Here is a 133,213-nt window from a genome sequence, read left to right as displayed (position 1 = left end):
GGAGTCTTGCTCTGTCGCCCAGGCTGGAGTGCAGTGGCCGGATCTCGGCTCACTGCAAGCTCCGCCTCCCGGGTTCACGCCATTCTCCTGGCTCAGCCTCCCGAGTAGCTGGGACTACAGGCGCCCGCCACCTCGCCCGGCTATTTTTTTGTATTTTTTAGTAGAGACGGGGTTTCACCGTGTTCGCCAGGATGGTCTCCATCTCCTAACCTCGTGATCCACCCGTCTCGGCCTCCCAAAGTGCTGGGATTACAGGCTTGAGCCACTGCGCCCGGCCTAAGTTTTGTATTTTTAATAGAGATGGAGTTTAGCCATATTGGCCAGGGTGGTCTCAAACTCCTGACCTCAAGTGATCCACCGGCCTCGGCCTCCCCAAGTGCTGGGATTACAGGCCTGAGCCACCGCGCTCCTTCACTTTGCCTTTCCTTGCCTTGACTGGGCCTTACTCTTTTGCCCAGGCTAGATTGCAGTGGCATGATCAAGGCTCACTGCTGCATCGACCTCCCAGGCTTAAGTGGTCTCCCCACCTCAGCCTCCCAAGTAGCTAGAACCACAGGTGCAGGCCACGATACCTGGCTGATTTATTATTAGTAGTAGTAGTAGCAGCAGCAGTAGAGGTCTCTCTATGTTGGCCAGGCTGATTTCCAACTCCTGAGGTCAAATGATCCTCCCGCCTCTGCCTCCTGAAGTGTGGGGATTATAGGCATGAGCCATCCAGACAGGTTCATTTCCCCTTTTCTTGACTTGTGCCCCCATTTTGGTGGAGCACACACCTTCTTCTATTTGTATTGTTTTTCAACTTTGCCTTCCCCTTTTCCCACTTTATGGAGAAGACAGTGACTTCTAATGCTTGGACAGCCCAGCTGTACCATGCTGGGCAAACTGGAGCAGTGTACAGACCCTTCTGAGTTTCCATCCAAGAAAGGGAACACCACAAATATCTACCTTGTCCGTTCTAGAGAGGAACCAAGCAACTTGTCCCCAACACAGGAAGAAAAATAAGAAAACCTTAGATCAGCGGCTATAACTCCTCTGACCCCAACCCCTTTTTGGTTTTTGTTATTTTTGAGATAGAGTTTCCCTCTTTCTCCCAGGTTGGAGTGCAGTGGCACGATCTTGGCTCACTGCAACCTCTGCCTCCTGGGTTCAAGGATTCTCCTGCCTCAGCCTCCCCAAGCAGCTGGGATTACAGGCACCTGCCACCACCCCTGGCTAATTTTTTGTATTTTTAGTAGAGATGGGGTTTCACCATGCGGGCCAGGCTGGTCTGGAACTCCTAATCTCAAGTGATCTGCCCACCTCTGCCTCCCAAAGTGCTGAGACTACAGGTGTGAGCCACCGCGCCTGGCCTGAAGCAATATTCACTTCTATGTGGATGCACATTGATATATTTTATCTTATTAAAAATGCTTGTCTTGGCCGGGCGTGGTGGCTCAAGCCTGTAATCCCAGCACTTTGGGAGGCCGAGACGGGCGGATTACGAGGTCAGGAGATCGAGACCATCCTGGCTAACACAGTGAAACCCCGTCTCTACTAAAAAATACAAAAAATTAGCTGGGCGACGTGGCGGGCGCCTGTAGTCCCAGCTACTCGGGAGGCTGAGGCAGGAGAATGGCATAAACCCAGGAGGCGGAGCTTGCAGTGAGCTGAGATCCGGCCACTGCACTCCAGCCTGGGCGGCAGAGCGAGACTCTGTCTCAAAAAAAAAAAAAAAAAAATGCTTGTCTTGACTCACTTCATTGATTTAATGACCTTGCTGCCTAACACATGTAAATGATTTGGGGAGGAATAAGCAGTATTTGTTGGTGTGCTCTTTTGTTTCAGAGACTAAACTAACTCAGATCTTTTTTTTTTTTTTTTTGAGACAGAGTTTTGCTCTCGTTGCCCAGGCTGGAGTGCAATGGCACGATCTCGGCTCACCGCAACCTCTGCCTCCTGGGTTCAAGTGATTCTTCTGCCTCAGCCTCCCGAGTAGCTAGGATTACAGGCATGCGCCACCATGCCCAGCTAATTTTGTATTTGTAGTACAGACAGGGTTTCTCCATGTTGATCAGGCTGGTCTTGAACTCCCGACCTCAGGTGATCCACCCGCCTCGGCCTCCCAAAGTGCTAGGATTACAGGCGTGAGCCACTGCGCCCGGCCCTAACTCAGATCTTATATAAAGATTAGGAAATTCATTAGGCTGGTGCAAAAGTAATTGTGGTGGAACTTAGTCTCATGGCCAGGCCTAGCCACTATGGAAATATGGTCTCTAGCCTGTGCCCTTCTAAAAATGAGGGTGGGAGGGGGTGGGATAGGTGCAGTGGCTCACTCTTAACAATCCCAGCACTTTGGGAGGCTGAGGGAGGAGGATAGCTTGAGGACAGGAGTTTGAGACTCCCTTCTCTATTAAAAACAAAAACAAAAATAGGCCAGGCCCGGTGGCTCATGCCTATAATCCCAGCACTTTGGGAGGCTAAGGCAGGCAGATCACCTGAGGTCAGGAGTTGGAGACCAGCCTGGCCAATATAGTGAAACCCTGACTCTACTAAAAATGCAAAAATTTGCTGGGCATGGTAGTGGGCGCCTGTAATCCCAGCTACTCGGGAGGCTAAGGCAGGAGAATCACTTGAACCCAGGAGGCAGAGGTTGCAGTGAGCTGATATTGCGCCATTGCACTCCAGCCTGGGCGACAGAGTGAGACTCTGTCTAAAAAAACCCAAAAAGAAACGTTTAATGATTTTTCTTCTCTCCAGGGGAAAATATGGAAGTAAAATGTTCAGTTGAAACAGGACCTATCTGAAGATCGTGTGTCCTCTGCTGATTTTAAATAGCCATGGAAAGTTAATGCCACCGCAAGGGGGCAGCCCTGCCCTGGCGCTCTGGAAACCTGGTATTTATCCACGCAATCAGAGGCTTGAACCACAGCTAAGCTGAGTCTTGGCGGGACCTCTTCTGATCCTCCGGGCACACAAGAGGATTGGGGGCTGGGGAGGAGCTGCTTCAAGGGCACCTCCCTTTTACCTCCTGTGATATCGTGATATAGTAAGAAATATGTATTTGGTCTTCAGCTCTGGTTCCAAAGACACCCTTCTCACCCCATCACTCTGGAATTTCCAAAAACCCTTGGTGAGAAGGGTGTCTTTTGTTATTTATAAGGAACCTCTTTTCTCCCTTCCTTCCCTCCTTCCTTCCTTCCTCCTTTCCTTTCCTTTCCTTTCCTTTCCTTCCTTCCTCTCGTTCTCTCTCTCTTTCTCTCTTTCTTTCTCTTTCTTTCTTTCTTTCTCTTTCTTTCTCTCTTTTCTTCTTTCTCTCACTGTTCCCTTTCTCTCCCTTTCCTTTCCTTTCTCTCCCTTCCCCTCCCCTCCCCCTCCCTTTCCTTTCCTTTCTTTTCCTTTTCTTACCTTCCTTTCCTTCTTTCCTCTAATCCCAGCACTTTGGGAGGCCAAGGTGGGCAGATCACTTGAGGTCAGGAGTTTCAGACCAGTCTGGCCAACATGGTGAAACCTCGTCTCTACTAAAAATACAAAAATTAGTCGGGCATGGTGGCAGGCACCTGTAGTTCCAGCTACTCTGGAGGCTGAGGCAGGAGAATCGCTTGAACTAGGAGGCAGAGGTTGCGGTGAACTGAGATTGCACCACTGCACTCCAGCCTGGGCTACAGAGTGAGGCTCCATCTCAAGGAAAAATAAATAAAATAAAATAAAATAAAATTAAATTAAAAAAATGTAAAATAAAATAAAATAAAATTTTAAAAATATAAAATAAAATATAAAATAAAATAAAATTTAAAAAATATAAAATAAAATATAAAATAAATAAAAATAAAATTTAAAAAATATAAAATAAAATATAAAATAAAATAAATAAAATAAAATAAAATATCTCCCAAAGAGACAAGTCAGATTAGCCTAAACCCAGGAATAACTACAGGCAGCTTGAGGGTCAAAGGCAAGGTAGGGGCTGGCCAGATCCGATCTCCTTCACTGCCATTTTTTTCTCACTCTCATAGTTTTTGCAAAGGAGGTTTCAATTGCATGGTTGTCAGCTAACATCCTATTCATCCATTTCTTGCTTTCTACCAGTAAAATTGAACTTTATAGGCCTGCTTTGTGCTTTTAAGGCTAACTAGCAAAATTCCAGAGTTTAGCCTTAAAAATTATTTATAATTGGCCAGGTGCGGTGGCTCACGCCTGTAATACCAGCACTTTGGGAGGCTGAGGCAGGCAGATTATGAGGTCAGGAGATCAAGACCATCCTGGCTAACATGGTGAGAAACCCCATCGCTACTGAAAATACAAAGAAACAAACAAAAAAAGCCAGGTGTAGTGGCACACATCTGTAGTCCCAGCTACTCGGGAGGCTGAGGCAGGAGAATCACTTGAACCCGGGAAGCAGAGGTTGCAGTGAGCTGAGATTTTGCCGTTGCACTCCAGCCTGGGTGACAGAGGGAGACTCCATCTAAAAAAAAAAAAAAAAATTCTTTATAATTAATCAAAAGAAGTTTAAGAAATGGATTAAGAAGATCTCTTCTTTGCAGCTGTAGGGGAGGAAAGGGAGCTAGAGAGAGAGAGAGGATTGAGAGAGGAGAAAAAGATATTCCATGCCGTAAAACTAATTCAAGAATGTAGTTTAGGCCAGGCATGGTGGTTCACACCTGTAATCCCAGAATTTTGGGAGGCTGAGGTGGGTGGATCACTTGAGCTCAGAAGTTTGCGACCAGCCTGGCCAACATGGTGAAATGTTGTCTCTACTAAAAATACAAAAATTAACCAGGCATGGTGGCACAACCCTGTAATTTCAGGTACTTGAGGGGGCTGGGGCAGGAGAATCACTTGAACCCAGGAGACAGAGGTTGCAGTGAGTTGAGATCACACCACTGCACTCCAGCCTGGGTGACAGAGTGAGATCGTCTTAAAAAAAAAAACACACACACACACACAGTGGGGGGCGGGGGGCTGGGGAAGGGATAGCATTAGGAGAAATACCTAATGTAAATGATAAGTTGATGGATGCAGCAAACCAGCATGGCACATATATCAAACCTGCACGTTGTACACATGTACACTAGAACTTAAAGTAAAACAAACAAACAGAATGTGGTTTGATAAGGTAACAAACTGAGAATATTCAAAAGGCTCTAAATCTGTTTTATAGTCTTGTGTAGTATGGAGATCTATGGATATTTATTACAGCAGCCAGTGTTCCATTCTCTGGTTGCATAAATCTGTCCTTTGAAGTGTAATTTGCACAAAATAACCTTGTAGGAGTCCGAAGACATTAGAAATTATTGCCAGTATTGCAATCATTATTATGAAGGAGAAACCTTGGTGCCATTTGGTGGTCTTACTTAATATTTTGTTGCCCTAGTAACAATCTTATGACTGACATCTGAATTTCCAAGCAGAATAAATGCTTGTAAACCCGATTCTGTTAAATGAGAAGCTGTGCATTGGTGTGTGTGTCTTAGTCCGTATTCCGTTGCTTAGAACAGAATACTTGAAACGTTGTAAAGAAAAGGAATTTATTTCCTGTAGTTGTGGAGGTTGGGAAGTCCAAGGTGGAGGGGCTGCATCTGGTGAGGGCCTTCTTGCTGTTGGGGCAAGAAGACTCGGGACTCTCTGGAGGGTCCTGAGGTGGCACAAGGCATCACAGGGCAAAGGAGCTGAGCGTGCTACTCAAGTCTCTCTTCCTCTTCTGATAAAGCCACCAGTCTCACTCCCAGGGTAACCCATGAATCCATTAACTCACTAATCCATTAATCCATGAATGGATTAGTTCATTCATGAGAAAAGAGTCCTCATGACCCAATCACCTCTTAAAGTCCCCACCTCTCAATACTGCCACATTGGGGATTCAATTTCACCATAAGTTTTTATTTATGTATTTTTTGAGACAACGTCTTGCTATGTCACCCAGGCTGGAGAGCAGTGGCATGATCTCAGCTCACTGTAACCTCCACCTCCCAGGTTCAAGTGATTTTCCTGCCTCAGCCTCCTGAGTAGTTCGTATTACAGGCACGTGCCACCATGCCCGGGTAATTTTTGTATTTTTAGTAGAGACGGGGTTCCATCATGTTGGCCGGTTGGTCTCAAACTCCTGACCTCATGTGATCTGCCCACCTTGGCCTCCCAAAGTGCTGAGATTACAGGTGTGAGCCACCGCACTCAGCTTATTTATCTATTTATTTTTTGAGACAGGGTCTCACTCTGTTGCACAGGCTGGAGTTCAGTGGTGCAGTCACGGCTCACTGCATTGTCAGCTTTCTGGGCTCAGGTGATCCTCCCACTTCAGCCTCCTGAGTAGCTGAGATCACAGGCATGTGCCACCTCACCTGGCTAATTTTTAAATTATTTATAGAGACAGGTCTCCTGATGTTGCCCAGGCTGGTTCAACATGAGTTTTCAAGGGAACAAATATTCAAACCTTAGCAGCAGTTTAAATTATCTTTATCCCACATTTATGATCGGAAAAAAAAAAAATTTAAAGCCCGAGACTCTGCTAGACTTCTTACTTTAAGAAGAGTCTGAAGGTCTTGTTTCATTTCCATTACAATATCTATTAATAGTTCTGACTGAGATAAGAGCCATCCTTCACTTTGACTATTATGAAGAAAGGGGGAAAAGACGTTAAAAAGACACAATTACACAACTGATGATTTTGTTGTAGCTGAGATAAGTGCTGTTAAAGAACATGCAGGGAAGTCTTTGCTAAAGAAAGGATTCTGAAGCTGGTTTCTGAGGGAAGAGTCCAAGTTAGCCAAGCAAAAATGGGGGAAAAACTCCAGATACAGGAAATAGCATTGTTTCAGGGACTGAGATGGGAAGGAGGTTATGTGTTCCAACCGAGTGGTTCTCAAATTTGATGGCACATGAGAATCTCCCAGGAACATTTAAAACACAGAATGAGACACCTAGGCCTCATCCTGTACCCATTATAAAAATTAAAATCAGCTGGGCACGGTGGCTCACACCTGTAATCCCAGCACTTTGGGAGGCCAACACAGGCGGATCACCTGAGGTCAGGAGTTCAAGACCAGCCTGACCAACATGGAGAAACCCCATCTCTACTAAAAAATACAACATTAGCCGGGCGCGGTGGCACACGCCTGTAATCCCAGCTACTCGGGAGACTGAGGCAGGAAAATCGCTTGAACCTGGGAGGTGGATGTTGTGGTGAGCCGAGATTATGCCATTGCACTCCAGCCTGGGCAACAAGAGCAAAACTCCATCTAAAAAAAAAAAAGCCTGTAATCCCAGCACTTTGGGAGGCCATGATGGGCGGATCACGAGGTCAGGAGATGGAGACCATCCTGGCTAACACGGTGAAACCCCGTCTCTACTAAAAACACAAAAAATGAGCCGGGCATGGTGGCAGGCGCCTGTAGTCCCAGCTACTCGGGAGGCTGAGGCAGGAGAATGGCGTGAACCCAGGAGGCGGAGCTTGCAGTGAGCTGAGATCCGGCCACTGCACTCTAGCCTGGGCGACAGAGCGAGACTCCATCTCCAAAAAAAAAAAAAAAAAAAAAAAAAATTTAAAATCTCTGGGGGTAGACTCAGGCACTCAGTAAATATACATATATCTATTTCCATTGACCGTAACACATGGCAGACTAAAGATGGCCCCCAATTCTTTGTCACTGTCCCTATAGAGAGGTAGAGTTTATTTTCCCTCCCCTTGAATCTGGCCTTTCCTTAAGACTGTAGAAGAAGAGACACTGTGTCAGTTCCAGGCTTAGTCTTTAAAGGGACAAACAACTTTTGCCTTCTCTCTCTCTCTCTCTTTTTTTTTTTTCCAGACAGAGTCTCTTTCTGTTGCCCAGGCTGGAGTGCACTGGTGTTATCTCGGCTCACTGCAACCTCTGCCTCCCAGGTTTAAGCAATACTCCTGCCTCGGCCTCCCGAGTAGCTGGGATTACAGGTGTGCACCAACATGCCCGGCTAATTTTTATTTTTAATTTTAGTAGAGACAGGGTTCCGCCTGGCTAATTTTTTTTTTTTTTAGTAGAGATGATGTTTCCTCATGTTGGCCAGGCTGATGTTGAACTCCTGACCTCAAGTGATCCACCCACCTTGGCCTCCCAAAGTGCTGGGATTACAGGCGTGAGCCACTGTGCCCGGCTGCCTTCTCTATTTTAGAAAGCTCTCTTGTGACATCCCCTCTTGAAACCCAGATGCTACCCTCCAAGAAGTCTGAATCAAATGGAGAGGCCATGTGCAGGTACATCATTCAACAGTCCTAGTTGAGCTCTCAACCAACATCCAGCATCAACAGCCAGCCATCTTGGAGATTCCAGCTCAGTTGAGCCCCACTGATGACTGAAGCCCAGGAAGATATCACATTGAGCCGAAGAACTGCTCAACTGAGCCCAGTCATCTCACCAGATCAGGAATGATTAAAAAAAAAAAAAAGATTGTTACCCTAAGTCACTCAGTTTTGGGGTGGTTTGTTACACAGTAATTGGTAATCTATACCCAAGAGAGAATTAAATAATGATGACTTAAAACCAATACCAATTGATTTCTCCCCTATGTAGAATAAATCTAGCGGTCCAGGGCTGGCACAATGACTCTAAAAAGCATTATGGACCTAAGTTACTTGTGGCTCACCCTCCACCATCTTGAACCTCATCTTCATGGTCCAAGATCATGCTAGAGTATCAGTCATCACATCCACATTTTAGGCAGTTAAGTGAAGGAAGGAAAGTGTACTTCATTAAAGAAACTTTTGGAAGCTGTCTACATTTATGCTTATATATCATTGTCCTAGATGAAGACTTACAGCTACATCTATCTGTAAGTGACATTGAAGAAAGTAGCTTTTTTACCTGGGTAGCAATGGGCCCAGCTAAAAATCAGAATTCTCAACAGCAAAAGGATGGCTTTGAGGTAATCATGTAGATTATGTGCAGATAACTACAGGTAAGTCCCCTCCCCCAAGTCTATTTTAAATTTTCTGCTGGAGTATTTTAGAGTAAACCTCAGATATAATATGCTTTCATCTACAAGACTTTTTATTTTGGTAAGATATTCTTTTTTTTTTTTTTTTGAGACGGAGTCTCGCTCTGCCGCCCAGGCTGGAGTGCAGTGGCCGGATCTCAGCTCACTGCAAGCTCCGCCTCCTGGGTTTACGCCATTCTCCTGCCTCAGCCTCCCGAGTAGCTGGGACTACAGGCGCCCGCCACCTCGCCTGTCTAGTTTTTTTGTGTGTGTTTTTTAGTAGAGGCAGGGTTTCACCGTGTTAGCCAGGATGGTCTAGTAAGATATTCTTAAGGTTAGGTGTGATAAACACCTAACAAAGTGAATGACTATTTATTTATTACTATTATTTTTTGAGATGGAGTTTCACTCTTGTTGCCCAGGCTGGAGTGCAACGGTGCAATCTCGGCTCACTGCAACCTCCACATCCCAGGTTCAAGCAATTCTCCCACCTCAGCCTCCTGAGTAGCTGGGATTACAGGTTTGCACCACCATGCCTGGCTAATTTTTGTATTTTTTGTAGAGATGGGGTTAGGCCATGTTGCCCAGGCTAGTGTTGAACTCCTGGGATCAAGCCATCCACCTACCTCACCTCCCAAAATGTTAGGATTACAGGTGTGATCCACTTTACCTGGCCCTAAGCTATTCGTTATTCTTTCTTTTTTTGTTTTTTGAATCAGGGTCTCCTTTCTTCATTTCTAGGTGAAATAGAACTTTACCAGATTTTTCCTGTTGACTGATAAAATTCCAGAGCCTAGTTTTCAAATATGCATCTTCATTGTTAGCAAAAGAGATGTTAAGAAGAGATATAGGAGATATCCTCTTTTTCCTGATACTGCATAAGGAGAAAGATTTTTTCTGAGTCACAACACTAATTTAAGGAATCTGATTTGATAAAGTGTTGAATTGAGAAGATTCCCAAGGATATCAATCTTGTTTTCTGGTACAATATGGAGAATTAAATGAATATTCATAACTGTTACTAAATTGTTCTCTGTTGAAATAAATTCATACACAAAACTGTTATTTGAACAAAAGGGTCTTCTAAGAGTCCCAAGCCTTTAAAAATCATTGCCACATCTTGTGAAAATAACTTTCAAAGAAACATCTGTAATTATAGTTGGTTTTATTCCTTATAATTTGTTGCCTTGTTGACTTTTTTTTTTTTTAATTTTTTTTTATTTTTTTGAGACGGAGTCTCGCTCTGCCGCCCAGGCTGGAGTGCAGTGGCCGGATCTCAGCTCACTGCAAGCTCCGCCTCCCGGGGTCCCGCCATTCTCCTGCCTCAGCCTCCCCAGTAGCTGGGACTACAGGCGCCCGCCACCTCGCCCGGCTAGTTTTTTGTATTTTTTAGTAGAGACGGGGTTTCACCGTGTCAGCCAGGATGGTCTCGATCTCCTGACCTTGTGATCCGCCCGCCTCGGCCTCCCAAAGTGCTGGGATTACAGGCTTGAGCCACCGCGCCCGGCCGCCTTGTTGACTTTTCTATGTTCCAAAACAGTAAGAAGAGTAGGTGCTATCAAGACAAAAAATCCGAAAACCAAAACAAGCCTTGGGGTCATTTTGCTCTTCTTCCAAATGCATGATGAAAAAAACATGGTTAAAAACCAACTTGCTTGATTTCTTATTTTAACAAACGAATCAAAAATTTTGTCTGATTTAAATTAACAAATCTTTTTTTTTTTTTTTTTTGAGACAGAGTCTCTCTCTGTTGCCTAGGCTGGAGTGCAATGGTGCGATCTCAGCTCACTGCAACCTTCGCCTCCCAGGTTCAAGCAGTTCTTCTGCCTCACCCTCACGACTAGCTGGGATTACAGGTGTGCACCACCACGCCCAGCTAATTTTTGTATTTTTAGTAGAGACGAGGTTTCACCATGTTGGCCAGGCTGGTCTTGAACTCCTGACCTTAGCTGATCTACCTGCTTCGGTCTCCCAAAGTATTGGGATTACAGGCATGAGCCACTGCGCCAGGCTAAATTAACGTAATTATCAAATTCAATCTGCAGACTTTAATTGGATTCTGATTTATTTTTTAAAAGCCTGATAGAAATGACATTTTTGAGACAATCAGGGAAATTTGAATACTGAATGGGTATTAGCTGGTATCAAGGAAGTACCCTTCATTTTCCTGATGTGACAGTGCTATGGTGTTTATATTATTTTTAAAATGGTTCTTATTTGATAAAGATATATATGTACTGAAATATTCTGAACTTAAAAAAATGAGCTCATGACTGGCTGGGCACAGTGGCTCACGCCTGTAATCGCAACACTTTGGGAGGCTGAGGCGGGTGGATCACTTGAGGTCAGGAGTTCGAGACCACCCTGGCCAACATGGTGAAACCTCGTCTCTACTAAAAAAAAAAAATACAAAAATGAACTGGCTTAAAGTATAATAATAATAATAATGATAATAAATTAACTGGGCATGTTGGAGGGCACCTGTAATCCCAGCTACTCGGGAGGCTGAGGCAGGAGAATTACTTGAACCTGGTGGGTAGAGGTTGCAGCGAGCTGAGATTATGCCACTTCACTCCAGCCTGGGCAAAAGAGTGGAACTCCATCTCAAAAAAAAAAAAAAAAAAAAAAAAAAGTGGTGATGAAGGCCTGGTGCGGTGGCTCACACCTGTAATCCCAGCAGTTGGGGAGGCCGAGGCAAGTGGATCACTTGAGGCCAGGAGTTAGAGACCAGCCTGGCCAACTTGGTGAAACCTCATCTTAACTAAAAATACAAACAGCCGGGTGTAGTGGCATGAGCCTGTAATCCCAGCTCCTTGGGAGGCTGAGGCAGGAGAATCACTTGAACACAGGAGGCTGAAGTTGCAATGAACCGAGATTGCGCCACTGGACTCCAGTCCAGGTGACAGAATCAGATTCCATCTCAAAAAAAAAAAAAAAAAAAGAGTGAAGTGCTTTCATCTCTTCAATACGAACCCTTCAGGGCCAAGTCTGAAGCATTTTCGGGGTTACCTGTTTGATGCCTGAAATCTGCCTGAGACAGAGGAGCATTTCCTGTGAGTCAAATACTCAAACGCTGGTGTGTGTAAGGAGCATGTTGCAATCAGCAACGCCAACACGTTTCCTGAATGTGGATATGGGAGGGGAACTGAAAGGCTAGGGCAAGGCTGTTACTGCTTCCACTCCGGGGTGGGAGAGAGGCAGAGACGACTCCAGCTCTTCTCCCATCTGCGGACTGCAGAACCCAAGACGGACCCTGGGAGGGCTGAGAAGTCATCATGATCTCTAAGCTGCTTTCCCTCCTCTGTTTCAGTAAGTCTCACAGGGCTATCCACTGGGAATGCAGAATATCATGGAACTGGTGGGATAGTTGGGCTGGGGATGGAAAAAATAACATCAACTTTGGCTTACTGAGAACACGGGAGGAGTGAGACGTCCTGCTGAGTGCACTGCAGACACTCCCTGGAAACAAGCGCTCTGCAAGCTTCAACTCCTCTGGTTTCAACTTCGTGAGTTTTGCTGAATGCCTCCACCACCTGGCTTCATTGGCTTACCCCTTTTCTCAGGATAAACTCTGACTTTTTGTGTGTAAGTAAAAGTATTCAGAATAGAAACCTTATCTTTTTTTTTTTTTTTTTTTGAGGCAGGGTTTCACTCTTCTTGCCCAGGTTGGAGTGCAATGGCGTGATCTCAACTCACTGCAACCCCCGCCTCCCGGGTTCAAGAGATTCTCCTGCTTCAGCCTCCTGAGTAACTGGATTAAAGGGGTGCGCCACCATGCCTGGTTAATTTTTGTATTTTTAGTAGAGATGGGGTTTCACCATGTTGGCCAGTCTGGTCTCGAACTCCTGACCTCAGGTGATCTGCCAGCCTCAGCCTCCCAAAGTACTGGGATTACAGGCGTGAGCCACTGTGCCTGGCCCAGAAACCCTAACACCATAAATAAAAATTTAGTGCCAAATAGATAACTATAAAGTAAATTGAGGTTATTGTGTAACCATCACCACTATCTATACTAAAACCTTTTTCTTTTCTTTCTTTCTTTCTTTCTTTCTTTCTTTCTTTCTTTCTTTCTTTCTTTCTTTCTTTCTTTCTTTCTTTCTCTTTCTTTCTTTCTTTTTCTTTCTTTTTTTCTTTCTTTTTCTTTCTCTCTCTCTTTCTCCTTCCTTCCTTTCTCTCTCTTTCTCTTTTTCTCTTTCTTTCTTTTCTCTCTCTCTCTCTCCTTCCTTCCTTTCTTCCTTCCCTTTCCTTTTCTTGAGACAAGGTCTCACTCTGTCACCCAGGCTGGAATGCAGTGGCATGACCACAGCTCACTGCAGCCTTCACTCCCCCGGGCTCAGGCAATCCTCTGCCTCAGTCCCTGCTAAGTAGGTGGGGTTATAAGCACATGCTACCATGCCTGGCTAAGTTTGGTATTTTTTTCTTTGTAGAGACAGGGTCTTGCTATGTTGCCCAGGCTAGACTCAAACTCCTGGGCTTAAGTGATCCACCTGCCTCTGCCTCTCAAAGTGCTGGGATTACAGGTCCCCCATGCCCCACCAAAACATTTTTTTTCACCCACTATTAGTTACAATTGTCCAGAGAGACAGAACCAATACAACATGCATCTCTGTATACATATGTGATAGATACAGATATATAAATGCAGATATAGATCTAGATCTGAAATGAAACTTGTTCTAAGGAATTGGCTCACACAGTTACAGAGGTTGAAAACCCAGATTCTGCCGTCTGTAAGCAGGAGACCCAGGAAAGCCAGTGGTTATAAATTCCACTTCAAGGGCAGAAGACCAATATGTCAGCTCAGACAATTAGGCAGAGATAGACAATTCAACCTTCTTCTATCTTTAAAAAAACATTTTTTTTTTTTCGAGACAGGATCTTGCTCTGTCGCCCAGGCTGGGAGTGCAGTGGCGTGATCTCGGCTCACTGCAGCGTCCACCTTCCTGGCTCAAGCAGTTGTCCCACCTCAGCCTCCTAAATAGCTGGGGCTACAGGTGTGCACCACTACACCCAGCTAATGTAAACTTTTTTGTAAACAAACAAAATGATACGGAGTTTCACTCTTGTTACCCAGACTGGAGTGCAATGGCGTGATCTCGGCTCACTGCAGCCTCCACCTCCCGAGTTCAAGCGATTCTCCTGCCTCAGCCTCCTGGGTAGCTGGGATTACAGGTGCCCACCACACACCTGGCTGATGTTTTGTACTTTTTAGTAGAGACCCGGCCATCATGTTGGCCAGGCTGGTCTCGGGCTTCCAACCTCAGGTGATCTGCCTGCCTCGGCCTCCCAAAGTGCTGGGATTACAGGCGAGAGCCACACTGCTCTGTGCAATTTTTAAATTTTTTTTATAGAGATGGGATCTCATTATGTTACTCAGACTGGTCTCCAAATCCTGGCCTCAAGCAACCCTTCTGCCTTGGCCTCCCAAAGTGCTGGGATTACAGGCGTGAGCCACAGTGCCCCGTGCAATTTTAAAATTTTGTGTAGAGATGGGATCTCATTATGTTACTCAGACTGGTCTCCAAATCCTGGCCTCAAGCAACCCTTCTGCCTTGGCCTCCCAAAGTGCTGGGATTACAGGCGTGAGCCACAGTGCCCCGTGCAATTTTAAAATTTTGTGTAGAGATGGGATCTCATTATGTTACTCAGACTGGTCTCCAAATCCTGGCCTCAAGCAACCCTTCTGCCTTGGCCTCCCAAAGTGCTGGGATTACAGGCATGAGCCACCATGCTAGCACTTCCACCTTTTTCTCCCATCCTGGCCCTCAGCAGAACGCCCACCTCCATTAGGAAGGCAACCTGCCCGACTCAGCGTTAGATCCAAATGCTGATCTCCCTAAAATCACCCTCACAGACACACCAGAAATAATGTTTCACCAGATATCCCGGCATCCTGTGGCCCGGTCTAGCTGGTAAGTAAAATTAACAATCACCATTCCTGACATGAACTCTGTGCCCTGTAACCAATAATGCCGCTGTCCTCCCAGCCCCTGTTTACCTCCATTCTCATTTCTTTCTTTCTTTCTTTCTTTTTTTTTTTTCCCGAGATGGAGTCTTGGTTTGTCACCCAGGCTGGAGTAGAGTGGCCTAATCTCAGCTCACTGCGAGCTCTGCCTCCTGGGTTCAAGCAATTCTCCTACCTCAGCCTCCCGAGTAGCTGGGATCACTAGCACTTACCACCACGCCTGGCTAAGTTTTTTTTTTTAAGTAGAGACAGGGTTTCACCATGTTGGCCAGGCTGGTCTCAAACTCCTGACCTTGTGATCTGCCTGCCTCGGCCTCCCAAAGTGCTGGGATTACAGGCGTGAGCCATCGTGTCCAGCCCATTCTAATTTTTATCTCTATGAATTTGCTTATTCTAGGATGTATGAGTGGAATCATATAATACTTGTTCTTTTGTGCCTGGCTTATTTTACTCAGCATAATATCCTTGAGTTACATCTATATTGTAGGATATGTCAGATTTCCTTTCTTTTTTATGGCTAAAATCCCATTGTAAGCCGGGCACAGTGTCTCACACCTGTAATCCCAGCACATTGAGAGGCTGAGGCAGGCAGATCGCCTGAGCCCGGGAGCTCGAGACTAGTCTGGGAAACATGGCAAAACTCTGTCTCTACAAAAAATACAAAAATGAGACTGGGCACGGTGACTCATGCCTGTAATCCCAGCACTTTTTGCAATGACCTGATGTAAGGAGTTTGAGACCAGCCTGTAGGGTGAAACCCCATCTCTACTAAAAATACAAAAATTAGCCAGGCGTGGTGGCGGGCGCCTGTAATCCCAGCTACTTGGAAGGCTGAGGCAGGAGAATCGCTTGAATGTGGGAGGCAGAGGTTGCAGTGAGCCGAGATCGTGCCATTGCTCTCCAGCCTGGGCAACAAGAGCGAAACTCCATCTCTAAATAAATAAATATTAAAAACAAACAAACAAAAAAATGAGCTGGGCATGGTGGTGTGCACCTGTCGTCCCAGCTAATCAGGAGGCCGAGGTGGAAGGATCACTTGAGCCCAGGGAGTTGAGGCTGGAGTGAACTAGGATCACATCATTGCACTCCAGCCTGGGCAGCAGAGTGAAACCCTGTCTCAAAAATAAAAAGAAAGAAAGAAAAGAAAAAAAGAAAAGGCCAGGCGCGGTGGCTCACAGCTGTAATCCCAGCACTTTGGGAGGCCGAGGTGGGCTGATCACCTGAGGTGGGGAGTTCGAGACCAGCCTGACCAACATGGTGAAACCCTGTCTCGGCCGGGCGCGGTGGCTCAAGCCTGTAATCCCAGCACTTTGGGAGGCCGAGACGGGTGGATCACTAGGTCAGGAGATCGAGACCATCCTGGCTAACACGGTGAAACCCCGTCTCTACTAAAAAATACAAAAAACTAGCCGGGCGAGGTGGCGGGCGCCGGTAGTCCCAGCTACTCAGGAGGCTGAGACAGGAGAATGGCCCGAACCCGGGAGGCGGAGCTTGCAGTGAGCTGAGATCCGGCCACTACACTCCAGCCTGGGCGACAGAGTGAGACTCCGTCTCAAAAAAAAAAAAAAAAAAAAAGAAACCCTGTCTCTACTAAAAAATACAAAATTAGGCCGCGTGCGGTGGCTCACGCCTGTAATCGAGACCATCCTGGCAAAAACGGTGAAACCCCGTGTCTACTAAAAACACACAAAAAAATTAGCCAGGTGTGGTGGTGGGCGCCTGTAGTCCCAGTTTCTAGGGAGGCTGGGGCAGGAGAATGGTGTGAACCCAGAAGGCGGTGGAGTTTGCAGTGAGCGGAGATCATGCCACTGCACTCCAGCCTGGGTGAGAGAGCAAGACTCTGTCTCAAAAAAAAACAAAAAAACAAAAAAAACAAAAAAACCCACAAAATTAGCTGGCTGTGTTGGCGCATGCCTGTAATCCCAGCTACTCAGGAGGCTGAGGCAGGAGAATCACTTGAACCCGCGAGGCGGAGGTTGCAGTGAGCCAAGATCGCGCCATTGCACTCCAGCCTGGACAACAAGAGCGAAACTCTGTCTCAGAAAAAAAAAAAAGAAAAGAAAAAATCCCGTTGAATATATGGAGCACACTATGTTTATCCATCATGCCATGGATGGACACTTATGTTTGAACCTTTTGAGTGTTCACAATTTCCTTTTGCAAAACTTGAAATGTCAGTTTATGCATTGGCTCATGGATGCAATAGTAGCACAAACGCCTGGTAACTTCCCCTTCTTCCTACTGAGACATAAAACTGTTCATACAGGGGAAAAAGAGGAAATCTCTCAGAGACACAGGCCTAACTAACTTTCTTTGAGTTAGAGCAATGTCATTATTATGATAATGTTCATAAACAGGCTTGATATTATGTTTTTTCTCTTCTTTTTTTTTTTTTCTTTCTGAGACTGAGTCTCGCTGTGTTGCCAGGCTAGAGTGCACTGGCATGATCTTGGCTCACTGCAACCTCTGCCTCCCAGGTTCAAGTGATTCTCTGCTTCAGCCTCCCGAGTAGCTGGAACTACAGGCGCCCGGCACCACACCTGGCTAATTTTCGTATTTTTAGTAGAGACAGGGTTTCACCCTGTTGGCCAGGCTTGTCTTGAATTCCTGACCTTGTGATCCACCTGCCTCGGCCTCCCAGAGTGCTGGGATTATAGGTGTGAGCCACTGCACCCCAGGTTTCTTTTCTTTTTGAGCCAGAGTCTTGTTCTGTCGCCCAGGCTGGAGTGCAGTGACGTGATCATAGATCACTGCAACCTTCACCTCCTGGGCTCAAGCAATCCTCTCACCTCAGCCTCCCAGGTAGTGGGGATTACAGGTGTGCTTCACCACGCCTGGCTAATTTTTTGTATTTTTTGTAGAGATGGGGTTTCACCATATTGGCCAGGCTAATCTCAAACTTCTGACCTCAGGAGCCGCTCGCCTGGGCCTCCCAAAGTGCTGGGATTACAGGTGTGAGCCACTGCGCCTAGCCTAGAAGTGCATTCTTTTTTAGGGCTGAATAGTACTCCATTGTGTATATGTGCCACTTTCTCTTCATCCATTCTTCTATTGATGGACCCGTAGGTTGCTTCCAAATCCTGGCTGTTGTGAACAGGGCCGCAATACACAGGAAGTGCACAGATCTCATCCATATACTGACTTCCTTTGTTTTGGGTGTACACCCAGTGGTGGGATTGCTGGATTATTAAGACAATTGATTTTTTTTTTTTTTTAGACAGAGTCTACCTCTGTCACCAAGGCTGGAGTGCAATGGCGTGATCTCGGCTCACTGCAACCTCCACCTCCAGGGTTCAAGCGATTCTCCTGCCTCAGCCTCCTGAGTAGCTGGGATTACAGGCGTGCACCACCACACCCAGCTAATTTCTGTATTTTTGGTGGAGATGGGGTTTCACCTTGTTGGTCAGGCTGCTCTCAAACTCCTGACCTCAGGTGATCCACCCCCGCCTCAGCCTCCCAAAGTGCTGGGATTACAGGCATGAGCCACCGTGCCCAGCGCCAGTTGACTTTGAATATCTGTGTTGTAGCCTTGAGAAATGTTTGCCTGGGCTCACTCAGAGCAGTGGTCCTCCACCTTGGCCGCATTCTCGTATTAGAACTCTGAAAAGGAATGACACCGGAGCCCCGTGGCAAGCCATTCTGACTCAGTGCTTCAGTGCTTGGCTCTGTGAACTGAACTTTTACCAGCTCTCCAGGGGAGCCCAGGGCATAGCCAAGATTAAGAACAACTGAGTTCAGGCTGGGTGTCCTGGCTCACGCCTATAATCCTAGAACTTTGGGAGGCCGAGGTGGGTGGGTCACCTGAAGTCAGGAGTTTTTTTGTTTTTTTTTTTGAGATGAAGTCCTACTCTGTCACTCAGGCTGGAGTGCAGTGGCACAATCTCGGCTCACTGCAGCCTCTGCCTCCTGGGTTCAAGCGATTCTCCTGCCTCAGCCTCCCGAGTAGCTGGGATCACAGGTTTGTGCCACCACACCTGGCTAATGTTTTGTATTTTTAGTAGAGATGGTGTTTCACCATGTTGGCCAGGCTGGTCTCGAACTCCTGACCTGGGGTGACCCGCCCATCTGGGCCTCCCAAAGTGCTGGGATTACAGGCGTGAGCCACCGCGCCTGGCATGGTCAAGAGTTCTTAACCAGCCTGGCCCTGTCTCTATAAAAAAAAAAAAAAATTACAAAGGAAGAAGAATAAAGGCAGCTGTATGTGGAACAGGGATGAATGCATGCTTTCTCCTCTCTGGAATGACCATTTGGATGTTTTGAAGCTTGTTACAGGACACCAAACAATAAATTTTGTCCTGTTTGGAGTCATGAAGGGATGAAAAGAGATCATGAGCCTGGGCAACATAGGGAGACTCTGTCTCTGCAAAAGACTAAAAAATCAGCCAGGTGTGGTGGCGCACACCTGTGATTCCAGCTACTCGGGAGGCTGAGGTGGGAGGATCACTTGAGCCCAGGAGGCTACAGTGAGCCATGATGGAGCCACTGTACTCCAACCTGGGCAACAGAGAGAGACCCTGTCTCAAAACACAATAATAAAATAAAAAATTAAAAAATAAAAAGAAGAGGCCAGGTGCAAGGCTCATGCCTGTAGTCCCGGCACTTTGGGAGGCTGAGGTGGGCGGATCACCTGAGGTCAGGAGTTTGAGACCAGTCTGGGCTAACATGGTGAAACCCCATCTCTACTAATAACACAAAACTCAGCCGGGTGTGGTGACACATGCCTGTGATCCCAGCTGTTTGGGAAGCTGAGGCAGGAGAATCACTTGAACCGGAGAGGCGGAGGTTGCAGTGAGCCGAGATTGCGTCACTCTACTCCAGCCTGGACAACAGAGCGAGACTCTATCTCGGGGAAAAAAAAAAAAGTAAGTAAGAAATGGTAAGAATGAGTACCGTATTGAAACAGAAGATGAGAATAGAAGGATGTGTGGATTATGTGGAACCAGGAAAGGCCTGGAACAGGGGGAGGTGAGAGCCGCACAGGACAGTCAAGGAGAATCTCTGGGAAACGACGGGGGAGCTGGAAGTCAAGCGGAAGCCACAGTCCAGTGTGGGGAGAATGAAAACTCCTGAGCGCATGACCTCCAAGGGTCTGCACTCAGCAGGAGACTCTGGGGCCTGTCTCCAGGGGTCAGGGTAGGGGTGGTGTGGCTCTAGGCAGGGGCTTCTGTCTCACAGAGGATTGCCTTTCAGGATTGTGCATGGGCCAAGGAGACACAAGGGGAGATGGTGAGTGTTTCTTCAATCACACCCTCCTTGGCCCGTTGTCCCAAATTCCCTCCCGTTCCCTTCCCCTTCTTTTTTTTTTTTTTTTTTTTTTGACGGAGTCTCACTCTTTCGCCAGGCTGGAGTGTGGTGGTGCGATCTCAGCTTACAGCAAGCTCCGCCTCCCGGGTTCACGCCATTCTCCTGCCTCAGCCTCCCGAGTAGCTGGGACTACAGGCGCCCGCCACCGCGCCCGGCTAATTTTTGTATTTGTAGTAGATACAGAGTTTCACCATGTTGGCCAGGATGGTCTCGATCTTACGACCTCGTGATCTTCCCGCCTCGGCCTCCCAAAGTGTTGGGATTACAGGCGTGAGCCACCGCGCCTGGCCCGTTTCCCTTCTTAAAATAGGCTTCCTGGTTGGGCGCAGGAAATAATAATAATAATAACTAATAATAATAATAAAGTTTAAAAAGGGCTTTCTGAGAGCAGGGAAGGGCGTCAGGCCCAGCACTGGGCTGTGCTTCCTTCCAGGGTCACTGCCCAAGCCGTCCCTCAGTGCCTGGCCCAGCTCGGTGGTCCCTGCCAACAGCAATGTGACGCTGCGATGCTGGACGCCTACGAGAGGCGTGAGCTTTGTTCTCAGGAAGGGAGGAATTATTCTGGAGTCTCCGAAGCCCCTTGATTCGACAGAGGGCCCGGCCAAATTTCACCTCAATAATCTAAAAATCAGAAATGCTGGAGAGTACACCTGCGAATACTACAGAAAAGCGTTCCCCCACATCCCTTCACAGCGCAGTGACGTCCTTCTGCTGTTGGTGACAGGTGTGGATAGGGTGCCTGCCGATGACATACGGGGGGCAGGGGATGAGGGAGGAAGCAGAGGGCAGAGGGAGAAAAGGGGTCCCACCTCCAGGGTGGCTGGGGGTGGTGGGAGAGGGAGAGAGACAGGAATGAAATTGCATACCTTGGTTTTATACTCTGCCACCCAGGCCGGAGTGCAGTGGTGCCATCTTGACTCACTGCCACCTCCGCCTCCTGGGCTCAACTGATTCTCCTGCCTCAGCCTCCTGAGTAGCTGGGATTACAGGTGTGTGCCACCATGCCCGGCTAATTTTTGTATTTTTAGTAGAGACAGGGTTTCACCATGTTGGCCAGGCTGGTCTCAAACTCCCGACCTCAGTGCTGGGATTACAGGTGTGAGCCACCACGCCCGGCCTTATACAGGTCTTGCAGGAGGGAGAATCTCTGTCCTGGGGTCGGAGTAGAAAGTGGAGGAAGGTGGAAGAGATCAGAAGTCTCTGATTTCCCACACTCCATGAGAGCCTCCGGCCAGGAGAACAGGGGCGAGTAGGGGATTCCAGACTTCTCCCCAGGACCTCAGAGCCTGACTTCTCTTACAGGACATTTATCTAAACCTTTCCTCCAAACCCACCAAAGGGGTACGGTGACCGCAGGTGGAAGGGTGACTCTGCAGTGCCGGCAGCCAGACCAACTGTTTCTGCCTATCATGTTTGCTCTACTGAAGGCAGGGACGTCATCTGCCATCCAGCTGCGGAGTCCAGCGGGGAAGGAGACGGACTTCTCCCTGGAGGACGTGACAGCCGGCGACGCTGGGAACTACAGCTGCGTGTACTACCAGGCAAAGTCTCCCTTCTGGGCCTCAGAACGCAGTGATTGGCTTGAGATATTGGTGACAGGTAAGGATGTGTATGATTTTGAAGAACTGTGTGTGTTGTTTTTAATCAGAGGTTGTTTTGTTCTTCTGTGAATCTCATTTCCTCATTACTCGCAATATCATCGCTCTTAAAAAAATCTTCCCTTTCTGGCCCGGCGCGGTGGCTCACGCCTGTAATCCCGGTGCTTTGGGAGGCCGAGGCAGGCGGATCACCTGAGGTCAAGAATTCGAGACGAGCCTGGCCAACATGGTGAAACCCCGTCTCTACTAAAAATAAAAAATTAGCCAGGTATGGCGGGATGAACCTGTGGGCCCAGCTCCTTGGGAGGCTGAGGCAGGAGAATTGCTTGAACATGGGAGGCGGAGGTTGCAGTGAGCCAAGATCGTGCCACTGCACTCCAACCTGGGTGATAAAGTGACGCTCTGTCTCAAAAAAAAAAAAAAAACAAACTTCCCTTTTACAATTTCTACTCCTTTGCCTTTTTTTTTTTTTTTTTTTTGAAATGGCGTCTCACTCTGTTGCCAGGATGGAGTGCAATGGTGCGATCTCGACTCACTGCCACCTCCACCTCCTGGTTCAAGTGATTCTCTTACCTCAACCTCCCGAGTAGCTAGGATTACAGGCCTGCACGACCCATCTGGCTTATTTTTCTATTTTTAGTAGAGATGAATGTTTTGCCATGTTGACCAGGCTGGTCTTGAACTCCTGACATCATGATCTACCCACCTCGGCCTCCCAAAGTGCTGGGATTACAGGCGTGAGCCACCGTGCCCGGCCCTCCTTTGCCTTTTTGTTGTACTACATCCTTGGATAATTTCTAGGCTGTTTTTGAAAATTATGAATCCACCAGCACCAGATTCCTTCTACCATTCTTTGCATCTCTTAGCGTTTTGGTTTTTTGCTTTGTTTCATTTTGTTTTTGAGACAGAGTCTCGCTCTGTTGCCCAGGCTGGAGTGCAGTGGTGCGATCTCAGCTCACTGCAACCTCTGCCTCCCGAGTTTAAGCAATTCTCCTGCCTCAGCCTCCTGAGTAGCTGGGATTACCATGCCCAGCTAATTTTTGTATTTTTAGTAGAGATGGGGTTCTCACCACGTTGACCAGGCTGGTCTCGAACCCCTGGCCTCAGGTGATTCGCTCACCTTGGCCTCCCAAAGTGCTGGGATTGCAGGTGTGAACCACTGTGCCTGGCGTGTTTTTCTTTTTTCTTTTTTTTTTCTTGGTGTTAATGATTTCACTCTCAGTAATTCTTTCTCAGTCATGCGTGGTGGCTCAGGCCTGTAATCCCAGCACTTTGGAAGGCTGAGGCTGGAGGATTGCTTGAGCCCAGGAGTTTGAGACCAGCCTTGGCAACATAGTGAGACCCAGTTTCAAATTAAAAAAATTATCTCATCCTCAGAACATGGTGTTTGCACAGCCTCCTGCTTCTGTGCCACGGATGCGAGGTCTACCCATGTCTTTTAACGCCGACTGCTAGAATTCTTCTGAAAGTATCTTGTTTCCTGCCAGAGTTCTGCCTTACTGGGTGCTAGCACTCTGCTTCCTCAACTCTAAATTATTTTTCATCTATTGTAACTGTTGTAACGAGTTCCTTTTGCTGGCTGCCTGGATGAAGCCCATTCATCAGGACAGAGGAATTGCAAGAAGGAGTTCAACACACATTGAGTCCGGTAAGCGGGAGACCAGAGTTTTGTTTTGTTTTTGTTTTTTTTTTTTGAGATGGAGTCTCACTCTGTCGCCCAGGCTGGAGTGCAGTGGCGTGATCTCGGCTCACTGAAACCTCTGCCTCCCAGGTTCAAGCGATTCTTCTGCCTCAGCCTCCCGAGTAGCTGGGACTACATGCGCGCCACCATGCCCAGCTAATTTTTATGTTTTTAGTAGAGATGGGGTTTTACCATATTGGCCAGGCTGGTCTCCGACTCCTGACCTCGTGATCTGCCCTCCTCGGCCTCCCAAAGTGCTGGGATTACAGGTGTGAGCCACCGCACCTGGCCAATCAGAGTTTTATTATTACTCAAATCAGCCTCCCTGAAAATCTGCAGGCTAGGGTTTTGTTTGTTTTTCTTTGAGATGGAGTCTCATTCTATCACCTGAGCTGGAGTGTAGTGGCACAATCTGGGCTCACTGCAGCCTCCAACTCCCAACCCCAGGCCCGGGTCAAGTGATTCTCCTGCCTCAGCCTCCGGAGTAGCTGGGATTACAGGCACCCGCCACCACACCTGGCTACGTATTTTGTATTTTTAGTAGACATGGGGTTTTGCTATGTTACCCAGGCTGCTCTCGAACTCCTGGCCTCAAGCAATCCTCCCACTTCAGCCTCCCACAGTGCTGGGATTACAGGTGTGAGCCACTGTGCCCGGCCTCAACTCAAACTTTCTCAAGTGCTCTGCCTGCACAGCAGTGTGTGCTGCAAGGATGCTGATCCAGCCATGGAATTCGGGGCTCTGTGGAGCTCCTTCTGTCTCATGTGCTGCCCCCAAGACTATTCCTTAATATAAGGATGGGGAAGGAGAAAAGGCAATGTGGGAAGGTGGAAATGGGATAAAGAGCAAATAAACGAAGGAAGAGAGCTAAGGTGGAGTGAATGTCAAGGAAGGAAGATAAAGGAACTCCCACTACAACTCATTAGGATTCCATGTTTTGGCCAGGTGCGGTGGCTCATGCCTGTCATCCCAGCACTTTGGGAGGCCAAGGCCGGCGAATCACTTAAGGCCAGGAGTTCGAAATCAGTTTGGCCAACATGAAGAAAACCCATCTCTACTAAAAATACCAAAATTAGCCAGGCGTGGTGACAGGTGCCTGTAATCCCAGCTATTCAGGAGGCTGAGGCAGGAGAATTGCTTGAACCCGGGAGGTGGAGGTTGCAGTAAGCCAAGATTGTGCCACTGCACTCCAGCCTGAGCAACAGAGCGAGACTTGGTCTCAAAAACAACAACAACAAAGATTCCATCTTTTGTTTTCAGGGATTAAAATTTTAAAGAGTTCAATTATGGCTGGGCATGGTGGCTCATGCACTTTGGGAGGCCAGGGTGGGCAGATCACCTGAGGTCAGGAGTTCAAGACCAGCCCAACCAACATGGAGAAACCCCCCTCTCTACTAAAAATACAGAAATTAGTCGGGCATGGTGGCTCATGCCTGTAATCCCAGCTACTCGGGAGGTTGAGGCAGGAGAATCGCTTGAACCCGGGAGGCAGAGGTTGCAGTGAGCTGAGATTGTGCCACCGCACTCTAGTCTGGGCAACAAGAGCAAAACTCCATCTCAAGAAAAAACAAAGTTCAATTAAAACTTTAAAGTACAGTGGACGACTGGCTAGAAAACATTAAGTGGGTGGCCGGGTATGGTGGCTCACACCTGTAATCCCAGCACTTTGGGAGGCTGAGGCGGGCGGATCACCTGAGGTTGGGAGTTTGAGACCAGCCTGACCAACATGGCAAAACCCCGTCTCTACTAAAAATATAAAATTAGCTGGGCTTGGTGGCACATGCCTGTAATCCCAGCTACTTGGGAGGCTGAAGCAGGAGAATTGCTTGAACCCGGGAGGCGGAGGTTGCGGTGAGCCGAGATTGCACCATTGCACTCCAGCCTGGGCAACAAGAGCAAAATTCTGTCTCAAAAAAACCCCAAAACCAAAAACATTAAGTGGGTGATGACAGTCAGATTTGATGGGGCCATTTGAGAAGGAGGGATACACTCTGAGGGTCAGTGCTGATCCCCTTCTCTCTTTCAGTTCCCCCAGGTACCACGTCAAGCAACTACACCCTGGGTAACTTCATACGACTGGGTCTGGCTGCCATAATTTTGATTATCATGGGAGCTTTCCTGGTGGAGGCCTGGCACAGCCGAAAGGTGTCTCTGGGTGGATCTGTCAGAGGCCTTCAAACCAGAGTGACTCCATCTTGAACCGGGGCTGGGTAAACTGAGGCTGCTACCTGCTGGACTGCATTCCCAGGGGGTTAAGACTTTCTAAGTCACAGGATGAGACAGGTTACAACATACAGATCACAAAGACCCCGCTGATTAAAAAAAAAAAAGAGAGATGCAATAAAGAAGCCAGCCAAAACCTGCCAAAACCAAGATGGCAACAATAGTGACTTCTGGTTGTCCTCACTGCACATTATTTGCTAATTATAATGCCTTTGCATGCTAAAAGACACTCCCACCACCACCAAGGCGGCTTACAGATGCCATAGCAACTTCTAGAAGCTAAAAAAAGGGAGGAACTCTCAGTTCCAGGGAAATCCCCTGCCCTTTCCTGGAAAACTCATGAACAGTCCACCCCTTGTTTAGCATATGATCGAGAAATAACCACAAAAATAGCCGACCGACAGCCCTCTGGACTGCTCTGCCTGTGGAGCAGCCATAGTCCTTGACTTTCTTTCTTTTTTTTTTTTTTTTTTTTTGAGACGGAGTCTCGCTCTGTCACCTAGGCTGGAGTGCAGTGGCCGGATCTCGGCTCACTGCAAGCTCCGCCTCCCAGGTTCACGCCATTCTCCTGCCTCAGCCTCCCGAGTAGCTGGGACTATAGGCGCCCGCCACCTCGCCCGGCTAGTTTTTTGTATTTTTTAGTAGAGACGGGGTTTCACCGTGTTAGCCAGGATGGTCTCGATCTCCTGACCTCGTGATCCGCCCGTCTCGGCCTCCCAAAGTGCTGGGATTACAGGCGTGAGCCACTGCGCCCGGCCTTAGTCCTTGACTTTCTTAATAAACTTGCTTTCATTTCACTCCGTGGACTCGCCCTGAGTTCTTTCTTGTCTGAGATCCGAGAACCCTCTCTTGGGGTCTGGACTGGGACCCCTTTCCAATAACAGATCCAAGTTAAAACACGGAGCCCCTCTCTCTTTCATGGGCTGCTGTAGAGATAGGGAATTCTCTTCTGCTCTAGATGTATTGAGATCTAATCGACAAATAAAAATGGAATTATATTTGTGTACAACGTGATGTTTTTATATATTCCATTTTGATTTGTCAATTATACCCCCATAAACCTACAAGTGGGGAACCCTCCTACTAAGTAATTTATTGTGTGCCAAGGAAGAAATTTCACTAATTGTGATGTGATTATCACAATGTAACTAATGGACTTTTCTCTTTCAGATCCACCTTCTGGGACCTTTCCTACTAAATAATTTATTTTGCACCAAGGAAGAAATTTCACTAATTTGACATGATTATCACAATGTAGCTAATGGACCTTTCTGTTTAAGATCCACCTCTGGGAACTTTCCTACTAATGAAGTAATTAATTGTGTACCAAGGAAGAAATTTCACTAATTGTAACGTGATTATCTCAATCTAGCTTATGGACCTTTCTGTTTAGGATCCACCTTCTTAGCAAATTGTAATTACCCAGTGCAGCCTTGTGAACTGTATCCGCCCTTGCTGTGCATTCAATCCATATGGGGTTCTTTAAACATCAGACTCTACCATGGGGACTTCACACATTTCTCCACATGGGCACAAATGGTATTTTTTGTTTGTTTGTTTGTTTGTTTTGAGACAGACTCTCGCTCTGTCGCCCAGGCCAGAGTGCAGTGGCACGATCTCGGCTCATTGCAACCTCTGCCTCCTGGGTTCAAGTGATTCTCCTGCCTCAGCCTCCTGAGTAGCTGCAACTACAGGCACCTGCCACCATTCAGCCATTTTTTTGTATTTTTAGTAGAGACGGAGTTTCGCCGCATTGGCCAGGCTGGTCTCGACCTCCTGGCCTCAAGTGATCCACCTGCCTCAGCCTCCCAAAGTGCTGGGATTACAGGCATGCGCCACTGCGCCTGACCACAAATCGTGTTTAAAGTGCAATAGTTCTTCACCATGTGAGACTGTCTTGTCCATTATAGGAACACATAACTCGACATTGCTAATACTTCCTTTCCCATTGAACACCTGTTGAAGACCCAATTATTGTGAAACAAGAAAAAAAAGCCACTACTGGCCTGGCACGGTGGCTCACGCCTGTAATCCCAGCACTTTGGGAGGCCGAGGCGGGCAGATCATGAGGTCAGGAGATCGAGACCATCCTGGCTAACACGGTGAAACCCCCTCTCTACTAAAAATACAAAAAATTAGCCGGGCGTGGTGCGGGCGCCTGTAGTCCCAGCTACTCGGGAGGCTGAGGCAGGAGAATGGCGTGAACCCGGGAGGCGGAGCTTGCAGTGAGCTGAGATCATGCCACTGCACTCCAGCCCGGGGGACAGAGCAAGACTCTGTCTCAAAAAAAAAAAAAAAAAAAAAAAGAGAGAGAGAGAGAAAGAGATTAACCTTGTGGGGAGCTGGCTAGTGGGTACACAGGAAGCCATAGGTATTAATGCTTTAAAATAAAACATTACATTTGCAGAAGTCTTGGCAGAACTTCAGATAAGGTAGGACAGAGCTCAGGCGGGTGGGGCCACGCACAGGATTCATGAGGAAGAAGTTGTCATCGACGGCTTCTTGTTTCCTGAGTCGGTTTGAGAAGGAAACTGCAAGAGTGGGGCAGAGAACCAGAGCGTCAGGGCAAAACCTCCATCTGCACATCCTGGGGAGGAACCGGGCAGCCAGAGAGCTGCGGCCGCCCCAGTCCGGCTCCGCCTTTGAAGTGGTAAAACCCAAGGCGGGGCTTTGGTTCTGGCCCAAGGGACGCTATGACCACAGAATTCCTCTCCCTGCTTTGCCTCGGTGAGTCTCCAGGACTGGGACGAATGGGCTTGGGCTGGTGCGAAAAACTCATGGGGGAGTGGAAGTCCGGGTGGAAACGCGGTGTGTGGAAGTAATGACTTCCACGCGTTGCACACCTGCGGTGGGTGGGTCTGGGCTGGGGGCGTCCCCTGCATGCGTTCTGCCGCCCACATGCAAGCGACCAGGAGGCCGCGCTGCAGACACGGGGAGGCCTTGCTTACTCCGCTGGGAAATGCAGAACTCCGGTGGGGTCTCCAAGTCTGCACTCGCTAAATACCGCAGTATTGCCAGGCATCCTCCGTCGGAATAGAGGAGGGCTGAGCTTAAGGATCTACAGGGTGCAAGGCTGTGGGCAAAAAGACAATTTCCTTTCCTTCCTTCTTTTCTTCTTTCCCTCCCTCCCTCCCTCCCTCCCTCCCTCCCTCCCTCCTTTCCTTCCTTCCTTCCTTCCTTCCTTCCTTCCTCCCTCCCTCCCTCCCTCCCTCCTTTCCTTCCTTCCTCCCTCCCTCCCTCCCTCCTTTCCTTCCTTCCTTCCTTCCTTCCTTCCTTCCTTCCTTCCTTCCTTCCTTCCTTCCTTCCCTCCCTCCCTCCCTCCCTCCCTCCCTCCCTCCCTCCCTCTCTCTCTCTCTCTCTCTCTCTCTCTCTCTCTCTCTCTCTCTGTATTTATTTATTTATGAGACAGAGTCTCACTCTATGGCCCAGGCTGGAGTGCAATGGCGTGATCTCAGCTCACTGCAACCTCCACCTCCCAGGTTCAAGCGATTCTCCTGCCTCAGCCTCCTGAGTAGCTGGGACTACAGGTGCATGCCACCACACCCGGCTAACTTTTCTATTTTAAGTAGAGACAGGGTTTCACCATGTTGGTCATGCTGCTCTCAAGCCCCTGAACTCAGGTGATCCGCCTGCTTCAGCCTCCCAACGTGCTGGGATTACAGGCATAAGCCACCACGCCTGGCCCCAAGAGAACAATTTTCTGACCAGTCCGATTCTTAGGCTGATTTCAACCATCCTCAAATTGAACCTGATGTATTCAGACAGAGCTCAGACTGTGAAAAGGAAGACCTGGGTTACAGCGTGGGCTTCACTACCTAGGAGCTCTAGGCTTGACCCAGCAGAGCTCCACCTCCCTAAGGCCCCAGTTCCTCCTGGTGCATGGGGGGTGTGGTGGTCATCAATGTGCTTCATTTGCCTCAGTTCCTTCCCCCTTTTCTGGGTGCAGCCCTTCCCTGTGGGGTAATGCTCCTCTCGCACACACATTTGCACCTTAGATGAGCTTTTTTTTTTTTTTTTTTTTTTTTTTTTTTTTTTTTTTTTTTGAGACGGAGTCTCACTCTGTCACCCAGGCTGGAGTGCAGTGGCGCGATCTCGGCTCACTGCAAGCTCCGCCTCCCAGGTTCACGCCATTCTCCTGCCTCAGCCTCCGAGTAGCTGGGACTACAGGCGCCCGCCACCACGCCCGGCTAGTTTTTTGTATTTTTAGTAGAGACGGGGTTTCACCATGTTAGCCAGGATGGTCTCGATCTCCTGACCTCGTGATCCACCCTCCTCGGCCTCCCAAAGTGCTGGGATTACAGGCTTGAGCCACCGCGCCCGGCCTTTTTTTTTTTTTTTGAGACGGAGTCTTGCTTTGTCTCCCAGGCTGGAGTGCAATGGTGTGATCTCGGCTCACTGCAACCTCCACCTCCTGGGTTCAAGCGATTCTCCCACCTCAGCCTCCCGAGAAGCTGGGATTACAGGTGCGCACCACCACGCCTGGCTAATTTTTTGTATTTTTAGTAGAGACGGGGTTTCACCATGTTGGCCAGGCTGGTCTCAAACTCCTGACCTCAGGTGATCCACCCACTTCAACCTCCTAAAGTGTTGGGATTACAGGCGTGAGCCACTACACCCGGCTATTTGTGCCTTAGAGATGACCATCGGGCTCACACCCAAACCTCCAGCTGCTGAGCACAGTAAGCTGGGCAACCAGGAGGCTGACCTCATCCCCCAGTGGCTGCCATACCAAAGTACTACAAGCCTGATGGCTTAAAGCAACTAAAATGCACTCTCTCGCAGTTGGGGAGATGAGAAGTCTGAAACCAAAGTGTTGGCAATGTTGATTCCTTCTGAGGGCTATGAGGGAGAATCTGTTTTATGCCCCTCTTCTAGTGGTGGCTGACAATTCTTAGCATTCTGTTTTTTTTTTTTTTTTTGAGGCAGAGTCTCTGTCTGTCACCCAGGCTAGAGTGCAGTGGCATGATCTCGGCTCACTGCAACCTCCACCTCCCAGGTTCAAGCAATTCTCCTGCCTTAGCCTCCCGAGTAGCCTGGATTACAGGCATGGGCCACCACGCCTGGCTAATTTTTGTATTTTTAGTAGAGACGGGGTTTCACCCTGTTGGCCAGGCTGGTCTCGAACTCCTGACCTCAGGTGATCCACCCCCTCTCCCCAGCCTCCCAAAGTGTTGAGATTGCAGGCTTGAGCCACCGTGCCTGCCCTCTTGGCATTCTTTAACTTGTAGATGCATCACTCAAATTGCTGGCTGTCTTTTTTTTTTTTTTTTTTTTCTTTTTAGACAGGGTCTCACTCAGTCACCAGGCTGGAGTGCAGTGGTACCACCATAGCTCACTACAGCCTCAACCTCCTGAGCTCAAGCAATCCTCCCCACAGCCTTCTGAGCTGCTAGAACTACAGGTGCACACCACCATGTTGGACTAATTAAAGTAATTTCTGTTTTAGAGATGGGGTCTTGCTAGATTGCCCAGGCTAGTCTCCAATTCCTGGACTCGAGCAATCCTCCCCACTAGCCTTCTGAGTAGCTAGAACTACAAGTGTGCACCACCATCTTGGGCTAAGTAAAATAATTTCTTTTTTAGAGATGGGGTCTTGCTATATTGCTCAGGCTAGTCTTCAGCTCCTGGGCTCAAGCAATCCTCCCCGTTAGCCTTCTGAGCAGCTACAACTACAGGTGCACACCACCACATTGGGCTAATTAAAATATATATATATATTTTTTTGCAGAGATGGGGTCTTTTATATTGCCCAGGCTAGTCTCCAAGTCGTGAGCTCAAGCAATTCTCCTATCTCGGCCTCCCAAAGCACTGTGATTGCAGCTTGGCCTCTCTGCCTCTGTCTTTGCATGGCCACCTTCTTTCTGCGTGTCTCTCTCTCTCTTTCTCTTCTCGTAAGTTATATTGGACTAGATGCCCCGCCTACTCCAGTATGACCTCATCTTAGCTTAACTAATTACATCTGCAAAGATCAGATAATGGTATTTCCAAATAAGGTCACATTCAGAGGTCCTGGGAGTTACAACTTGAGCTTCTCTTTTCAAGAAACGCAAATCAGCTGGGTGTGGTGGCTCACACTTGTAATCTCAGGACTTTGGGAGGCCCAGGTGGGCAGATCTCTCGAGGTCAGGAGTTTGAGATCAGCCTGGCCAACATGGCGAAACCCCATCTCTACTAAAAATACAAAAAATCAGCTGGGCATGGTGGCAGGTGCCTGTAATCCCAGCTACTCGGGAGGCTGAGGCAGGAAAATCGCTGGAACCTGAGAGGCAGAGGTTACAGTGAGCTGAGAGAACACCACAGCACTCCAGCATGGGTGACAGAGGGAGATTCCATGTCAAAAAAAGAAAAAGAATATGGGAATTGGGCTGGTTGCAGGTAGCTCATGCCTGTAATCCCAGCATGTTGGGAGGCCGAGGTGGGAGAATCGCTTGAGCTCAGGTGTTCCAGACCAGCCTGGGCAACACAGTGAGTCCTCATCTCTACAAAAAAAAAAAAAAAAAAAATTAAAAATTAGCCGGGCCTGGTGGCACATGCCTGTAGTCCCAGTTATTTGGGAGGCTGAGACAGGCAGATCACTTGAGCCCAGGAGGTCGAGGCTGCAGCGAGCTGTGACTGCACTCCAGCACTCCAGCCTGGGCCACAGAGTGAGATCCTATCTCAAAAAGAAAAAGAATATAGGAATCACTGTTTGAACAGACGATGGATGGATAGCAGAGATGAGATGACATGAGTCTAAAAGCGGGATTTGGGGAGGGTCTCAAAAGAGAGCCTGAGTCCTGGGATGCCCTGCCATTCAGAGGCTGTTTCCTACCTGCCAATCCCAGTCAATCTCGCTGCCAACGCAGCCTCGGTCCATCGTGAGGCTCCACCTCATTCCTTTGCGGTGAAGCTTGGTGTGGGGTCACGTTCTGCGTCGGTACCTGCGTCAACAAGGAACCAATGTCCTGAGACTGGCTCTAGAGAAATTCTACCTCAATTCTACCTAACTTCACCCTGAAACAAGCCCCATGACTGACGTCCCATTTTCCACGCAAGTTTATGACGCTCCCTTCCCTGCAGGGAATATAGAGAACAGAACACAGAAGAGAAAGGGGATGATGTAAGTGGAAACCAAAGCTAAAGTGAGGGGAGTACTTGGAACCAGAAGACACGGGGAAGGGGGAGCAGATTCTCTCTATTGGAATTGAGCAAGAAAACCCTCCCCTTTCCACGGGAAAATAACGTTTGCATTATTTAAGTGGCAAGGGTAAAAACTGCAATCAGGTCGGGCACGGTGGCTCATGCCTGTAATCTCAGCACTTTGGGAGGCTGAGGCAGACGGATCACTTGAGGTCAGGAGTTTGAGACCAGCCTGGGCAATATGGTGAAACCCCATCTCAACAACAACAACAACAATTAGTTGGGCATCGTGGTGCACACCTGTAGTCCCAGCTACTCTGGAGACTGAGGTACGAGAATCACTTGAACCCAGGGGGTGTAGGAGGTTGCAGTGAGCTGAGATTGCACCACCACACTCCAGCCTGGGTGACACAGCGAGACTCTGTCTCAAAACGAAACAAAGCAAACAAAATACTGCAATCACAGAAAATACAAGAAAAAAGCATAGGTGAATGTTGAACAATTTCTAGATGGTGAAAGAATGATTACTCGTGAAAGCAATTCAATACATCAGTCCAGGTGTGGTAGCTCGTACCTGTAATCCCAGAACTTTGGGAGTCCGAGGCAGGCGGATCACCTGAGGCCAGGAGTTCAAGATCAGCCTGGCCAATATGGTGAGACTCTTGTCTCTACTAAAAATACAAAAATTAGCCAGGCATGGTGGTGGGCGCCTGTAGTCCCAGCTACTGGGGAGGCTAAGGCAGGAGAATCACTTAAACCTGGGAGGCGGAGGTTGCAGTGAACTGAGATCGTGCCATTGCACTCCAGCCTGGGCAACAGAGTAAGACTACATCTCAAAAAGAAAAAAAAAAAAAAATTTGCTGGAATTTTCTATATACACATAGCTTCTGAATGACAAAAAAATGGAACAAAAGAGGTAAGTCTGGGGAGATAGCTGCCAAAAATATATACATACATGTAATACATACATTTAATAGATATATTTATATATGTATTATATGTAATATGTGTACATAGTTAATATATGTATTATGTATAATACATATATACATAATACATATATATATATTAGACCTATAATGAGCTAGTCATTGTTCTCTGCTGGATTTGTACTCAAAGACAAGCACATAATTTTTCTCTCATTGAGATTTCTCTTCCAGGACTGTGTCTGGGCTACGAAGATGAGAAAAAGAATGGTGAGTTTTCTCCCACTTAAACTTTCTTTATTCCTGCATCCCACACTTCATGACCTTTTCCTTTAATCGTCTGAATTCTAGACTCAAATTAACTCTGAATTCTTTCCAGAGAAACTGCCCAAGCCCTCCCTCCACGCCTGGCCTAGCTCGGTGGTTGAAGCCCGGAGCAACGTGACCCTGAAGTGTCAGGCTCCTTCCAAGAATGTGACATTCATTCTGCTCAAGGTGAATGACTCTGGGTACAAGCAGGAACAGTTCTTGACAGAAGACGAAGCTGAATTCCACTTCACGGACCTGAAGCTTGAGGATGCTGGGAGCTACTTTTGTGCCTATAAGACAACAGCCTCCCGTGAGGGGTCAGAAAGCAGTGAACACTTGGAGCTGGTGATCACAGGTGAGAAGGTAGCCTCAGATGTGCTACTTGATGCACACATTTCTTCGGTTTTGCTTTGCTTTTTTTTCCTTTTTTTTTTTTCAAGACAGAGTCTTGCTCTGTCGCCTGGGCTGGAGTGCAGTGGCACAATCTCGGCTCACTGCAACCTCTGCCTCCTGGGTTCAAGCAATTCTTCCTCCCCAGCCTCCCGAGTAGCTGGGACTACAGGCTCCCGCCACCACGCCCGGCTACTTTTTGTGTTTTTAGTAGAGATGGGGTTTCACCGTGTTAGCCAGGATGGTCTCCATCTCCTAACCTCGTGATCCGCCCACCTCGGCCTCCCAAAGTGCTGGGATTATAGGTGTGAGCCACCGAGCCTGGCCTAATTTTTGTATTTTTAATAAAGACGTGGTTGTACCATACTGGTGAGGTTGATCTCAAACTCCTGATCTCAGGTGATCCATCTGCCTTGGCCTCCCAAAGGGCTGGGATTACAAACGTGAACCACCGTGCTCGGCATTTTTTTTTTTTTTTTGAGAGGCAGTCTTGCTCTGTCGCCTAGGCTAGAGTGCAGTGGCATGATCTCAGCTCACTGCAATCTCCGCCTCCTGGGTTCATGTAATTCACCTGCCTCAGCCTCCCGAGTAGCTGAAACTACAGGGGTGCACCACCACACCGGGCTAATTTTTGTATTTTAGTAGAGACAGGGTTTTACCATGTTGGTCAGACTGATCTCGAACTGCTGACCTCAAGTGATCTGCCCATCTCAGCCTCCCAAAGTGCTGGGAGCCACTGCGCTTGGCGGTTTTTTTTTTTTTTTTTTTTTTTTTTTTTGACAGAATCTCGCTCTGTTGCCCAGGCAGGAGTGCAGTGGCATGCACACAATTCACTGCAGCCTCGACCTCCCAGGCTCAAGCAATTTTCCCACATCAGCCTCCCAAGTAGCTGGGAGTACAGGCAAGCACCACCACGCCTGGCTAATTTTTAAAGTATTTGTTGAGACAGGATCTATGTTGCCCAGGCTAGTCTTGAACTCCTGAGCTCAGGTGATCCTCCTGCCTTGGCCTCCCAAAGTGCTGGGATTACAGGCGTGAGTCACCAAAGCCTGCCTGATGCACGTATTTCTTTTCCTGTTGTGGGACGTGGCTGGGGAAGAAGGAACCCAGGAGACAAAAAGATAGATGCAGGCCGGGCACGGCGCGGTGGCTCACGCCTGTAATCCCAGCACTTTGGGAGGCAGAGGTGGGCGGATCACTTGAGGTCAGGAGTTCGAGACCAGTCTGGCCAACATGGTGAAACCTCAACTCTACTAAAAATACAAAAATTAGCTGGGTGTGGTGGTGGGCACCTGTAATCCCAGCTACTAGGGAGGCTGAGGCAGGAGGAGAATCACTTGAACCCAGTAGGCAGAGGTTGTAATGAGCCGAGATTGTGTCACTGCACTCCAGCCTGGATGAAAGAGCAAGACTCTGTCTCAAAAAAAAAAAAAAAAAGGATAGATGCAATACCTTCAGTGTGGAAATGGGAACCCGAACGTGGGGCAAGATTCTCATCAGGGACAGGGATTCTGAGAGGGTCCCAATGATGTGGATGTGGGAGGGTGGTGTAGAATATGGTCAGTTAATAGAAAATTAGGGTACGGTAAGACTGACAAACCAAGCGATGATTGCCATGGAAAAGATGGTCTGTTACAGTTCCCAAGAGGAGGGGGAAGGCTATACTATGGGGGTGGGGGTATGGGGGAAGCACCAGGGTCAATCAGGGGCAGAGGAAGGAGGAACTGTGGGCCAGAGCTTTGATTGTATTTTGTGGGGAGAACAAGATTAGAGTTGGCCAGGTGTGGTGGTTCATGCCTGTAATCCTAGCACTTTGGGAAGCCGAGGAGGGCGGATCACCTGAGGTCAGGAGTGTGACATCAGCCTGGGTAACAAGGCGAAACTCCATCTCTACAAAAATATAATAATTACCTGGGTGTGGTGGTGTGCACTTGTGCTTTCAGCTACTTGGGAGACTGAGGCACGAGAATTGCTTGAACCCAGGAGGCAGAGGCTGCGGTGAGCCAAGATCATGCCACTGCATTCAAGCCTGGGTGATAGAATGAGAACCTGTCTCAAAAAAAAAAAAAAAAAGAAAAAAAAAAGAATTGGCTTTGGGGTATAGAGACTGTCCCTGGTTGTCTAGTTCTTGGACCTGGGGTGATTAGGAGAGGACAACTTTCACCTTGAGTGTGAGAGCCTCATAATGAAGGTGGTTGGGAGTGAGGGCTCTGGATCTATTGGCTTGCATTTGAGGGACATATTGAGGACAAGTGGTTTACTGACTCTAGAAATTAACTAACCCTGGGAGGGGTGGTCCCACCAAGGGCAGCAAGGCCCCAAGATGTCAAAGCATCAAATGCAGAAAATGAAAGACATGGTGGTTAATACAGAGAGATGGATGAGATAGTCCCCAAGTGCAGTAGAAAATGGAAAAGCGGGCCCGACACGGTGGCTCACACCTGTAATCCCAGCACTTTGGGAGGCCAAGGTGGGCAGATCACAAGGTCAGGAGATCGAGACCATCCTGGCTAACATGGTGAAACCCCGCCTCTATTAAAAATATGTAAAAAATTAGCCGGGCATGGTGGCGGGCGCCTGTAGTCCCAGCTACTCAGGAGGCTGAGGCAGGAGAATGGCGTGAACCCGGGAGGCGGAGCTTGCAGTGAGCCAAGATCGCGCCACTGCAGTCCAGCCTGGGCGACAGAGCGAGACTCCGTCAAAAAAAAAAAAAAAAAAAAAAGAAAGAGAGAGAGAGAGAGAGAAAAAGAAAGAGGAAAGAAAATGGAAAAGTCCTAGCCCTTCTCTTTACCTCCATTGCCTTGTTCTCTTCAGGGTCACTCCCAGAACCTTTGCTCTCAGTCAATGTAGACCCTGGGATGACTCCAGGTCTCAGGACATTTTGATGTCTAACTCCATACAATGGAACTGAATGTATTGTAATTGCTCTGCTGAAAATGGGGATCCCAGAACCATTACAAGTCAGGCAAGTAAGAAAAAAACAGACAGATTTCATGCTCTGGAATGTGACAAGTAATGGCAATGGAAACTACAGCTGTGTGTATTACCTGAGTGACTCATCACACTTGGCCTCCTTCCCCAGCAACAAGTTGGAGATCTGGGTGACAGGTGAGCATAGAGTGATAACACTGGCATTTGACATGTATCCAGCATTTTCTATGTTCCTCTCTCCACGACAGGTAACTTGCCTCCACTAACTCATTCAGTCTTCACTTCCTGTGAGGGTGGTTGTGTTACTAATTTTGCTTATAGAGACTAGGTGACCTCCCCGATGTCACAAAGACAATGAGCTTCACAGTTGCAGTTCAGACATAAATGAAAATTTATATCTCTTTATGCCACAGAAGAAAAGCCAGAAAGAGTGTCCAGTGCTCTATGAGGGATGTAGGAATGGCAAATAATGGAGGATGGGGCTAAGAGATCCCATTGTGTGGGAAAATATGGCAGGCATGGTGCAGGCAACTGAAATTAAAAAATGATGAGGACCACAGTGAGAGGATGCACATGGGAGGATTGTAACATAAGTGACTTGAGATCCCAAGGAAGAGGGATAAAGAATAATTTTGCATCATTTTCATCTACCCGTTTATCTACCCACCCATCCATCTATCCATCCACCTACCCATCTATCAACCCACCCACCCATCTACCCACCTACCAACCCATCTACCCTCCCACCCACTCATTCACCCATCCATCCACTCACTTATCCATCTATCCATCAACTCACCCATCCATCCATCCATCCATCCATCCATCCATCCATCCATCCTTCCATCCATCCATCTATCCATCTATCCTTCCATCCACCCATCCATCCTTCCATCCTTCCATCCACCCACACCTTCATCCATTCTCATACCCACCCATCCAACTTTCCACCCACCCTTCCATCCATCCATTCATTCACCCCTTTGTCCATTCATTCACCCTACCACCCATCCATCCATTCATCTATCCATTAATCCATCCAACCACCAACCCTTCCATTCATTCGTCTACCCACCCCTTCATCCATCTATCTACCCACCTACCCATCTATTTACCCAGCCACTCATTTGTCCATCCTTCCACCCACTCATCCACTCATCCACTCTTTCACCCATTCATTCACCCCCCACCCACCTATCCATATATCCATCCATCCATCCATCCATTCATCCATCCATCCATCCATCTATTCATTTATTAGTCACTCAACAATATCTCTCAATTGACTACAGTTGCTTCCAGTAGGTCAATCTGGCCATATCATGGGAAATCCCTGGAGAGACCTTACACTCATCAATGTAGTGCAGAAGTAGCCATGGGTCCACACCAATGACTTAGCCTGGGCTTGGGGCATGATGAGTAACTGAGTACTTAATGTTTCACCTCTGATTTACCCTCTTTCTGAGGCTCTTGATCAGTGATGCTCCAACAAGGTTCTCATCACTTTGATGTTGATTTCAATTGTATTCCCAATAACTTTTTCTTGTAGTCTTAAGAATTTTCATTCCCACACTTTAGCCCTAAAAGCCTGGCGATTATTTGCCATTTCCCAATTATGTTCTCTGGCAGATCATCTACTATTTCCTGATTTCTTCACCTCTATCGCAGCTATACCATTATATCACAAGACAGGCTATAGTATCAATTTAAAGTGGTTGATTTTCCAGGTCAGCCTTCCATATACAATCTGTTTGCTGCTTTACAAATCACTTGATTATACTACTTTTTACTTATTACAAAATGGGCATATAAATGCTTCTATTACAAAAAAAATTTAATGCAAAATACCTGGCACAAAAATAGCTGCCCATTCAGCCTACAAATTCAGATACTTTGGTAGATCCTGAGCATATTGTAGGAACTGAGACAGACCAGGTCTCTGGCCAACAGGAGCTCACATTCTTCTTTGGAAGAAAGAAATAACAGAAAGATATCAGAGTAATTAAAAAACACATTATAGATGGAGAATAACTGTGAGAGGCATTGTATTAGTGATCTATGGCTGCATAACTAATTACCACTAATTTAGCCGCCTGAAACACCTATTTATTACCTCACAGTTGATGTGGGTCAGGAGTCCAGGCACAGCTTAGCTGAGTCCTCTGCTTTGGTTCTCATAAGGATGCAATCAAGTTGTCATCCAGGGCTGGGTTCTCATCTGGAGGCTTGATTGGGGAAGGGTCCATTTCTCCACTCCTGTGGTTGCTAGCAATATCTGGTTCTTTGCAGCTGTAGGATTCATGTTAGACTGATTCTGCAGCACTTGCAAGAAGAGAGATTGAGAGAGGAGAGAGAGAGAGAGCAAATGCCCTAGCAAACAGAGTTTTATGTAATGTAGCATAATCAAGAGCATAACATCCCATCACCTTTGCCATATCTATTGGTGAGAAGAAAGTCACAGGTCTCCACACTCAAGGTGAGGGGATTAGACAAGGGCATGAACACCAGAAAGCAGGGCTCCTGAGTCTCCTGAGTGCCCCCTTAAGGTCTATCTGTCACAGGCATGAAATATGAGAATGACCCAACCACATCGATATCTGGAGAAGAGCCCTTCAGGGAGAGAGAGCAGCAAAAGCAAAGTCCCAGAAGTGTGAGTGTTCCTGGAATGATTGAGACACAGAAAGGAGGACAGAGAAAAGAACAGCAGAATAAAAGGTGTGGATAGAAGACAGGGCCTAGAGCATCTAGGGTCTTGTGGGTGTTTGAACTTGTCCTAGAGTCTGCTTTGAAAAAACAGGAACCCACTGATGAAGTTGAACTGGAGAATGGCATGATTTTATTTATATGCTTGAAGGGTCACTGGCTGCTTTTTTTTTTTTTTTTTCGAGACAGCTCACTCTGTTGCCCAGGCTGGAGTGCAATGGTGCAATCACAGCTCACTGCAGCATTGACCTCCCAGGCCCAGGTAATCCTCCCACCTCAGCCTCCCAAGCAGCTGAGATTACAGGCACATGCCATCATGCCTGGCCTCTGGCTGCTTTTGGAAAATAAGGGATCAGATGTGGTAAGAGTTGGTGCATTTCAGGCAATATGACTTTTTAAATTTAAAAAATCAAATTGACAAATGAAGATTGTATATATTCAAGATATACAATCTGATGATTTGATCCATCTGTACATTATGTAATGATGATCACAGTCAGATTAATTAGCACATCCATTGCCACCATGCTGTGCACCTGAACTTCTTCATCTTAGAACTGGAACTTTAGGGCTGGGCATGGTGGCTCACGCCTGTAATCCCAGCACTTTGGGGGGCCGAGGCAGGTGGATCACGAGGTCAGGAGATCGAGACCATCCTGGCTAACATGGTGAAACCCTGTCTCTACTAAAAATACAAAAAATTACCCGGGCGTGGTGGCGGGCGCCTATAGTCACAGCTACTCAGGAGGCTGAGGCAGGCGAATGGCGTGAACCCGGGAGGCGGAGCTTGCAGTGAGCCAAGATCGAGCCACTACACTCCAGCCTGGGCGACACAGCCAGACTCTGTCTCAAAAAAAAAAAAAAAAAAAGAACTGGAAATTTATACCTTTCATCAACATCTCCCCATACATTATGTTAAACAAAATAAGCCAGACTCAGAAAGACAAATTCTGCATGATCTCACTCACATGTGTGGCCTGAAAAAGCCAAACTCACAGAAGCAGAGAGTCTACTGGTGGTTGCCAGGGACTGGTGAGTAGGTGATACTTTATTTATTTTTATTTATTTATTTATTTTGAGACGGAGTCTCGCTCTGTCACCCAGGCTGGAGTGTAGTGGTGCGATCTCAGCTCACTGCAAGCTCGGCCTCCCAGGTTCACGCCATTCTCCTGCCTCAGCCTCCCAAGTAGCTGGGACTACAGGCGCCCGCCACCATGCCCGGCTAATTTTTGTATTTTTAGTAGAGACAGGGTTTTACCATGTTATCCAGGATGGTGTCAATCTCTTTACCTCGTGATCTGCCTGCCTCGGCCTCCCAAAGTGCTGGGATTATAGGCCTGAGCCACCGTACCTGGCTGAGTAGGTGATATTTTAACTTAGACTAAATGGTGCCACTGGGGAGATAGAAATATAGGCCGAGTGCAGTGGCTCATGCCTGGAATCCCAGCATTTTGAGTGGCCAAGGCAGGTTGATCACTTGAGGCCAGGAGTTTGAGACCAGCCTGGCCAACATGGTGAAACTCTGTCTCTACTAAAAATACAAAAATTAGCAGGGTGTGGTGGCAGGTGCCTGTAATCCCAGCTACTTGGAAGGCTGAGGCAGGAGAATCTCTTAAACCCAGGAGGCGGAGGTTGCTGTGGGCTGAGATCATGTCACTGTACTCCAGCCTGGGTGACAATGCAAGACTCAAAAAAAAAAAAAAAAAAAAAAGAAAGAAATAAAGAATTTGGGTGAATGGCGTTCTTTGTCAAGATAAAGACGACTGGCAAGGAATCATACTGGAGGGGGCGTTAGCAGTGTCATTCATAAATACTAGCAAACTCCATGAGTATTAGGAAGAGTAATCTGAGGCTCTGTCCATGCTCTGAGGACTCAGGAAGCACCTAGGGAATGGAGAAGCCATTCTCTTTTCTGCTTCCCAAAGAAGACAGGAAGTCTATAAGTAGGACGAGAGGACTCCTGCCCCCAAGGTTCCTATGTGATTAGCATAATTCCTTTTCTTCCCTCCTATTTTCCAGATAAACACGATGAACTTGAAGCTCCCTCAATGAAAACAGGTAAGATAATTAGAAAGGAGATTTTTTTCCAATTAGATCTGCTTCATAAGACGCTGGATCACCTTTGCTTAAAGTGCACAGGAGAACTTTATTTTTATTATTTATTTATTTATTTATTTATTTTTTGAGATGGAGACTCGCTCTGTCACCCAGGCTGGAGTGCAGTGGTGCAGTCTCAGCTCACTGCAACCTTTGCCTCCCGGGTTCAGGCGCGTCTCCTGCCTTAGCCTCCCGAGTAGCTGGGACTACAGGCACACACCACCATGCCCAGCTAATTTTTGTATTTTTAGTAGAGATATTCCTCCTGAATAACTGGGATTACAGGCACCCACCACTAAACCCAGCTCTTTTTTTTTTTTTTTTTTTTAGTAGAGATGGAGTTTCACCATGTTGGCCAGGCTGGTATCAAACTCCTGACCTCAAGCAATTCCCCTGCCTTGGCCTCTCAAAATGTTGGGATTACAGGTGTGAGCCACCGCACCCGGCCTACAAGAAGAACTTTAATGGCCATTTTCTCAATGTTATTGGGGAAACTGCTGTGTTTTCGGGGGTGGGGCATGAGGGGAGATAACCTCTCAAGTGCTTCCAGTTTCTGAAGAAGTTGGTGTGTAAAACAGCAGAGTTCGTTGTTTGCCATATTACGTGATGAAAAACTAGGGTGGGATTTGGGGAATAATGGGGGTGAATTTTTGGGTGACCCATTTGGGGAGTAGGACCAGGACCTACGCAGAGTAGGTACTTCAGGAATATGTATAATCAAGAGTTTGTTATAACTCTAAAATTCTCAACCATAGGTGAATATTGAATTTTTCCCCCTAATGTTGCTTATTCATTAACAATTGACTAAGATTCTGTCCTCAGAGGTTCTCATAAAAATTAGAGCTCCCGAGGTGAGGTGGCTCACGCCTATAATCCCAGCACTTTGGGAGGCCGAGGTGGGCAGATCACCTGAGGTCAGGAGTTCGAGACCAGCCTGGCCAACATGGCGAAACCCTGTCTCTACTAAAAATACAAAAATTTGCCAGGCATTGTGGTGGGCGCCTGTATTCCCAGCTACTCAAGTGACTGAAGCAGGAGAATTGCTTGAACCTGGGAGGTAGAGGTTGCAGTGAGCCGAGTGAGACTCTGTCTAAAAAAAAAAAAAAATTAAAAAAAAGTTAGAGCTTTTGGCAGCATTCGGCTGAAACAGAAGCTCATCCAGACTTTAAGGGCCAAATTCAGAATATAAATTGGCATCTAGATGCTTAATCATCCTTCCTTTCAGCAAGTCACAATCTTCCTGCAACCTACTCCAAAGAGCCAAAGTTGCTGAAAGTTGTTGCTAGCAGTCTGTGCTGGTATAATCGGTTTTTGAAAAGGTATCTTCCAAAGTGTTCTTGCAAGATAACTATTTGAAATGTTTTTATTCCATGATAGTAGGCTTGGGAAATGACTGCTACCCTAGGACTGTGAACACAATCACGTCAGGAATGTTTTCTAAGAAAGATATGAAATCTAATGGGAGAGAGGAACACACAAGTATCAGAAAGGAGGTGGTAGATCTAGTGAGGTGTGAGGGGGAGGAGGAAGAGAAACTTTTCTATTTTGAGCTCTTGTGTCATTTATTTTCCTTCTTTTTTTATTGATATATAATTCACATTCCAAAAATTCACCCTTGTAAAGTGTGCAATTCACTGGCATTTTATATATTCACAAGGTAGTATAACCATCACCACTACATAATTCCAGACCATTCTCATCACCCTGAAAGAAAATCTTGTACCCATTAAGCAGTCACTCCTCATTTCCCACTCTCCCACCAGGCCCTGCCAACCATTCATATGCTTCTTTGTGTCTATGATTTCGTCTATTCTGGACATTTTGTGTAAATGGATTCATATACTATGTGGTCCTTTGTGACTACCTCCTTTCACTTTAGCATGATGTTTTCAAAGTTTATCCATACTATAGCATGTATCAATGTTTCATGTCTTGTCATGGTGAAAAGCATCATACTGTATGGACAGACCACATTTTGCTTATCCATTCCTTTTTTTTTTTTTTTTCTTTGAGATGGAGTCTTGCTCTGTCGCCCAGGCTGGAGTGCAGTGGCATGATCTCAGCTCACTGCAACCTCCGCCTCCTAGGTTCAAATGATTCTTCTGCCTCATCCTCCTGAGTAGCTGGAACTACAGGCGCCCGCCACCATGCCCAACTAATTTTTGTATTTTAGTAGAGAAGGGGTTTCACCATGTTGGTCAGACTGGTCTCAAACTCCTGACCTCAAGTGATCCACTTGCCTCGGCTTCCCAAAGTGCTGGGATTACAGACTTGAGCTACTGCGCCTGGCCTCATTCTTCTTTTGATGGACATTTGTGTTGTCTGCACCTCTTGGCTAAAGTGAGTAATGGTGCTTGAACATTGTGGTAGGAGTATCTGTTTGCCTCCCTGCTGTAAATTATCTTGGGTATGTACCTAGAAGTGGATTTGCTAGGACATATGGTGACTATTATGTTCAACTTTTTGAGGAACTGCCAAATCATTTTCCATTATGGCTGTCTCATGTTATATTCCTTCCAGTAATCTATGTGGGTTCCAATATCTCCACATCCTTGTCAACACTTACTTTTCTTTTTTTAAATTATAGCCATCCCAGTGGGTATTATATAATTTCTTAAAATTTATTTTTTGAGTTCAAATTTGTATCACCACAATTCTAAACAGAATAAAATATCTTTGCCGGGTGCAGTGGCTCACGTCTGTAATCCCAGGACTTCAGGAAGATGAGGCAGGAGGATCACTTGAGCCCAGGGGTTCAAGACCAGCCAGGGCAACCTAGTGAGATCCCATCTCTACAAAAAATACAAAAATTAGCCAGGCATGGTGGTGTGCGCCTTTAGTCCCAGCTACTTGGGAGGCTTAGGCAGGAAGATCGTTTGAGCCCAGGAGGTTGAGGCTTCAGTGAACTGTGATTGTGCCACAGCACTCCAGCCTGAGTGACAGAGTGAGACCCTGTCTCAATAAATAAAATAAAAGTAAAATATCTTTAAGCACAGGTATAATGTCCCCCGTCTGTATTTATATGCCTTAAACACACCAGAAAAGGACCCCATATTCAATTGCTCTGTAGAGAATGAAGATGAATTTTATCACACAAGACTCGACTTTCTTTCTGGTGCCTGTGGCTCCATTTGTGCCCTGTGTCAGGCTGTATCTTGTTGCTCAGTCTGATTCTAGTAGCATAGCAACTTATAATTTATTCTGGCAATTTGTAAATACTGATGTGAAATTTGGCCAGGATATGTGGACATCTCAGGTGAACCCAGTCCAGCTGATTATGGGGGTCATGTGAAGACGAGAATTTTGCAATAATGTACTTCTCATTTCTAGTGAATTGCTGCGTGAAAGATACTGTAGGCTGGAAAAGGGGAGAACAGAAAGGATGAGGCAAGGCTGCTGTTTCTCTGCTTCTATCTGGGGAAACTGAAGAGTCCAGGAGCAGCTGTTCCTGCCCTATTTTCATCAGTCCTTGGAAATGCACTGATAGAATTGTTGCTTATGGCCAGGCATGGTGGCTCATGCCTATAATCCCAGCACTTTGGGAGGCCAAGGTGGGCGATCACCTGAGGTCAGGAGTTCGAGACCAGCCCAGCCAACATGGTGAAACCTCATCTCTACTAGAAATATAAAAAATTAGCAGGGCGTGGTGGCGGGCACCTCTAATCCCAGCTCCTTGGGAGGCTGAGGCAGGAGAATTGCTTGAACCCTGGAGGCAGAGATTGCAAAGCCAAGATTGAGCCACTGCACTCCAGCCAGGGTGACAGAGTGAGACTCTGTCTCAAAAAAAAAAAATAAAGAATTGTTGCTTTTGAGGGGTTCTCTGATTCAGCTCCACCAGAAGCAGGCCCTTAGAAAGCATTAGTGTGAAGGCGACATTTTATTTTATTTTATTATTTATTTATTTTTGAGACAGAATTTCGCTCTTGTTGCCCAGGCTGGAGTGCAGTGGCATGATCTTGGCTCACTGCAACCTCCGCCTCCCGGGTTCAAGCGATTCTCCTGCCTCAGCCTCCCGAGTAGCTGGGATTACAGGCGTGCACCACCACGCCTGGCTAATTTTGTATTTTTAGTAGAGATGGGGTTTCTCTGTGTTGGTCAGGCTGGTCTCGAACTCCCGACCTCAGGTGATCCACCCACCTTGGCCTCCCACAGTGCTGAGATTACAGGAGTGAGCCACCACGCCCGGCGTGAAAATGACATTTTAGGGAGTGGGGAAGAAGGGCCGGGAGGAAAAGAGATTAAACAAGAGTGGGATATCCGTGTCCCTCAGATGGTATCTTTGGCTCAATCCTGCAGAAAAGCAGCGGAGACAGGGAAGGTCAAACACCAGAGGCTAGGGAGCTGGGGTCTTCACAGCAGTCAGTGGCAGTTTGTTCCGGGCATGTAAATTCCAAGGCATTTGGAGCTCTCCCAGGCAGTCCCCCAAAGAAGAGATGCAAATGTTCACTTTGGAAAGGGAAAGAAGCCACAATCTAGAATGCATAAAAATGGGAAAGGGATCTGGGGAACATGGGTTGAGGAACATTGACAGAATCTGTTACAGAGATGGACGTGGGTGGAATATTGGGTGAAAAAAAATCATCATTATACCTACAATCCCATTATCCTACACAATGAGTCAGTTTCTAGACTGAGTGCTTTAAAGCCAGGATTTTTCATCATTACCTAACTCTTCAAGTTAGGTATTATTGGCTCTCTGCCCCCTCCTTATATATATATATATATATATATATATATATATATATATATATATATATATATATATATTTTTTTTTTTTTTTTTTTTTTTTTTTTTTTTTTTTTTTGAGACGGAGTCTCGCTCTGTCCCCCAGACTGGAGTGCAGTGGCCGGATCTCAGCTCACTGCAAGCTCCGCCTCCCGGGTTTACGCTATTCTCCTGCCTCAGCCTCCCGAGTAGCTGGGACTACAGGCGCCAGCCACCTCGCCCGGCTAGTTTTTTGTATTTTTTAGTAGAGACGGGGTTTCACCGTGTTAGCCAGGATGGTCTCGATCTCCTGACCTCGTGATCCGCCCGTCTCGGCCTCCCAAAGTGCTGGGATTACAGGCTTGAGCCACCGCGCCCGGCCCCCCTCCTTATATTTAACCAAAAAATAATGTATTCCAGAAAGGGAAGGGAACATTTACAAAGTCAGGAGATGGGAGACCTACTACTAGAACTCAAGTTTGTCTTGTTTCAAACTCTCCACTCCTTTTGCTGCTCCCTGATGATCAGCTCAGAAAGAGCCTTATTTCAGGAAGGGGGATAAATAGATAATTAGATATGATAGACAGATGATAGGTAAGTAGGTAGATACATAGACAACTAGACATGATAGATAAGATAGATACATAGATGATAGGTAGGTAGCTAGATATGATAGATGGATTAGAGAGACAGGTGATAGGTAAGTAGGTAGATAGATAAATAGATAATAGGTAAGTAGGTAGATAGATACAGATGATTAGCTAGCTAGCTAGATGATAGATAACTAGATATAGTAGATAAAATAGATAGATGTAGATCTATCATCTACAGATCCCTGTCGTTCTGGTGTCTCGGAGAATCATATCTCCTTCAGAGAGCCCCACCCCTCCCCACTCTAAACGCCTTCCATGCCCATGTCACTGCTGTTCGTTACCTGGCGTCAACGAGCTCATTGGAGTGTGTTTGAAGTTGGCTGGGCACGGTGATCTGTACTCCCAGCTACCCTGGAGGCCGAGTGAGGAGGACCACTTGAGCCCAGGAATTCGAGTATGATTGCACCACTGCACTCCAGCCTGGGCAACAGAGTGAGACTCTGTCTCTTTAAAAAAAAAAAAGAAAAAGAAATGTGTTTGAAGTGAAGAGCTGAGATCATGTCTGTGTTAGCCAGGGTTTTCCAGAAAAAACAGAACCAATAGAATATATATATATAAGCTGGGTGTGGTGGTTTACGCCTGTAATCCCAGCACTTTGGGAGGCCGACGTGGGTGGATTACCTGAGGTCAGGAGTTCAAGACCAGCCTGGTCAACATGGCGAAACCCCGTCTCTACTAAAAATACAAAAATCAGTCGGGCGTGGTGGTGGGCATCTGTAATCCCAGCTACTCAGGAGGCTGAGGCAGGAGAATTGCTTGAACCCGGGAGGCGGAGCTTGCAGCGAGCCAAGATTGCGCCACTGCACTCCAGCCTGGACAACAAGAGTGAAACTTTGTCTCAAAAAACAAACAAACAAAAAAACCCACATACACATGTGTGTGTATATATATATATATAGAGAGAGAGAGAGAGAGAGAGAGAGATTTATTTTAATGGATTGGTTCATGTGATTGTCGGGGGCTGGTAAGTCTGAAACCTGCAAGGCAGGCAGGAGATCCAGGGGAGACTTGATATTGCAGCCTCAGTCTGGAGGCCGAATTCCTTCCACCTTGGGGTACCTCAGTCTTTTCTCTTAAAGCCTTCAACTGATTGGATGAGGCCCACCCATATGACAGTGTGTCATCTGCTTTACTCAAAGTCTATTGGTTGAAATGTCCAGCTCCAAGGCGGGAGATCCAGGCTTGGAAGCCAGGCTGTCTGTCTGGCTCCTCTTAGCAGTTCTGCTCACCCCTATCAGTGCATTTCAAACAGTGATTACACGGACAGACGTGGTGGCTCACACCTGTAATCCCAGCACTTTGGGAGGCCAAGGCGGGAGGATCACTTGAAGTCAGGAGTTTGAAACCAACCTGGCCAATGTAGTGAAACCCCGTCTCCACTAAATATACAAAAATTAGCTGGGCATGATGGTGCACACCTGTAATCCCAGCTACTCAGGAGACTGAGTCAGGAGAATTGTTTGAACCAGAGAGGTGGAGGTTGCAGTGAGCCAAGATCACACTCCAGCCCGGGTGACAGAGCGCGGCTCCGTCTCAAAAAAAAAAAAAAAAAAAAAATATATATATATATATATATACACACACACACACACACACATACACACGTATGTAAAGCACTGGCTCACAATAAATGATCAATTTCATTGCTATGCACCAAACATTCCCTGGGAATTTCCTATGCGCCAAGCAGTGTTCCAGCCCTCTCTATAGGTACTGACCCACCAGCCAACAAAATAGGTACTGCTGCTACACTCACTTTACAGATGGGGAAACAGAAGCTTGGAGAAGATTAAGGAAATTCCCCAAAGCAATAGGAAGTTTCAGCTCCAAGGTGGGAGATCCAGCCTTGGGAGCCGGGCCGTCTGTCTGGCTCCTCTTAGCTTTTCTGCTCACCCCTATCGGTGGATTTCAGGAGCCAGGCTGATTCCCTGACCTGCTCTTCCCCCTCCAGACACCAGAACCATCTTTGTCGCCATCTTCAGCTGCATCTCCATCCTTCTTCTCTTCCTCTCAGTCTTCATCATCTACAGATGCAGCCAGCACGGTGAGCTCAGAGAACGCAAAGGGAGGGAGGGGGAGTGAAGGATTTTCTCAGTAGGTAAATTCCTCCTGCATTTTTTGTAGGTTCGTCACCTGAAGAATCCACCAAAAGGTAGATGCTTGGCATAGCTCATGCTCCCCTTAATTCCCATGTCATTCTCCAGGGAACCCATTGGCACATTCGGGATTGGTACCCTGAGCTCCCACCCCAGCCCATTCTGTGACCTCCCTCCACTCCCCTCCTCTCCCCTCCACTGCCCTCACCCTCTCCCCGAAATCTTCACATCCCATCCTTTCACGTGTCTCTCTCTCTCTCAGAATCAGCCATTCCAAACTTTCGGAGCAGGTGGCTGCTGGTAAGGGACAGGGAAAATGTAAGGGAATCACCGGATAGAAAGACTAAGTTCTGACTCCTACAGCTGAAAACTGATTTTCTTTTTTTTCTCTCTCACTCAGAGGCAGATTTATCCAGGATGGAAAGGGTATCTGTCTCGGTGAGTCCTCCCGCTTAGGAGTCCCACAAGAGCTCCCTCACCACAACGGGCTGGTCGTGTCTGCCTCCTGGTTAAGCCCATACAGAAACGTCTACTATTTATCACCCGTGTGGTCTTAGATAACTCCCCAAAGGGGAACCAAAATCTCTATTTAAAAGGCATATGCACCGGGCCGGGTGCGGTGGCTCACGCCTGTAATCCCAGCACTTTGGGAGGCCGAGGCAGGCAGATCACAAGGTCAGGAGATCGAGACCACCCTGGCTAACACAGTGAAACCTCATCTCTACTAAAGATACAAAAAATTAGCTGGGCGTGGTGGCGGGCGCCTGTAATCCCAGCTGCTTGGATTCCGAGCCAGGAAAATGACTTGAACCCGGGAGGCGGAGGTTACAGTGAGCCGAGATCACGGCACTGCACTCCAGCCTGGGCAACAGAGCGAGATTCTGTCTCAAATAAATAAAAAAATAAAAAATAAAAAAAATAAAAGTCTTACGCCAATCCATTGATGTCACACACATAAAGGGCTATAAAAACAGAAAAGAAAAAGAAATGCATGTGGTGTGACCGAGGACCTGGATTTTGAATTTAATTGTAATTAATTTAAATGTCAATAGCCACGTGTAGCTAGTGGCTGCCATATTGACCACTCAGTTCTAATATTCATCTATTTTCTCCAAAGACGGCAGACCCCCAAGGAGTGACGTATGCTGAGCTAAACATCAATGCCCTGTCTGAGGCAGCTTCTGACACCACCCAGGAGCCCCCAGAATCTCATGAATATGCGGCAGTGAAAGTGTAGCAAGAAGACAGCCCGGGCCACTAAAGGAGGGGGGATCGTGCTGGCCAAGGTTATCAGAAACGTGGAGATGCGGATGACTCTGTGTCCCTTGCTCCTCATCCGTATCAATAAAATTAAGTTTCTCATCTTAAAAAGAAATCTGACTTATTTATGGATTATTCATGCCCAAGGACCCCACCATACTCTTTCTACCCCGCATTTCCTCCTAGAACAATTCAAGGAAATAATAAATAATTATTGATCAGCTATCCAGCAAAGAATGTAAGAATTATGGAGCATCTCCTGGAAGCACAACAAGCGAAAAAGAAAATGGCCAGGCTCATGCCTGTCATCCCGGCACTTTGGGAGGCCGAGGCGGGTGGATCATCTGAGGTCAGAGTTCATGACCAGCCTGACCAACATGGTGAAATCCCATCTCTACTAAAAATACAAAATTAGCGGGACATGGTGGTGGGCGCCCGTAATCCCAGCTACTTGGGAGGCTGAGGCAAGAGAATCGCTTGAACCCAGGAGGCAGAGGTTGCAGTGAGCTGAGATGACACCATTGCACTCCAACCTGGGCAACAGAGTGAGATCCATCTCAAAAAACAAACACGCCCAGACCTGCAAACTCCTAGACCAGAGGACAGAAAATAAAAGGACCAGAGAGTAACATTCCCAGCTTTGTGGGCTGTAGGATCTCTGCTGAGACTACCCCATTCTGCTGTTGTACCATGAAAGCAGCCATCGTTGATATGTAAACAAGTAGATGTGGCGGTGTTCGAATAAAACTTTATTTACAACCTCATGTTCTCATTCATGTGGGAGCTAAAAAAGTGGCTCTTATGAAGGTAAAGAGAGAGAGTTAGGCCGGGCGCGGTGGCTCAAGTCTGTAATCCCAGCACTTTGGGAGGCCGAGACGGGCGGATCACGAGGTTGGGAGATCGAGACCATCCTGTCTAACACGGTGAAACCCCATCTCTACTAAAAAATACAAAAAAAAAAAAAAAAAAAAAACTAGCCGGGCGTAGTGGCGGGCGCCTGTAGTCCCAGCTACTTGGGAGGCTGAGGCAGGAGAATGGCGAGAACCCGGGAGGCGGAGCTTGCAGTGAGCTGAGATCCGGCCACTGCACTCCAGCCTGGGTGACTGAGCAAGATTCCGTCTCAAAAAAAAAAAAAAAAAAAAAAAAGAGAGAGAGTTATCACAGGCTAGAAGGGGTGGGTTAGTTAACGGGCACAAACACAGTTAAACAGAAGGAACAAGTTCAAGTGTTCAACAGCACAGAAGGGTGACTATAGTTAACAACAGTACATTGTATATTTCAAAATAGCTAGAAGAGAAGATTTGAAACTTTCCCAACACAAATGATAAATGAGCCAGGTGCAGTGGCTCACTCCTGTAATCCCAACACTTTGGGAGGCCAATACAGGTGGATCACCTGAGGTCAGGAGTTTAAGACCAGCCTGGCCAACATGGTGAAACCCCGTCTCTACTAAAAATACAAAAATTAATTGGGTGTGGTGGTGCATGCCTGTAATCCCAGCTACTTGGGAGACTGAGGCAGAAGAATCACTTGAACCCAGGAGGTAGAGGTTGCAGTGAGCCAAAATCACACCACTGCACTCCAACCTGGGCAACAGAGACTCTGTCTCGAAAGGAAAAAAAAGAAAGATAAATGTTTGAGGTAGCAGAATATCCTAAATATCCTGATTTGAGTATTATACATTCTGTGCATGTATAAAACTGTCATGTATCAAACTGTATCAAACTGTCACATGTATGTCATAAATATGCATAAATATTATGTATCTATAGAAAGATTTTTTTTTTTTTTTTTTTAGATGGAGTCTTGCTCTGTCGCCCAGGCGCCAGAGTGCGGTGGCGTGATCTCAGGTCGCTGCAACCTCCCCCGGCAGGTTCAAATGATTCTCCTGTCTCAGCCTTCCGAGTAGCTGGGATTACAGGCGTCCGCCACCACGCCCAGCTAATTTTTTTGTATTTTTAGTAGAGATGGGGTTTCACCATGTTGGCCAGGCTGGTCTCGAGCTCCTGACCTCAAGTGATCCACCCACCTCAGCCTCCCAAAGAGCTGGGATTACAGGCGTGAGCCACTGCGCCCAGCCCAGAAAGTTGTTTTAAAAACAAAACATTTTGTTTTCAAAAACAAGCTGTGGGCTGTAGTGTTCCAACCCTTGTGCGAGGTCAGTGCTTTTAAAAGTCTGCTTGGGCCATCACCCCAACCACTTCTGGCCCTGATGAGGGTCCAGGGCATGAGAGGGAGGAAGGAGCGTCTCAGTCCATCCAGGCTGCTATCAATCTACCAAAGACCAGGCAGCTTCCAGACAACACATAGTTATTTCTCACCGTTCTGAAGGCTTCAAGTCCAAGACCAAAGCACTGGTAGATTCAGTCTGCTGAGGGCTTTTTCCTGGTTCATAGCTGGCACCTTCTTGCTGTATCCTCACGTAGTGAAAGAGACTGGGCAGGGCGCAGTGGCTCACGCCTGTAATCTCAGCAATTTGGGAGGTCGAGGCGGGGAGGATCAACTGAGGTCAGGAGTTCCAGCCTGAATGACAGAGACTCCTGCTCAAAAATAAAATTAAAAAAAAGTGAAGGCTTAATAAACAAAATAAAGAGAAAAGAGAATAGCTCTCTCTCTCGTACAGATAGAGAGGGGCTCCCGAGTGGGATGCCTGGTTTCGTGGTGAAATGCATGGGGTTTAATAGGCAAGCTTGAGCAGGTGGTGTCGGATTTACATAGGGCCTGAGAGATTAGCCGGACCAGGTGTGACGTTTGCATAACCCACGAAGAAGCTGGCTATCCCACCCTAATGTTTTATTACATAGGTGGGGTCTCTGCTCGGCTGGGGCCACGTTGCCTGTTTTTTTACTGCACATGTGGGGACAAACAAAAGGGAAGAGGGAACCTCCATGTTGAATATACCCGGCCTCCAGCCATCCCTTTTCTATTGGCACAGCTGCCAGCATTTACCTATGCAAGCTTTTAGCTTGCTTGTCTAGGCCTGCACCTTGATGTTTCGGGCTGCTTTCTGTTAGAAAAGAAATGATTTGGGGACTGCTCTTTATTCACAAGAAACCATACGGAGGACTCTCTTACCCTCACTGTCTGCCTAAAGCATTTCTTTTTAGCTCCCGTATTACAAATACCATCACCTTGGGGTTAAGTTCCAACAGCTGAATTTTGTCGGGACACAAACATTGAATTTACAATACCCATGAAGCTGTCTCCGCTTGTATCTTGTCCTAACCAGAAGCTCCCAGGAATATTGCATCTGAAGGAACAACTTTGATAAGGCTTGTGTCTGCGTCCCCACCCAAATCTCATCTTTAATGGTAGCTCCCATAATTCCCATGTTTTGTGGGATGGACCCAGTGGGAGATAATTCAATCATGGGGGCGGATTCCTGTAGGGTCCAGCCCTACGGGGCTTTGCAGGCGTTCTCCCCATGTGCGGAGACCAGAGATTGTAAGAAATAAAGACACAAGACAAAGAGATAAAGAGAAAGCAGCTGGGCCGTGGGGACCACTACCACCAAGACGCGGAGACTGGTAGTGGCCCCGAACGGCTGGACGTGCTGATATTTATTGCATACAAGACAAGGGGGCAGGGTAAGGAGGGTGAGTTGTCCAGGTGATTGATAAGGTGAAGCAAATCACGTGATCATGGGACAGGGGGCCCTTCCCTTACAGGTAGCCGAAGCAGAGACAGTAGGCAGCATACGTCAATATTTTCTTCTATGCACTTATAAGAAAGATCAAAGACTTTAAGACTCTCACTATTTCTTCTACCACTATCTACTACGAACTTCAAAGAGGAACCAGGAGTACGGGAGGAACATGAAAGCGGACAAGGAGCGTGACCACTGAAGCACAGCACCACACGGAGGGGTTTAGGCCTCCGGATGACTACGGGCAGGCCTGGATAATATCCAGCCTTCCACAAGAAGCTGGTGGAGCAGAGCGTTCCCTGACTCCTCCAAGGAAAGGAGACTCCCTTTCGGGGTCTGCTAAGTAACAGGTGCCTTCCCAGACACTGGCGGTATCGCTTCACCAAGGAGACCTCAAATGGCCCTTATGCAGGTGTGACAGAGGGCTCACCTCTTGCCTTCTAGGTCACTTCTCACAATGTCCCTTCAGCATCTGACCCTATACCCACCCGTTATTCCTAGGTTATATTAGTAATGCAACAAAGAGTAATATTAAAAGCTAATGATTAATAATGTTTATAATAATGATTGATAATGTCCACGATCACCTCTATATCTAATTTGTATTATGACTATTCTTATTCTAACTATTTTCTTTATTATACTGAAACAGTTTGTGCCTTCAGTCTCTTGCCTGGGCACCTGGGCCACCCTCCGCCCACAGATTCCCCCATGCTATTCTCGCAGTAGTGAACAAGTCTCACGAGAGCTGACATCTCTCTAAGGGGTTTCCCCTTTTGCGTGGCTCTCTCGTTTCTCTCTCGTCTGCCACCATGTAAGTAAGATGTGCCTTTCACCTTCCACCATGATTGTGAGGCCTCCCCAGCCATGTGGAACTGTGAGTCCATTATACCTTTTTTAAAAAAATAAATTATCCAGTCTCAGGTATGTCTTTATCAGCGGTGTGAAAACGGACTAATGCAAACCTCTTTGCTCCCCTCCCCTCACTACACAGCCCCAGGTTGCCGTGTGGAAGCCACATGGGGAGTAGCAAGGTGGGGGAGGAGTGTCTCTCTGTTTTCTTGCCATAGAGAGTCATTCTTTTTAAAGCTTGGGAGTTCTTGGTGACCATCTGTCTCACCATGTGGAGGAAGCCAGTCTTTATGGAGAAACACAAAGATGATTCAGGGAGCATCCGGGAAGCGGGAGTGAGTAACAAGGCTTTCAGCTTTTGTTTTCTTGGTTCTAATTGCTTCCAAAGCTCAGCATTCCTTCACTCCCTGCAGTGTTCTTGCTCAATCATTCTTGAACCAAAAAAAAAAAAAAAAACAGAAAACCAAAAAGTCCTCCTTTGATTCTCAGCTATTCTGAGAATGGATTTTGTTTTGATTGAAGAGTCCTGGCAAACAGTATTAAAATGGGTGACCCTAATGGATATCCTTTATGGACATCTATGCTGGGAGTCACACTCATTGAATTACCATAGTGAGGACTCAGCTCTGATTTTTTTTTTTTTTTTTAATCTCGCCCAGATTCTTCTCTAAGGGGTCTGGGGACTCATGCCCTACAAACCATAAATTCTCATCAGATGGGTTTTATTTAGCCCTATATATCGCGACGTGCTTTCCAATCTGACTCTGGCATAACATTACCTAACAAAGAAGAAAATAAAAATATTTTACCCCAAAACATGTTTCTTTGCCATATTTTTAAATGACCCTACAAAGCTGTCCTTTGTTGGGGAGAATATTTGCATATGTAAAGGATCTCTGTTAACCTAGCTAGATCTTTTTCCTCCAGGACCTCCCAATTCTGAGGAGATTAACTGAGAATCTAGCACCTTTGGAAGGTCTGAGTAGGAAACATTTGTCATCTATTGTCTCTAAGGGCAGCCGCTACAAGACTTCAACAGAACCTTGGTCTCCACAGTCTTTTATCTTACCTTGAATATTTCCTGTCTATTAATCCCAGGTCTTTAGACAAACTCAACCAATTGTCAACCAGACAACGTTTTAATTTACCTAAAGCCTGGAGGCCCCTGCCTCCTTCAAATTGTCCAGGCTTTCTGGACCAAACCAATGTATTTCTCAAATGTGTTTGATTGATGTCTCATGCCTCCCTAAAATGTATAAAACCAAGATGCCCCCCGACCACCTTGGGTACATGTTCTCAGGACCTCCTGAGGGCTGTGTCACAGGCCACGTTCATTATCATATTTGGCTCAGAATAAATCTCTTCAAATATTTTATAGAGTTTGATTCTTCTTGTCGACAAGAGTAAGTCTTGATATGTGATTGTTTTCTTTTGGTTAGTATTTGCATTATGTATCTTTTCTGTGTTCATTTTCTTTCTTTTTCTTTTCTTTCTTTTTTTTTTTTTTTTTGAGATAGAGCCTCACTCTGTTGCCCAGGCTGGAGTACAGTGGCATGATCACAGCTCACTGCAACCTCTGCCTTCCAGGTTCAAGCAATTCTCCTGCCTCAGTCTCCTGAGTAGCTGGGATTACAGGCATGCACCACCATGCCCAGCTAATTTTTGTATTTTTAGTAGAGATGGGGTTTCACCATGTTGGCGAGGCTGGTCTCAAACTCCTGACCTCAAGCGATCCACCTGCCTCAGCCTCCCAAAGTGCTGGGATTACAAGCGTAAGCCACCACGCCCTGCCTATTCATTTACTTTCAACCTTTCCACGCCTTTGTGTCTCTTGGAAACAAAACGTTAATTTTTTTAGTTCAACCAAACGTTTTCTTCTAACCTGATCCTTTAGTTCATTCACATATAATATTTGTTATTTTCAACGAGTACAACATTCTAGATTGGGAAGTTGTTTCCTTTCCGTATATCGAAGCCATAATACACTGTTTTTTTGGTGGTGGTGTTTTTTTTTTTGAAACAGAGTCTCGCTCTGTCGCCCGGGCTGGAGTGCAGTGGCGCGATCTCGGCTCACTGCAAGCTCCGCCTCCCGGGTTCACGCCATTCTCCTGCCTCAGCCTCCTGAGTAGCTGGGACTACAGGCGCCCGCCACCGCGCCCAGCTAATTTTTTTATTTTTAGTAGAGACGGAGTTTCACCGTGGTCTCGATCTCCTGACCTTGTGATCCGCCCGTCTCGGCCTCCCAAAGTGCTGGGATTACAGGCGTGAGCCACCGTGCCAGGCCATAATACACTGTTTACTATTTTTGGTGGTTATTTTGATGCTCTAGATCCGTGGTCCCCAAACTTTTTGGCACCAGGGGCTGATTTTGTGGAAGACGTGGAGGGGTGCATGGATGTTTTAGGGATAAAACTGTTCCATCTCAGATCATCAGGCATCAGAGTCTCATAAGGAGTGCACAAACTAGATCCCTTGCATGTGCAGTTCACAGTAGGGTTCACGCTCCTATGAGAATCTAATGCCTCCACTGATCTGACAGGAGGCAGAGCTCAGGTGGTAATGTGAGCAATGGGGAGTGGCTGTAAAGACAGATGAAGCTTCGCTCACTCACCCCCCTACTCACCTCCTGCTGTGCAGCCTGGTTTCTAATAGGCCAGGGACAAGTAACCCTGCTCTATATAACTGCTATTTCTTTGAATGTTATCTGTCTTTTTCCCTTGGGCTGCTTTACTCTTTTGTCATTGTTTTGGATTTTTTTCTTTTTTTTTGAGATGGAGTTTCACTCTTGTTGCCCAGGCTGGAGTGCGATGTTAAAATCTTGACTCACCGCAACCTCCACCTCCCGGGTTCAAGTGATTCTCCTGCCTCACCTCCTAAGTAGCTATGGGCAGCCATAGGTGGTCCCAGAAAAGGCACCACAAGTCCCTACTCCAGGTCTGCGGGACTGGAACCGGCAGCCCGGCCCCCAGTCTTCAGGCCCTCCCTGGCCTGAAGGTGGGGCCTTATTGGGAACCCACCCCCTTCTGCCCAGGAACCTGTCTGCCTCCTGTTGCCATTAATGGTGCCCAGGCTCAGGCCCTAACTTCTTTGAGAGAGGAACAGTCACCAAACAACAGGTAGAAGCCAGGCAGCAGGAGGAGGAACTTCCCAGCCTTCACGAGCCTTCCCAGGCTCCTAAGAGTGCAGGGATGCCTGAGTCTGAAGATGTGGTCTGGGCAGCTACAGCTGCCAGGGAGCTTTTGCCTGCTCCATGGAGCAGGAGGCCTGGGCCTCCATGGAGAATGAGTCGCGGTCTGGGTGGCTGCAGCTGCCAGGGGGTGGAGCTTGTGCCTGCTCCATGGAGAATGAGTCGCGGTCTGGGTGGCTGCAGCTGCCTGGGGGTGGAGCTTGTGCCTGCTCCATGGAGAATGAGTCGCGGTCTGGGTGGCTGCAGCTGCACCCAGGAGGGTAGGGCTTCGGCCTGCTTCCAGAGCCCCAAGAGCACAGGGAGGCTCGGATCCACAGCTGGGGTTTGCACAGCTGAAGCAGCACCCTGGGAGCTCCCGCCCCAACTCGGAAGGGGCAGGACTCCCTGCGGCTCCATTGAGTGTGTAGTCCCAGCCGGGCCTCCCTGTGGCAGTTGGCGTCTTGGCAGCGCCAAGCCATCTGGAGTGGCTGCTGCCATCACCAAAGGCCCAACCTCTACGATCACATTGGGTGTTAAGATTTAACATGTGGCCGGGCGCGGTGGGTCATTCCTGTCATCCCAGCACTTTGGGAGGCCGAGGCAGGTGGATCACGAGGTCAGGGAATCGAGATCATCCTGGCTAACATGGTGAAACCCTGTCTCTACTACAAATACAAAAAGTTAGCCGGACGTGGTGGCGGGCGCCTGTAGTCCCAGCTACTCAGGAGGCTGAGCCAGGAGAATGGCGTGAACCTGGGAGGCGGAGCTTGCAGTGAGCCCAGATCCCTCATTGCACTCCAGTTAGGGTGACAGAGCAAGACTCCGTCTCAAAAAAAAAAAAAAAAGAAAAAAGAAAAAGATTTAACATGTGGCCGGGCGCGGTGGCTCACACCTGTAATCCCAACACTTCGGGAGGTTGAAGCGGGAGGATCATGAGGTCAAGAGATCGAGACCATCCTGGCCAATATGGTGAAAAGCTGTCTCTACTAAATATACAAAAATTAGCTGGGCGTGGTAGCGCTCATCTGTAATTCCAGCTACTCAGGAGACTGAGGTAGGAGAATCGCTTGAACCCAGGAGGCGGAGGTTGCAGCGAGCCAAGATCATGCCATTGCACTCCAGCCTGGGCGACAGAGCAAAACTCCATCTCAAAAAAAATAGAAAAGATCTAACATGTGAATCTGTGGGAAGCACAGCCATGCAGCACAGGCCCAGGATTTGAAAGTAAACTCAAGAGGCTCAACACATGTGGAGGTGGCTTTGTAAGTGACTTCAGGAAACTAACTGAGGGTCATGTACCAGCAGGAGCAACTTCATAAAGGGGCCACGGAAAACCTGAGTTCTTTGCTATCAAAAAGGAATATATAAATCCCCGTTAGTTCAGAGAAAGTACAGATCATCAGTCTGACGAGGATAGAGCTTAATTATGGGCTGAATTACATCTCAAAATTCGTGTGCTGAATCCTAACACCCAGTAACTCAGAATGTGACTGTATTTGGAGACAAGAGGCCCTTGTGAAAAAAGGAAATTTGGACATAAAAAAGACACTAGGAGCTACGTGCGGTGGCTCACGCCTGTGATCTCAGCACTTTGAGAAGCCCAGGTGGGCGGATCTCCTGAGGTCAGGAATTCGAGACCAGCCTGGCCAACATGGCCAAGCCCCATCTCTACTAAAAATACAAAAATGAACCGGGCGTGGTGGTGTGCGCCTGTAATCCTGGCTACTCGAGAGGCTGAGGCAGGAGAATCGCTTGAACTCAGGAGGCGGAGGCTGCAGCGAGCTGAGATCATGCCATTGTACTCTAGCCTGGGCAACAGAGCAAGATTCCATCTCAAAAAAAAAAAAAAAGACACACTAGGTTGTGTACATCCAGAGGAAAGACCATGTGGAGACACAGCAAGAAGGCGGCCATCTGCATACAAAGCAGAGAGGCCTCAGGAGAAACTGACCCTACTGGCACCTCCATCTTGGATTTCCAGCCTGCAGAACTGTGAGAAAATCCATTTTTGTACCATAAGCCCCCCCGTGGGGGGTATTTTGTTATGGCTTCCCTAGCACACTACTGCAGGTGGTAAACATATTTTAAACGTAATAGTGAGGCTGTGCACGGTGGCTCACGCCTGTAATCCCAGCACTTTGGGAGGCCGAGGCGGGGGGATCATGAGGTCAGGAGATCGAGACCATCTTGCCTAACACGGTGAAACCCCGTCTCTACTAAAAATACAAGAAAAAAAAAAAAAGAAAGCCAGGCGTGGTGGCGTGTGCCTGTAGTCCCAGCTGCTCGGGAGGCTGAGGCAGGAGAATGGCGTGAACCTGGGAGGCAGAGGTTGCAGTGAGCCGAGATCACGCCAATGCACTCCAGCCTGGGTGACAGAGCGAGACTCCGTCTCAAAAAAATAAAAATAAAAATAAACATAATAGTGATCATTTGTTAAAAAAAAAAATTCAAAGAAATATATTTTCTACAGCTTCTCTATATAATACCCTATGTTCCAAAGGCTACCTATTTTACTTTCTTTTTTTTTTTTTTTTTTTTTTTTGAGACGGAGTCTCGCTATGTCGCCCAGGGTGGAGTGCAGTGGCCAGATCTCAGCTCACTGCAAGCTCCGCCTCCCGGGTTTTTACGCCATTCTCCTGCCTCAGCCTCCCGAGTAGCCGGGACTACAGGCGCCCGCCACCTCGCCCGGCTAGTTTTTTGTATTTTTTAGTAGAGACGGGGTTTCACCGTGTTAGCCAGGATGGTCTCGAACTCCTGACCTCGTGATCCGCCCGTCTCGGCCTCCCAAAGTGCTGGGATTACAGGCTTGAGCCACCGCGCCCGGCCCTATTTTACTTTCTAGAAGACTGTAAAAATTTTTCACACACACTGGGGCCTGTCAGAGGGTGGAGGGTGGTAGGAGAGAGAGGGTCAGGAAAAATAACTAGTGGGTACTAGGCTTAATACCTGGGCGATAAAATAATCTGTATATCAGGAAGTAGTAACTACACTAGAAAAAAAAAAGAAATAATCTGTACAACAAACCCCCATGACACACGTTTACCTGTGTAACAAACCTGCACATCCTGCACATGTACCCCTGAACTTAAAAGTTAAAAAAAAAAAAAAAAATTTCTAGTACCACACCAGGCGCAGTGGTTCATGCCTGTAATCCCAGCACTTTGGGAGACTGAGGCAGGTAGATTGCTTGAGCCTAGGAGTTCGAGACCAGCCTGGGGAAAATGGCAAAACCCTGTCTCTACTAAAAATACAAAAATTAGCTGGGCGTGGTGGTGCACACTTGTAGTCTGGGCTACTCTAGAGGCTGAGGCAGGAGGATCGCTGGAGCCCAGGAGGTGGAGGCTGCAGTGAGCCATCATTGCACCACTCACTGCACTCCAGCCTGGGTGACAGAGTAAGACCCTGTCTCCAAAAAAAAAAAAAAAAAAAAATTTCTAGTGCTATACATCTATTGTTTTTTTCTGTTATGGACATTAGGTTTCTTTGACTTATTGTTTCAAATTCTTTGGAAGCACCGTTCAACCAATCACGTGAGCACAATAGTTGGTACAAAAAAACGGTCATTATTTTGAAAGAGTACCTGATATGAACAGTTCATTCATAAACTTGAGCCGTTTTTTGCTTTTGTTTTTGTTTTTTTGAGACAGAGTCTTGCTCTGTTGCCCAGGCTGGAGTTCAGTGGCACGATCTCAGGTCACTTCAACCTCCGCCTCCTGGGCTCAAGTGATTCTCCTGCTTCAGCTTCCCGGGTAGCTGGGATTACAGGTGCCTGCCACCATGGCCGGCTAAATCTTTATTTATTTAATTTATTTTTTGAGATGGAGTTTCACTCTTGTCATCCATGCCAGAGTGCAGTGGCACGATCTCGGCTCACTGAAACCTCCACCTCCTGGGTTCAAGCAATTCTCCTGCCTCAGTCTCCTGAGTAGCTAGCTGGGATTTCAGGTGCCCGCCACCACGCCCGACTAATTTTTGTATTTTTAGTAGAGACAGGGTTTCACCATGTTAGCGAGGCTGGTCTCCAACTCCCCGCCTCAGGTGATCTGCCCCCCTCGGCCTCCCAAAGCGCTGGGATTACAGGCGTGAGCCACCGTGCCTGGATGAGTTTTTTGTTGTTGTTGTTGTTTTTGTTTTTTAAGACCTCAGGGATGTACATCTAATTGACACTACATCACATTAATCAACAGCTGCACTTTTTGCAAACTGTGGCTATGACAGTCCTGCACAAGAAGGGTTTCCTGCTTCAGCGGCAGTAACTTTTCTGACTATGGATCATCGTTCCTTCTGTGGCAGATTTTTACAGTTCCTCTAATGCATTTGGGACGACTGTCTCCAAGTAACCTGCAACTTTCCTCACAACTCCTCACTGTCTCTCCTGCTAAGAACTGTAGCCGTATCCATTACTTCCACTGCCACATCCGTAACGACCACCAGAGGGACTGCCTGAGTTTCTTCCACCAAAACTGCCCCCCATAAACTTGAGCTTTTAAGCAGCATTATATTTAAGCCCTATACAAGTTTAACTTGATCATGTTAAGGTAAACAATCCGTTCAGTCTCACTTTCTTTTTGCATTGATAATGTTAATACTGTCTGATCATTCACTTTCTAAAATCACAAATGCAGTAGCAAGTTTTGGTCAGTTTCATTTTCTTAACTTTCATCTTCCACATGGGACATGCTGGGGGAAGAGGCTTAGAATCGTGGAAAGAGGAGAGTCGTCTGCTTTCCGTTTTGGATACAAGGGCAGGTGGTATGACCTTGGGAACATGTGTTAAAATCTCCAGAACTCCCATGCCTTTCCTCATGGTGGAGACACAGATCTCGAATAGGGTTGTTGTGGATAGTATGACCAACTGTCTCTGCTTTACCAGGATTGGTGTGTGCAGGGGCGTGTGTGTGTCTTAGGATGTGGGACTTTCGGTTTTAAAATAGAAATGAGGAATTTCCCAGGACACAGACATTTCAGGGCTAAACCAGAGAAAATCCTGGGCAAACCAGAACAATTTGGTTGCCCTAGTTGTAAGCACATGAGTTGTAAAGATGCAGGTGTGATTATTCCCTTGATTTCAGTAAACAATGTTTTTCTTTTCCCCCATTGCCCTATCACACCCAACTCCTAGATCTAATTCTTTACCTGTGCCCTTGGGCGACATCTAAAGCAAGTCTCAAATTTTCTTTTTTCTTTTCCTTTTTTTTTTTTTTTTTTGTTTTTTGTTTTTTTTTCGAGACAGTCTTGCTCTGTCGCCCAGGCTGCAGTGCAGTGGTGCAGTCATGGCTCACTCTGCTTCCCAGGTTCAAGTGATTCTCCTGCCTCAGTCTCCCGAGCAGCTGGGATTACAGGCATGTGCTACCACACCCAGCTAATTTTTGTATTTTTAGCAGAGACAGGGTTTTGCCATGTTGGCCAGGCTGGTCTCGAACTCCTGACCTTAGGTGATCCGCCCACCTTGGCCTCCCAAAGTGCTGGGATTATAGGCATGAGCCACTGCGCCTGGCCTTCTCATAATTTTTATAGTCATCTTAGGTCATAAAGACTTTCCAGCTGCTTCTTAAAAAAGTCACATACAAGAAAAAAATATAGTGTCAGCTCAGTAATTAAAATCCTTATGGCAGGTTGCCTGCAACGTGGAGGGAGCGTGGTCAGCTTTTCCTTTATCTCCACATGTGGAGCTTCTCCCGCTTCCCCCACTCTCTCGCAAGGCTGCAGATCTCTCACCTGCAGTTCCCCTGATGCCTGTAAACGCAGCTCCTCTGCTTGGTCACATTACTGAATCCTTGGGGATCCATCAGTACATTTCCAGCTTCTCTCTGCAGACTTCACCTCCTACCTCCAGGTGGCGCTCCTGCAAAGGAGAAAAGACAGCTCCTGGTACATTCATTCTCCGTCCCCTCTCCCCTCTCCCCTCTCCCCTCTCCCCTCTCCCCTCTCCCCTCTCCCCCTCTCCCCCTCTCCCCCTCTCCCCCTCTCTCCCTCTCTCCCTCTCTCTCTCTCTCTCTCTCCTTCCCTCCCTCCCTCCCTCTCCCTCTCCCTCTCTCTCTCCCTCTCTCCCCCTCTCTCTCCCCCTGTCTCTCCCTCTCTCCCCCCCTCTCCCTCCCTCTCTCCCTCCCTGTCTCTCCCTCTCTCTCTCCCTGTCTCTCCCTCTCTCTCTCCCTGTCTCTCCCTCTCCCCTTCTCTCCCTCTCTCTCCCTCTCTCCCTCTCTGTCCCTCTCTCTCTCCCTCTCTCTCCCCCACTATCCTTTCTCCCTTCTCTCCCTCCCTCCCTTTCTCTCCCTCTCTCTCCCTGTCTCTCCCTCTCTCTCTCTCTCTCCCTCTCTTTCCCTCCCTTTCTCTCCCTCTCTCTCTCCCACTACCCTCTCTCCCCTCTCTCCCCCACTCCCCTCTCTCCCTCTCTCTCCCCCACTCCCGTCTCTTCTCTGTCTCCCTTCTCTCCCCTCTCTCTCCTCTCTCTCCTCTCTTCCCTCCCACCCTCTCTCTCTCCCCTCTCTCCCTTCTCTCTCCAATGAGGAAAGACCCTGTGTTAGTCCCTTCTCGCACTGCTATAAATATCCGAGGCCGAGTGTGGTAGCTTGCGCCTGTAATCTGAGCACTTTGGGAGGCTGAGGTGGGCGGATCTCTTGAGGTCAGGAGTTCGAGACTAGCCTGGTCAACATGGTGAACTCCATCTCTACTAAAAATACAAAATTAGCCTGGTGTTGGCGCATGCCTGTTGTCCCAGCTACTCAGTAGGCTGAGGCAGAAGAATCGCTTGAACCCGGGAGGTGGAGGTTGCAGTGAACTGAGATTGCACCACTGCACTCCAGCCTGCATGACAGTGAGGCTCAGTCTCAAAAAACAAAACAAAACAAAACAAAAAACAAAAAAAAAAGAGGTTTAATTGACTCACAGTTCTGCATGGCTGGGGAGGCCTCAGGAAACTTACAATCATGGCAGAAGGGGAAGGAGAAGCAAATATCTTCTTCACAAGGCAACAGGAGAGAGAGAAGAGCAAGCAAAGGAGGAGCTAGCCAAACACTTATAAAACCATCAGATCTCCTGAGAACTCACCTGCTATCACGAGAACAGCATGGTGGACGCCACCTCCATGATCCAATCACCTCCCACCAGGTTCCTCCCCCAACACCTGGGGATTACAATTCAAGATGAGATTTGGATGGGGACACAAAGCCAAACCATATCAGACCCTATTCCTCTCTGGGCCCGCCCCTCACCCCACATAACTACTCTGAATCGTCCAGTTGAAGAGACTGTCATCCTCCATCACACACCTGTGGTGGCCAGAGGATGGGACTCACAGCACACCAACAGCTTATGTAAAGAAACACACAGAAACAAACCAAAACAAAAATGCTTCTAATCTCTGGAGACTATTATTCTAAGTGAAGTAACTCAGGAATGGAAAACCAAACATCGTATGTTCTCACTGATAAGTGGGAGCTAAACTATGAGGACGCAAAGGCATAAGAATGATACAATGGACTTTGGGGACTTGGGGTAAAAGGTGGAAGGGGGGCGAGGGATAAAAGACTACAAATAAGGTGCAGTGTATACTGCTTGGGTGATGGGTGCACCAAAATCTCACACTAAAGAACTTACACATGCAACCAAACACCACCTGTATCTCAATAACCTATGGAAAAAAAAATCTTCTAATTTCAACACTCCTACCTTCAGGTGGACTCACAGGTGTGAGTCACCACGCCCGGGTGCTCTCTCTCCTCTCTCTCACCCCTGTCCTAATTCTAACCTGTCTAATGAAATCAGGTTGCCCTAAACTTCTAGCAGAGAAAGATTAACAACCAGGAACTTGAAGTTCCCTCCACAAAGAAACTTTCCACAAACAAATCGAAAACAGGAAAGTTTAAGGTGATACTTACACAGAAAAATGAACCTGTGCGCTGATTACAAAAACAGAACCGTCGGGGCACGGTGGCTCATGCCTGTAATCCCAGCACTTTCAGAGGCAGAGGCGGGCGGATCATTTGAGGTCAGGAGTTTGAGTTTGAGGCCAGCCTGGCCAACGTGGCAAAACCGCGTCTCTAAAATATAAAAATTAGCCAGGCTTGGTGGCGGGCGCCTATAATCCTAGCTGCTCAGGAGGCTGAGGCAGGAGAATCACTTGAATCTGTGGGGCGGAGGTTGCAGTGAGCCGAGATCACGCCACTTCACTCCAGCTTGGGCGAAAGAGGGAGACTGTCTCAAAAAAAAAAAAAAAGAACCCCCAGACCTGGAGTGGTGTCTCATGCCTGTATTCCCAGCATCGTGTCTCACTGCAGCCTTGACCTCCCAGGCTCAAGTGATCCTCCCGCCTCAGCTTCCCAAGTAGCTGGATGTACAGGCGAATGCTAATTTTTAAAAAATTTTTTGTAGAGATGGGATTTTGCCATGTTGCCCAGGTTGGTCTTGAATACCTGGGCTCAGTGATCCTTCTGCCTCAGACTCCCAAAGAGCTGGGATTATAGGCATGAGCCGCCACACCTGGCCTCCAGAACGGTTTTAAAATAAAAAGTTAAGCCAGGTGAGGTAGCTTGCTCCTGTAATCCCAGCACTTTGGGAGGCACAGGTGGGCAGATCACTTGAGGTCAGGGGTTTGAGACCAGCCTGGGCAACATGGTGAAGCCCTGTCTCTACTAAAAATACAAAAATTAGCTGGGCATAGTAGCAGGTGCCCGTAGTCCCAGCTACTCGGGAGGTTGAGGCAGAAGAATTGCTGGAACCCAGGAGGTGGAGGTTGCAGTGAGCCAAGATCGCGCCACTGCACTCTAGCCTGGGCAGCACAGCAAGACTTCATCTCAAAAAAATAAATACATAAAAAGTTAATTTTTTGGAAAGGATGAGATAAAAAGCAGACGATGGGCATAGCCTTTCCAAGGCGTCCCTTTCTAACATGAGGAAGCCTCCCATGAGATTTCCACTCACATCTCAAGAAACACACTTGCATCCAGCCCCTTCCTTAAGTGATCACTAGCACTGGGTGTGAGGTTACCTAACTGGGCTAACGGTGTTTAAACTTTAGCGTGCATCAGAATCACCTGGAGGACTTGTCAAACTATAGGTTGGAGAGGAGGAAAAAGGAAAAGCTCGCCTTCAGAGTTTCTGATTCAGTAGGGCTGGCGTGGGTGGGGCTCAAGAATTTGCCTGATGAGCTCCTGGGTAATGCTGACGCTGCTGGTTCAGGGACCACACTTTCAGAACCAGCACGTCACTAAGCCTTAGACTAATCAAGATTCATACCTGAAACTAGAAAAGGGCCAAGTCTCCAAGGAACAAGGGTGGCCAGTTGACACCTGAACAAAATCAGGGTTCTCGGCCCGGCGTGGTGGCTCATGCCAGTAATCTCAGCACATTGGGAAGCTGAGGTGGGCGAATCACAAGGTCAGGAGTTTGAGACCAGCCTGACCAATATGGTGAAACCCCGTCTGTACTAAAAATTCAAAAATTACCTGGGTGTGGTTGCGAGCGCCTATAATCCCAGGTACTTGGGAGGCTGAGGCAGGAGAATCGCTTGAATCTGGGAGGTGAAGGTTGCCATGAGTCGAGATTGTACCACTGCACTCCAGCCTGGGTGACAGAGCAAGACTGCATCTCAAGAAACAAAAACAAAAACAAAATCAGGATTCTCTTAGCAGAGAAGAGTTTGGATTTTCAGACACAGCTGTCCCTTATATCTTACGATGGCTTTTCTCCTATTCTTTCTGATATTAATATAATTATATCAGCTTCCTGGAAAAGTTCCTCCACCACATCTTCTTACTTGTTCATTTTTCTTCAGCTGTATCAATTCTACTGCCCTTTTTTTTTTTTTTTTTTTTAAAGAGACACAGTCTCACCATGTTGCCCAGACTGGTCTCAAATTCCTGGTCTCAAGGGATCGTCCCACCTGAGCCTCTCAAAGTGCTGGGATTACAGGCGTGAGCCACGGCACCCACCCTACTGCCTATTCTATCAGAGGATACTGTTATATATATTTTACCATCATATTTTTTATACTTTTTATTTCCATAAGCCCCTTGCTTTATGGATAATTGTTTTGTTTCACATTGCTAACATGTGTCCTTATCTTTTTTAGTATGTTTATTTTCTTTTTATTTTTTGAGACAGGGTCTTGCACTGTCACCCAGACTGGAGTGCAGTGGCGCAATCATAGCTCACTGCAACCTTAACCTCCCAGGCTCAAGCAATCCTCCTGCCTCAGCCTCCCAAGTAGCTGGGGCCACATGTGTGCACCACCACGCTGGGCTAATTTTTTTTTGGTAGAAATGGGAATCTCGCCATGTTGCCCAGGCTGGCTTTTTTGAGAAGTACATTTCTGATGCTTATTATAAATTCTTGATCTATCTGACACCTCCTCCCCCGCCAAAAAAACCTCTCATTGCTTCACCACACCAAGCAACTGACAAAGCTTTATATTCAAATCCTCAGGGAGAACATCCAGTTTTAAAACCTGGCTGCAAGTTGTTAGACATTCTCCCTTCTTTTTTTTTTTTTTTTTTTTTTTTTTGTTGAGACAGAGTCTTGCTTTGTCGCCCAGCCTGGAGTGCAGTGGCCGGATCTCAGCTCACTGCAAGCTCCGCCTCCCGGGTTCACGCCATTCTCCTGCCTCAGCCTCCTGAGTAGCTGGGACTACAGGCGCCCGCCACCTCGCCCGGCTAGGTTTTTGTATTTTTTAGTAGAGACGGGGTTTCACCGTGTTCGCCAGGATGGTCTCGATCTCCTGACCTTGTGATCCGCCCGTCTCGGCCTCCCAAAGTGCTGGGATTACAGGCTTGAGCCACCGCGCCCGGCCCTTTTTTTTTTTTTTTTTTTTTTTTTTGAGATGGAGTTTTGCTCCTGTTGTCCAAGCTGGAGTGCAATGGCGCGATCTCGGCTCACTGCAACCTCTACCTCCCAGGTTCAGGCGATTCTTCTGACTCAGCCTCCAGAGTAGCTGAGATTACAGGTACGCGCCACCATGCCTGGCTAACTTTTTTTTTTTTTTTGTATTTTTAGTAGAAACAGGGTTTCACCATGTTAGCCAGGCTGGTCTCAAACTCCTGACCTCAGGTGATCCACCTGCCTCGGCCTCCGAAACAGCTGAGATTACAGGCGTGAGCCACCGCACCCGGCTGACATTCTCCCTTCTCCAGGTGCAGTCCATAGCTCCTTCCTCTCAAATATTGGTGAGTCCCTGACTGCTTCGACTGATAGAGTCAGAATAGAGACCGTCTCTACATTAAAAGTAAAAATAAAAATCATCTGGGCATGGTGGCATGTGCCTGTAGTCCCAACTATTTGGGAGGCAGGGGCAGGAGGATCTCTTGAGTCCAGGAGGTCAAGGCTGCAGTGAGCTATAAGCACACCACGGCACTCCAGCCTAGAGGCAACTTATGAGTCTAGATCATAAAAGGTGATTCGCCTTCTGCCTTCTTTGCTGAACCAAACATCATGCAGGAAGTCTGCCTGTCCTGAGGCCGCCATGCTGTGAGGAAGCCCAAGTCACATAGACAGGCCACGTGTGGGCACTCGGGTCAGCTGTCCTCCAGCTGCGAACAAACAGTCTTGGAGTCATCCAGCCCAGACACCGAACCTGTGAATGAAGAAGCTCCCAGATCTTCCAGATAATTCAAGCACCCTCCATTCCAGTCTTCCCAGCTGAGGCTGCAGATAAAACCACTCCTGCTGTACTCTGTCCAAATTCCTGACTGCTAGAATCTACAAATATAAATAAACTATAGTTGGGCATGGTGGCTCACACCTGTAATCCCAGCACTTTAGGAGGCCAAGGCAGGTGGGTCATTGAGGTCAGGAATTTGAGACCAGTCTGGCCAACAAGGTGAAACCCCATCTCTACCAAAAATACAAAAATTAGCTGGGCGTGGTGGTGCGTGCCTGTAATCCTAGCTAGCCAGGAGGCTGAGGCAGGAGGATCCCACTTGAGCCTGGACGACAAAGTGAGACTCTGCCTCAAAAAAAAAAAAAAAAAGCAAGAAAGAAAGAAAGAAGGAAATTATAAATAGCAGTTGTTTTTTGCCACTAAGTTTGGGGTGACTGGCTATAAGTCAGTAGGTAACCAGAACAGAGAAGCTGCCTTGGCAGAGGGCAATTGTCCTAATTTAAAGGGATGACGCCTTTGTTCTGTGGCCCCAGCTCTAGGTCCAAGTTGCTGCTGTCATTTTCGCCGCGAGGTGGCGGCTCATGACTGTTTCCAGCCAAAGGCGGGGCAGCAAGAGGGGAAGTTAATTTCTCTCCCAGCCTTGCCAGCTGCCTTGGCCTTCAGCCTGGTGCCTAGTACATCAGTCAAGCACGACGATTATTATTTCCTTGCAGAAACCCAACCTCACCCTACCTCTCCACACACTCATACCCTCGTTTCCAGCCTCAAGCCTTTTGCTCGAGTCCATGAAGCCCCCGAGAGAGGCTGCAGACACGAATCTGAGAGGCGGAGGTTGCGGTGAACCAAGGTCATGCCATTGTACTCCAGCCTGGGCAGCAAGAGCGAAACTCTGTCTCAAAAAAAATAAAAGAAGTTTGAGTGTGTGTGTGGGTTGGTTTTTTTTTTTTTTTTTTTTTTTGAGACTGAGTCTCACTCTATCGCCCAGGCTGGAGTGTAGTGGCACGCTCTCAACTCACTGCAACCCCCGCCTCCTGGGTTCAAGCGATTCTCCAGCCTCAGCCTCCAGAGTAGCTGTGATAACAGTCATGCACCACCACGCCCAGCTAATTTTTGTATTTTTAATAGAGACAGGGTTTCACCATGTTGGCCATGCTGGTCTCCAACTGCTGACCTCAAGTGATCGGTCTGCCTTGGCCTCCCAAAGTGCTGGGATTACAGGGGTGAGCCACCGCACCTGGCCTAAAAGTTTGAATTTTTATCCAAATGGAAAAGGAAGTGCAAGGTGGAAAATGCCTTCCTAACACTGATAAGGGATTAAGCCCTGCCTATCTTGTGGCTTTGCAAGCCTCACATTTCAACGCTCTTGTTTGTCCTTGCAAGGCAAATGAGTAGGCAGTGAATAATTTTTAGGTTGATATTGTCAGATTCTGTGCAGTTCCCCTACTCGGTCCACAACCTCACAAGGATTGTGTCACATCAGTTAAAAGCAACAGGAGGGGAGGGGCTGGGAACAGGGTGGGTCCTCAGGCTCAGTGGCACCCTCTGGTCTGACTCATTGTTTCTCACCTAGATGATCACAATAGCGTCCTAAACCATTTCCCTGCTTCTACCTTCATTTCCCGCTTTGACCATCTGCTCTCAACGTAGCAGACAGAGGGATTCTTTTAAAATAGAATTGCTAGACTTGGGAAATTAAAATACAGGATGCCCAGTTAAATGTAAAGTTTTAGATAAACAAAATAAAAATTTGAATATAAGTATATCTCCTGCAGTTTGGGGGCCGTACTTAGACTTATTTTAGTTTAATTTTTATTTATTTATTTTTGAGGCAGGGTCTGTTGCCCAGGCTGGAATGCAGGGGTGCGATCATGGCTCACTGCAGCCTCTAGGCTCAAGTCATCCTCCCATCTCAGCCTCCTGAGTAGCCGGGACTACAGGTGTGCACCACGATGCCTGGCTAAACTGCAATGAAATATCTATCCTCTCACTCCAGTTAAAATGGTTTATATAGGCCTGTAATCCCAGCACTTTGGGAGGCCGAGGCAGGCAGATCACCTGAGGTCAGGAGTTCAAGACCAGCCTAGCCAACATGGCGAAATCCCATCTCTACTAAAAATACAAAAATTAGCCGGGCATGGTGGTGCACGCCTGTAATCACAGCTTCTCAGGAGGCTAAGGCAGGAGAATCGCTTGAACCAGGGAGGCAGAGGTTGCAGTGAGCCAAGATCACGCCACTGCGCTCCAGCCTGGGTGACAGTGAGACCCTGTCTCAAAAGAAAAAGAAAAAAGTGACTGTGGCAAAGAAGGGCTTTTCTCAAAGACATTGCTTCATCTATAACCACAAGTCAGTTCTTTACTGTACTCCACCCCTTGGTGGAGTAACTTATCAAGATGGGCTCAGTTTTGAAGAACTGATTACCAAACAAAAAAGATGTTTAGTTACCTTGCATAACAGGAAGATTTCGTGCAAAAACTTGAGCATGTTGTTAAGAGCCAAGCCCTTTCTGTTTTCCCACTCATGTCTTCAATGTTTGGCCTGTTGCCTCCTGGTCACCGATGACCCGGGGCAGCTCCACTCATCGTGTCCTGTCCAGACAATGCTCAAGGATGAGGCAACAGCTCAACAGCTCCCTTCTCCCCTTCTATCTTCCTTGTTTTGTTTTTGAAGACGGGGTCTCTCTCTGTTGCCCAGGCTGGAGTGCAGTGGTGCAATCTCGCTCCGCCTCCCAGGTTCAAGCGATTCTCCTGCCTCAGCCTCCCAAGTAGCTGAACTTATAGGCACCCGCCAACATGCCCAGCTAATTTTTGTATTTTTAGTAGAGATGGGGTTTCACCATATTGGCCAGGCTGGTCTTGAACTCCTGACCTCGTGATCCACCCACTTCAGCTTCCCAAAGTATTGGGGCTACAGGCGTGAGCCACTGCACCTGGCCTCCTTCTATCTTCTTATCAGGGAGTGATACCCATTTGAGAACCTCCTCATGCTGACTTCTCTTCATTTTGTAGTGGTCCTAAACTATTCTTTACCCATGCCTAGACTTTATTTTTACTGTGGTAAAATTTTACCATTACATAAAGCAAAATTTTACCATTCTAACTATTTTAAAAATATACAATACTTGCTGATACTAAGTACATAAGTACATCCACAATGTTGTGTAAGCATTACCACTATCTAGTATTAGAAAAGAAAAAAATTTTTTTTGAGATGGAGTCTTGCACTGTTGCCCAGGCTGGAGTGCAGTGGCACGATCTTGGCTCACTGCAAACTCCGCCTCCTGGCTTCACACCATTCTCCTGCCTCAGCCTCCAGAGCAGCTGGGACTACAGGCGCCCACCACCATGCTCGGCTAATGTTTTGTACTTTTTTTTAGTAGAGATGGAGTTTCACCATGTTAGCCAGGATGGTCTTGATCTCCTGACCTTGTGATCCGCCTGCCTCAGCCTTCCAAAGTGCTGGTATTACAGGTGTGAGTCACCGCGCCTGGCTTTTTTTTGTTTGTTTGTTTGAGACAGGGTCTCACTCTGTCTCCCAGGCTGGACTGCAATCACAGCTCACTGCAGCCTTGACCTTCTGGGCTCAAATGATCCTCCCACCTCAGCCTCCCAAGTAGCTGAGACCACAGGCATGCACCACCATGCCTAGTTAATTTTTTTTTTTTTTTTTTTAGGGAACTGGCTTTCACCATGTTGTCCAGGCTGGTCTTGAACTCCTGAGCTCAAGTGATCTGCCTACCTTGGCCTCCCAAAGTGCTGGGATTACACGTGTGAGCCCCAGCGCTTGGCCTAGTGTCAGAAATTTTTAATCACTCCAAAAGAAAATCTCTCAGATGAGGCATTTAACAAATGTTCGCTGTTGTTATTATCAGTAGTAATAGTAATAGGAGAAGGAGGAAGAGGAAGAAGAAAAGGAAGAATGAGAAGTAAAAGGAGGAGGAGAGAAGGATGAGAGGGAAAGCGAAAAAAGAAAAAAGAGGAGGAAAAGATGAGAAACAGAAGGGAGGGGAGAAAAAGAGAGAGAGAGACGAGAGAGAGAGAGAGAGAGAGAGAGAGAGAGAGAGAGAGAGAGATGGGCTGTGTCCAGTGGCTCTGGGGAGCAGGGATGAGAAATTCCTCAGAAGCCGACAATCTGGACACCCTTGTCATCTCCTATCTTGCCTCCTAGGCTCAGCCCTGCCCACATTCCTTCTGCTAGGAAACCACCCAGGGACTTGCTCCTGTCTGCCCTAACACCACTGTTGCCAGGCAACCTTCTACTACTTCTCCAGCTGTCAACCTTCATGAAGCATTGGGCCTCTTTCCAATTCTGGCTAAAGTCAGAACCCTCAGAAGACAAATTGAGGAAGGAGAGATGTCATGAGAGGTTATAAAATTAAAATAGGCTGGATGTGGTGGCTCATGTCTGTAATTGCAGCACTTTGGGAGGTCGAGGTGGGCAGATCGCTTGAGCTCGGGAGTTCAAGACTAGCTTGGGCAACATGGTATAATCTCATCTCTATAAAAAAATTTAAAATTAGCCTGGTGTGGTGGTATGTGTCTGTAATCCCAGTTACTCAGGAGGCTGAGGCAGGAGAATCACTTGGTTCTGGGAAGCAGAGGTTGCAGTGAGCGGAGATCATACCACTGAACTCCAGCCTGGGTGAAAGAGTGAGACCCTGTCTCAAAAAAGTTAATTAATTTAATTAAAATAGCTTGCTGTTTGAACACTCATACTTAGCACTGTGCATCCGAATCAGCAGCGGCTAATTTTTTTTTTTTTTTTTTTTTTTTTTTGAGACAGAGTCTGACTCTGTCACCCAGGCTGGAGTGCAGTGGCATGATCTCGGCTCACTGCAAACTGCACCTCCTGGGTTCAAGTGATTCTCCTGCCTCAGCCTCCCGAGTAACTGGGATTACAGGCACATACCACCATACCCAGCTAGTTTTTTGTATTTTTTGTAGAGACGATGGCCAGGCTGGTCTTGAACTCCAGAACTCATGTGATCCACCCTCCTTGGCCTCCCAAAGTGCTGGGATTACAGGCGTAAGCCACCATGCCCGGCCTCCTCTGAGACCTTCTAATCTCCTTTAGTTCAAATACTCCACCTGACAAACGTCATACTTATTTCGGGAGTATTGTTTTCTGAGCCCCAACAATGCATTGTTTCATAGGATGATGTGATTCCAGTCATCGGTCTTTGCGGGGTCTGTACTTCCTTCTCCCACTTCTGATAAGTCTACGTTATATCTCTGCCTTTTCCTCTCTCCAGTCTCTCCCCACCCAGAACTGAAGCCGGAACTGGCTGTGGGGGGACCACTCGGAGTGTGGTCAGGGAGGGTTTAGGGGACAATTGCCAGCTCCCTTTTCTCTTGAGTCTCTGGCTTTGAACCTTCCCTGCCCTGACCCCAGGTAAGAGTTTTCAGAATGAAGACCCCACTGGACAAAGAGCCATTCCTGCCAGGTGCGGTGGTTCATGCACCTGGGAACCCCAGGCAGGAGGATCATATGAGCCCTGGTGTTTGAGACCAGCCTGGGCAACACAGTGAGACCCCGTCTCTATTTATTTATTTTTTTTTAATAAAGAGTGGCCAGGTATGGTAGCTCATGCCTGTAATCCCAGCATTTTGGGAGGCCAGGGTGAGTGGATTGCTTGAGACCAGAAGTTCAAGACCAACCTGGGCAACCTGGGAGATCCCCATCTCTACAAAAAATACAAAAAGTTAGCCAGGTGTGGCTGTGTGTGCCGGTGGTCCCAGGTATTTTTGGGGCTGAGGCACGAGAAACGCTTGAACCTGGGAAGTCGAGGCTGCAGTGAGCCGTGACTGTGCCATTGCACTCCAGCCTGGGGGACCAAGTGAGACTCCATCTCAAGAAAGAAAGAAAGAAAGAGAGGGAGGGAGGGAGGGAGGAAAGAAGAAAGAAAGGAAGAAAGGAAGAAAGGAAGGAAAGGAAGAAAAGGAAAGGAAAGAAAGGAAAGGAAAGAAAGGAAGGAAAGAAAGGAAAAAGAGCCATTCCCCCAAGACCAACCATCCCCACCACCCCTATGGCAGACGTCTCTTGAGGCTTCCCTGACCTGGCTGGGAACAAAGTCAAACAACTACAACAAAAAAGAATTGCGGACTATCTTGTCTCCTGGCGCTTACCTTGGTTTCTAATTGCACGCTCATTACTTCAGTGATGTGATTAGTATCTGTTTCCAGCAGCAGGCTGTCAGCTCGCCAGGGGTCCCTGTTTACTCTCTAAGTGCCACTTGATGAAAAATAACAGCAAAGGCAGATCAAGCTGCGACCACACGCCAGGCGGTCTCCTGGGAGCTTTACAGGGCTTATGATGGCGTTTACTCCCGATGGTGACTCCTGGGAGCAGGTGCAGGGTTGAGCTCATGCACCGTCTTTAGGAATGAAGAAACCAAGACAGAAAGAGGTGAAGCTGTTGCTCCAGCTGTAAGTCGGGGAGCTGGGGTTTCACACCAGCCTGGCTCCCAGATGGCCAGGCACTGCAGGACACTTCTACTTGTTGAATGGAGGAATGCAGAATTAGAAACAAAAATCGCATAATCAGCCAGGTGCAGTGGCTCACGCCTGTAACCCCAGCACTTTGGGAGGCCGAGGTGGGTGGATCACTTGAGGTCAGGCGTTCAAGGCCAGCCTGGCCAACATGGTGACACCCCATCTCTACTAAAAATACAACAATTAGCTGGGTCTGGTGGCGCACACCTGTAATCAATCCCAGGTACTGGGGAGGCTGAGGCACAAGAATTGCTTGAACCCGGGAGGCGGAGGTTGCAGTGAGCCGAGATCGTACTGCTGCACTCCAGCCTGGGCGACAGAGTGAGACTGTAAAATAACAAATAAAAATAAAATCACATGATCGTCTCAATAGATGCAGAAAAAGCATTTTGATAGGGGAGGGGGGCAGAGAACTGCTGGGTAGAAAAGGGCGGGGTCTCTGGTGAGGGCTCCACCCTGGGGCCTGTGCCCATGGACCTAAATTAGAACAGGCATTTCCCAAGGTGCTGGGATTACAGGCGTGAGCTACCACACCTGACCAGAAAACATAATTTAAATATACGCATTGTTAAAGGTTGAATGTTCTCCCCCCCACACACACAAAATATATATATACACACACACACACACACACACATATATATGTGTGTGTGTGTATATATGTTGGCCCCAACCTCCAGTACCTCAGAATGTGACCTCATTTGGAGATCGGGTCTTTACAGAGGTAATCAAGTTAAAATGAGGTCACTGGGGTAAATCCTAATCAAGTATGGTAGGAGTCATGTGTAAAGGGGAAATCTGGGTGGGGCACGGTGACTCACGCCTGTAATCCCAGCACTTTGGGAGGCTGAGGCAGGTGGATCACTTGAGATCAAGAGTTCAAGACCAGCCTGGTTAACATGGTAAAACTCCGTCTCTTCAAAATAAAGAAATACAAAAGTTAGTTGGGCATGGTGGCTCGTGCCTGTAATCTCAGCTACTTTGGAGGCTGAGGCAGGAGAATCACTTGAACCCAGGAGGCGGAAGTTTCGGTGAGCCAAGGTTGTGCCACTACACTCCAACCTGGGAGCCACAGCAAGACTCCGTCTCAAAATAAAAATAAAAATAAAAAGTATATTGTGCTTTCCACACTCTGAACCATTGTACATGGGTTCATTTCCACGTGACTTCTGGGCTTATGAGCGGCACGTTTCTGGACGGTATACGGGGTCTCTTTTCTTTACCCCCTAATGCACAATCACGTCACAAATAGACTCCAAACCAAAGCTGTTAAATTTCCAAACCTTTAATCCCAAATCAGATCACAGCCAGGTCAGACCCTTCCCTATCTCCCCCCACCCCCACCCTGAGCTGCAGATGAGTTGTAAAAAGTCTCTCCGGGCAAGTGAATTGATCCACACCTGGGAAATGAAGGGGCCCCCAACTCCCATCCAAGACCCCTGACCTCATCCCCCCGCCCCACACCCCAGCTACCCCATCAGGTCCCCGCCAGTCTTCCCTGGGGACCCTCGTTTGCAGAGCCTCTTCCCATCCCAACCCCAAGCAAACCACATACAGCCACCGAGAGAAGCGTATTTACAGAGAAAGGGTAAGGGGACAGGACGCAGGCGTGTAAAAAAACATGGGCCCCCGAGCAGGGAGAACACAGTTTCCTCAGGAGATGGAGCAAAAAGATCTTGGGGGTACAATGGAGAACGTCAAAGGGCTTGGTGGTTGCTTAGAGAAGTCTCAGGCATGGCTCTAGGTGGCCCGGTGCCCTCGCTTGGGACAGAGGGACCCCCAGGGCCAGGAAGGCAGTGTGAGCAGCAGAAAGCAGCCGGCCCCCAACAGCAGGATCAGGCCGGCCCCCACACCGCAGCCCAGGGACCAGGAGTACTCGTAGGTGAGGCGTGGGGCCGGGGGAGGCTCCGGGCTGACTCCCTGCAGCAGGGCCCTCACGGAATGCCGGAACACCTCCAGGCTCACCAAGAGCAGCAGGCCTGCGGGAGAGAGGACAGCACGCCATCAGGCCCCTGGGACCCCAGCTGTGTCTGAACATCTCTGCCATCCTCTCCCAGCCCTCCCGCCCACCCTGGCACCTTCCCACACATGCACTCAACAAATACTTACTAAACACCTACTATATAGCAGGCGCAATTGGGAAGCTGGAAATAAAGAAAAAAAAAAAGACACAAAGTCGTAGAGACAGAAAGTAGAAGGGTGGTTGCCAAGGGCCGGAGGGAAGAGGAAAAAGGGGAGTTGGTGTTTAATGGGTATAGAATTTCAGCCGGGGAAGATGAAAATCGTTCTGAAGGTGGATGGGGGTGATAGTTGCATAACAACGTGAACGGAATTGATGCCACAGAACTGTATGCTGGAAAATGATTAAAAGGCGGATATAGAATCACAGCTAGACGGGTAGAAAGGCATTCTGGTGTTTGCAGCACTGTAGGGTGAATATGGTTCATTAGATTTTTTTTTTTTTGAGACGGAGTCTTGCTCTGTTGCCCAGGCTGGAGTGCAGTGTTGCAATCTCAGCTCATTGCAAACTCTGCCTCCCGATTCTCCTGCCTCAGTCTCCCAAGTAGCTGGGATTACAGACGTGTGCCACCACGCCTGGCTAGTGTGTGTGTGTGTATATATACACACATATAAATATATGAGTATTATATATATACACATATAAATATCTGAGTAGCTGGGATTGCAGGCTGATTTTTTTTTTAAAAAAGAGTGAAAAAGAAAGAACATGATAGAGAAAGATCCTACCCTTGTGGAGCTTATGTATTACTTGGAGATAGACAGTAAGCAAATAAACCAAAGTTTGCAAAGCTCAAATGCCTGCAGGGGGCATGAGAAAGTGTAAGCACACAGGGCAGAAAGTAGGGTGGAAATGATGGCAGAAGCCAGCTGCAGCCCTTTAACAGCATGATCTCAGCTCACTGCAGCTTCCGCCTCCCATGTTCAAGCGATTCTCATGCCTCAGCCTCCTGAGTGCCTGGGACTACAGGCATCCTCCACTACGCCTGGCTATTTTTTTTTTTTTTTTTTTGAGATGGAGTCTTGCTCTGTTGCCCAGGCTAGAGTGCAGTGACGTGATCTCGGCTCACTGCAACCTCTACCTGCCCGGTTCAAGCGATTCTCGTGCCTCAGCATTCTGAGTAGCTGGGATTACAGGCACACGCCACCACGCTTGGCTAATTTTTGTGTTTTTAGTAGAGACGGGGTTTCACCATGTTGATCAGGCTGGTCTCGAACTCCTGACCTTGTGATCCACCTGCCTCGGCCTCCCAAAGTGCTGGGATTACAGAACTGAGCCACCGCGCCCGGCAATTTTTGTATTTTTAGCAGTCATGGTTTCACCATGTTGGCCAGGCTGGTCTAGAACTCCTGACCTCAAGCGATCCACTCACCTTGGCCTCCCATAGTGCTGGGATTACTGGGGTGAACCACCGCACCAGGCCTATAACTGCTTAAATGATTATTATTTTTATGGGAATTCCTCCAACCTTTAAACATAAACTCCGAGAAATCTTTACACACTGCCTGGCAAACAAAGCACATCCCCTGGCCGTCGAGGGCTTGCAGGCTTCCAGGTTGCAATGTCCAAAATAAACAAATGAGGAGGCAAGATAATCTCAGAGGGTGATGCATGAGAGGAAGGAAATAGAAACAGAGAGAGTGGCACCCCGGGGTGGAGCAGGGACTTTGGATGATGTCGAGAAAAGCCATTTGAGCTGGGACCTGAAGCATGAAAAGAAGTCAGTCATGCTCAAAACGAAATAACAGCTGTTTTGAGCAGAAGGAGGGGTTGACGCGAAGGCCCTGTGTAGGACGCAGCACAGAGTGTTTGGAGAAAAGAGAAAAGCTGAGTGTGGTCGGAGCAAGGAGAGTTGGGGTTGGGGAGAGAGGTGTTAATGGGATTGCAGAGGCGGGCAGGGCCCTGGTCATGCAGGACCGTCTGAGAGTCACGCATGAGTCATGGATCCCAGTCGCCTTCTCTCCAGACCCTGGAGTCCTGCCTCAACCCCAGTTCCTGACCCTGCTTCCTCCCTGTACCCCAGCCCACTCTGGTGGTTTATTTTCTGTTTGTTTGTTTACTGTTTTTGGTTTGTTTTGAGACAGACTCTCACTCTGTCATCCAGGCTGGAGTGCAATGGTGCAATCTCGGCTCACTGCAGCCTCTGTCTCCCGGGTTCAAGAGACTCTCCTGCCTCAGCCTCCCAAGTAGCTGGGACTACAGGCTCGTGCCACCACGCCCGGCTAATGTTTGTATTTTGAGTAGAGATGGGCATTCACCATGTTGGCCAGGCTGGTCTGGAACTCCTGACCTCAGGTGATCCATCCACCTCCCAAAGTGCTGGGATTATAGGCCTGAGCCCCTGCGTCCGGCCATTCACTGTGATTTTGATTAGGGGCTGGAGAATGCGGCCCAGATGCTGTGATTTAAAAGCCCCTTCTTTGCTCCATGCAGCCCAACATTATAGAACGGGAGGTGGGAAAGCATTGAGACAAGAACTCCCCTTCATTCCTCTCCTAATTCATTCCTTTTTTTTTTTTTTCCTCTTTTTTTAGTGACAAGGTCTCAGCCACCCAGGCTGGAGTGCAGTGGCGCGATCACAGCTCACTGCAAACTTGACCTCCCAGGCCCAAGCCCTCCTCCCTCCTCAACCTCCTGAGTAGCTGGGACTACGGCTGCAAGCCACCATAGCTAATTATTTCATTTATTTTGTAGAGACAGGATCTTTCTACATTGCCCGGACTGGTCTCAAACTCCTGGCCTCAAACAATCCTCCCGCCTCAGCCTCCCAAAATGTTGGGATTCCAGGTGTGAACCACCACAGCAGACTTGATTCACGCATTCTTTGATTCATTGAACAGATGTTCATTGAGCTCTTATTACAAAATACATAAAATATAATACATAAATGATACTGTAAGTCCCTGACCTTCTAGAGTTTCATCCAAGAAGGAGAGATGGGCAATAATCAGTTAAATGCATTGTTGAGGGCTGAATTGTGTCCTCCACAAAAAGTTCAGGTTTTGGGGTCCTGACCCCAAGTACCTCAGAATGTGACTGTATTTGGACATAGAGTCCTTAAAGACATAATTAAGGCCAAGTGCAGTGGCTCATGCCTGTCATCTTAGCACTTTGGGAGGCCAAGGCAAGTGGATCTCAGGAGTTTGAGACCAGCTTGGCCAACATGGAGAAAGCCCGTCTCTACTAAAAATACAAAATTAGCCGGGTGTGGTAGTGCACGCCTGTGATCCCAGCTACTCGGGAGGCTGAGGCAGGAGAATCGCTTGAATCCTGGAGGCAGAGTCTGCAGCAAGCTGAGATCGAGCCACTGCACCCCAGCATGGGCAACAGAGTGAGACTCTGTCTCAAAAAACAAAACAAAACAAACAAACAAAAAACAGATAATTAAGTTAAAGCAAAGTCCTCAGAAGGAACCCTAATCCAATGCGACTGGTGTCCTTATGAGATAAAAAAGTTTCTGGCAGTAGGATCTCTTGAGGCCAGGAATTCAAGATCAGCCTGGGCAACATAGTGAGACCCTGTCTCTACAAAACATAAAAAACAAAAAAAGAAAAAAAGAAGGCCAGGCGCAGTGGGTCACGGCTGTAATCCCAACACTCTGGGAGGCAGAGGAGGGTGGATCACCTGAGGTCAAGAGTTTGAGACCAGCCTGGCCAACATAGAGAAACCCCGTCTCTACTAAAACATACAAAAATTAGCTGGATGTCGTGACGGGCACCTGTAATGCCAGCTACTCGGGAGGCTGAAGCAGAAGAATCACGTGAACCTGGGAGGGGGAGGTTGCAGTGATCGGAGATCACACCACTGCACTCCAACCTGGGTGACAGAGCCAGACTCTGACTCAACAACAAAAAAAAAAAAAAAAAAAAGAAAGAAAGAAAAAAGGAACTGTGGACACAGACAGGTACAGAGGGAAGACCATGTGAAGATACATGGATAAGTTGGCCATTTACAAGACAAGAAGAGAAGCCTTGGAGAAAACCGTCCCTGCCGACACCTTGGTCTCAGACTTCCAGCCTCCAGAACGGCGAGGAAATCAATCTCTGTTGCACCACAGCCACGCAGGCTGCGGTACTTTCTTATGGGGACCCTGGCAAATGAATATGGGCATGAATAAATAAAGAATGTCAGGTAGTGATCAATTCTGTGAAGAAAAATAAGGCAGATAAAGTCCCAGCTGGACATGAGTCTTCTTTCTTTCTTATTTCATTTATTTATTTATTTATTTATTTATTTATTTATTTATTTATGAGACTACAGTCTTGCTCTGTCACCCAGGGTGGAGTGTAGTGGCGGGATCTCAGCTCACTTCTACCTCCACCTCCCAGGTTCAAATGATCCTCCCCGCTCAGCCTCCCGAGTTGCCAGGATTACAGGCACCTGCCACCACGCCCAGCTAATTTTTGTATTTTTAGTAGAGACAGGGTTTTACCATGTTGGTCAGGCTGGTCTTGAACTCCTGGTCTTAAGTGATCTGTCAGCCTCGGCTCCCAAAGTTCTGGGATTACAGGAGTGAGCTACCGCGACTGGTATTTCATTGCATTGCATTGCATTGCATGATGGAGTCTCACTCTGTCGCCCAGGCTGGAGTGCCATGGCGTGATCTTGGCTCACTGCACTCTCCGCCTCTTAGGTTCAAGCAATTTCCCTGCCTCAGCCTCCCGAGCAGCTGGGACTACAGGCGCGCACCACCATGCCCAGCTAATTTTTTATATTTTAGTAAAGACGGGGTTTTACCATGTTGGCCAGGCTGGCCTCAAACTCCTGACCTTGTGATCTGCCCACCTCGGCCTCCCAAAGTGCTGGGATTACAGGCGTGAGCCACTGCACCTGGCCAGTTTATTTTATTTTTAAATTTTTATCTATTTATTTTTTTGAGATCAGGTTATGAGACTAGCTAGATTTTTTATTTTTGGTAGAGATGGGGTTTCACTATGTTGCCCAGGCTGGTCTCGAACTCCTGGGCTCAAGACATCGCCTACCTTGGCCTTCCAAAGTACTGAGATTACAGGCGTGAGCCCCCACACCCAGTTTCTCTTACACGCCCTCTTTATCTTTTATTATTATTTTTATTTATTTATTTATTTATTTATTTTGAGACACAGTCTCGCTGTGTTGCCCAGGCTGGAGTGCAGTGGCAAGAACCGGCTCACTGCAACCTCCGCCTCCTGGGTTCAAGCGATTCTCCTGCCTCAGACTCCTGCGTAGCTGGGACCACAGACGCCCGCCACCACGCCCGGCTAATTTTTGTATTTTTAGTAGAGTCGGGGTTTCACCATGTTGGCCAGGCTGGTCTCAAACTCCTGACCTTGTGATCCACCTGCCTCAGCCTCCCAAAATGCTGGGATTACAGGCGTGAGCCACCGCGCCCAGCTCTTTTATTATTATTATTTTTTTTTTTTTTTTAACATTTTCTTGGATACCAAATGAGTCCGCTTTAGACACGATGGTCAGTGCTGTTCTCTCTGAGATGGTGATATTTGACCAGAGACTTAAATAATATGAGGAAATGAGACATTTGAAGCGCCGGTGGAAGAATGTTCCAGGCTGAGGAGGCAGCCAGGCAAAGCACGCTGAGGGGGGAATGAGCTTAGAGCGTCTAGGGAACAGCAGAGACCAGGGTGGCTGGAGCAGGGAGAGCAGACGGCAGGAGATGGAGTCACAGGGCGCCAGCAGTCAGCCCACATGAGGCCTTGCCACCATGTTATTCTGGTAGTAGGAATTTAGGTGGCTTTTATTCTGGGGAGGATCCATGATCTGACTTCTGATATAAAAGTATCACTTGGGGGCCAGGCGTGGTGGCTCACACCTGTAATCCCAACACTTTGGGAGGCCGAGGTGGGCAGATCACCTGAGATCAGGAGTTCGAGAACAGCCTGGCCAACATGGAGAAACCCCGTTGCTACTAGAAATAGAAAACTAACCAGGCATGGTGGCGGGTGCCTGTAATCCCAGCTACTCAGGAGGCTGAGGCAGGAGAATTGCTTGAACCTGGGAGTCAGGTTGCGGTGAGCCCAGATCGTGCCGTGGCACTCCAGCCTGGGCAACAAGAGCAAAACTCCATCTAAAAAAAAAAAAAAAGAAAGAAAGAAAAAACTATCATTTGGCTTACGCCTGTCATCCCAACACTTCGGGATGCTGAAGGGAGAGGATTGCTTGAGCCCAGGAATTCAAGATCAGTCTGGGCAACACAGTGAAACCTTGCCTCCACAAATAATGTTAAAAATTAACCCAGCGTGGTGTGTGTGCCTGTGGTCCCAGCTACTCGGGAGGCTGAGGTGGGAGGATTGCTTGAGCCCAGGAGGTTGAGGCTGCAGTGAGCTGTGATAGTGCCACTGTACTTCAGCCTGGGCTACAGAGCCAGACCCTGTCTTAAAAAAATTAAAATTTAAAAAGTAGAAGTATCATTCTAGCTGCTCTGTGGAGAATGGGCTTGAGGAGGTTAAAAGGAGAAGCATAGAGAACAGTGAGGAGGCCATAGAAATTATCTCGGGGAAATATAGCCATGGCTTGGGTTAGTGTCATGGTGAAATGGAGGTATGAGTTTGCATTCAAAATACGTTTTGGAGGCAGTGCCAATAGAATTTGCTGGTGGATGGCCAGGCACGGTGGCTCACGCCTGTAATCCCAGCACTTTGGGAGGCCGAGGTGGTCAGATCACCCGAGGTCAGGAGTTCGAGACCAGCCTGGCCAACATGGGGAAACCCCGTCTCTACGAAAAATACAAAAATTAGCCGGGTGTGGCAGCGGACGCCTGTAATCCCAGCTACTCCAGAGGCTGAGGCAAGAGAATCGCTGGAACCCAGGAGACTGAGGTTGCAGTGAGCCGAGATCACACTGCTGCACTCCAGCCTGGGCAACAGAGCACAACTCTGTCTCAAAAATAAAAAAAATACATTAAATAAAGAGGTACACGGGTCTGGCTCCTGCGGCTTCTCCAGCCTCCTCTCAAGCTGCTCCTCCCACACTTTCGCAGCTTGGAGCAGGACTTTCAATGCACCAGATTTGTTCAGGCTTGAAGACCTTTATACTCTGCTTGGAGTAATTTTCCGCTTCCCCCTCCCTGAGCCTGCCTTAGATGTCCTTATTCTTCACATCTCTGTATGAATTACATGTTTCGAAGGGACGCCTTCACTAACCACTGCCACCTAAATCTACAGTGGGTCTCTTGTCGTATACTTTTCTCATACTCTGTACTTTTTATCTATAGCATTCATCACAGTTGGTAGTTATGAATATATATTGATTTATATGAGCAATGTCTCTTTATCTCATTTGTCTCTCCCACTGCACTGTAAGTCCACGAGGGCAGCGGACTTCTCTGTGGCATACCTCTAAAACATAGAACAACAGCTGATACATATATAAGGAAAGAAACGAGACAACCTGAACATGTCCCTTTATCTAGGGAGACCTCAAAATCTCAACCCACCCCAGTCCCTGACACCCAATCTAACCACAGTAATTACCACATCAAATCCTCCTTCACTTTCAGTTGGTGGTACAATCTGCAGAGCACTTTTGTGCCCAAGACTTTCATAAAACACTTTTGTATCAACAGCTTCCTGTGCACCCCCAGGAGTAATGCAGGTGTGAGTTCAATAATAACGCCAGCACCGAATTCCTACCAAGCTACAAATTCTGTGAGAACAAACATCATCTTTTGTTTTGTTTTTTGTTTGTTTGTTTTTTGAGACGGAGTCTCGCTCTGTCGCCCAGGTTGGAGTGCAGTGGTGCAATCTCGGCTCACTGCAAGCTCCGTCTCCCGGGTTCCCGCCATTCTCCTGCCTCAGCCTCCCGGGTAGCTGGGACTACAGGCACTCACCACCATGCCCGGCTAATTTTTTCTGTATTTTTAGTAGAGACAGAGTTTCACTGTGTTAGCCAGGATAGTCTCGATCTCCTGACCTCGTGATACGCCCGCCTCAGCCTCCCAGAGTGCTGGGATTACAGGAGTGATCCACCACGCCCGGCCCAAACATCATCTTTATCTTATTCATCGTTGCATCCTCAGCAGCTCCTAGCACAGCATCTAGGACTCACTGGATATTAAAGAAATACTTGTTAAATGAATGGACAAGTGAAAAAAAAATGGAGAAATAGATGACTGAAGGGAGACAGGAAGGGAAAGTGGGTAGAAAAGAAAGAAAAGAGAGAGGGGCCAGGTATGGTGGCTCACACCTATAATCCCAGCACTTTTGGGAGGCCGAGGTGGGCAGATCACTTGAGCTCAGGAGTTGGAGACCAGCCTGGGCAACACAGCGAAACCCTATCTCTACAAAAAAAAAAAAAAAAAATACAAAAATTAGCCGGGCATGGCGGCGTGCGCCTGTATTTCCAGCTACTCAGGAGGCTGAAAGGTAGGAAGACAATCACCTGAGCCCTGGAAGCTGAGGTTGCAGTGAGATGAGATCGTGCCACTGCACCCCAGCCTGGATGAGAGAGCGAGACCCGGTCTCAAAAACAAAAAAAACAACAAAAAAAAAAAAAAAAAAAAAGGAGAGAGAGAGATAGGGAAAGAGAGAGAAAGGAAGGAAGGGGAGACAAGGAGGAAACTGATCCATCAATGGAAGGATAAATGGATGGATGGATAGGATGGACACAATATCAACAGATACCTGGATGAGTGAGTTCGTGGCTATAAGGAGATTTAAGCTCAGAGATAGAAAAAGGTTTGCCCCAATTACACAGCTGTTAAGAAGTTGGGACTCCAATCTAGATCTTCTTGATTCCCTGTTAATGTCACAGGGCCAGTGACATTTATCTCACATTAATGCAGTGACACCTTTTGCACCAGTCTCCCTATCTCTGTCCACACTTCTGTCACACTGGCTTTCTTTCAAGATCTGCAATGCAGCAAACTCTCCCAGCTTGTCTGTCCATACTTTGACATCGTCAACGTCACCTCCCCAGAGAGGCCCCCTCTAACTCCCTGAGGACTGAACGATGAAAAAGATCAAGATGATGCCTGTTTCATGGAATGCGTAGCTCGGTAGGAATTTGGTGCTGGTGTTATGGTTAAACTCACACCTGCATTACCCATGGGGGTTCACGGGAAGGTGCTGACATAAAAGTATTTTATGAAAGTCTTAGCTGGGCACGGTGGCTCACACCTGTAATCCCAGCATTTTGGGAGGCTGAAGCGGGTGGATCACTTGAGGTCAGGAGTTCAAGACCAGCCTGACCAACATGGTGAAACCCTGTCTCTACTAAAAATACAAAAATTAGCCAGGTGTGGTGGCACACACCTGTAATCCTAGCTACTTGGGAGGCTGAGGCAGGAGAATCGCTTGAACCTGAGGGGTGGAGGTTGCAGTGAGCTGAGATTGCACCACTGCACTCCAGCCTGAGAGAGAGAGAGAGAGAGAGAGAGAGAGAGAGAGAGAGAGAGAGAAAGGAAGAAAGGAAAGAAAGGAAAGAAAGGAAAGAAAAGAAAGAAAAGAAGGAAAGAAGGAAGGAAGGAAGAAAAGAAAGAAAGAAAGAAAGAAAGAAAGAAAAGAAAGAAAGGAAAAGAAAAGAAAGAAAAGAAAGAAAGAAAAGCAAAGCAAAGCCAACATTTGATCCAATAAGAAAACCAAGGCCCAGAAAATAAAATGAACCTTCCAAGGTCACACAGTGATTCAGGGCACAACTTGGGCTGGAACCTAGAGGCAGAGGTTGCAGTGAGCTGAAATCGTGCCACCACACTCCAGCCTGGGCGACAAAGTGAGACCATCTCAAAAAAGAAAGAAAGAAAGCCAAGTTTAAAATCCCACCTCTGCCATCATGCCATCATTGATGGTGTGGCCATGAGTAATTCATCCGACTTCTCTGAGCCTCAATTTCCCCATCTATAAAATGGGGGAGGCTGGGTGTGGTGGCTCATGCCTATAATCCCAGCACTTTGGGAGGCCAAGATGGGCAGATCACTTGAGGTCAGGAGTTCGAGACCAGCCTGGCTGATATGGCGAAACCCCATCTCTACTGAAAAATACAAAAATTAGCCAGGTGTGGTGGTGCCTGCTTGTAATCCCAGCTACTTGGGAAACTGAGGCAGAAGAATCACTTGAACCCAGCAGGCGGAGGTTGCAGTGAGCCAAGATCATGCCATTGCATTCCAGCCTGGGCGACAGAGGGAGACTCTGTCTCAAAAATAAATAAATAAATAAATAAAATGGGGGATAGTAAGCCCTGCCTAATAGAGCTGTTGTAAGGATTTGAACTAGAAGTACAATAAACTGAATTGTTGTTCATTACTGAGGGCTACATTTCATAAGATGCAGCATTTTATTTAGACCTTCAGCTCCAAGAATGCAACAGTCCTTGCAGACCTCACATCTCAAATCTAAAAGAACATTTAGAGACCATCAAATTCTGAGTCAACAATAGGGCTTGGAACTCTTCCACCTTTGAGCCTACTACAGCCCCTGGGGTTCCCTGACCTCTCAACAGGCTATAATGCTCAAAACATCTCAGCATGAAACAGTGTTTAGGGACGCCATGTCCAAACCTTAAAAAGTATTTGGATAGCTTCCAATTCCCAGCTAACAAAAGGGCTTAGAACTCTCCAATTTTTGAGACTTCTATAGTCCTTGAGCTTTCTCCAACTCCTAGCATGCAACAGTGATTGGAAATCCCATCTCCCAGCATGCAACAATTCTTGGAGATCCCAGGTCCAAATCTAAAACAATGTTTGGACACCCTCCAATCCTTAGCCCGGCTGTTGGGGTTCTCCCATCTTTGAACCTACTATAGCCCTTGGGCTTCCCCTCAACTCCAGGCGTGCAACAGGGCTTAGAGATCCCACCTCCCAGCATGCAACAGTGTGTGGAGACCCTACTCTCAGCATGCAATAGTGCATAGAGATCCCATCTCCCAGCATGCAACAGTGCATAGAGAGCCCATCTCCCAGCATGCAACAGTGCCTGGAGATCCTCCCAGCATGCAATGTCCTCAGCGTCCAGGCTCTGAACCCTCACCTGAGAGGCCAAAGCAGATGGCTCCAACTCGGAGCAGGAACTCTGCACCTTTAGTGAGCACCATGATGATACAGAGGCACCCCAAGGCCATGACTACCAGGCCCAGCACTGCTATCACCGCAGCTGCCAGATTCACCTCTGCCGGGAGGAGAGAGGAAAGAAGCAGAGAACATGGGATGTAGGGAATGAAGAGGATTCACCTGTAGGAACCCAGAACCAGGAAGATGTAAGATTCAGGACAAGAGAAGAATTTTCAAGTAGAATGTCATCCAGCCCAACATTTTACTTACACCGTTGAAGGAATTAAGACTCAGAAAGAGTCAGTTAGTTCTCTCAAGTCACCAAGCAAAGGGAGGAGAGGGCCAGGATTCGAAAGAGTTGAGAATTACCAATTATTACTGATTTATAGGTTTATAGGTGAGGAAGCTGAGGTAGTCGGGTGTGTGGGAGACGATGGCAAAGGCAGCATGCTACAGTGGAATGATCCAGGATGGAAATCGCCCTAACTACTTCCTACATGGAAGATTCTGCTAGAATTTTCCAGATTCCAGTGGGAATTTAGGCTGAACCCTTCTCAGCCTAAATTTCCTCCTGTGGACCAGGTGCAGTGGCTCACACCTATAATCCCAGCACTTTGGGAGGCGAAGGTGGGTGAATCTCTTGAGGTCAGGAGAGTTCAAGACCAGCCTGGCCAACATGGTGAAACCTGTCTCTACTAAAAAATAGAAAAATTAGCCCGGTGTGGTGGTGCACACCTGTAATCCTAGCTACTAGGGAGGCTGAGGCAGGAGAATTGCTTGAACCTAGGAGGTGGAGGTTGCAGTGAGCTGAGATCACGCCACTGCATTCCAGCCTGGGTGAAAGACCGAGACTCCATCTCAAAACTAAACTAAACTAAACTAAAATAAAGAAATAAATAAATACAAATACAAAATGAATAAAAAGAAAGGGCACAGTGTTTAGAGCAACACTGTCCAGTATATTCACTGCTAGCCAGATGTGGCCTCCATGCTAAATCAATTTAAATTAAACACAATTGGAAACTCAGTTCTGCGTCACACCAGCAACATTCCAAGCATGCTGGAGTCACATGGGGCCATGGCCACCATATGGGTCAGCACAGAAACAGAGTATTTCCATCATTTCCATCTTGTCAGAAGATTCTTTTTTTTTTTTTCTTTTTGAGATGAGTCTTGCTCTGTGGCCCAGGCTGGAGTGCAGTGGCACAATCTCAGCTCACTGCAACCTCTGCTTCCCCACATTCAAGCGATTCTCCTGCCTCAGCCTCCCATGTAGCTGGGATTATAGGCGCCTGCCACCATGCCCAGGTAATTTTTTTTTTTTTTTTTTTTTTGAGACGGAGTCTTGCTCTGTCACCCAGGCTGGAGTGCAGTGGTGCGATCTCGGCTCACTGCAAGCTCCACCTCCCGGGTTCACACCATTCTCCTGCCTCAGCCTCCTGAGTAGCTGGGACTATAGGCGCCTGCCACTATGCCCAGCTAATTTTTTGTATTTTTAGTAGAGCAGAGGTTTCACCGTGTTAGCCAGGATGGTCTCGATCTCCTGACCTCGTGATCCGCCTGCCTCGGCCTCCCAAAGTGCTGGGATTACAGGCATGAGGCACTGTGCCCGACCTAATTTTTGTATTTTTAGTAGAGACAGGGTTTCACCATGTTGGCCGGGCTGGTCTCGAACTCCTGACCATCAGTGATCTGCCCGCCTCCACAGTGCTGGGATTACCAGCGTGAGCCACCGCACCTTTCCTCAGAAGATTCTTTAGTAGCATGCTCCCTGAGAGTCAGAATTATTTGGGTCTGAATCCTGATTCCGCCTCTACCACTTCCTGGGAAACATAATTGTAGCCATTCCTGGACTTCCGGAGGATGGAGGATAAAGCCCCCTGCCCTCCAGGGCTACTGCGAGGACTGGAGATCTTACGGATGGAGTGCCCAGCACTGTGGTTAGCACGTGATGCATGCACGTTTGTGAGACGTCCAAGTGCTACCCACAGAGAGGGACTGTGACTTGCCCAGGGTGACACAGCATGTGGCATAGCCAGAGATGGGGTAAGAGCTCTAGGCATGGCCGGGTGCGGTGGCTCACACCTGTAATCCCAGCACTTTGGGAGGCCGAGGAGAGGGATTACCTGAAGTCAGGAGTTCAAGACCAGCCTGGGCAACATGGTGAAACCCTGTCTCTACCAAAAATACAAAAATGAAGCCGGGCGCGGTGGCTCACACCTGTAATCCCAGCACTTTGGGAGGCCGAGACGGGCGGATCACGAGGTCAGGAGATCGAGACCATCCTGGCTAACACGGTGAAACCCCGTCTCTACTAAAAATACAAAAAACTAGCCGGGCGTGGTGGCGGTGCCTGTAGTCCCAGCTACTCGGGAGGCTGAGGCAGGAGAATGGCGTAAACCCGGGAAGCGGAGCTTGCAGTGAGCTGAGATCGCGCCACTGCACTCCAGCCTGGGCGACAGAGCGAAACTCCGTCTCAAAAAAAAAAAAAAAAAAAATACAAAAATTAGCCTGGCGTGGTGGCGTGCACCTGTAGTCCCAGCTACTTGGGAGGCTGAGGTAGGAGATTCACTTGAACCCGGGAGGCAGAGGTTGCAGTGAGCCAAGATTGTGCCACTGCACTCCAGCCTGGGCAACAGAGCAAGACATCATCTCACAAAAAAAAAAAAAAAAAAAAGAGTTCTCTAGATTCTTTAGAGCACCATGTCCCCATCATTAACTCTCCCGCCAGCACTCCCCAGGAGACAGCCACAGATTATAGATACAAGGCCCGCCCTAGGGTAAAGCAGAGGAGGGGATAATTCTATCTAGACCTCCTCCAGCATGCTCAGCATTTCCCCCACCTGTCACCCACCAGGGGATGAAAAGTTCTCACCTTTCTTTGTGGTTCTCTGAAAGATGCGTGCATTCTCCCCCGTGGTGAAGAATTTAAAATAGGTGCAGTTTGCTTCTGTGGAAGCAGGAGAGAGAAAAAAGACATGAGGATGTGAGGTCCTTTGTGTAAACTCAGGGCTGGACACTTCACACAGCCCACGGGAGCCTAAAACTTGGACGTCAGCATCCCTGATACACAGAGGAGAAAAATGACGCCCAGAGGTGTGCAAGCCACCTGCGACCACAGCGCCATCCAGGAGCTGGGACTCCTACCCAGGGCTCTGAGCCCCAGACCTGTGTCCCCGAGGGCGCCATTAGCCTCTCTGGGCCTCTAGTTCTTCCTCTTTAAAACGAGATAATAATCTCTTTCCTGGCCCCTTCGTATGGGTTTGTTGAGGGTCAAGTGGGATTACATATGAATTATTACTTAATTCAACAAAGGATACCGAGATACAAGTAGCAGAAGGCTAACAGACTCAGAAAGGATTCCTGTTTCAGGAAGGATTCCTACCTAGAACACACAAAGGGCTCCCACGGATTAGCAAGAAGAGAGAGAGAACCCAATTGACCAATGGGCCGAGGGTATGAATAGTAATTCACCGAAGAGGAAGCCTGGGTAACTCACAAGTCCGTGAAGAGATGCCTCACTTCACCAGGGATCAGAGCGAGGCAGCTGGAATCAGCAGGGAGCCACCACTTTCCGTCAATTAGATTGGCCAACATTAAAAGGGTCGTATCAAGCATTTGAAAAGATAAGAGGAAACACCGTGTATGAATGGGTACTCCTAGTCTTTTGGGAAGGCACTCTGAGGTACTTTATGAAGTGAAGAATGTTCATAGCCTGTGGCTCAACAATCTCATTGCAGGATATACCTCGAGGAAAAAAAAAAAACCAAACAGACAGGAACGTATATGCAGATGTTTACAGCAGCACTGTTTATAAGTAACATGGAGTCAGAATCAAGCCAGGTGACCATCGAATAGGGGAACAGACAAGTAAATGTTCCTTGTGAAAATCTCTCCAGTACACATAGCCACGAACTAGAACAACCTAAAGCAAATTGGGGAGATTTGAGAAACAGTGTTGACCAAAACAACAATAATAATTAATACTAATAATTTAATTTAAAAATGCAAAAATTGAGGCCAGGCGAGGTGGCTCACACCTGTAATCCCTGGATTTTGGGAGGCCAAGGCAGGAGAATCACTTGAGCTCAGGAGTTCAAGACCAGCCTGGCCAACACGGTGAAACCCCATCAGTACCAAAAATAAAAAAAATTGGCTCGGTGTGGCAGCACACACCTGTAATCCCAGCTACTCGGGAGGCTGAGGTAGGAGGATCTCTTCAGCCTGGGAGGCAGAGGTTGCAGTGAGCCAAGACTGTACCACTGCACTCCAGTCTGGGTGATAGAGTGAGATCCCATCTAAAAAAAAAAAAAAAAAAAAAATCCCAAAGATCAGACAAAATCAATAGCATGATCTCATTTATGGAAAGCACACATATAAGCTAATACTATATATTTCCCAAATCAAAATACATATCTATGAGTGTATATCACACACATTAAAGAGATGAGCTGGAAAACAATGAGGAAAAAAATAATATAAAACAAAGCACAGGGCCGGGCGCGATGGTTCATGCCTGCAATACCAACGCATTGGGAGGCCAAGACAGGCAGATCTCTTGAGGTCAGGAGTTCGAGACCAGCCTGGTCAACATGGTGAAACCCCATCTCTACTAACAGTACAAAAATTAGCCGGGCGTGGTGGCGTGCACCTGTAATCCCAGCTACTCAGGAGATTGAGGCAGAAGAATCACTTGAACCTGGGAGGCGGAGGTTGTAGTGAGCCGAGATGGCACCACTGCAATCCAGCGTGGGTGACAGAGCAAGACTATATCTCCAAAAAGAAAAGAGAGAAATTTTAAGTTAAAAAAGACAGAAAAAGGAAGAAAGGGAGAGAAGAAAGGAGAAATGAAGAAAGGAAGGGAGGGGAGCACTTTCTAAAGTGCATTTTAGACCTAGAAATTCCTTCAGAATTCACCTAGTCTGACCTACTCTCTTATTCTACAGATGGGGAAACTGAGGCACAGAAAGGGAGAAGAGAGGTCGAGAATAACAGGAGTAAAGGCCATAGAAGAGGGACCAGGCAGTCTGTGAATGTGAAAAAATGAACTTTTCAATTTGAACAAGGATATGAAGGGACAAGAAATCAATTCCTGCATCAGGTGAGGTGGTGTGGGAGCTCCCCAAGTACCCTGAGGGGAGGAGAAGGGGTGAGATGTCCGGCTAGGAGGAGTGGGATGTGTGAGTTCTTATGCAGCAACACGAGGTAAAGGATGCCGGGCTGGGCGTGGTGGCTCACGCCTGTAATCCCAGCACTTTGGGAGGCTGAGGCAGGCGGATCACCTGAGGTCAGGAGTTCAAGACCAGCCTGGTCAACACGGTGAAACCCCGTCTCTACTAAAAATACAAAAATTAGCCGGATGTTGTGGCGCATGCCTGTAATCTCAGCTACTTGGCAGATGGAGGCAGGAGAATTGCTTGAACCTGGGAGGCAGAGGTTGCAGTGAGCCAAGATTGTGCCATTGCACTCCAGCCGGGGCAACAAGAGCAAAACTCCATCTCAAAAAAAAAAAAAAAAAAAAAGGTAAAGGATGCTTCACGTCACTGAGCAAAGGGTGCAGGTGCTCTTTGAAGCAGTCATTGCAGGGAACACGGTGGTCTTCATCCACAAGGGAAGTGCGATGGCCCTTCTGGGACAATGTAGGGTGCCTGGCATCCTCTTTTGGCTACAAATAGTTTAGAACATCCCGACTCTTGACTACCCCAAACTATGACATATACCATCTGGAAAAGCACAGGGGAGGGTCGCCCCCACATTCTGTACTTGCAGCCAGCAGAGCTGGGGATGGCTTTTGATGGGCAGTGGTGAGTGTGAGATATTTCTCTGAGATAATGAAGATTGTGAGATGTCCTCTGAGGGGTTGGGTTTATGAGATGATGTTAATGGCCCTGTTAGAAGACTGACGTCCTTTCTGATCAATGGAGGGGACGGCGAGGGATGTGAGGAACCCCAGACAGTGTGGTGAGAAGGGATGGGTCACCCCCTCCATTGCCCCATGACCTCTGGGATCTCTTGCTGGACTAGTGAGATGTGATATAATGCAGTTGTTGAGAAGAGAGGCAACCGAGCTTCCAATTCCATCTGACTAGCCTGGGTGCATAGACCGAGCCACCGAGATTTCTGGCTCCTCATTTTTCTCTTCCCTAGAATAGAAGTGCTAATAACGACTCATAGGCTAGCTATGATGCTTAATGAGTTAATGTACATAAAACACTGAGATCAGAACCAGGCATTACATCAGCATCTAATATTCTTATTACTGGGGCCTCCCATTTTGCAAAAGTTTGGGATCATCCTTTATGAGACCCCCAGGGGCCAGGGATAGCCCATCTGCAGAAATAAAATGATTAAGGGTAGCCATCTGGACACCACGTGGGTAGCTCAGACAGGCATCCCCATGTCCTATCGAGGACTTGGGACATCCTATTTTGCACTCTACACATATAAGGTATCACATCTGGAGAAGTAAGGGACAAGGGAAATCTCAAATGGCACGCAGAAAAATAGGCCATATTCTTTGAGGGGCACTGGGATGACAGCACCTTCTTTGGAGACTGAAGAGTGTTGGAGATCTCATATGGGTGATCAAATATATGACAGCCCAAACAGACTCTGAGGAGCGCCAGGTATTTTCCACGGGTCAGTGGAGGTAGAACAAGATTTCATCCAGTTCCCCAGGGATATAGAATGTCCCCCTGGTATAAGTACAAGCCGTGGCCTGTCGTGTCAGGAAGGTATGGGGCAGCTCCCTGCCATGTCCAGGGATAAAACAGCCATGATTTGGGAAAAGAGGGAGTATGGGAGTGTCTCTCGGAGAAAATGAGAAACACTGAAATGTACAGTCTGGGCATTTGGAGGCGAGAGGACAGGAAGTGAAGAACATTGCCGGGAAGGAACAAGGTCTGCCCTTGGGTGTTGGGAGGTGTCTGGTGAGAGCTTGGTTTGGTGGAAGCAGTAGGTGGGGAACAGGCATAGATCCTGCTTTGGGGTGGGCGTCTGTCTCCCCAGGGCTCATAGGATGGGAGCGCAAGCTGTCTCCAGGCTGGGAAGAGGAAGCTGACACCAGAAACCCAGGCTGTCTCTCCATGGGCACAGGCTGTCTGTGGGCAATGCAGAGTGGGCACAGGCTGTCTCCAGGGCGCAGGCATTTGCAGAGGGTGCAGGCTGGGGTGGGCACAGGCTGTCTGAGGACACCAGCTGTGTCTGGAATCACAGGCTGGGTCTGGGGACACAGGCAAGGTTTTTCTAGGGACACAGGCTCTCTCTGGACCTATAGGCTGGTCTGGGGGGACCCAGCAATGCCTAAGAACATTGGCTGTGCGGGGTCAGGGGCTTTGGGGGTCATAGAATGATCTGGGACCATAGCCTGGTGTGGAGGTGCAGGCTGATCTGAGGGCACAGGCTGGTGTAAGGATGCAGGCTGGTCTCGGGGTATAGACTGGTCTAGGGGTGCATGTTAGTCTGGGGGTGGAAACTGTAGCTGGAGACCCAGGCTGATCTGGGGGTATAGGATAGTCGGGGTACAGGATGGTCTTGGGGCACAGGCTGTAGGTGGGGACACAGGCTCTCTTTAGAGGCGTAGAATAGGGGTACAGTCTCATCTGGGGGGTCTCAGGTCACAGCCTGGTCTGGGGGTACAGGATGGCCTGGGGGCATAGACTCTTTGGAGGTACATTCTGGTCTTGGGGTACAGTCTGTAGCAGGAAAGCAAGCTCTAAGGCACAGGTTCTCTGGGGGTAGGCCAGTGAGGGACCTAGGCCATGTCTGGGGGATCTCTCTCAGCAGTTTCCGGGAGCAGAGGACGATGTGGGCACTGGCGCTCACAGGGATACAAGCTCTCTCCTCCGGGCTCAGGCTTTCGTCCCTGGGGCGGGTTTTCTCCACGGACACGGGCCCCTCTCCCTCCCTGTCCACGGGACGCAAGCCCTGGGCTCGGGGCGGCGGCTGCTCACCTCCGGGCAGCTCCGCGGGGCCGCAGGTGTCCCTGTCCGTGGGCACGTCCGCCTGCCACAGCCGCTTGGTGCACACCTTCCACAGCCCCAGGTGGGCCGCTTCGCACACGGCGCTGCCGTTGGCCTTGTAGGTGTTGAGCTCCACCCAGAACTCGGTGCCCACGGACAGCACCGCCAGCGTGGCGCCCATGGCGGCCAGCAGCAGCGCCAGCTTCACCTTCCCCTCGCGCTCAGGCGTCAGCCCCGACCTGCACCGCCCGTGCGCCCGCCGCCGGCCCGCGGCCCCCCGCCGCCGGTTCTCCTCTTGCAGGAAGAAGTTGGACCACATCATCATCTTATGGCCGGTGGGGTGGAGAAGAGGGAGGAGGCAGAGCCGAGGAGGGGCCTCGAGGGGCGGAAGCGAGGAGCGGCCTGGGGTCTCGAAGGGGGTGAGGGACTCAGTTTCCCCTGGGTATGAAAGAGGGGGTCCTCTCTGGAACCTCAAATGGGAAAGTTGAGATTGCTTCTGGGGTTCAGAAGAGAAAAAAAGATCCCCGGGGCTGGGGAAGCCTCTGGGGTTCAGAGGAGGGTCTAGGTTGCCCTCAAGAACTTGGCAAAGAGGATGGGGCCCAGAGGAAAAGCAAGGCCCCCACCCCGAGGCTTAGAGATAGAATCTGGGTTCCCAGGAGGAGGTCCCCCCCAAGAACTCCAGAGGAATGAGAACTGGTGTCCGCTGAAGCTCCCTGCAGCTCCGAGGCGCTGCTTTGGCGTCCCCGCTGGGGGGCTGACAAAAGGGAAACCGGTTTTCCTGAGAGATCGGAGCACCCCAGTAGGGCTAAGAGTTTGGGGTACTCAGGAAGGGACCTGGAGTCCTCTGTGTGTTTGGAGGAGATGTGGCCGGGGTACCCCTGGGCTCAGAGTTTGAGAAGAGAGGACTTGGGGACCCTCTGGGATTCGGAAAAGGAAGACCTGGGGTCCCGGGAAGCTCCTAAGGGGAGGTCGGAATTCCCTCCTGGTCTCAGAGAGGCGGTGGGACCCCGGCATCCACAGAAGGAGAAGAGCAGAGCCCCGGCTGGAGCTCAGAGGAGGACTGGGCCCCGCTGGAATTCAGGAAAAGGGGATGGGGGTGTCCCCTGCCATTCAGAAAAGATTAGAGGTCTCTACCGAGCCTGGGAAAGGGGCCGGTGGCTGGAAGACAGAGTGGAGTCCAGAGACGGAGGCTGCTGGGCCTCCAAGAGGACTGGGGCGAAGGGGACCCGGGGTCCCCCCTGGGGCTCACACTAAGGGGCTGTGGTCCGCACCGCGGCTCAGAAAACCAGGACCGTGTCCCCGCAGGGTCCAAAGGCCAACCGTGACCCGAAAGAGACGCTGCGCCCGTTCGGGATCAGTCCGCCTCCCTCCCCCGGGCTCCCACGGCCTTCCCGGTCGGGTCCGCGCCAGGCTCAGCTCCAGGCTAGGGCTCCCCCTCGGGGCTCCCACCCCCGACTCCCGAGCAGGGGCCCCTGTCGCTCTCCTGCCTCGGCCCCGCGCCGACCCCAGCTCCGCGCTGCCTCCGAAGCGTCCGGCTGTGCCCGCCACCGCCACCGGCCTGGCCTCCGCCCGCGCCCAGCCTCGTCCCCACCCGCCCACCCCCCACTCTGCACCCTCTACCCTCCACCCTCAGGGCTATTTCGGGCTTGACCCGTAAATAACACCCGCACCTGTCGCCCGGCGCCTGTTGCCATAGGGATCCCGGGTATTTTAAGGGACGAGGAAGGGGGGAGGGAAGCCGCCCGGGGAGGAAGGGGACGAACCTGATGGGACTTTCATTTCACTAAGGGGCAAGAGCGGCGCTGAGTCCCAGCTCCCCAATCTCCCGGGCAGCAGGAGACGGACGGGGCAGCAGGCCTGACTGGGGTTACGGGGAGGAGAGGTGGAGGCAGGACCCCGTGTTTCAGGGAGGAGGGACTGAGGCCAGGAGTCTTGGGTCTCTGAGGGAGAAGAAGCCTCGGTACTCTAACTTCTGAGTGGCAGAGGAAGGGGGCCTGAGTACCCAGAATCCTGGGTCTGAGAGGAGAGGAACCTGGTCTCCTGGGTCCTGGGCTCCTGGGTCTGAGGGAGGGGGAGCTGGGGGCCTGGGCTCCTGGGTCTGAGGGAGGAGGGGCTGGGGGCCTGGATTCCTGAGTCTGAGGGAGGAGGGTCTGGGGCCTGGACTCCTGGGTCTGAGGGAGGAGGGGCTGGGGGTCTGGACTCCTGAGTCTGAGGGAGGAGGGTCTGGGGCCTGGACTCCTGGGTCTGAGGGAGGAGAGTCTGGGGGCTGGACTCCTGGGTCTGAGGGAGGAGGGGCTGGGGCCTGGACTCCTGGGTCTGAGGGAGGAGGAGCTGGGCCTGGACTCCTGGGTCAGAGGGAGGAGGGTCTGGGGGCCTGGATTCCTGAGTCTGAGGGAGGAGGGGCTGGGGCCTGGACTCCTGGGTCTGAGGGAGGAGGAGGCCGGGAGCCTTGACTTCTGGTCAAGGGGTTGGCAGACCCAGACTCCTGGACCTGGAGGAGGAGACTGAGGCCAGAACCCTGGGTCTTGAAGGATAGAAGGACTGATTCCCATGTTGGAGAAAGCACAGGCCTCAGCGGGGACGGGCTGTCAGGGACACAGAATGACGGCGGCACTCCTCTTCATCGAGTTTATTAGACGGGGCACCCCTGGAGGACCTTCCATGCAGTTTCAGCTCCCCCAGGGGCAGGGACAGAGGACAGCCGTGTGGCATGGTGGCAGGGCCTGATCTTCAACCCCTCGCCCCCTACCCCTCAGCCCTTCTGTGCATGGCCCAGGTGGGGCCCATCTTTCACCAACTCCTTCTCCCACAGTTGGCTGCTCCAGGCAGGCCTGGTGCCGACCTGAGCAAGGCCCTGGTGCACGCTGGGCCTCTCTGGACGTTTCCGATGGAGCATGCGTTTCCCCGCAATGTGATTGTCTGTGTCTGGTTCTTCCAGCAGACTGGGGCCGGGGCCAGGCACAGGAGGAATTCACCTTCACCTTGGCATCCTCAGCTCTACCCGGCACAGGGCCAGGCCACAGGCAGCCTTGGAAAATGTGCATGAGGTGACTCGAATGAATGGATAGATGAATGAGCAAAGGAATGAGCAGATGGAGTGAGATGATGGCACACAGACATCCCCATCCCAGCCAGGGGAGGGGCCCGCTGTGTTTCCTCAATGCCTGCGTGGCCCCGTCAGAACACAGCCCCCTCTGTCCTCTAATTGTCTGGACTACCTGTTCCCCCTCCAAGGGCAGAGATGGGACAGAAGTGGCTCTGAGATCGCAGGGCCTGGTACTTGGAAGTCCTCAGGAAATATTTTTTTTCTTTTTATTGATCATCCCTTGACACTGTGTATGCTTCTGAGTCTCCACGTTGCTTTTTGTGCGAATCTCTGAGTCTTTCTCCAGCTTACCTCTCCCTGCCTCTGTGATTGTGTTTTGTTACCTCTGACACTTCTGTGATTTGTGTACCTGTCAGTCTCTCTCCTCCTCCTTTTCTCTCTTCTTTGTATCACCTTCTCGTCTTTGACTTTATTTCTTTGACTCCTTCTTCCTTCCTTCCTCTTTTTTTTTTTTTTTTCTGAGACAGGGTCTTGCTCTGTGGCCCAGCCTGAAGTGCAATGGTGCAATCATAGCTCACTGCAACCTTAAACTCCTGGGCTCAAGCAATCCTCCTGCCTCAGCCTCCCGAGTATCTAGGACTACAGGCATGAGCTACCACACTGCAGCTATTTTTTTATTTTTGTAGAGATGGGGCCTCACTATATTGCCCAGGCTGGTCTCAAACGCCAAGCCTCAAGCAATCCTCCTGTCTTGGCCTCCCAAAGTGCTGGGATGACAGGCATGAGCCACCATGCCTCGCCAGGAAGTATTTCCAAGAACTGAATGAATGTTTCTGAAAATGAATGATGAAAGCCTGTTCTTCCCCTTCAGCTCGCTAGGTCTTGACCGGGTCTACAGGGGGAATCCCAGAGCGTGCCCGGCGCTGACAGCAGCAAGAGACAGGAGCCGGGCAGAGCAGCCCTGGCTAGGGAATCTGCCAGAGGCTAGCTGACAGCATCCCCTCTTCCCTGCCCCCTGAATTCATCTTCCCCTCCTGACCCTGGGCCTCCCCATCTATCTTGCTCCTGCCTGCTACGACAGCTAATTGCAGGGTGCATTTTTCTGCCTGCCATCTCCCTGTCTGCATGTCTCCCTATTTCCTTTCAGTGTCTTTTTTTTTTTTTTTTTTTTTTTTTGCTCTTTTTCTTTTTTTGAGACAGAGTCTTGCTCTGTCACCCAGGCTAGAGTACAGTGGTGTGATCTTGGCTCACTGCAACCTCTACCTCCCAGGCCCAAGCGATTCTCCTGCTTCGGCCTCTCAAGTAGCTGGAATTACAGGTGTGCACCACCGCGCCTGGTTAATTTCTGTATTTTTAGTAGAGACCGGGTTTCACCATATTGACCTCGAACTCCTGACCTCAAGTGATCCACCCACTTCGGCCTCCCAAAGTGCTGGGATTACACACGTGAGCCATCGCACCTGGCCTTTGTGCCAGTTACACACACACACAAACACAAAATTGCCTGAATTCCCGTTCCTTCTGTCTTCCCCCCAAATTCTCTCTCCCCTCCACTCCAGCAGGGCTTCCAACCCCACCACTGCACTGAACTGACATCTTGTCAAGATCACCAACCCCATCCATGTCATCAAACCTCATGGTCACTCCGCTTTCTAGATCCTTCTCCGATTCTCAGCAGCCCTTGGCACAGCCGGCTGTCTTCTTCCTTTCTTGAAACACAAAGGTGCATTTGCCCTCTGTGACCCTCCTGGTTTCAGCCCACCTCGAGATCACTCCTAAGCTTGCTTTGCTACATCCCCTTCTCCTCAAGATGTAGATGTCCCCAAGGCTCTGGCCAGGGTCATTTCTCTGTCCCCACCCACCTGCTAGGCCACATCACCCAGTCCTGTGGCTTTAAATGTCCCCTATATGTTGACGTTTCCAAAACTTACATTTTTGAGCCATGACCTCTCTTTCCCCCAGACTCCAGTCTCACATATCCAACCGGCTATTTGATACCCCAACTTGGTTTCTCAAAGGCATCTCTATCTTGACACATCCAAAAGAGAAGCCTTGGTTTCTCCCTCCCAAAGCCGCTTTCCTGATCCCAGTCTCCCCGTTCCTGGTAACAATCCTCATCGGCGCCCATCAGAGATGCGCATGCCCAATTCCAGGAGTTCTTTTCTTCCTGGTTCCTTCTCCTTCCCTCCTCTATGACATCCAGTTCACCACCACTGCAGGCTCTGCCTCCAAAATCCCATGCCTTCTTCCACCTCCTCTGTCCCACTAACTGCACCTTGGTCCAGGCCTCCAGCAGCCTTAACCAGAGGAAAGCAACAGCCGGCTACCTCCTTCCTTCCACTTTGACTCCTGAAGTCTATGTATGCTCAGCCCAGCAATGTAACTCTGCTGTTCTTGTTTCAATAAAAATATGAGGCCAGGCGCAGTGGCTCACGCCTATAATCCCAGCATTTTGGGAGGCCGAGGCAGGTGGATCCTTTGAAGCCGGAAATTTGAGATTGGCCTGGCCAACATGGTGAAATCCCGTCTCTACTAAAAATACAAAAACAGGGCTGGGCGCGGTGGCTCACGCCTGTAATCCCAGCACTTTGGGAGGCTGAGGCGGGCGGATCACAAGGTCAGGAGATCGAGACCACGGTGAAACCCCGTCTCTACTAAAAATACAAAAAATTAGCCGGGCGCGGTTGTGGGCGCCTGTAGTCCCAGCTACTCGGGAGGCTGAGGCAGGAGAATGGCGTGAACCCAGGAGGCGGAGCTTGCAGTGAGCCGAGATCACGCCACTGCACTCCAGCCTGGGCGACAGAGCGAGACTCCGTCTCAAAAAAAAAAAAAAAAAAAAATACAAAAACATTAGCCGGGCGTGGTGGCACATGCCTGTAATCCCAGCCACTCAGGAGGCTGAGGCAGGAGAATCACTTGAACTCGGGAGGCGGAGGTTGGCAGTGAGCCAAGATCGGCCCACTGGACTCCAGCCTGAGACAGAGCAAGACTCTTTTTCAAAATAAATATAAATAAATAAATAAAAATATGATCATGGCATGCCTGTGCTCAACACCCTCCAAGGACTTCCCATCAGCTCTAGAATAAAATTCAGATTTCTTCCCAGGCATCCAAGGCCCTAACTGATCAGCCCCTACCCTGGGCCTCTCTCCTATCACGGATCTGCTCACCACACTGGCCCCCTTGAAGACCTGCTACTCTTCCGGGCTTTGGGGCTGCTTCCGGTGGACAGAATGCCTGGACCCCAGACTTTCTTACCTCTCTTTCCTTCTCACAATCCATGCCTCTGTGACCTCTGCCACAAGGTCTTCTCCAAGTACCTCATCTAAAGTCGTCCTTGCTCTGTCATTCTGTTACCACTCACTGTCGCCCAGGCTGGAGTGCAGTGGCGCGATCTCGGCTTACTGAAACATCTGCCTTGCGGGTTCAAGTGATTCTTCTTTCTCAGCCTCCCAAGTAGCTGGGACTACAGGCACACCACTACACCCAGCTAATTTATTTATTTATTTATTTTCTAGTAGAGATGGAGTTTCACCATGTCGACCAGGCTGGTCTCGAACTCCTGACCTCAAGTGATCCACCAGCCTCGGCCTCCCAAAGTGCTGGGATTACAGGCATGAGCCGCTGCACCCGGCCTTGTGCTTAATTTTTAAAGCACTTTTTGGTTACTGAAATGATATTATTTATTGTTTATCTCTCCGGTGAGTATCAGGAGAGCAGGCCCTTGTCCGTCTATTTGTCACCACATCCCCTGGGCCTAGATTGGGTCTAGAACAGGTTGGCACTCAAGTATTTGTTGAATACTGGGAAAACAACACACCAGAAATGGAGCATTCCTTGACACTGTGCTTGCTTCTGAGTCTCCACGTTGCTTTTCGTGCGAATCTCTGTCTCCGGCTTACCTCTCCATCTCCATCACCATCTCTGTGGTCGTGTTTTTGTCACCTCTGGGACTTTTCTGATTTGTGCACCTGTCAGTCTCTCTCCTCTTCTCTCTTCTCTGTATCACCTTCCTGGCTTTGACTTTTTCTCTGTCTGTGACTACTAGTTTTGGTCTCTCCTTCCCTCCCCCTCCCTCCCCATCTTGCTCTTCCTCGTGCCCACCCTCCACCTCCTTCTCGTTTTGTTTGGCCTTCGGACTCTAGAACCCACTCTCCCCTAACCAGTTCATTCTGTCTCCCTCTTCCAGCAAATATTTGCTGTCTCTTTTTTCTTTTCTTTTTTTTTGAGACAGAGTCTTGCTCTTTCGCCCAGGCTGGAGTACAGTGGTGCCATCACGGGTCACTGCAGTCTCACCCTCCCAGGCCCAAGTGAAATCCTTTCGCCTCAGCCTCCTGAGTAGCCGGGACTACAGGCAAGCACCACTACACTCGGCTAATTTTTATGGAGACAAGATCTCAATATGTTGGCTGGTCTGGAACTCCTGAGCTTAATCCACCTGCCTCATCCACCTGCCTCAGCCTCCCAAAGTGCTGGGATTAGGAGCCACTGCACCCAGCCAGATCTGTCCCTTTTAACACCCGCTCCGGCATCCCTCTTCGCTCCACCTATCCTTCTCTCTCACTCAGCACTTCTCCGTCTCACTAATTTGTATTCCTTTTCCTACGTTTCCCAGCATCTCTTCCTGAAACCGCCTTGGCAGAATTCTTCCTAGAGACCTTGACCTTCAGTGTCTCTTCCTGGTCCTTCCACACAGGCCTCGGAGAGAAATTCTGAACACTCAGCTGTGATCTGTACCCTTCTGCAGCCCTATATGCTCAAGATAAGGGCACGCAGAGCCCCTGGCAGCACGGCACCACTGCTGCCATGCCCTCCTCATGCTGTGTCGGTGCCTGTTTTCCCACCAGACTGGGAGCCCCTTGAGAGCAGGGCAAGATACAAATCACCTCGACACTCCCAGCACCGCCCAGCACAAGGCCTCAGGGGAGTCCTCAGGAAGTACTTGCTGAGCAAATATGGAAGGGAAGCCCACTGAGCCCTGTCCCCTCTGCCTTCTCAGTGAACTTCAAACTCATCCCCTCCTCTCCACCCCCCAGTCCTTGCCCCAGCTCAACTATCATCCTCTCTCACCATCCTTAGAATAAAGCCTCAATCCCTCTGCCTGGAACTCAGGCACCCTTTTCTCTTTTGTTCTGAGACAGGGTCTCACTCTGTTGCTCAGGCTGGAGTGTAGTGCCACAATCCTAGCTCACTGCAGCCTCGAACTCTTGGATTCAAGTGATCCTCCTCCCTCAGCCTCCCGAGTAGCTGTGACCCCAGGTGTGCTCCACCACGCCCGGCTATTTTTTTTTTTTTTTAATGTTTTGTAGAGACAGGGTTTTGCCATGTTGCCCAGGCTGGTCTCAAACTCCTGGGCTCAAGTGATACTCCAGCCTCAGCCTCCCAAAGTGCTGGGATTTTGGCATGAGCCACCGTACCCGGCCACACTGGTACCTTTACACTCTGGCTTGTGGCTACTTTCCCAGCCTCATCTCCCAGCCCCACCTTGTACATCAGCATCCCAGAACTATCAGCACTGACCCCAATACGTCATGCTTGTTCGCTTCCCCCGGTTTTTACCCAAGTTGTTTGGCCCCACAAGCCTTTTTCACGCCCTTCATCACCCGGAAGATGCCCACTCATCTCTTTAAGACCCAGAATGGGCATCATATTTTCCACAAAGCCTCCTCCGAGTGCTGCCCACTCCTGGCAGTTGGTCACTCTGTCCACTGTGTGCCACAGTACCCACTGTGGTTCCCATTCCAGCACCAATTGCCCTGCCTGGATGGCGGTGTTTGATGACAATAAACTGCTTGAGAGCAGGGCTAGAGTCTGTTTCACCCCTGGGTACCTGGATCCTAACACTTCCCAGTACCTTAGCAGATGGCCAAAAATGGCAACGGGCGAGTGGCTGAATGAATGAGTGACAGACACATGAGTCTGTAAGCCCCAGGGCTTCTCCTGCACACCAGACACCATGTCTATGCTTCACTATTTGTGTAATTATGTGCTTCCTCCCACAAGAGTGTGAGCTCCAAGGGCCAGTGCCCATGTTTTATGCTGTATTTCAGCATATCTCCACCTCTTACTCTTGTCTCCGAGTTCCTGTCTTCCCTTTGTACGCCATTCACGTTAGGGTCCTGCTTAAACCCATTCCATGGCCCTCACCATCCCTAGAATAAAATCTAAACTCCTGGCCTATGAGTACCTGCACAATCTGGCCCTGTCTGTGTCTCCAGCCTCACCTTGGTCCCTGCTTACCTGCCTCACTACCCTTCAGCCCTCGCTGCAAGCTCCTTCCTGCCCCCGGGCCTTTGCAAGTGCTGCTCTGCCTGCCACACTCCACCCCAGCTCCGCCCTGCTGGCTTCTTCTCATCCTTTCACTGTCCACTGAAATCTCTTCCTCACAACTGGGTTAGGCTCCGTTGATAGAGCATTTCATAGCATCTCATTTCTCCTATAGCCTAACTGTAATTTATTGTGTATGTACATGATCGATTAATGCCTGTCTCATGCACAAGATGTTTACTCTATGAGATGTCGGGACCCCTGGCTGTTTTCCTGCCTCCTGCACGCTGAGCACGGAGCACAATGCCTAGTTTTTTAAGGCGCACAAATAAATTGCCGGTAATGAATGAACGAGGAGGCCCTTTCTGTGCCTCGTTCGTGTCCCCTGCTCCAATGCCTTCTTACATACCTGTGCCTGGTACACAGTAGGTGCTTAATAAGCCTTTGTGGAATAATGAATGAAAAAAATGAATGAATGCCCGCGTCCAACCCTTCTTTCTGCCTTTCTGCGTCCCTTAGCTGTGTCTCTTTATATAGGGCATATATATAGTTTGTGGGTGTAACTATGTATTTGTGTATTATGGGCTCCTCTCCAGGAGTTGGGCTGGGCTGGGCTGGGAGTCCCTCCCTCCCCTCCCCGCGCCCCGCCACCCCATGCACACAGCAAAACGTGAAAAAGAAAACATCTCGAAACTGCAAAAAACACCATGGCCCTCCCCCCTCCCCATAGAGCCCACAAAAAAATAAAACACGACGCTCCCTCACAGCAGCCCCCTCCCTCCCCTGCCCCCTCCCTCGGGGTCCCTGCTTCGGAGGGGGAGGAGGGCGGGGAGGGTGGGCGGGGGGCGGGCCCAGCAGTCTCCAGCGCGCTCACGGGGGAAAGCGGGGGCGCCCCCGACCCCGGCAGCCTCGATGCACGCGCGCCCGCGCACGCGCCCCGGACACGCCCCTCGGCTCCCCCGCCGCGCCCTACACAGGCGTGGTTTTCCTGTTGAGCGTGTTGGTGTTGGAGGCGGCGGCCTCCTTGGCCAGGGTCCCGGGGGCGGGTGCAGCGGGCGCGGGTGGCGCGGGCGCGGGCGCGGCGGGCGGCCCGGTGACCGTGACCGTGACGCCGCCGCCCGCCTCCTTGGGGAAGGCGTTGTGCAGCGTGAGGAAGCCGGACGCCCCCCCGCGGTCCCGCTCGGCGCCCGCCCCGCCGCCGCCTCCGCCGCCGCCCCCGGCCGCGCCGCCGAACGCCCCCACGGCGCCGCCGCCGCCGCCGGCCCCCGCCAGCCCCGCGGCCACGCTGCCCTTGGAGGGGTCGCGGCTGAGCGTGTACATGGAGATGTCCGTGGAGGCGAAGCCCGGGCCCCCGGGGCCGCCGGGAGACGCGTCCCGCGACGGCGACGGCTCGCTGGAGCGGGAGCTAGAGCGGGAGCGGCGGCGGTAGCGGAAGCGGTAACTGGGCAGACGGAGGATGGCCGAGGGGCCGCTCCCGCCACTGCCGCCCGCGCCCCCGCCGGCCTTGAGCAGGTCCGAGCGAGACTGGCAGTGCGCCTCGCGGCTGCGCTCGATGTAGATGTTGACGGCCAGCACGCCGATCACCTCGGCCAGGATGAACGACAGCCCGCCGAAGTAGAAGGACCAGCCGTACGAGTAGTGGTTTTTCTTCTCCTCGTCCCGCTTCGGGCCCGGCTCGCCGGCGTTGGCCGAGATGTACACGATCACGCCGATGATGTTGCTCAGGCCTGGGCGGGGACGGTCAGACGGGAGCCTCGAGGCCACCCCCGGCCCCTCCCCGGTCCCCGGCCCCGGCCCCTCTGCGCCAGCGGGCCTAGGCGCCACCCCCAGGCTAGACCCCCGAGTGGGCTAGACCCCCATCCTGGATCTGGCTGACCCAAGTCCTGCCGGAAGTGAACACAACTCCCCGCCCGATACTCTAGGCGTGGCCCTGCTGGTCTAAGCTCCAACCCAGAGGGCTCAGGCCCACTCCTAGCTAGCCCAGGCCTCATCTCCGCTGGTCTGACCCAGCCCCGGCTGACCTAAACTCCATCCCCCTGGTGGTGCAGGGCCGCCAATGGTCCAACTGCATCATGCGTGGTCCTAGCCCTGCAGGCTCAAGTACCCCCTCAGACAGTCTAAACTCCACCCCAAGGTGGTCCAGGCCCTGCCCTGAATGGTCCGGACACGGCCCTGGCTGGTCCAGGTCCTGCCCCCGAATAGCCCAGGGCCCACCTCTGCTGGTCTAACCCAGCCCTGACTAGTCTAAACTCCACCCCTAGGTGGTCTAGGACCCCAACTGGTCCAGGCAACACCCTAGATGGTCCTCGCCCTGGCTGGTTCAAGTCCCATCTCAGATGGTCTAAACCCCACCCCCAGGTGGTCCAGGCCCTGCCCTGAATGTACAAGACAGGGCCCTGGATGGTCCAGGTTCTGCCCCCAGATAACCCAAGCTCCACCTCTGCTGGTCTAATCCAGCCCTGGCTGGTCTGAACTCGGCCCTACGTGGTCTAACACCCACCCCCAGATGGTCTGGGCTGCCCCCACATGGCATAAACCCCACTCCTCTAGCTAAGGTCCCACCTCTGCTGGTCTAAACCCCAATCTCTCTGGTGGTAACTCCACCCCAAGTGGTCCAGGCCCCACCCCTAGGTGGCCTAAGCCCCACCCCTAGCTAGTCCAGGCCCTGCCCTGATTGGTCTAAAACCCACCTTTGATGAGTTTACAGCCCCTGCCCTGGTTAGTCTAACTCCACCCTTAACGTTATAAACCTGGGTTTTTCCCAAGCCCCGTCCCTCTGCTCCTTTGAACTCTGTTAATGATGTCATCCTGCTGTGACCAGGCCCTATCACTTATGTAAACCCTCTCTTCTTCATATAATTCCTGGCGGAGTATCCATTCTAGGCCCTCCCCTGCTGGTCAAAAATTTGCCCTTAATAAAGCAGGCCCCGCCTTCTACTCTAGGCCCCACCTCCAGCTTACCAAACCCCGCCCCGTGCGGATCTTGGCCAGGGTCCTCCCCGGTCCCAGGTCCAGCTACTCCGGATTTTCAGGTCCTCCAAGCCCCACCCTTTGCAGATCTAGACCCACCCCCAAAGCACACCCTGCTCTTCAAATATGCAAAGCCCTCCCTCTTCTCTGTATTCTACTCCAAAAAAGCTCTGCCCCCTGGAATTTCCCAATGCTACTCATATGGGGTAGAAAGGGGGTCTTACCCCTTAATTACGTGCCTCTTAAGTGTTCCTGTCCTAGCTCTCTGCTCCTCTAGGCCCTAGCTCTTGAGACGGCCAATCCGAGGTACTGACTGGCTTTTGTCGGCCTCTTGCTTCAATCAGCCAAGTTGACTCTTTGTGTCCTTAAGGACATAACCCCTCCCCCTTTGGCTTTTCCAGGCATCACCCTGTCTTTTCTAGCCTCTCCTTCTCCAAATGGTAACGGGCAAGGGCCGATTCAGTCTCCCTCGACCAGCCCCTTTAGTTTCCACTTCACGGCCCTGGACGGTTTCCCAGGACTAGCCCCCTCTTGGATCCACCAAGGTCTCCAAAGACCAGCCCCTTAAAACAGGCTCCTCATCCGCGCCCAGATCACTTTCTACCTCTCCTGGGCCCGCCCTCCAAGGCCCAGCCCCGCCTCTCTATCCTCAAGAGCCCAGTTGTGTCTCAAGATCCCACCCCCTCCCCCAGCTCCTCCCCTTCCGTCTCCAGGACGGCGGGCTAAGGATCCTAAGCGCTCTGCGTCTTAAGCGCTAGACACCTGTCTCTGCCGCTTCACTCCTCCGAAGGCGTAGCGAAGACTACACCCACCTTACCCAGCGGGTGGCGATGGAGCTTGGGGACGGCCTAGGAAGGCTCCGGACCCCCGGGGGTGCTCGGGGCAAGGTGGCTTTGTAGACACACACACGCGCACATGCACTCACACACACGCGCGCGCGCACACACGCACGCGCGCGCGCAGGTGGGCCGCCCCGGTCGCCCCCTCCCTCTGCCTCTCACCTGCTGCCACGAACAGGATCCCTGCGCCCAGAATGATGTTCCTCTTGGACTTGTAGACGCGGGAGGCCGCCACGCACACGCCCCCAAGCAGCAGCAGGATGGCGCTAAGGATGGGGAAGATGCTGGAGGCCCGGACAACTCCTGCGGGGGAGGAAGGAAAGGAAAAGAAGGGAGAGCGAGGGCGGTCAGACGCGGCCCCCTGCGCCCCCCTCCCGGCCTCCCATCTCGCGGCGCCTCCCACCAGTTATGTGATTCTTCCTCTCCGGCTGTGTTCTGGTTTATTTTACTGTTGCCTCATTCTCTCTCCTGTTTTTAAAATTTCTCTGTTTCTCGGTCTGATTCCCTCTCCCTCTTTTTCTTTGTCCTTTTCTTTCTTCCTCGGACTATTTTTCTCTCTCCCGGAATATCTTTTCCCCTCTTTGTTTATCGAAATCACTCTCCCTGTTTTTCTCCCAACTTCTCCATGGATCCTCTCCCTTTCTCTCTTTCTCATCCCTCCCTTCCTCTCGTCTGCGAATTTCTTTCTCCATATCCCGCAAATCACTTACTACCTCTCTCCACACCCCTCCCATTTTCTGCCTCGCTTCATCTGAGTTTCTCTCTCTCTCTCTCTCTCTCTACATTCCTTCCTCCCTCCTCCTCCTCCCTTTTCTGCCAGGCTGAATCTACTTCTGAGTTTCTCTTCCCTTCTTCTCCTCGCGCCCCACCCCCCTCGTTTTATTGCCTGGCTTCATCTATCTTTCTGGGTCTGTCTCCCCTCTCTCCTCTATCTTCTGGGCCTCATATGTCTTCATAGGTTTCCCCCCAACACCCCGGTTTTTCTGCCTGGCCTCATCTGTCTTCCTAGTCCCCGCCCCCAACTTTTTCTGTCTGGCTTCGCCTATCTTCCTAGGTCTCTCCCCCGTCTTTTTTTTCTGCCTGACCTCATCTGTCTTCCTAGGTCTCTCCCCACTTCACCCCGCCCCTTTTTTCGCCTGGCCTCCTCTGGCCTCCTGGATCTCTCCCCTCCTTTAATGCCTGGCTTCCTCAATCTTACAGGTTTCTTTTTCTCTCCACTCCCTTCCTCTCCCTTACTCCTTCCCTCCCTCCCCACCCCCTTTTAGGCCTGACTTCATCTATCTGAGTCTTTCTCTTTTCCTCCCTCCCTTCTTCCCCTTCTCTCTCTCCCCTCCTCCCGCTCCGCCCCCCTTGTCTCTTTCTCTGCAGTCCTTTCTTTCCACCCACTCTTAAAACCCCAGGCAACCAGATTTTGCGATTTCGGAGCCTGGCTGAGGCCGCAGCCAATCATCATTTAGGATTTGCCGCGTTCTCGGGGTAGCTACCAATGGAAACACAGGCTTTCCCAACCGGCTCCAGGGAGTGGCCCGTCCCCACCGCAGATTGCCCCATAGCCCTGCGGCGCGGTGGCCAATCCCAGCCCGGGATTCCTCAACCAGTCACGGCGCAGAGTCGCCGCGAGGGCTAGAGAGAGCAAGGCGGCCAATGAGCGCTCAGGATCCTCCCTCAGCCCGCCCCAAGGTGAGAGGAGGGGGCGGGAGCGAGATCACTCAGCCAATCGCGGACCAGAGGATCTCACTATCTGGACTCGGATTGGCTGGGAGGCTAACCTCGGCGTGTCGATCCAAGTGCCTTCTCCCGGCGCCCACCGGCCCCGCGATTTGACCCACTCCCCACTTCTGTCCCGGACCCCCACGTACGGAGTAGATACTCCGCGCTGTCGTGGTCGTAGTCCGTGTCCTCCGGGAAATGATTGATCTTCACGCAGACGCCTCTTTTCAACCCTGGAGGAGCGGGGAGGGCAGTGGTGGGGGTGGATACTTCAGGGTTGGGGGCGGGGCAACCCCACTGACAACCGACCCTGCCCTTCCCCAAATCCCTTCTGTCTCTGGGCAGCTTGGGAGACAGCAAGTCCCGGCTCCTGAGCCCGACTCGTGATATGGGACAAACTTGGAACTTCTGTGGTCTCCGTTTCCCCGCCTGTTAAAGAAAAGAAGAAAAGCAAGAAAAAAAACCAAAGTCTAACATCCAGCACTCACTGCAAGGCCATGGGACCTTGGCCCTGTAAGCTGGGCTAAGTTGCTCCAGCACTCTGGATTTCCTGCTCCCACCTCTATAAGAAAGAGGGTGTTGTTGGCTTCAATAATAGCAGGGCGCTTCCCACCTCTCAATTGGTTGAAAAGTCTGGAAATGCGTGGGGGGAAAAAAAAAAAAAAAAGGAAAGGGATGCAGAAGCCGGTGAGGACTACATTTCCCATGAGACCCCGTGAAGTCTGGAGTCCAGTTGTGAGAAGAGCAGTCGCAGTGGATCATGGGAGTTGTAGTCTCCAGTCCTGTAGGGGTGGAGGGGAGAGAGAGGGAGAGCGCTTCCAGTCTCTTTCTGCAGGGAACCTGGAACCTTCTGGAGAGAGATGGAGTGGTTGAAGCAAGCAGAGGTGTGTGAGGGGTGGAGTATGCCTCTAGGGGTCATGCATCCTCATCTCCTTCCCCTCCTAAGATGCTCATCCTCAGCTATTTTCTCATCCTTTGGGAACAGTTAATATTTTACTACCTCTAGCACATAGCTGGAGAAAAAATTAAAAATATAAATATAAATAATGTAGTTTCCTCAGCTGCTCAGTTCTGTCCAGTTCTGCAGGCCTGTGCCCATGCTGTGGAACATTTCGCTCACATTCTTTGCTGATGTAGTACTTTACCTGCAGCGGGCAGCTCAGGAGGCACCTTCTTGAGGAAGCTTTCCCTAGACACAGACACATATGCACACTCATTCCTCCCACCAAACTTGGGTCAGTTTCCTGCTCTGAGGTGCCCCGTAGGACATGCATTTGTTGATAGATGATCTTCGTCCTCGGCAAGCTGGGAGTTCCTGGAGGGGATAGGGCGTGGGAGTCCAATTCCTCTGTGTGTCCCAGCATTTCTTGGCACTAGGCCTGGAACACGGCAGACCTCAAGAAATGAGGGTTGAGGCCGGGCACAGTGACTCACACCTGTAATTCCTGCACTTCGGGAGGCCAAGGTGGGTGGATCACTTGAGGTCGCGAGTTCAAGACCAGCCTGGCCAACATGGTGAAAACCTGTCTCTACTAAAAATATAAAATTAGCTGGGTTTGTTGGCGGGTGCCTGTAATCGCAGCTACTGGGGAGGCTGAGGCAGGAGAATTGCTTGAACTCAGGAGGTGGAGGTTGCAGTGAGCCAAGGCCATGCCATTACACTCCAGCCTGGGTGACAGAGTAAGACTCTGTCTCAAAAGAAAAAAAAAAGTGAAAGAAATGAGGGTTGAATGAAGAATGAATGAATGAATGAATGAATGAATGAATGAATGAATATACGCATAGCAGAAGGTGAGATCAGAGGCAGATCATGACCAGCAAAGGAAAGTAGGGGAAAGAATAGGGACAGAGGAGGAACTGGGAAGAATTAATATAAGGGAGTGAGTAATACTGCCAAGAGCTAATGTGCGTTGGGTGCTTCCTAGGTGGGCCAACTCATCTGATGCTCCTAAGAGTCCTGTGAAATAGATCATGTGGTTTGTGTCCTGCAGTGGCCAAATGTTAGGTATTAGAGTGTCTCCATCTTTTTCATTTTTTATTTTTTGAGACAGGGTCTCCCTCTCTTGCCCAAGTTTGGAGTGCAGTGGCACAATCTCAGCTCACTGCAACCTCTGCCTCCTGGACTCAAGTGATCCTCCTGCCTCAGCCTCCTGAGTAGCTGGGACTACAGGCTTGCGCCACCATGCCCAGGTAATTCTTGCATTTTTTGTAGAGACAGAGTTTCTCCATGTTGCCCATTTTGCCCAGGCTGGTCTTGAACTCCTGATTTCAAGTGATCTGCCTGCCTCAGCCTCCAGAAGTGCTGGGACTACAGGCGTGAGACACTGCGCTGGCCTCCACCACTTCCTTATTCTGTGTCCTTGCTGGTGTTACATAGGCCAACTTGCTTCAGTTTCCCCAGCTATAAAATGAAGAGAACAGGACCTACCTCATGGGACTGATATGAGGGATTGTGTCTAGGTGGAGATTTAGCACTTTGCCTTGAACACAATTAAGTGCTCAGTTGATAGCAGCTGATATATGACACCCATTACCCAAACGTGGAAACTGAGGCACAGAAAGGGGTCATCATTTCACAGCTGATGGTGGCAACAAAAGTCAAACACACATCACGTATGTGAGCATCTGGGCTGTTCAACACTGTATTACCAGCATCTAGAACAGCGCCTAGTGCATACTGAGTGCTTAATAAGTATTTTTAATGAAAGAATGATTGAATGGGCCAGGTGTGGTGGCTCACATCTATAATCCTGGCAATTTGGGAGACCAAGGTGGGTGGATCACCTGAGGTCAGGAGTTTGAGACCAGCCTGGCCAACATGCTAAAACTCCATCACTACTAAAAATACAAAAGTTAGCTGGTTGTGGTGGCATACGCTTGTAGTCCCAGCTACTTGGGAGGCTGAGGCAGGTGAATTGCTTGAATCTGGGAGGCAGAGGTTGCAGTGAGCTGAGATCTTGCCATTGCATCCCAGCCTGGGTGAGAGAGCGAGACTCAGTCTCAAAAAAGAAAAAAAAAGAATGATTGAATGGGTCCACAAGGCCGGGCGCGGTGGCTCAAGCCTGTAATCCCAGCACTTTGGGAAGCTGAGACGGGCGGATCACAAGGTCAAGAGATCGAGACCATCCTGGCCAACATGGTGAAACCCCGTCTCTACTAAAAACACAAAAATTAGCTGGGCATGGTGGTGTGCACCTGTAGTCCCAGCTACTCGGGAGGCTGAGGCAGGAGAATGGCTTAAACCCGGGAGGCAGAGGTTGCCGTGAGCCAAGATCACACCACTGCACTCCAGCCTGGCGACAGAGCAAGACTCCATCTCTAAATAAATAAATAAATAAATAAATAAATAAACAAAAAATGGGCCGGGCACGGTAGCTCACGTCTGTAATCCCAGCACTTTTGGAGACCAAGGCAGGTGGATCATGAGGTCAAGAGATCGAGACAATCCTGGCCAACATGGTGAAATCCTGTCTCTACTAAAAATACAAAAATTAGCTGGGCATGATGGTATATGCCTGTAGTCCCAGCTACTTGGGAGGCTGAGGCAGGAGAATCGCTTGAACCCAGGAGGTGGAGGTTGCAGTGAGCCGAGATCGTGTCACTGCACTCCAGCCTGGGAGACAGAGCGAGACTCTGTCTCAAAAATAAATAAATAAAATAAATAAATAACACCTGTTGTGAAGGATGTGGAGAAATTCGAACCCTTGTGCACTGCTGGTAGAAATGTAAAATGGTGCAGTGGCTATGGAAAACACTATCAAGGTTCCTCAAAAACTAAAAATAGAATCATCATATGGTCCAGCAATGTCAGTACTGGGGATAGACCCAAAAGAATTAAAAGCAGGGACTCAAATAGATATTCATACACTCGTGTTCATAGTAGCATCGTTCACAATAGCCAAAAAGTGGAAACACCCCAGTGCCCGTTGACAGATGAATGGAGGAACATGTGCTCTATACATACAATGGAATATTATTCAGCCTTTAAAAGGAAGCCAATTATGATACATGCTATAAACATAGATAAACCGTGAAGACATTATACTCAGTGAAATAAGCCAGTAACAAAAAGACAAATACTGTACCATTCCACTTATATGAAACACCTGGAATAATCAAATTCATAGAGACAAAGTATCATGGTAGTTGCCAGGGCTGGAGGGTGGGAGGATGTGGAGTTATTTAACGGGTACTGAGTTTCCGTTTTGCAAGATGAAAAGAGTTCTGGAGATTGGTTGCACAACAATGTGGGTGCACTTACCACTACTGAAATGCATACTTACAAATGATGAAAATGGTAAATTTATGTTATATATAATTTACTACAATTTTCAAAATGAATGAATGAATGAATGAATGAGTGAGTGAATGAATATACAACTCCCACATACAAACTCTTACCCATCAGCACCTCCACCGTGGTGTGGTAGGTAAGATGACAAGCTCAATGTTCCTTCCTCCCTCCCTCCCTCCCTTTCTCTCTCTCTCTCTCTCTCTCTTCTCTCTCTCTCTCTCTTATTTTTTTTGAGACGGAGTCTCATTCTGTTGCCCAGGTTGGAGTGCAATGGCTTGATCTCGGCTCACTGCAACTTCCACCTCCTGGTTTCAAGCCATTCTCTTGCCTCAGCCTCCTGAGTAGCTGGGGTTACAGGAGTGTGCCACCACGCCCAGCTAATATTTGTATTTTTGGTAGAGACGGGGTTTCACTGTGTTAGCCAGGATGGTCTCGATCTCCCGACCTCAGGTGATCCTCCAGCCTTGGACTTCCAAACTGCTGGAAGTACAGGGGTGAGCCACCTTGTCCAGCTTTTTTTTCCTCTTTTTTCTTTTTTCTTTCTTTCTTTTTCTTTTTCTTTTTTTTTTTTTTTTTGAGACGGAGTCTCGCTCTGTCGCCCAGGCTGGATGAAGTGCAGTGGCCGGATCTCAGCTCACTGCAAGCTCCGCCTCCCGGGTCCACGCCATTCTACTGCCTCAGCCTCCCAAGCAACTGGGACCACAGGCGCCCGCCACCTCGCCCGGCTAGCTAGTTTTTTGTATTTTTTTAGTAGAGATGGGGTTTCACAGGGTTAGCCAGGATGGTCTCAATCTCCTGACCTCGTGATCCGCCCGTCTCGGCCTCCCAAAGTGCTGGGATTACAGGCTTGAGCCACCGCGCCCAGCCCACTTTTTCTTTTTCTTTTTTTAGAGATGGAGTCTCACTCTGCTGCTCAGGCTGGAGTGCAGTGGCACCATCTCGGCTCGCTGCAACCTCCCCCTCCCAGGTTCAAATGATTCTCCTGCCTCAGCCTCCCAAGTACCTGGGATTACGGGCACCCGCCACCACACCTGGCTAATTTTTGTATGTTTAGTAGAGATGGGGTTTCACCATGTTGGCCAGTCTGGTCTCGAACTCCTGGCCTCAGGTGATCCACCCACTTCAGCTTCCCAAAGTGCTGGGATTACAGGTGTGAGCCACCGCACCCGGCCTGGTTCCTCCTTTCTTGAATGGGATCATAGTAATTCTCTCAAAACATTTGTGACGATTAAATGAGACTGAGCATGTAAACCACATGGCACACTGGATTGCTGAACAGGTTAGTGGTGACAGTAATAATAACTAGCTCTGACTGAGCACTAACCATGCACTAGGTACTGCTCCAAGCATTTGACAGGTGGTTAATAACTCGCTCAGTCCCTCGGACAAACCCTCGGAGGTAGGTGGCGACAGCATCCTTGCTTTACAAATGAGGAAACGGAGGCATAGGGAGTTGAAGAAGTTCCCCAAAGTCCCGTTGCGGGTGAGTGATGGGGAGGAGTTTCCTTCCAGCACAGCTCAGTTTGGGAGGTTGGCATATTTAAGACAGTAGAGTCTGGTGGCTACGGGGGTTATTGATCGTGGGCTCTGGAATCCAACTCTCCGGACACACATCCCAACGCACCACTTCCCAGCTGCGTGGTTTTGGAACCGGATCATCCCTGGGCCTCTACTCTCTCACAGGGAAATTGAGGATGGTAGTGTGACTTTAGAGGGCTTCAGTGAGATTTCAATGAAAGTTAGACACAGAAGGCCGGGCGTGGTGGCTCATGCCTGTAATCCCAGCACGTTGGGAGGCCAAAGCGGGTGGATCACAAGGTCAGGAGTTCGAGACCAGCGTGGCCAATGTGGTGAAACCCCGTCTCTACTAAAAATACAAAAATTAGCCAGGCATGGTGGCAGGCACCTATAATCCCAACTACTTGGGAGGCTGAGGCAAGATAATCGCTTGAACCCAGGTGGCGGAGGTTGCAATGAACAGAGATCACACCACTGCACTCCAGCCTGTACGACAAGAGCAAAACTCTGTCTCAAAAAAAAAAGAAAAGAAAGAAAGAAAAAGGAAAGGAAAGGAAAGGAGGAAGGAAGGAAGGAAGGAAGGAAGGAAGGAAGGAAGGAAGGCAGGCAGGCAGGCAGGCAGGCAGGCACAGAAAAGCAGGTGCAGTGGCTCACAGCTGTAATCCTAGCACTTTGCCAGGCTGAGGTGGGCGGATCACCTGAGGTCAGGAGTTCAAGACCATCCTGGCCAACATGGTGAAACCCTGTCTCTACTAAAAAATACAAAAAGTAGCCCAGCGTGGTGATGGGCACCTGTAATCCCAGCTACTTAGGAGGCTGAGGCAAGAGAATTGCTTGAACCCAGGCAGTGGAGTTTGCAGTGAACGGAGATCACGCCGGGTCACTCCAGCCTGGGAGACAGAGCAAGACTCCTTCTGAGAAAAAAGAAAGCTAGGCACAGAATACACAGTAGTTATGCCTAACGCCACCAATCAAGCTGGGAGTTTTTCTTGTGCATGGATCGTGATGTCGTGATGTCGTGGCCCTGAGTCTCCTCCCCGGGGCTGCCGAGTGCAGACCTGGGCAGGTGAGGGTTAAGAGGCAGCTTTCTTGCGTGCAGACACGTGGAGAACTGGGATCCAACCTGCTCTACCCCTCATGCTGGGTGGTCCAGGCTGAGTCACTTCCCCTTTCTGGCCATCAGATTCCTACTAATAATACATTCCCCTGGCAAAATGGCGAGGGCTCAATAAGATAATAAGCCAGGCAAAGTTTTAGCACAGGGCCTTTGTGTGGTCAGCACTAATAAATAGGGCTGTGGGCCCAGACTCTTGAGTCCTGAGAGAAGACTTGGGGGTGTGACTGAAATCCCTGAGGAGGGGGCACAAGCTGGGCTGTCCCATGCAGACTCCTCCAGCTCCCAACACTTGAAATGTGGCAATGGAGAGGTTCTGTGAGGGTAAAATATGTACTGGGTTTCAGACTCAGCGTGGGGAAAAAAGAGAGAGAGAGAATGCATAATATTTCATTAATAATTTTTATGTTGATTACATATTCAAGTGATAATATCTTGGCTATGCTGGGTACCTGTTCCTTTTTATTTATTTTAATGTAGCTATTTTAATTTTCTTTTCTTTTCTTTTCTCTTTTGACAGGGCCTCGCTCTGTTGCCTAGACTGGAGTGCAGTGGCACAATCTCGGCTCCACAGCAACCTCCACCTCCCGAGTTCAAGCAATTCTCCTGACTCAGCCTCTCGAGTAGCTAGAATTATGGTTGCCCACCACCACACCTGGCTAAATTTTGTTTTTTCAGTAGAGATGGGGTTTCACCATGTTGGCCAGGCTGGTCTCCAACTCCCGACCTCAGGTGATCCACCTGCCTCAGCCTCCCAAAGTGCTGGGATTATAGGCGTGAGCCACCATGCCCAGCTTAAAAATTTTAACTATATATGGTCACCCGTGTTATATTTCTTTCTTGCTTGCTTGCTTTTTTTTTTTTTTTTTAAATAGAGTCTTGCTCTATCACCCAGGTTGGAATGCAGTGGCACAATCACAGCTCACTGCAGCCTCGACCTCCTGGACTCAAGCAATCCTTCTACCTCAGCCTCCCTAGTAGTGAGGACTAGAGGCATGTACCACCATGCCCAACTAATTTTTAAGTTTTTACGGAGGTGGGGTCTCCCTATATTGCCCAGGCTGGTCTTGAACTCCTGGACTCAAGCGATCCTCTCACCTTGGCCTCCCAAAATGCTGGGATTACAGGGGTGAGCCACTGGCCCATTCTTTTGTTATATTTCTTTTTCCTTTCTTTTTTTTAAAATTAATTAATTTATTTATTTGAGATGGAGTCTCACTCTGTTGCCCAGGCTGGAGTGCAGTGGCGCCATCTCAGCTCACTGCAACCTCTGCCTCCTGGGTTCAAGCGATTCTCCTGCCTCAGCCTCCCAAGTAACTGGGACTACAGGCACCCACTACTATGCCTGACTAATTTTTGTAGTTTTAATAGAGACAGGGTTTCACCATATAGGCCAGGCTGGACTCGAACTCCTGACCTCAAGTGATCCATCCACCTCGGCCTCCCAAAGTGCTGGGATTACAAGGCATGAGCCACTGGCCGATTGGGAAGTGCTTCCTATTAGGAAGTGCTAGAATTCCTGGGTTATCAGGGTGGAGGGGATCAGGGCTTGGTCATATTAGAATTCCTAATAATAATGAGAAGAACAGCTGAGCAACAACAACAAAATGCAACGCTATGATCTAGTTCTTCCTCTGTGCCTGCTCGTCTTTGAAATGCTTTTCTTATATTAGCTCATTGAATCCCTCCTTGGCCCTGTGAGTTAGGGACTATTAGGATTCTCATTTCCCCGTTGATGGAATAGAGGCACAGCAAGGTTAAATATACAGCCAAGGTCACGAGGCTGGACGTGGCAGACAGGAGATAAACCCAATGAGTCTTATTTCTCAGAGTTTGTTTCTTTTTCTTTTTCTTTAAGAGTAAAGTGGGACCAGGCATGGTGGCTTATGCCTGTCATCCCAGCACTTTAGGAGGCTGAAGCGGGCAGATCATTTGAGGTCAGGAGTTCAAGACCAGCCTGGCCAACATGGCGAAACCCCGTCTCTACTAAAAATACAAAAAATTAACGGGGTGTGGTGGCACATGCCTGTAGTACCAGCTACTCAGGAGGCTGAGGCATGAGAATTGCTTGAACCTGGGAGGCGGAGGTTTCAGTGAGCTGAGATCGTGCCACTGCACTCCAGCCTGGGCAACAGAACAAGACTTCGTCTCAAAAAGAAATTAAAAAAAAAAAAAAAGAGTAAAGTGGGCCAAGGCAGGCAGATCTTTCGAGGTCAGGAGTTCGAGACTAGCCTGGCCAACATGGTGAAACCCCGTCTCTATCACAAACATACAAATTAGCCAGGCATGATTGTGGGCACCTGTAACCCCACCTACTTGGGAGGCTGAGGCAGGAGAATCACTTGAACCCGGGAGGCGGAGGCTGCAGTGAACCAAGATCGTGCTGCTGCAGTGAGCCAAGATCATGCCACTGCACTCCAGGTTGGGTGATAGAGAGAGACTCCAGCTCAAAAAAAAAAAAAAAAAAAAAAGAGAGAGAGAGAGAGAAAGTGAAAGCAAGTTTTTTTGTTTGTTTGTTTTTTCAATTGAGATGGAGTCTTGCTCTGTCGCCCAGGCTAGAGTAGAGTGTCACGATCTCGGCTCACTGCAACCTCTGCTGCCTAGGTTCAAGCAATTCTCATGCCTCAGCCTCCCGAGTAGCCGGGGTTACACGCGCTTGCCACCACCCCTGGCTAACTTTTTTGTATATTGAGTAGAGACGGGGTTTCACCATGTTGGCCAGGCTGGTCTTGAACTCCTGGCCTTAGGTGATCCACCTGCCTCAGCTTCAGAAAGTGCTGGGATTACAGGTGTGAGCCATCACACCCAGCTGAAATCAAGTTTATTAAAGACAATAAAGGAATAAAGAATGGCCGGTCCCTAGGCAGAGCAGCCTCTGAGCTTGTTTTAATCATTACATTCTACTGCATCTCTCAGACACACTCCAAAGGGAGATGGGGATTGAGCCTGAGCGTTCCCAGGGCACAGTGACTGCAGGAGGCAATGACTTGGGGGGGCCCAGTTTCTACAGCCCTGGTGGGCTGAAAGCAAGTGGATTTGTTGCTTTGTTCTCCTACAAAACCAGACACACCTGGATTCAAATCCAGATACTGGGCCTGGCATGGTGGTTCACACCTGTTATCCCAATACTTTGAGAGGCCGGGGGTGAGAGAATTGCTTGAGCCCAGGAGTTCTAGACCAGGCTGGGCAATGTGGGGACACCCCATCTCTAAAAAAAAAAAAAAAAAAAAAAAAACAAAAACAACAAGCAAACAAATCAGAAACAAAAACAAATCCAGACCCTACTGCATATTAACTGTGTGACCTTGGGCAACTCACTTCACCTCTCTGGGCCTTCACTTCTTCTTTTAGAACGGGAATAATAAAAGTACCATCCGGGCGCAGTGGCTCATACCTGTAATCCCAGCACTTTGGGAGACTGAGGCAGGCAGATCACCTGAGGCCGGAGTTCGAGATCAACCTGGTCAACATGGTGAAACCCCGTCTCTACTAAAAGTACAAAAATTAGCTGGGTGTGATGATGGGCACCTGTAATCCCAGCTACTCAGGAGGCTGAGGCGGGAGAATTGCTTGAACCTGGGAGGTGGAGGTTGCAGTGGGTTGAGATTGTGCCTTTGCACTCCAGCCTGGGCAACAGAGCAAGAATCTGTCTCAAAAAAAAATTAATAAAAATAAATAAATAAAGTACCTACTTAGCAAGGTTATTGTGTGCATCCAGTGACAAATGAATGACAATTACAAGAACAATAGAGTCAGCCTTCATTCCTCCTCTCCTTGAAACACTAACTTCCGTTGGCTTCCAGGACATCCATTTTTCCCCAAACCTGTAGCCTCACTCCTTTCTCCACTCCTTTGATGACTTCTCATCTCCCTCCATTTTTTTTTTTTTTTTGGACGGAGTCTCACTCTGTTGCCCAAGCCGGAGTGCAGTGGCACGATCTCAGCTCACTGCAACCTCCGCCACCCGGGTTCAAGGGCTTCTCCTGCCTCAGCCTCCTGAGTAGCTGGGATTACAGGTACACGCCACCAAGCCCAGCTAATTTTTGTATTTTTAGTAGAGACAGGGTTTCCCCATGTCGGTCAGGCTGGTCTCGAGCTCCTGACCTCGTGATCCGCCTGTCCCAGCCTCCCAAAGTGCTGGGATTACAGGCGTAAGCCACCACGCCCGACATCTCCCTCACATTTTAATAGTGGACTGGCTGAAGGCTTAAGCCTTTAATGAAATTTTATCATTTGTTCTGATCTCTTCTCTCTCTCTCTTTTTTTTTTTTTTTTTTTTTTTTTGAGATGGGATCTTGCCCTGTCGCCCAGACTGGAATGCAGTGGTACAATCATGGCTCACTTTAGCCTCGACTTCCTGGGCGTAAACAATCCTCCCACCTAAGCCTCCTGAGTAGCTGGGACCACAGGCACACACCAGCACTTTCAGCTAATTTTTAAATTATTTGTAGAGACGAAGTCTCGCTATTTTGCCCAGGCTGGTCTCGAACTCCTGGGCTCAAGCGATCTTCTTGCCTTGGCCTCCCAAAATGCTGGGATTACAGGTGTGCGCCACTGTGCCCAGCTGTCTCTTCTCTAACTGACTCCGTCCATCTAATTCATCTATATGATGATGCCCCTCAAACTGATATCTCCAGCCCAGTCTCTGGCCTCATATACCGTATCTTTAACAATTTAAATCAGTGATCAGCAAACTACGGCTCACAGGCCAAATCCAGCTAAGACGGGTTTTATGTGTTTTTAATGATTGAGAAAATATCAAAGAAGAAGACGATTTTTGTGGCATGTGAAAATGACATGGAATTCCAAAAAAAAACTTTTTTTTTTCTTAGAATCTCTCTCTGTTGCCCAGGCTGGAGTATGGTGACGTGATCTCGGCTCACTGCAACCTCCGCCTCCCAGGTTCAAGCGATTCTCCTGCCTCAGCCTCCTGAGTAGCTGGGATTACAGGCACCTGCCACCACGCCTGGCTAATTTTTGTATTTTTAGTAGAGACAGGTTTTCACCATGTTGGCCAGGCTGGTTTCGAACTCCTGACCTCAGGTGATCCGCCTGCTTTGGCCTCCCAAAGTGCTGGGATTACAGGCGTGAGCCACTGCCCCCAGCGAAATTCAAATTTTAGTGTCCATAAATGAAGTCTCATTGGAACACAGCCACACTCACTTACAGACTGTCTCGGTCGTTTTCACAAGTTGTTGTGATAGAGACTGTTCCACAAAGCCTGCAATCTTTCCTATATGGCACTTTATAGGACCTTCACTGTGCTGGCCTCTGTCCAGATGTTGTCTGTGAATGGGCACTGTAAGTTTAACATGCCCAGAACTGAGCCCCTGCTCCCTCTCCTTCATAATAAATTTGATAAGAGAAAATAAATAAAATAGCTGCTGTTTCATCTTAGGAATGGCTCCCCTATTCTCAGGAGCTCAGGCCAAAGCGTTAGAGCGGTGATTCTCAACTCAGGGCGATTTTTATCCCCCAGGAGACAGTCGACAATGTTTAGACACAATTTACAATTTTGGTTGTCACGACTGGGAAGGGCGCTGCTGGCATCTAGTGGGAGAGATCAAGGCTGTTGCTCAGCATCCTACAATGCACAGGACGGCCCCCTCCACACAGAATTATCCACCCCAAAATATCAACCGTGCTGCGGTGGAAAAACCCTGCTTTGGAGGCGCCCCTGGCTCTTCTCTCTCATATCCTACAACTGCTCCATCAGCAATTCCTGCCCACGGTAGCTCCAGAATATACTAAGAATTCAAACAACTTCCCAAACACTACGGCCCTCACCCTAGATGAGCTTCTCGTCGTCTCTTTTGCCTTCCCTTTGGTCACTTGTCAACACAGCAGCAAGAGCCATACTGCAGAAATGTAAGTCAGCTCATGTGACTCCTCTGCTCAAGAACCTTCAGCGGCTCCCGTTTCCGAATCTAAAGCAAAGTGCTTTCTGGGATGTATAAGAAGCTATGAGGCCGGGTGCAGTGGCTCACACCTGTAATCCCAACACATCGGGAGGCTGAGGCAGGAGGACTGCTTGAGCTCAGGAGTTTGAGACCAGCCTTGGCAATATAGTGAGACCCTGTGTCTACAAAAAATGGTGGCATGTGCCTGAGTTCTAGCTATTTGGGAGGCTGAGGCAAGAGGACGGCTTGGGTTCAGGAGTTCAAGGTTTCAGTGAGCTATGGTCTTACCACTGCATGCCAGCCTGGGTGACAGAGCAAAACCCTGCTTAAAAAAAAAAACACACAACAGAACCTGGCCAGACATAGACATGGTGGCTCACATCTCTAATCCCAGCACTTTGGGAGGCCTAGGCAGGCCAATCACTTGAGGTCAGAAGTTCAAGACCAACGTGGCCAACATGGTAAAACCCCGTCTCTACTAAAAATACAAAAATTAGCCAGGCGTGGTGGCGCACACCTGCGATTCCAGCTACTCGGGAGTCTGAGGTATGAGAATCGCTTGAACCTAGGAGGCCAAAGTTGCAGTAAGCCGAGATCACACCACTGCAGTACAGCTTGGGTGACAAAGCAAGACTCTGTTTCAATAAATAAATAAGGCCGGGTGCGGTGGCTCACGCCTGTAATCCCAGCACTTTGGGAGGCCAAAGTGGGCAGATCAGGTCAGGAGATCCAGACCATCCTGGCTAACATGGTGAAAACCCCTGTATCTACTAAAAAATACAAAAAAGTCAGCTGGGTGTGGTGGTAGGCACCCGTAGTCCCAGCTACTCCGGAGGCTGAGGCAGGAGAATGGCGTGAAACCGGGAGGCGGAGCTTGCAGTGAGATTGTGCCACTGCACTCCAGCCTGGGCGACAGAGGGAGACTCCATCTCAAAAAAATAAATAAATAAAAAATAAATAAGTAAATAAATAAAATAATTTTTTTAAAAAACCAGAACCTGTGGGATGGGGACCCTGATAACCCTACAACTGCACCTCCTTCTACTACATTCCCTGCCACTCACTCTGCCCCAGCCATGCTGACCTCCTACTGGCTTGATCAACACACAGCCACACTCTCACCTCAGGGCCTCTGCACCTGCTGTTCCTACAGGCTGAAGCACTTTCCTCCATCTCTTACTTCCTTCAGACCTGCACTCAAATGTCACCTGCTGGGGGAAGCTTTTCCTAGATTCCTTATCTACTTCCCACGGGGATTCCTGACACCTCCCACCGGCCCCCCAACTCCTTGTCCTCCTTAGCACTCAGTTCTATCTAACACCCTAAATGCTGACTTTATTTACCTCCATCATTATCTGTCTCTACCTTAGAATATGAGATATATAACGAGAGGAGGTTTTGTCTGTTTTCCACTGCTGCAGCCTCAGAATCCAGAACAATGCCTGGCACATAATATAAACTCAATAAAAATGGGACGTTGAATGAATGAATGAATGAATGACATCCCTACTAGATGCCACATGCTGTCCTAGGGGTTTCATGATGTGAGCCCTCACACTTGGCTCTATGCCTGGTACTTGGTCAGACCGGTGAATGGACATGAACTCAAACTTCCACAAGAGAGGAAAAGAACATCACGAAAGCCGTGGGAGGAATGGGAGGCGATACGGGACGGATGGAGGTGACTGTGGGGACATGGAGACCCCCTGCCAGCTGCTGCTCAGATCCGGCCCATCATGGTCAGGGTAGAACACAGGCTTGTGTTAGATCTTCCGCTAGCTCAGAAGAAGCCGGAAATCAGAACTACAATGGGAAGCCTCCCTATTTTTAACTGTTGGCAATGGATTCAGATTTTGCTTTCAGTTTTAAACACTTCGTACACTAGACAGAGCGCATCTGCGCATCCTATCCATGGGATTCGAGTTCTGCGCTTGGCTCTGCCCCTTTCTTAGCTGGGTGACCTTGGGCAAGTGACTTCACTTCTCTGAGCCTCAGTTTACCCATCCCCAACAGGGAGGTGGTGCCCACCTCATAGGATTAAACAAGATAATGTTCCTGGCTTGTCGTGAGCACTCAGCAAAACAGAGGAAGAAGGGGCAGAAGAAATAGAGGAGGATGAAAAAGAGAAGCAAGAGATTTCAATCTTTTGGCGGAAGGGGGCATCAGAATGGCTGGTTCCGCTCCTTCACGTTGCAGACAAGGGCTGTGAGGCTGCGGTGCAGGGGGGAAGATAGTGGTCACACAGCGGGGCAGATACTCAGCAGGACTGGCACCCAGGACTCCTGCTTCCCAGCCCCACAGCTCGGTGATACTCAGGAAAGAAATACTGATGCTAAAAGTGGGAGAGAGAAGGGGTCGGCGCAGCAGAGGGCAGGAGTCTTGGAGAAGTAGGGGAGTCGAGAGCCAGGGAGTCGAGCTAGGAGAGAAGCTGTGAGAGGGAGAACGGGACAGAGGAAAAGAACCAAGACAAAGATCTGAGGAGGTAGCAGGGGCAGGAGCGAGCAGCCTTAATGTGAAGGCATGAGGCGTCGGGTCAGGAAGACGTCAAAGAAGGCATGAGTGGAGGAAGAGGAAGTGGAGCCCACTAAAGGAAAAAGGAGGAAAGGACCAGGATGGGAGGTTGGAGGGCATCCTGGTGGGAGAGACGTGGGAGGGGGCACTGATGGGGAAAGATGTATAGGAGGAGAAGCACAAGGCAGAAAAGAGAGAAGGTCATGAGTGAGGGCGAGTTAAGGCAGAAGTTTCAGGGGAGCAGCAGCCAAAGAGAAGGGGAAAGAGATGGAGACTGGAAACCTGGGCCATGAGTGGGGGCGGGAGAGGCAGGGGAATTCAGATGACCTGGGGGGAATGTCGGGAGAGAGAAGATGCCACGCGGCCCAAGGGAGAGGAAATGAAGGGGCAGGTGGAGAGGAGGAGCAGGGTCAAGATGAACTGAGGGGAAAGAGGGAGAAAGAGGCTGCTGGGTGCAGAGGCTCACGCCTGTCATCCCAGCACTTTGGAAGCTAAGGCAGGAGGATCTCTTGAGCTCAGGAGCTTGAGACCAGCCTGAACAACAAGGGGGACCCTATCTCTACAAATAATGAAAAAAATTAGCTGGGCACAGTAGCTCATGCCTGTGGTACCAGCTACTCAGGAGGCAGAGGTGGGAGGATGGCTTGAGCCCAGGCGGTGGAGGCTGCAGTGAGCTGTGATTGTACACTGTACTCCAGCCTGGGCGACAGAGTGAGACCTTGTCAAAAAAAAAAAAAAAAAAAAAAAAGGAAGGAGAAAAGGCACAGGGCAGAGTGTGGAAGAAATGAAACAGGAGGAGCCCAGGTGCTTGAGGGAAGAGGGAGGGGTGTGATGGGGCAGGGCAGGAGACACGACCGAGGGGAAGATAGGATAAGGGGGTTCAGTGTAAAGGCAAAGGGGCTGCAGAGGGACCAGGCAGAGGAATTCCGCAGGGTGCCAGGACGCAGGGAGGAGTGGGAAGGAAGGGAGAGGGGGTCAGGGGCGCGAGTGGGAAGCCACAGAAGCGCCTCTGGCAGAGGACGAGGGGTGCCCATGGGGGCCCCAGGATCAGGGAGAGGCAACCCCAGGAGGCTCAGGGTCTCTCGGAGGGGAGCGGCGGGGGCTGCGGGGAGGGCCGCCCGCACCCTACCTTCCAGGCAGCAGATCCTCCAGAGGCCCGAGTGCGTGAGGCCGCCGGGGTCCTTCTTCTCCGAGGCGCCGCCGCCCCCGCGGTGGGGGGTCCCGTCGTCGCCGGCCGTGAGGTTGGTGGTGTTGCAGATGAGGGCGCGCGTGTAGAGCCAGTAGTCGGTGCTGATGGCGATGGTCATGAGGCCGAAGGCGGCGAAGGCGCCCACCGTCGTCAGCAGCACCTGCACCCCCTTCTCGCACCAGAGGCCCCGCTCTTCGTTCCAGCGCTTCAGTGACTCCAGTTTGACCACGGGCAGCCGGGGGGCCGTGGGCCACCACCGGGGCAGCGGGGGCGGGGCCGTGCCGGCGGCTGGGGGGGGTCACAGCGCAGGCAGAAGCGGGGGGCCCGGGGCCGGCGGGGCTGGGGAGGGGGCGGCGAGGAGGAGGCTGCGGCCGGGGAGGGGGTCAGAGCGCGGCCATGGTCGGCGGCTGGTGGAGGGCAAGGAGCGAGATCTCGGATTAGAGGAGAAGGCACAGGTACCTCCCCCAGTCCCCGCCCCCCCTAAAATCCCTGCCTCAGCTCCAGAAACTCCTTCCACTTGGGTCTCCACTGCTCCCCTTTCTCAAAAAAAAAAAAAAAAAAAAAAAAAAAAAACCCAAAAAAACTCTCTCCACTCTTGTCTTCTGCCCAAGAAAGTCATCCCACCATCCCACTAACCCCACTCAGAGGAATCCCCACCACCGCTCACACTCGCAGCCCTCGCCCCCAGCCCCCGTTGGCTCCGCCCCAGTGGGCTCCACGGTCCTCATCGCCTGGGAAGCCACCAGCCCCCCATGATGCCAAGCCCCACCTCTCCTCCTCCCCAGGAGCCCCTGTCGCGTTCCTCCTTCCTTAGAGACCCCCGCCCCATCACCATTCGGTTCCCACCAGTTCTCCCCACTCTTCCCCTGCAGCCCCACCTCTCCATCTGCTAGAACCCTTCCCTGTCTCCCCAACTTTTCCCTGAGCGTCTCCACAACTTAAGAAGCCCGAGTAGCACCACCTCCGTGGGAATAACCTCCGCAAGCCCCCTCCGGTCTGGCTTTTGTCATGCCATCACTCCAAATGGTCCCCCACAATTTCCTCTCCTTAGGAAAAATACATCTCTCAATCTGTCTTCAACTAAAAAGGAAAAATTTAAAGGAGAAGAAGAAAAAGACAAAGAAAATCCCAGCTGACCCTCACAGTTTGTGCAACTCAGAATAAGCAGCCACCCTCAGTCAGTCTCCTCTCACTGGAAGCCCCCTTCCTGACTCCAGCAGCCTCCAGCACACCTCGAAATCACCCGAGGACCTTAGAAATTCGGATGTTTGAGTCCCACCTGAGAAAGTCCGACATGATTGGTCTGCAGTGTGGCCTGGGCATCTAAGTTTATAAAAGCTCCCTGGGGAATGCTAATGCACCCAACATTAGACCCACTGGTTTGCAAGAGGGCCCCCCATCTCCAACCCATTCCCTCTCACAGCCTCCACTGTTTCCCCACAAGCCACTCACCCCCCACCCCATACTATGCGTTTACTCCAGGAAAACCCCCACTCTCTCTTTTGCTTTAGAAGAGTCTTCCAAATCTTCCCCCCCGCCACCCTCCCCCCTACAACTTAAACGAACTCATGTCATAACCGTCGTTTTCTCCTCCATTAAGAAAAATTTCCTCCATGAGTTTCACGGCATTTTCTACTCACAAGAATGGCTTCCTCTAGACCCCAAATGTCTCTCCGTTCAGGAGCACCGCAATCTCTGCCCTGTGTTCCCATAGCAGGGAGCACAGTGTACCCCCACTCTGCCCAGCATCCACCCACCCGCCCCTCTGCACTCACAGCAGCTCCCACTGCCTCCAGATCCCCTCCTGGTAGCCCTTCACCACCACAGAGGGTCTTCCGACAGTTTCCCCCAACTCGAGATCCCCCTCAACTCACATTGAACCCCACTCTCTCTTCAACCTACCAGGAAGCATTCTCCCCAACTTCTCTCCCATCATATAGAATTCCCTTGACTCACTTCCTCCTGCTCCACCAGTAGAACTCCTAGTTCTCCTCTGCCCAGGAAAATCCCCTCCGCAGGCCCCCACAGGCTTCCCTTCTTGGGAACGCCCCCCAGTACTCCCCTCTAGGATTTCACCTGTACAGGAACACACACTGGAGCCCCTCATCTTCTTCCACATGCAGAAAGAGCCCCCCAGTAGACTGTGTCCCTCCGAAAAATGTGACCCACAAGACTGCAACTCTCTTTTCAATTGGGAATACTTTTCCAGCCTGCACCCGCTGCCCCGTGGCTCCTTCATTTCTCTCTTCCACATTCTCCACCGACCACCATGCCCCCAGCCCTGCCTGTCTCCCCCGACCCCAACTGTCCTCCGGGGGATGTACTCCTTACTTGCTTCCACCACTGCTGCTTCAACTTCTTCCCCCAAACCCACTAGAGTTAACAGTCTGGAAACCTTAGACGAAGGGGGGATTAAAAAAAACAAAACAAAAACCAGAACCTAGGTACCAGTACAGGGTGACCTTGGTCTCCTGGTTGCTTCCCGGTCTCCACTGCCCCCCACCAGCTGGCCTCAGACTGGGGCTGCTCCGAGAAGGGGCTGTGGAAAAGGTTGTCTATGGGGGGTGTCTCCATGGCAACTGGGCCTAGTGCCCCACACGTTGTGTTCCCTCCCCCACCTCAACTCCCGTCTGCCCACACACACAGCCCTTCCTCAGGCCACAGTTCAGCAGCTCACTGGACGGGGCATCCCCCAGCCTCCCGGCCTGGGCACCGGCCCCTTCCTCTCTTTTCTGTCCGCATGCCGAGTTTCCTCTCTTCTTGATCTCTTGGCCTCTTCTCCCTGAATTGGTGCCCCCTCACCACCAGCACGGCCACCTACCCTGTCTTAACAGATTTCTGCTTTCAATGAGGGTAAGCCCGTGACCCCAGTCCCCTAACAGCCTGGGATAAGAGGGGAAGGGAAGAGGAGGGAAAGGAGGGAAATTCTCCTTCCGTCCAAAAAAAAAAAAAAAAAAGATTTGAAGATCTTTTCATTTTGTCAATTTGGGGGACAGTCTGGTTTTAGGGACTGTTAGTCCATCGCTCAGCAGCTGCCAGGGAGAAGAAAGCAGGGGACCCCCAATTCTAAAGCTTCCGGGTATGAGGGGGTCACTGTCCTTTCTTCTTAGGAAGGGGACCAGCTCTTTTCTCCAGAATTCGTGGGGGGGGGGGGTCACAGAACATTAATTCTACCTCCACCCACCTCCGATTAATAAAAAGATCTGTCTCACCTCTGTTAACGACAGGTCAACTCTCCGATGCACGGAGGAGGGGACGTCGAGCCCCCTCTGTTGGCACCCCCCCCAGAAAAACCTTTTGGCTCCCAATTCTCGCTGCTTCCCCCTCCCCCAGCAGTGAGGGACCCAGGCGTCCGACCTGGTTGGGGGGGGTGGAGATGAGGAGGCGTACGGGGAATGGGGGTGCTGAGGCCAGGCTGGGGCTGAGGGGCAGCTCTGAGCCTGGGCCCCAAGGGAGTGAGGGTCGGGATATATATATATATATATATATTTAAAAAAAAAAAAGGTGAGGAGACAATTTGGTTCTCGTGTCGCTGGGTAAAGTGCGGAGCTGGAGGACGAGAGGGAGGGAGTAGGGAGGGAGGGGGAGGGGAGAAGCTGAGGGATGGGGAGCCTCGGAGAGGAGATGGATGGGGGAAGGGAAAGAGGGGGGGCAGGGTCGAGCGGCAGAAGGAAGCCGGAGAAGAAGAGAGAGATCCAGAGAGGGAGGGAGAGAGACAGAGAGAGACGAGGAGAAACAGAAAGAGAGAGAGACAGAGACCGCGAAACAGAAATGGGGGAGGGAGAAATTTGGGGGAGGCAGCGGCTGGGCGCCGAAGGAAGTTGGAGAGATACACACAGAGAAATATCCAGAGAGAGAAGGGGACAGGGACAGAGACCCAGAGAGAGAAACCCAGGGGCTGGGGGGAGGGGCTGGGGGAGGGCTGGGGTAAGTTGGTGGGTGGGGGGGTCAGGATCTGGGAAACAGAAGGAAAGAAGAGAGAGGGAGAGAGTCATCCAGAGAGGAGGGAGGAGGGACAGATGGGGAGAGACAGACAGAAAGAGAGAGACTGAGAGGATGGGGGAGAGCGGGGGGAGAGGGAACGAAATGGAGAGCGGGGAGGGAGAGAAATTGGGGATAGGGGCAAGGTCTTGCTAGAGAGAAGGAAGCTTTAAAGAGAGAAGAAGGTGCGGAGAGGGAGCGGGGGAGCAAGATAGTAAATGAAAGAAATTGAGGGTAGAAAGGCCTGGATGGCAGAAGGTACCTGGGGAAAGAAAGGCAGGTGCAGGAAA

At 49.4% G+C, this 133,213-nt stretch overlaps 5 protein-coding genes across 10 annotated transcripts; 2 read left to right on the top strand and 3 right to left on the bottom strand.

The window, feature by feature from the left end:
* Window positions 1–12,097: 12,097 nt before the first annotated feature.
* Window positions 12,098–25,800, top strand: TARM1 (T cell-interacting, activating receptor on myeloid cells 1). Its single transcript, XM_005590275.5, is given in 6 exon segments — window positions 12,098–12,228; window positions 20,075–20,110; window positions 20,622–20,912; window positions 21,491–21,787; window positions 25,494–25,630; window positions 25,632–25,800. Coding segments are annotated over 6 exon segments (819 nt in total). The 5' UTR covers window positions 12,098–12,194; the 3' UTR covers window positions 25,656–25,800.
* Window positions 25,801–28,206: 2,406 nt separating this feature from the next.
* On the top strand, window positions 28,207–51,638 carry VSTM1 (V-set and transmembrane domain containing 1). 5 transcript variants are annotated; one of them, XM_074024681.1, is made up of 10 exons: window positions 28,207–28,417; window positions 33,970–34,005; window positions 34,115–34,399; window positions 37,249–37,542; window positions 42,088–42,126; window positions 49,475–49,567; window positions 49,648–49,675; window positions 49,882–49,919; window positions 50,020–50,057; window positions 50,737–50,994. In XM_074024681.1, exons 4-10 carry the CDS (start codon window positions 37,371–37,373, stop codon window positions 50,854–50,856), a joined length of 528 nt encoding a protein of 175 aa, XP_073880782.1. In that variant the 5' UTR covers window positions 28,207–28,417; window positions 33,970–34,005; window positions 34,115–34,399; window positions 37,249–37,370; the 3' UTR covers window positions 50,857–50,994. The 5 variants fall into 5 exon arrangements, with proteins under 5 accessions (XP_073880782.1, XP_045235818.2, XP_045235819.1 ...); XM_045379883.3 differs by lacking the exon at window positions 37,249–37,542 and having other exon boundaries at window positions 50,737–51,638; XM_045379884.2 differs by lacking the exons at window positions 37,249–37,542; window positions 49,882–49,919.
* A 26,256-nt stretch (window positions 51,639–77,894) lies between these two features.
* Window positions 77,895–99,173, bottom strand: CACNG6 (calcium voltage-gated channel auxiliary subunit gamma 6). 2 transcript variants are annotated; one of them, XM_015442098.4, is made up of 4 exons: window positions 97,576–99,173; window positions 92,499–92,573; window positions 89,604–89,741; window positions 77,895–78,604 (listed from the first exon to the last, which is right to left on the bottom strand). In XM_015442098.4, exons 1-4 carry the CDS (start codon window positions 97,907–97,909, stop codon window positions 78,366–78,368), a joined length of 786 nt encoding a protein of 261 aa, XP_015297584.2. In that variant the 5' UTR covers window positions 97,910–99,173; the 3' UTR covers window positions 77,895–78,365. The 2 variants fall into 2 exon arrangements, with proteins under 2 accessions (XP_015297584.2, XP_065392054.1); XM_065535982.2 differs by lacking the exons at window positions 77,895–78,604; window positions 89,604–89,741; window positions 92,499–92,573 and adding an exon at window positions 94,639–95,121.
* A 1,025-nt stretch (window positions 99,174–100,198) lies between these two features.
* On the bottom strand, window positions 100,199–100,868 carry LOC107128210 (uncharacterized; the record flags this gene model as incomplete). Its single annotated transcript, XM_045379353.2, has 1 exon — window positions 100,199–100,868. A coding segment is annotated over one exon (615 nt), but the record flags the coding sequence as incomplete, so codon positions are not given.
* Window positions 100,869–107,467: 6,599 nt separating this feature from the next.
* On the bottom strand, window positions 107,468–129,670 carry CACNG8 (calcium voltage-gated channel auxiliary subunit gamma 8). The gene is made up of 5 exons (XM_074024729.1): window positions 129,610–129,670; window positions 128,883–129,239; window positions 112,566–112,649; window positions 110,869–111,009; window positions 107,468–108,624 (listed from the first exon to the last, which is right to left on the bottom strand). Exons 1-5 carry the CDS (start codon window positions 129,668–129,670, stop codon window positions 107,867–107,869), a joined length of 1,401 nt encoding a protein of 466 aa, XP_073880830.1. The 3' UTR covers window positions 107,468–107,866.
* Window positions 129,671–133,213: the final 3,543 nt, after the last annotated feature.

Source organism: Macaca fascicularis, chromosome 19, assembly GCF_037993035.2.
Source record: "Macaca fascicularis isolate 582-1 chromosome 19, T2T-MFA8v1.1".
In the NCBI taxonomy this organism is placed as follows: Eukaryota; Metazoa; Chordata; class Mammalia; order Primates; family Cercopithecidae; genus Macaca; species Macaca fascicularis.
Note: the sequence above shows the minus strand (reverse complement) of the source record. Positions and strands in the feature narration are given on the sequence as shown.

What these genes read in the sequence shown, in the direction of transcription:
- VSTM1 (XM_045379883.3), top strand. Translation starts at nt 28,384, where the DNA reads ATGACCACAGAATTCCTCTCCCTGCTTTGCCTCG. An exon ending in CCTCTCCCTGCTTTGCCTCG is followed by an intron (nt 28,418 to 33,969) that starts GTGAGTCTCCAG and finishes TTTCTCTTCCAG; the next exon opens with GACTGTGTCTGGGCTACGAA. An exon ending in TGGAAAGGGTATCTGTCTCG is followed by an intron (nt 50,058 to 50,736) that starts GTGAGTCCTCCC and finishes TTTTCTCCAAAG; the next exon opens with ACGGCAGACCCCCAAGGAGT.
- CACNG6 (XM_015442098.4), bottom strand. Translation starts at nt 97,909, where the DNA reads ATGATGATGTGGTCCAACTTCTTCCTGCAAGAGGAGAACCGGCGGCGG. An exon ending in CCCCGCGGAGCTGCCCGGAG is followed by an intron (nt 92,574 to 97,575) that starts GTGAGCAGCCGC and finishes CTGCTTCCACAG; the next exon opens with AAGCAAACTGCACCTATTTT. An exon ending in CATCTGCTTTGGCCTCTCAG is followed by an intron (nt 78,605 to 89,603) that starts GTGAGGGTTCAG and finishes TCTCTCCCGCAG; the next exon opens with GCCTGCTGCTCTTGGTGAGC.
- CACNG8 (XM_074024729.1), bottom strand. Translation starts at nt 129,670, where the DNA reads ATGAGGACCGTGGAGCCCACTGGGGCGGAGCCAACGGGGGCTGGGGGC. An exon ending in GAGGATCTGCTGCCTGGAAG is followed by an intron (nt 112,650 to 128,882) that starts GTAGGGTGCGGG and finishes CCGCTCCTCCAG; the next exon opens with GGTTGAAAAGAGGCGTCTGC. An exon ending in GATCCTGTTCGTGGCAGCAG is followed by an intron (nt 108,625 to 110,868) that starts GTGAGAGGCAGA and finishes GTCCCCGCCCAG; the next exon opens with GCCTGAGCAACATCATCGGC.